The sequence below is a fragment of the Diuraphis noxia genome, unplaced genomic scaffold (assembly GCF_037042655.1).
Source record: "Diuraphis noxia isolate RWA-SAM2 unplaced genomic scaffold, SU_Dnox_SAM2 contig0003, whole genome shotgun sequence".
Classification (NCBI taxonomy): Eukaryota; Metazoa; Arthropoda; class Insecta; order Hemiptera; family Aphididae; genus Diuraphis; species Diuraphis noxia.
This window is the reverse complement of record NW_028301713.1, coordinates 37,891,668-37,998,229: the sequence shown is the minus strand read 5'-3', so window position 1 is coordinate 37,998,229 and position 106,562 is coordinate 37,891,668. Positions and strand designations below refer to the sequence as shown.

At 28.0% G+C, this 106,562-nt stretch overlaps 5 protein-coding genes and 1 pseudogene across 15 annotated transcripts; 4 read left to right on the top strand and 2 right to left on the bottom strand.

Annotated features, from left to right (window-relative positions):
* Window positions 1-10,461: 10,461 nt before the first annotated feature.
* Window positions 10,462-75,281, top strand: LOC107168075 (uncharacterized). 10 transcript variants are annotated; one of them, XM_089222567.1, is made up of 63 exons: window positions 10,462-11,148; window positions 12,892-13,000; window positions 13,070-13,159; window positions 13,236-13,266; window positions 14,431-14,631; window positions 14,746-14,854; window positions 21,650-21,763; window positions 22,834-22,962; window positions 23,091-23,177; window positions 24,309-24,422; window positions 25,692-25,853; window positions 34,098-34,214; window positions 34,330-34,425; window positions 34,545-34,640; window positions 34,760-34,855; window positions 34,970-35,065; window positions 35,184-35,279; window positions 35,394-35,489; window positions 35,607-35,702; window positions 35,822-35,920; window positions 36,488-36,604; window positions 36,808-36,927; window positions 36,994-37,107; window positions 37,698-37,802; window positions 40,155-40,283; window positions 40,757-40,846; window positions 43,225-43,314; window positions 43,438-43,524; window positions 43,719-43,835; window positions 44,202-44,303; window positions 46,328-46,465; window positions 46,552-46,635; window positions 47,093-47,182; window positions 47,249-47,368; window positions 47,597-47,728; window positions 47,795-47,884; window positions 48,287-48,400; window positions 48,544-48,678; window positions 48,737-48,829; window positions 48,896-49,012; window positions 49,162-49,305; window positions 49,365-49,454; window positions 49,525-49,641; window positions 49,857-49,967; window positions 50,027-50,104; window positions 50,333-50,452; window positions 51,049-51,183; window positions 51,239-51,325; window positions 51,393-51,509; window positions 51,757-51,867; window positions 51,928-52,011; window positions 52,078-52,197; window positions 52,694-52,819; window positions 52,881-52,994; window positions 53,822-53,932; window positions 54,008-54,106; window positions 58,773-58,894; window positions 72,274-72,387; window positions 72,467-72,537; window positions 72,618-72,711; window positions 73,808-73,877; window positions 73,961-74,048; window positions 74,366-75,281. In XM_089222567.1, exons 1-63 carry the CDS (start codon window positions 10,965-10,967, stop codon window positions 74,451-74,453), a joined length of 6,813 nt encoding a protein of 2,270 aa, XP_089078693.1. In that variant the 5' UTR covers window positions 10,462-10,964; the 3' UTR covers window positions 74,454-75,281. The 10 variants fall into 10 exon arrangements, with proteins under 10 accessions (XP_089078693.1, XP_089078689.1, XP_089078687.1 ...); XM_089222563.1 differs by having other exon boundaries at window positions 50,024-50,104; XM_089222561.1 differs by having other exon boundaries at window positions 46,546-46,635; window positions 48,290-48,400; window positions 50,024-50,104.
* Window positions 28,809-29,264, bottom strand: LOC149057314 (uncharacterized; annotated as a pseudogene).
* Window positions 75,282-79,106: 3,825 nt separating the features above from the next.
* On the top strand, window positions 79,107-83,541 carry LOC149057313 (uncharacterized). 2 transcript variants are annotated; one of them, XM_089224470.1, is made up of 9 exons: window positions 79,112-81,291; window positions 81,350-81,590; window positions 81,648-81,758; window positions 81,816-82,126; window positions 82,189-82,321; window positions 82,380-82,556; window positions 82,614-82,718; window positions 82,783-83,239; window positions 83,296-83,541. In XM_089224470.1, the coding sequence occupies exons 1-9, from the start codon at window positions 79,579-79,581 to the stop codon at window positions 83,366-83,368; spliced, it is 3,321 nt and encodes a 1,106-aa protein (XP_089080596.1). In that variant the 5' UTR covers window positions 79,112-79,578; the 3' UTR covers window positions 83,369-83,541. The 2 variants fall into 2 exon arrangements, with proteins under 2 accessions (XP_089080597.1, XP_089080596.1); XM_089224471.1 differs by lacking the exon at window positions 83,296-83,541 and having other exon boundaries at window positions 79,107-81,291; window positions 82,783-83,243.
* A 3,231-nt stretch (window positions 83,542-86,772) lies between these two features.
* Window positions 86,773-87,582, top strand: LOC149057312 (uncharacterized). The gene is made up of 2 exons (XM_089223376.1): window positions 86,773-86,863; window positions 86,927-87,582. The coding sequence occupies exons 1-2, from the start codon at window positions 86,773-86,775 to the stop codon at window positions 87,580-87,582; spliced, it is 747 nt and encodes a 248-aa protein (XP_089079502.1).
* Window positions 87,583-89,017: 1,435 nt separating this feature from the next.
* On the top strand, window positions 89,018-90,004 carry LOC149057311 (uncharacterized). The gene has a single exon (XM_089223375.1). The coding sequence runs from the start codon at window positions 89,018-89,020 to the stop codon at window positions 90,002-90,004; it is 987 nt and encodes a 328-aa protein (XP_089079501.1).
* Window positions 90,005-90,163: 159 nt separating this feature from the next.
* On the bottom strand, window positions 90,164-91,487 carry LOC149057310 (uncharacterized). The gene is made up of 4 exons (XM_089222996.1): window positions 90,720-91,487; window positions 90,567-90,654; window positions 90,438-90,506; window positions 90,164-90,373 (listed from the first exon to the last, which is right to left on the bottom strand). The coding sequence occupies exons 1-4, from the start codon at window positions 91,433-91,435 to the stop codon at window positions 90,164-90,166; spliced, it is 1,083 nt and encodes a 360-aa protein (XP_089079122.1). The 5' UTR covers window positions 91,436-91,487.
* Window positions 91,488-106,562: the final 15,075 nt, after the last annotated feature.

Sequence of the window (106,562 nt, the reverse complement as noted above, 5' to 3'; positions counted from 1 at the left end):
AACTTTGAATGAAAATATAAATATTTAAAAAATTTAAATTCACAGCTCATCAAATCAATTTAATAAAAATATTTTATTTAATAAAGTGATAACAAGAAATAATTTCACCTTTTTGTGATTGTTTGAGTAAAACCTCAAGATTTATAAAAATGTTATTAGTTAGGTAGTTTCATGAAAATATATAATACATTTCTATAAGAAATGTAAGAACGAAATTGTAAGTGTTTATGGAAAAGAAGGCCAACCCAAGGGCGCCCGCAGGAATTTGTCAAGGGGAGGGCAAGGTGTTTACATTTTTAAATTTTTGTTTCATTATCTGATTGGTGATAAAGTACCTTATTGTTTTTGACGAGTTCTATCATATAGGTAGGGAATGTAAAAATTAAATTATTAATTATGTGTATAGTCGTAAGTGTTGGAACTTAATCTTACAGTATTAATTTTAATCAAGTAACGTGCAACTTTATCTTAACAAATGCATTTTTTTTATATAAATAAAATGTAATCATTGACTTAATAAGTTTAGGTTATTTATAAAATTAAATGTTTGTAGCTTCTATAAAATAAATAAAAAACTACCAAACCATTTGGTAGGTCAACTATTTGTTGAAATCCAATAACTCGGCAACTATGGCCATAATTATAAAGAGGCCCGTTGGCTTTAAATTATTATATTATTATTATCGGAAATAGCACCGCTGCACGCTGCATTGTTCAGTATCTCCGTCGTCATTCGGGAAAACATAATTAATATCCACTAAAAATAGCTACGCAAAATTCAAATATACCAATATTGATTAATGATTATACATACTAGTATAGTATTTTAGTATTTATAGTCAATAATACCAGTGAAATCACGAGATTCTACTAAATATTCACATAACATTTGTCGACTAAAATAAATAATTGAATATATAATAAAATTAAATAAGTGTCCAAATATGTTACGTGATTGGTAATGAACAGTTAATAGTTAATACCTATATTCAGGGAAGAAGTTAGATTCTTTTAAATATATTTAAACCGTAGTTCGGGAGCACCAAGCCACCAATGATGATAATGATTTTAAGGTTACAAATAAAAGTAGATTTATCCAAATAGCTGAAATAGTTACTAATGCATACAAGTTTATTACTACTTACCAACAAAGTTTACTAGTAGATAGTGCTGTCTGGGTGCGCGTGATGGTAATCGCGGATTACTTATCGTTTCAAAAAATATTTTTAATTTAAAAATTTTTATTTTGTGATATTTTATACTATATAGTACATATAGTGACTATGATAATTAACCCATAAAAAAGCCAAGGGAGGGGCAGATGCCCCCACTGGTCGATAAGGTGTTATGTCGTTATGTGTTCGAAAATTATATGTTCGAATAAAATGTGTTCGAATGAAATGTGTTCGAAAAAGCATATGTTCGGATGAATTTTTGTTCGAATAGTTAAGCTCAGTCTTAAGAACAAGCATATTATATTAAAATATTATTTATATACTGAAAAAAATTATTAAATATATAGGTAAAAACAAGCATATTATATTAAAATATTATTTATTTATTTATTATTTATATAGTGAAAAAAATAGGTCTATGTATATCGTCAAATAAAATAAACAAATGTATATACGAGTATATTCAAGTTAAAAGTTTAAATTGTACGCAATTCGGTGCGTAAATAATGTTAATTGTTAAATTGTCTTAAATAACCGTCTTTCCCTGGTTAATGGTATAATAGTTGGAATATACTATAGATAATAGATATCTTAATATCTATAATTTCAAAATAATAAATACAAAGTTTTCGAACAAAAATTCATTCGAACAAAAATTCATCCGAACATATGCTTTTTCGAACACTTTTCATTCGAACACATTTTATTCGAACATATCATTTTCGAACACGTAACCCGACACCCTACTGGTCCCCCCCTGCGGACGCCTTGGCCAACCCTAAATTAATTAATACGTTTAGTTGTTCTTAATATTTGCTAAGAAAATTTTGACTGAAATTGACGAAATTGTATATTTGTATTTGAAATTAAAATAGTCATTTTATCAAAATCTTAAAGTTTTATTTTTGAATAACTTAATTTTGATGAGTAATCTTTATTTCTTTCAAACTCTTTAAAAAAAACAAATAAGTTATCTTTATTTTAATTAATTATATAATTTATCAGCTGAAAATACGTTATGAACTTCTCCAAGTCCTGCCTTGAATCAATTACCTAGTATTACCTATACATTTTACCTTAATTGGTCATTTTTTCAAAAATCTCACTAACATAATATAATATCACAACTTTATTAAAACTTGGCTTTTTTATAATATATCCCGAATATGTATACCAGCTATCGTATATAATGTATAATATCATGTTTATTCTTGGGTTTATTAGTTCATGAAAACAGTTTCATATGTAGCATTTCATTTATTATGACAATTTCTTAGTAAAATGTACTAAATCAGATATAGTGACCCTTCTTACATCTACATCTGGCACGTGACATACCCCTTTTTATTTTGATATTCTCAATGAGAAGATGATGATTTGAACAACATGACGTCCAGGTGAATACCTTCAATAATCAAATAATCAGTAGAATATTATAGTGTATACCTAAATGACTATAATATATATGTATATATAAAATATATATTATGAATTTATGACAATCAAGTATAATTGATATAAACACAATTGGTCGTTAATCATCGTTCATAATTTTCTTTACCTATTCATGAATTCAGTATTTTACATGTTGGGGTTTGTATTTTTTCTATACTACCTATAAAAGTTTGCCATTATTATTACATAGGTGGTAGGTATGATAACAAACATAAAATAGAGGAACATAACACGATCTTATCTTTATTAATTTAATATTAAAATTTATTTTATTTGTTAAATAATTTACGCTCGTGAGAGGGGATATTATATAGTTGAGATGGTAGGTATAGGTATATTATATTATGTAAGTAGGTATATGTAATATATAATATGAAGTGCGCTTAATTAACTTAAACTATAAGCACAATATTTTAATTTCGTCTTATCAAAAAATAAAAATCATTAAAATCTAAGTATATACGTTTAAAATTCAATATTATATAATATGTAAATGCTGCTTAAATGCTTAGAACAATTTTTTCCACTTATTTTCTGGTCATAAATACATAGGTACAACACCCAGATAGCCGTCTTATTTATATTATAGTTGTGAGTTTGTGACCGATGTTGAAGTTGGTTGACATTTATAAAACAGACAATAGGCATGTAGTTTTACATTTATTCATAATATTCATATGCTATATACATATATAAGTACTATTATATTATTGATTTGTAAATAGGGCCTGCTTTGGCTGTTTTTTAAATAGCAGCTGACTTCAACGATTAAAGGGACACTACGGCTATCTATAATTGTTGTAAATAATCATGGTTCTGGCGTTCTGGTATATAGAATTTACAAAAATTAGTGATTACAAGTGATAAATTGCAATACATTAAAATAGATGATTTATTATACACTTGGAATGTGAATTAGAATTAAGGACATTCAAAAGTTTACAAACAAAAAATATTTCGATAAAATTACGTACCTATATATATCAATGAACAGTGCCGTAGCTAGAAATAGATGGGCCTCAGTGCAAATTTAATCTGTGGCCCCTTTAAATAAGAGCATATTGGATGTGAATTTAGGGGATGCTGAAATAACTAATGGTACACAGATTCGTGGAGGGCTTAGCTCCCACAGTCCACAATCCCACTAATAATATAATAAACTGCATTGCAATAATTTTAAATTTTTACTTATTTATATTCTTACTTAATTACTTAATTAAAATTTTAATTAATTTTTCTTCAATACTTTGTGTACTTGTATATTTTGTACCTATCGCGGATTCTACGGCACTGTCAATGAAATCATATTGCAGTGCGAGCAAGGTGCAGTCTCTCGTAGAATGGAGACACGAAGTAATATAGTTTATAGATACTATTATTATGAATTATTAATTATAATCATTATTAATTAGCCTAAAAGGCTAAAACATAAACATCCAAAAAAAAAAGTGAAAACTGTGTAGAAGGAAATCCAAAAATTGAATTGTTATTTTTTGCTCAATATTATATTATAATTTAGTAATATTACTTATTAATAATACAGTATTAATTCTTCCCTCGCCATGGCGATAGTGCTAATAGAATATTACCTATATATTAGTGTGTAATTATTAATGACATATTTTTAATTTCAAACAAATAATAAAGTATTGCATTCCAATCGAAACGCAACGCACTCTATACTATGTCTGCGTAGAGCCTGTAGGTATACATATATAGGTCTGTTAATAAATAATTTGAACTATGGGTAATCATTTTTATCAATTATGAAGAGTATAAAATTGGCTACTCAACATCTCACTCGTAAAAGATCATCACGCGATTTATTATTTTTATACATACTCGTAAAGCCGTAATTAGGGATATATGCATAAATATTATAATATTAGTTAATCCGTAAAGTGAGCATACAGCTAGGGTGTTCCATGAGGATTTACTCCTTGCGATAGCTCCCAAAATGGAGATATCGAAATTCTGGTTTTGTAATAAGAATCACAGGGATAAGAACTACGATTATTTCATATTTTAATTTATTTTAATGTTTCGGTAAAAAATTAAAAAAAATTGTATTTATTAATTTATTTAAAAAAAAATTCACAGTAGCTATTTATTGTAGATTTTATTTTTCTAAAAATTTTGATGTTTCAAAATTTTATCCATTAATTTACTGATTTTTATTTTTTTTTTAGTTTCAAGAAAAATTGCTTATTATTAAATACCATTGTGTTATCAAACATAATATTGTGACCCATTGCGCCGCCCGCTTTTTTGTAAGGTCGACCGAACACTTTCAGTGTGGCTATGATGGTTATAATCATATTTTATTTCTTCAAAACTAGAAAAAAATATTAATAATTAATAAAATAAAATTGTGAAGCGTCAAAGTTTTCAGAAAAATAAACTCTACAAAATGTCAAAATGGCTTTAATCAACTTTTTTTGGAAATAATTAAAAAAAAAAATATATTTTTTAACTTTTTTTGTATTTGTGATATCAAAAAAATAAAAAGATGTTGCGCAGAAAATTTTCTCCTTTTTATAGTGTAAACATTTTGTTTCTTAGTTATTACTACAACCTGAGTGGTTTTATCTCACGTAAAATAGTTTTTGCTATGTTGTACGTTTGTAAGGCGTAGACAACTTACATAATATTAAGCTTTATGCGGATATATAGCGTCCTCTTAATGTGAACTTGAAATATATTTATAAATATTTGGGAGATGGCCAACTGTGGCATAATTACACACCTAAAAGGGTACTTTTCTTACAAGTCGATATGTAAACATATACACATTTAATATAATAATATCTGTAACAAACCCGATAAGATATTAAAGTAAGATACATTATATAAACTGCGGAAATTCATTTTATTTTTTTTTCGTAGTAAGTAGGTAGATATATATAGTATTATTATACGTATACCTAAATTAACTAATACATTCTGGTACCTATGTTGTATTGTTGCTTTAGAACTTAAAAATACATGAGAATTTACCTTACAAACTTGTACAAAAAATTGATTTTGTTGAAAATCGATTTTGCTTAAAATCCCGTTAGTTTTTTATTTTTTTTCTGGCACTTGAGAAAGTAATTATTTTAAATTTTTACTTCCCGTCAACTCCCTTGCACTGACTGACTAACTGCATTTACTTACCCACCGGGAAAAGACACTGAAGGTGAACATCGAAGCATTATTCCAACTACTTATCATGTATTCATGTACACAGACCTGAATAAAAAAAATACACACTCATATTCATTGTTAAATTAACACATAATAATACAATTATCAACAGGTAAATCAAATGCTGTAAATTCAATATCAAGAAACGAATTACCTTCTATTTGACATTTGAATTTATTTTATCTTGATTACGTTTGTAATTTTCTATATTTATTGCAAAACATTAATTGGTAAACCCGTGTCAGACACAGTAATGTCTCGCATAAAAATAGGGTATGCTACGTAAACACGGTCGTCGGCGATTTGGACGAATAGGTATCAACGATTTATATTCAGACCATGCTGTTCAAATTACGTTCAATGGGATAAAAATATATAAGGTGTTTTGTTTGTATTTGTCGTGTTTATACCTATATTTATAGTCATTTAGATTTTAGATAATATCATACCTATTAAAAACATAATATAATTTTAAATTAATTGGAAAATGAAAATGCGTATTTATATATTATCGTTGTTCTCGTTTATTATTCGGTAATTACGAATAAAGATAATAACGCAGTGGCTATCTTAGTCTAATAATGTGTAGGTATTATATAAATTATAAGAATTCTGTAAGGCTTACTCAAAGAATAAATATGAAAAATAATAATATATATTTATCATTTTTATGATCGGCATAAGAAAGAACAGCTTTAGCTGTTGCCTGTTGGAAGTACCAAAGGCTCAAATTGATTAAACATAAGTGGCCAGTCAGTAACTTAACGTAAATTAGATAGACATAGTTATATTAGCTTATATTTATTACAACACTATGTACAATATAAAAATATAAAATGCTGAAATAGGTACCTACTATTTTTCTGAAAATATTTTAATTTTAAATAGAAAAATATAGTTTCATATCATACTAGGTATAATACATGATACAATATACCTATCATAGTATAAACCAGCAGTTGGCAAGTAATTTCTTGGACCAGCCCGGAAGATAAAAATACTAAATAAATGAGGTCTAGTGAAATATTTTTTGTCAAATCTTTATATTTTAGATTCTGAACGAAGTGATGAATGTATTGATTTTACAATGATGTGTGTTTTTTTTTTTTTTTTTTTTTTTTTTGTGTCTGTGTACAGCATAACTAGTCGAAATAATGCTTCGATTTCAAACTTTGGGGGTGGTTTCCGATGTAAAATTGAAGATCCTTGGTGCATTATAGAGGTCAAAAGTAAACATTTTCCAACAGTTTTCAAAAAAATCGAGAAAAACAAAGAAAAAATGACAGAAAAACGGGAATTTTTACGCAAAATCAGTTTTCGACCAAATCGATTTTTTTATATGGTTGTAATTCAAAAAATAATCACTTTAAATACTTGAAATTTTCACCAAATGTTTATGTTAGTGTTCTCTATATACAGTTTAATTTTCAAAAATTTTTGACTTTTTTTGAGTTATTTATAGACCACTGAAATTTACACTTTTTTTGAGAATTTTTTTTTGAAGTGTCGGTAAAAAAATGTTGGACGACCAAAAAAACTTGAAAATTTAATACAAGGTTCCTTATGAGTTTTTCTTATTGTAGCTAAAAAAAATTAAAAATCGTAAGTCACAATTTTTTTTAATAAGCTTTTATAGTTCAAAATTTTACGAAATCTGTCGAAAACGCGAAAATTTGCAAGTAATTTTGAAGTTGAAAAATCATAAAATTGTTTGCGTTTATAACTAAGGATTAAAAATACAACACTAAGTTCTCCATAAGTTTTCCTTCAAGTAGCTATAGAGAAAACTCGAAGTATCATTATAGAAAAAATTTTAAGTGCGTTTGAATTTTAAATTTTTACGAAATAGCGTAACGATAACGATTTATCCTGAAACGATTTTAAATATTTGTTATTATTCAAAAAGTATAAGTCCTAGATACTTGAAAATTTTACCAGTTAATAGGATTGGTATTTTCTTTACATGATTAAATTTTCAAAATATTTTGACTTTTTTTGAGATATTTATAGACGACTGAAATTTTCAATTTGTCTGAAAATTTTTTTTTGAAGTGTCGATAAAATTTGTTTGGCCCAATCAAAATACTTGAAAATTTAATACAAAGTTCCTCATAAGTTATTCTTAAAGTGATTAAAAAATTATAAGAATACATAGGCATAATTTTTTTTTATAAGCGTTTATAGTTCAAATTTTTACGAAATCTGTCGAAAATGTGAAAATTTGCAAGTAATTTTGAAGCTGAAAAATCATAAAATTTTTTGTGTTTATAACTAAAGATTAAGAATACATCACTAAGTTTTCCATAAGTTTTACTTCAAGTAGCTATAGAGAAAACTCGAAGCGTCATTATAGGAAAAATTTTAATTGCGTTTGAATTTTAAATTTTTACGAAATAGCGTAACGATAACGATTTATCCTGAAACGATTTTAAATATTTGTTATTATTCAAAAAGTATGAGTCCTAGATACTTGAAAATTTTACCAGTTATTTAGATTGGCATTTTCTTTACATGATTTAATTTTCAAAATATTTTGACTTTTTTCGAGATATTTATAGACAACTGAAATTTTCTATTTTTTGGATATTTTTTTTTGAAGTGTCGATAAAATTTGTTTGGCCCAATCAAAATACTTGAAAATTTAATGCAAAGTTTCTCATAAGTTATTCTTATAGTGATTAAAAATTTATAAGCATACATAGGCGCAATTTTTTATTAGCATTTGAAGTTCAAATATTGACAAAAATTTATCAAAACCATGAATATTTGCAAATTATTTTGAAGTTGAAAATCATAAAAAATTTTGTGTTCATAACTAAGGATTAGAAATACAACACTAAGTTTTCAATAAGTTTTTCTTCAAGTAGCTATAGAGAAAACTCGAAGCGTCATTATAGGAAAAATGTTTTGAGTGTTTGAGTTTTAAATTTTTATGAAATCAGGTATATGTATATTTATTATAATATAAGGTATTATAAATTATGATAACTACATGCAATGTTTTTGGAAAAATTGATTAGCCATGCCTTATGCAAAATACGTCTTAATTGATAAATAAAATATTTGTTTCAAAATAGAATATATGACAATATTTAAATATAATATATCCTAGACTGACAAATCATCTCCGTTCAGAATCGTTTTTCGTATACAATGATACCTATCATTGCATTCAAATTTAATCCCATCCATTACAGTAACCTACTGTACAGCAGAGCGACATCCACGACTTACCCGCTTTTTTAAAATAGTACCTACCTAATAATATGAAGACAAACAATTTTAATACATGTTGAGGGTACAGTTTTCTGCCTATCACGGTCCAGATTCGGACCGCAGTCGGCCAGTTCCCGACATTGGCTATTGACCTAAAACAGTAATACCATACCTAATACCTAGTATTTTTAATAATCAATGTTATTATTTGAGGAAGGTACAGCAAATTTTTGGTTATTGATCGATTCCGTTATTGAGGTTATCGTTCACAGAACTTTTTAGTAAGTAGTTGTTTACTATGATAAAATAATCAAGTCAATCCAAAATGTATTTTGTTGAAACGATTAGTTGTTGGTGAACGCCAATCGACTAATAAACGGAATATAAATCTTTTCAGAAATCATTGGTAATACTGCAGTTAGATTCCTATAATCAGTATAATCTTAAATAAGTGTATTTTTTTTGGTTTAAAAAACAAAAGTAATAATATTGTAGGTACCTTGACGGCTTGACATCTTGTACGTATATACTCAAATATTAAGTTATACTTTTTTATTTGTCTCCTTTGTAAATTTAATATGTTTGTATCTACCTATAAATTTTTGAATTTTATATTCATAATATAAATATTTTATAAATGTATCAATCATTTGCATAAGGATAATAGTATATTTATTGTTATAATTTAAAGGTAAAAACTAGGTGCTTGAGGCTAAAACCAATACGCAATATTTCGCAAAGAACAAAATATCAACAAACCTAAATTAAAATTCTATACTACCTTAAATACTTCGGAGCTAATTTATGAATAGGCCAACAGAATAAGATAGGTAACCAAAAAGTACCTTATAGGTACGCTTTACACATTATTCTATTATTACCGTTAAATAATCATTTTAAAACTAAGAGGGCTTCCGGATTGCAATCCATTCAACTACCTCCACCCTAAATCCCAGCACTGCGTGAGGTGACAATGTGATATCGACATACACAAACGAAAATTTCAGTATTCCCGAATCCCGTTGGTTAGGTGATAAGTAGAAACTAGAAGATAATATAATATAGTAATAATCATGGATTAATCTGTGGTAATAATAAATTTTAAATTATTTTACTAATTATTATGCCTAACTTTAATACTTTAATATGATTATTTCAATCTTCGGTGATTAATTTTAATAATAATAAAAATAATATAGGTACCTAGTCAAAGGAACGATGCCACAGAATTAATCCGTGGTCAAATTATATTTATTAATTTCGATCGTCTTTCTTAAAGTTTGAATAAAATCAATTATTGCGCGACACATTAGGCTGATCTACCTATATATTATAGCCATGACTATGTCACGGGCTTATCAGTTATCATGCATATACGTGCAGTTGTGGTAGTGGTGGTGGTGGTCGGTGGAGGCAATAGTCGACCGTCTCCGGTTAGCGCGATCTTTATGAAAACGTTGAAGTAACGCTGCGTTATTCCGCATCCGACGGCGCCCGCAGAACATACAGTTGTGTTTTTCCAAGAGAACTCGAAATTTGCTGTGACGCTGTCTCGCAGTCTCGCAGAAGAGTTTAAACTGGGTGGCCGCGTCTGCTCATCTTTTTTTCTCGTGTATACGCACTACCTACAAATATATTTTATTCATTATTTTTGATAAAGTTAGCTTACTGCATTTTTGTGTTCGTTGTCTGATCTGTACGATTTTTTTTCCCTAATCGATTTATTGTTTAAACATTTTTTTTTTCTCAACCGCCCGTAACGTGCTTGCTAGACTCACCTGCAGTTGTTTCGTGTGTCCAGACTTAAGAGCAGTGTCACCATACTATCGCTCGGGCTGACGTCCCTCAACTCCGGCGAGTAACCGTAGCTGCACCGTCGACTTCGGCGGCGGTGCCCGCTGGACATCTCGCCGCCACACAGATCATCTGGCCATGCCTCCTCGATCCCGAACGAAGAAAGCCATGCCGGCCAAGAAGGTCGAAAACGCCAAGAATGCCGAGAAGGGTAAGAAGACCGAAAAGGCTAAGGAGGCCGAGAAGCCTAAGAAAGTTAAGAAGATGTTCGATTTCAAGAAACCCATAATGCCGCCTCAAGATCCGACTCCATTTTCAATAGGTAAATAGTCGAAACACAACCATGCACAATGGCTGTGACGCGATTTTACGCGTCGTACATACGCGTGTCGCGTTCTGCCTGTGTCAACGACGACCGATGAGTTATGTATGTATTGCCTGAAATGCTCGTTTGTCGCTTTTGAACAGTCCTTTGTCTACGTGCGGCATCATGTATCAACCACTCTGCTCGTTCGTTATAAGTTATGACTTATGACCATTGTGTCTGAAATTTTCTGCTTCTAGCCCACGAGTTGGTTAGTGGTACATTTTTTTATTGTGTTAGCAAGTGATCTTTCCTGTTGCAGTGATCAATAAAACCCTGCTAACTTTTTATCTAGAATTTTTTTCAATTTGGTACACCTAGACTACTTCTCTTTTAGTTGTTTCTACAAAAGTTCACTTTGCTGATTTGTTGCTTATTTTTGATTTAATTTTATTACATAGTTAGGTAATTGAGCAAATAGGACTCGGTTATTCTGTATAAAACGTCGAAGGTTGCACATAAGTTTTGGATTGATTGTAATTTATTATACTCTTATCATTTTTAAAAGCTTGAATATTAATTACAATTATTTGTCAACGAAAATAAAAAAATGAGTATTCCAATTGGCAACCTACCTATTATACAATATATTATATTTTTTTATTAAGTTCCTACTATCATTATTTGCTACAGGTAAAAAGTTAAGAAATGGGTTATTTGTAAATTGACATAAATTTAATACTTCAGTTTTATTTTCAAACAATTATTATTCTGCCACTGAATGTGTACAATGGCTCTGGCTCTGTGTTACTTTTAAATTTTTAAATTCTTATATCTGAGTACCTATGAAATATACAACTCTTTTGTATGGTTTTTGTTTGCATATTACATTTGCTTATTTACTTAACGTTACTAAATTATGGTAGAATAGTTTATTTTTGTGACTAAGCAAATTACAACTATTTGACATTTGAAATAAGAAAAAAAAGAACGAAATTGATTGTAAAAATTATTGTTATACTTGCCTTTACCTAATTAAAATATGTTCATACCAAATATGATAATTATGCGATTTATCTATTTAGGTATGTATATAGTGGATATGGTATCTAACTAGCTATTAGAGGTGGTAAGCATTTTAAATGTTTCAAAACAATTTTTTTATTTAAATCTCGGGGAGGATTATCAGAACATTTTGCAAGTGTTCAGAATAAAACGATTCTGTAAATAAATAAATAAATAAAAAAATTTTAATTGCTTAGTTTAGATCATGTTAACATGATCTTAAAGGTTAGGTATATTATCACAAAACTATTTAGAAGGGTACATATATTTTTGTAATTAATTAGGCTTAAATCAGATTTTATCCTGTTTTTATTTTAATACTTACAGTACGTTTTATTGTAATTAAGGTAGAAATGATGTTCACCTATAACTCCGCCATAACTCTTACTTGCAGGTAGCAAATTTAAACATTGATTAAATGCTTGTTCAAATGTTTTTATAATTGTATATTATACTAGTGTACTAACTGCTAATATCAGTAATAAATACTAACATAATTTAAACTATATTGCTATACTTATAACAATATATTTAAATATTATAATTTAATTATAGATAAATGATTTTTTTGATAGATATAAGATCAAAATTGTAATCTATATTTGGTAGGCTATTTTCCTAGTTTTTTGTCAAATGGTCAACAAATACATTTATTATTAATTCACCCGTTAAAAATTATTTTCATCTGTGTTTTAGGTGAGGAAGTATATTGCAATTGGAACAAATTTTATTACCGAGGAAAAATTTTGAAACATACTGAAGATACTGATTATTTTTCAATCCATTATTGGAAATTTCGCAAATCGTTAGTATATCTACATTTTTAAATTTTTAAAAGAAATGTATGACTATTTAATCCATCAATATTTTTTAGTTGGGATATGCCATTACATCGGAAGTCAATACTTAGATTTGATAATAAGAAAAATGCAGCATATGTTAAAAGTTGCAATGCCTATGAGAGGTAAATATTGAGTTATACAAACTAAGGTTTATTATTAATTTATTAATATATATATATATTTATGTTTTTATTAAAGACATGTAAAAGCCGCTACGGAACAAGTATACGTAAGTAATCAAACCAAATAAAATTACTTAAGCAAATTTGAAATAAGATTATTTTAGTAAACTATTTAATATTTATAATTTTAATTCAATATAAATTAGTTGATTATATAGTTATTTCCCTCTCACATTTATAGTTATCTTTCATGTAAATTGGTTTTGTTCAATAATTTAAGGTTGAAGTTTTTACTATTAATTTTGTGAAGAGAATGATAAATGTATCCATTAGAGGAGTAAATTTTGAGGAGTGTACTATTTATTATTTTTAATCCACTTATCATCCATAGTTTTTAATATTATATATAAATGTTGTTTGGCCCAACTTTAAAGAAAATGTTTACAAATTGTTGTTAATCAGTATGACTTTTAACACATTAATTCCAATACATTTGAAATCTGTAGATTTTATCTTAATTTTAGAGATGTCCATTAAAATATAATAGGGTTTAAAAAACATTTTTAACGTTTTAATATGTAACTTATATTTTATTGGTTAAATCATTGTTATTTTAGCAGTATAAGTATATTATATTTTATTTTGGATAGAATTCTCTAGTATCATGTTCCCAAGGTTATCTTGTACATTACCATAGAAAAAATGTATATGAATGTATTATTCAGTTTTATAAATGATTAATAATAATTATAAATTTCAGACATCACCCTCCCTCAACTGTCAGACTCCGCGAAGTGTGTTAGTATATAATTTCTGAATCACTTTTTGCCCTTAAAAAAAGCCATCACTTACATGATTCAAACTCTTAAATTTGTTATCTTATAACTAGCGTAGTAGGGTTCAAAACTTGAGAAAATAAAAGATTTACCTAAGTTAAAGTTTGTTTTTTAACAAATTAATCTTAGCATTGTACATTTATTCATACTTAGTACTGGATTTATTTTTGTAAAGATTACCCCTAATTCCTAATCTTAAGAATCATGGATTTAAAAAAAATCTATTATTTAAAAAAATGAAAATAAAATACGGCTCATGTTTATTTTACAACCTTGAGCTTTGTATAGGTTAAAATATTATTAAAAGCGGTTAAGTAGTTTTTGAGTGACTCCTCTATAAACAAACCAACAATTTTACTTCTATATATTATTGGTTTATTAGAATACACAAGTAAGTTATTTCTTAGTCAAGTTGTTGATCATTTTTTTTTTCAGAGGAATTTAAAAAAATGTTTACCAGTTGTAAAATTGGATCTTTTACAATTCGATCCTACCACATGTAGGATTATTGTTCGTGAAGATGGAAATATTCAACATCTACCAAAAGAATCAATTACAACTATATTACCTGAAATTAAAGTTGAATCTCCTGCAGTAAATAAAGAATTATTTTTATCCTCTGAACAAGAAGAAAATGTATGTAGTCAAAATCCATATAATATATAGAAAATAAAATGTTAATGAAAATATCTGCTATTTATAATTTTCAGTATATTTCTATTGATTTTTAATCATTGATGGTTTTTTCAGGTTCAATCAATATCACTTGCAGTTAGTGACAACAATTTAAACACTGAAGTAACTTTATTATCTTTAAGCCCAATACTTGAGGAAGTACAAGAGTCGAAGATAGATAAAAGTAATTACTATACCTAATAATTAATAAGAATTTAAATAAGTAATAATTAGTAAATTGAGGACAATAACAGTTTTTGATACTAGTTTATTTAAAACTGATATTTTTCTGTTATTTTCAGTTTGTTAGATCTATGAACTGATTTTAAAAAACCAGTATCTGATTTATGAATTGATACGAATCATATGACGGTGATGATTTTAATAATGAATTTTCTGGTACATAATTGAAGTATTCTTAATGTTAAAAAACCTAAAAAAAAATCTAAAATTTTAATTTATATCCTTATAAACTTGATAATAATATAATTATATATAAATTAGTATTTTATAATCATTGATAATTGTCACAATTAAAGATTTTATATAGGTGTAACAACAGTTTATACTATATTATAGACAGTGGTGTATATCACAGGCTTTTATACTTACTAGATAAGTAACCCTTAAAATATTTACATTGTTATCAGTGAAGCTCGCACGGGGATTACCGCCATCTTTTCGGTTGGCAAAACATTGGTTGGTATATACAAAATGTATAAGGAATAAATGAATTTATAAATTTTTTTAAAGGTGATATATAACAATAATGACAAAATGATCTATATAAAATAATTTTTTTTTGTTACAAATAACAAGTCTAGAAATTTATAAAATACAATACAACATCAATTAATATTTACCATAAATACATATATAATATCGCATACTATTTGCCAACCGAGAAAATGGCGGAACCCGGCTTCAACTAATGCACGGAGTTACTTATCTAGTTATTATAGAAGTCTGTGGTGTATATTGAGCGATGGATGGAAATTAAACATGATAACGATTACTCTATGGAACGTGCATAGAGAGCATAGATATTAAAGAATAGATAAGCCATTAATTGAGCTTATCATATGAGATCGAATATGAAAATATTTTGAGTTTCCGAAGTATTTACTCGAATTGATAACAATATTAAGAGATGACACAAATTATTAAGGTATAATGGGCTGGCGTCAAGTGCAATATATCTGTTAACTGAAAATGTTACGCCAGTGCCCAGTGTGGAAAGTATCTGTGTAAGGGGTTACAAAAATTGACTGATTTTAGCGCCATCTATGTGCACATTGCACATTACAAGTAAATATGATATAATTAATTTTAATATTATAATAGTCTGTGGACTCTGATGACAATAATTTCAATGTTGAATAAATAAGACAATAATTTAAAAATTCAATAAAATGCATAATAATAATAAAATATACTAAAATAGAAAATGTGTAATTTCTTTATTTTAATATTATGTTACTAGATGGCGTTAAAATTACCAGGTTTTATTTTGATTGGTAGAGTCATGATAACATTTGAAGCTTATTTTCCCCAACAATTTCAGTCTGTTCGAAGTCAGTCCATTATATCTTATTCCGTGGGAGATGATAATTTTATTTATTAGGGAATTGAACTTAATGATTTTAATGAATCTAATTAATTAAAATTATAATATTTAAGTACGTGATTAAAACTTTATGACATTTTAAATTAAAATTAATAACCATAAATTAAGGAGACGACACACCCGCATGTGTTGTCTCCGTCATATACATGTACACAACATAGCAAAAACTGTTTCGTGCGGGAAAGAACCGAGAAAGCTACAGTTATAACTATACTCTGTTCAAAATGAGATCGGACCTCGGCGGCGACCAATTTTCGTTCGCGACGGTCAGGCACCTGCCCCACCGCTCTCGCCGGCAGCGGCGTGTCAGGCCGAGACGCAGAAATAAGCCACGCCCATACGCACAACTTGGCCGCCGAGGTCCGATCTCGTTTTGAACGGAGTATATAAGAAACTATATTTTCACCATATATAAAGGAGAATTTTGTCTGTGCAATATCGTTTTTATTTTTTCAATATCAGAAGTACAAAAAAAAAAAGATTCATGTTTAAAAAATACAAAAATATTGCATTGTGAAACAATAAGAACTTTTTTTGTTTAAGTGATATCAAAAAAATAAAAACGATATTGCTCAGACAAAATTCTCCTTTTTATATGGCGAAAAGTTCGTTTCTTAGTTACAACTGTAGCTTTCTTGGTTCTTTCCTGCGCGAAACAGTTTTTGCCGTTTTTGGTATGTTACGCACTTGTAAGACGGAGACAATACATGCTGGGGTGGCGTCCTCTTAATAAATAATAATATAATAATTACAATAATTAAATATTGATAGTTATGTAATAAGTAATTAATTACATGTAGATAGGATGTTGGCTACAATAAATAAAATACCTAAATATTATTTTTGAAGTAGAATGTACAGCATTGACACTAGAAAATAATCATAATTATTGATATATTTTATAGTGATGGTAATTTTTATTTTAATTAATAGTAAATAAGATACATTATGTGAAAAATTATCAGATTCAGAAGTACAATAAATCTGTGAGCAAGACTCATTATCTGAATTATGAACGATGCTAAAAATAAAGTTTTTTTTAAAATTTTTATTAGTAATAATAAATAAAATTCAGTATTCTTACCATGACTTAATATTAGGCTTTAGTATTTTTCTAGTATTACTGAAGATATAACTGTCACTAGTAAAGTGATTTCCACAAACTTAATGCCAAAATAAATTTGTTGCATTCCTAATGCTGATGTCCATTTTTATCTCTTTTAGATTCTTAGGAAATCCATAATTAATTGGTTTTAATAAATTAAATGTGTTAAATATGTATAGCTATTTTTTTCAGACTATTTTTGACTATTTCTTATAAGTAATTAAGATTTTAAATTTAAAGTAATATTAATCTTACCTGTGAATGGTAGATCTGTATTATGTATAGATGAAAGATTATAAATTCTGTAATTATGAACCATAGTATGTAGATTCACAATCGTGTTTTATATGGAATTAAATTAGAAGTAAACATGTGAAATAAGGAAAATAATAACAAACATAATGTTAACAGGTGCAATTATTCAAAATATTATACAATATTATAATTATATTTTTATAATTTATAATCTGCTACATGGTGGGTAATATATTATCTTCAATGATAATAATCAAGGAATATAATTTCTGATAAGACCCCTCTGCTAAAACGAGAGGCATTGATAAAATCAGACCAGCTCTCTTCTCCATTCCGGCATTCACACATCCCTTTTCATCGTTAATATAGCCATGGCCTATCCATTCTTTAATATATATGATAGAGAGAGAGAGAGAGAGAGAAATCATTTCTGAATTTTAATAAATGAGAGAGAGAGAGAGAGTATTTTGTGATTTAGTGGGGAAAATACTATAAAATAATTTTACTCCATGAAACATGCTATTATATTTTGACTAATATAAGTTATTAAGTTATTATTTCTATCATGGCTTAATAGCGTTAGTTATGTTGTAGCGATGTTTTCAACTTGGTTTACGCAACTAGACTACGTCACACTGTCTCCTGCTTAACATTTTTATTGTATCTACTACGATTAAAGATAGAACGGTTGTCCGACGGGCTATTTCATAAGCGATATCACATGGAAATTGAAATCACTTTTAGAATCAGCTGTTCAACTAATTTTATGCGCTCTCTATCCGTTGAAAATAATGTCATATCAAAATATGATGTGAAAATTATTTCCCGCCTAGTTTAAACTTTATAAGCATACAACCATTACCATCGATAAATATAATAATTTAACTTAAATTTTGTGAATTGTAAATTATGATTTTAAAATTTGCAATTGCTAAAGCAATATAATATTATATTATAATTGAATAGTACATAAATATTCCACTGCTGTTATCGAGTAATGCAGAATTGTTCTTATCATGCAAGTAATTGAAGACACCAATTCCATGCTCGCTGGGCAACCATTATATTCAGGGCCGGATTGGTTAGGCGAGCTACCGAGAAAATATCGGTGGGCCGCTTAGGTTAGGCGAGCTATCGAGAAAATCTCGGTGGGCCGCTTAAAGTTAAGGCCGGTAGTGTCAGAGTGTGGGTGAAAATAAATACATGTTAGGATAAGTAAATAAGTTCGTAACGATTTTAGACGTAATAAACCAATAAAAAATAATAGAAACCCAAATTTTGGGCCAGTGAATATGTAAATGGGCCGCTTAGAAATGAAAATATCGATGGGCTGATATATACCTATCCGGCCCTGATTATAGTATCTTTAATTGCGATACTTATGTATAAAATAATTATATATTATATAATAATAACAATATACTCAATAGTCAATACTACTGTTAACGTTAAGAATGAACCACTCAACTGACCATAATTCGTCTTGTTCGCGTATGCCCACTACGAAACGGGCACCACGCGCGTGCGTTATCGACCGCCACGAAACCCCACTGCGTTGAAACTGGAGCCGTCGATCCTCGACGGTCGGCGATGACTGTAACCCAATCACAGGACGCAAAGCGATCGCTTGGGTGGACAGGCAGTGATTGGTGTTTTAGCCTTCATGCGCGAAAGCAGTTCATTCTTAATGTGATCAGAGTAAAGATTATACAAGGTGTAACAGAATTACCAATTAATTAATATTAAAAAAATTGTTTTATATACAATTTATATGTTGTACTGTAAGTACAGTATATTGTATATGATCTTGTATATGATGATTTTTACTTATTAATATTGATACTAAAAAAATTTAAATTTAGTTGTATGCATTGGAAAAATAAAAAATAGCCAATTTGTAAATCTAATTTAAAAAAAAATGCTGACGGAAAAAACATTAATTTTAGATAAAGTTTTTTAACATTTTTTCTAAAATATTATTTTTTTTTAATCTATTTTGAGATTTTAATTTGAAATAACTATACAATCTTCATATTTTGAAATATAATAAGTTATATTTAATAACAAATATTCTTTTTGGGAATTTTCAGACAAGCATAAATCTTCAATTAATTATTACTCTATATACTTTTTTTTTAAAATGTTTTCACATATAGTATCAACTTTTAGTTTTTAATGTTACTGCTGTTTCTGTTACTACCTAAATATTATAATACAATTAGTTATAAAATATAATACCTTTATGTATCTGATATTACTGCAAAGGTATAAATTGAGGTTTCAAATATGTAGAAATCATTGCTAAGTTATAATATACAATTAATTTGATATAAAATTTGATATTTAAAACTATATCTGTTAAGGTATATCTTAATAAGAAATTTAAACTGATAAGTCAAAATTGTTTTCTTTCAATAGTTTTTAATCAATATAATTACTATAAATTATAAAAATATAATGTATTTATAATATAAACTATAACACATAATTCTCAACTTGTATAAAATAAATATCAAATTTTAGTATCCTTCCTTAAATGCAAATATTTAATCATTTAAAAACAATCTTTAATATTGCATTATAATATAAATTTGTCAGTATATGTAGGTAAAATTTAAATACAATGACATAGTTAAAATACTTTTTAAAAACAAAATTTATTTTAGTTGATTCATACAATTTTCTAGTTCTTTAAAAATATGAATTTTGTTCACTTTTTTTGTTTGTTACAAGTAGGGCTCGGATTTTGTAGCAAATGCTTCTTTTGGGAGTGTTATAAAAAGATAATTCTTATATATAAATACGTTTTGAGTCGTTCTAATTTTAATGAAGTAAACTTTTTTTTGCTTTTTTCCCACAAAATCTGATTTTTATTGCTTTTTGCCCTTTTCGCCCTATTTGATTATTTTTTCTTGATTTTTACATATTTTTCTTGAAAACTTAGCTTATTTCTATATATATTATACGTCTTAGACAATATTATTATTACCAGAAATTATAAAACCAGTGAAAAAACCAGTAATAAATATATGGCTGATAAAATAACTGTCGTTATTGTGCCGAAATATTTTATCTACAATTATTTATAGTTTTATTTACGACTCAATGAAAGGGAAAATTATCTGAATTATACCTACGTATTTTTGTAGCACGTTCTAATTATAAAAGTAGCGAAATTGATTTTAGAAAAGTGCAATCGTGTTTTTTCAAAGAATAATAGATGGGCAGAACTTCAAAAAGTCAATAGTATTCATAATGGCACTGCATCAAACGTAAATGTGGAACAATATGATTCAAATGTCTTTTTCTATGTATAAAAATATATTAGCACCCAATAGAATGAGTTTTAATGAATGTAACTTGACTAAATATATGGTTGTAAATTCCTTTTTTAATATTTAATTTTATGTGTAATTGAAATTTGCTTTTTTAGAATTAAATTAATAAATGCTTTTTTTGGCTACTTAAAATGCTTTTTTAAGGATTTATTTTGCTACAAAATCCGAGCCCTAGTTATAAGTAAGTATATTCACAAAATTTGAATGTAAATACAATAAATGATTTACACAAACGTTCTTTTCTATACTCGTTGTAAGTAGATTTTAATCTGTGGTTGTGATATTATAAAATCAACAAATCAATAAAACCATGGAAAATATAATTATTATTGGATTGACACATATTGTGTTGTATTTACCAAGCAATTTTTTAAAAACATTATTGCCTCAATATTTCTATTTGAATCAATCAATTCAATTGATTTGTATAATGTGTCACATAATTATATATCAGATTTACTATTGGGTCAAAAAATAAATGATTATACCCAATGTACAGATAGTACGAATATTGATAATAGGTATTTTACCACCACAAATCTGTTTTTTTTCATTTACTTTCTTTGTTTTCAAACAATTTTCTAATATTTTTTATTTTTTTTGTTTATTTACACAATCTTTTGAAATAACATTTTTACTACTTTTATTTTTCAGACTTGACACAACTCTTGGATACTTTTTCTACAAAAGAAAAAGTTGCCATAAATATCTTGGATAAAATGCTATCCAAGACAAAACTTCAAAACAATGTGACTCAAAATTATGAAGGTATAAGTTAGGGTTATCACCCTTGTGTCATACAACTGATATTTCATTATCAATATCTACATGATTGCTTTAGATTTCATATACTCTACAAAACATAAAAAAATTAATATACTGTATGGTATATAAAATGTATCCGTTATCATTCCTCCAACTCAAAGTGCATCAGTCATTTTTTTTTTAAAACTAATTTTTAATTATTGTTTTTGTTTATTTGATGATTGATAGTGTTGTAGACCGAAATTGGTTATGTATTAATTGGTTATAAATAGTCAACCAATCAGAGTTCATCTTACATGATCTTATTGTTCACTTTCTTATTACATATTTTTTATTTACTTATTTAAATTTACGGCATAAAGAGCTAGCTCTTTGAAAAAAAACATATTAGATTTATTCTGATTTACAATTAAATTATAGTAAGAATTTAAAGATAACAAAAATACATATTATATATATATTATTATTTTATATTATGTATAGTTCGGTGATATAAAATTAAAAATCTAAGATTGGTATTTTTTTTTTTTTTTTTTATATTATAACCTCTATGTATGCAGTTCACAATACTTTTCAGAAAAATAATTTTCTTTTGTATTTTATGATTATTTGCATATTGGTTATATTATAAATAAACTAATAATTACCATTTGATTGAGTTTATACAATTTAGTTTCAATTTTAAAACTATATAATATTTTATCATATATATACCTTAGTTTACAGTTTCTATATTGTTAAATAAATATAAAAATGTGATTGTGTTTAAACTTTTAAAACATTTATTATTGTTTAGCAAATGTCAATCATAAACTTATTATCTGATAGTTGCATAAGTGAACCTAGAACATTTTATCTGATATACCGTCTAAATTATAAATATAAAAAAAATGTTGATTATAAAATTAATTTTAATTTTATTAAGTCAGTATTAGGTCAGCCATTTGCTTGAATGGTCTGAACGTAGTTTTGCCTATGGATAGTTTTTTCATAATTTGTTTTTATTTTTAAATTTCTATCAAAAAAGTGAAGCATGATAGTAACATAAAAATATCATTAATTGTCTGTTTCAGATTTTACATCCAATCATAAATCTATTTTGAATGAATGTAATCCTTTTGAAATAGCAAGTTCATCAAAAATAACAGTCATGTCTAATAATAAAAGGAAAGCAAATGACTTTGATGAAGATATTATTGATGGTAAAGTGTATTATATTAAATAAATTTATTATTGATTGATTTTAATAATATTTAATTTCTAATATTATTGTAAATGATAATAAAATAATGAAATTAATAAAAACATTTTATTATATTGTTTTTTCTAGAACATGATAACATAAAAAAAATAAAATTGCTTAAGAAAAAGTCAGGTGCAGATAGTCTTGAACAGGACATTATTGATTCTCATTTAGGTTAGTAAATGTTTATCTCTTTTCTTATTACATATTGATATTTATTATCATAAATATTATTCAAATTTCAAATTATAAGTCAAGACCGGATTTTTGTGCAGCTTACACCTAAAAAATGTGCAATATCATGCGAATACAAAATTATCATTATTGATACTTCAAATTGTATTTTCAATACTAATTTTTTTTTCATTTTATTATTTTATTAGTTTGGCATTAACTGTTATTTTAAAATTATAAAGTAAAAATAAAAAAATTATTTAATTTAAATAACATAATAATAAACTGATTCATGTATATAAGTTACTTAACAATATTTGATTAAAATTTCTGGCTGCTGCGGATAGACTAGTATTGTATGCAGTAGCGTATTTACGGGGAGGGGGGTCCCGGGTCTCGGCTCCCCCCCAGAAAAAAATTTTAAAATATTATAATTAGCTTGCTACGTAATGGTATCGAGAAAAATAATATTAATTTATATTAAGTGTTTTAATGTTTGTATTACAATATTTTTATCCATAACTTGGGTTTAACCTTTGGTTATTTTTTTTTATCGCATCGTCGCCATCCGACGACGACGACAACGACAATAACGACGTAATATACCTATATAATTATATTAGTATGCTATATATTATAGACGATAGTAGACTCGTATGTATTTTATTATAATATTATAAACTTATACTTAATATTTAGACACCCCCCCCCCCCCCCCCCATAAAAAATTGAAAATACGCCACTGACTGTATGTGTATATGTAATTGATAATCTACCGATTACAGTAGTTGTCATTATTTTAATTACGTCATATTTAATTATATATAATTATATTGAAATTCATTACTTCATATAACAACATAATATAGAAATGATAAAAATAATACAAAAATATTTGTACGAAAGTACTATTTAGTATATTTTTATAAAAAAAAAACTTAAAACGTCCAATTTTATGCAACATAAAAGTTTCTTTAATTTAATTTAATCTACAGCTCTTGATTTGGATTTTTAGCTAGTTTATGTAGAATTTAGAACACCCCATAAAAAATGTAATTGCACAGGAATCTGGTCTTTAATTATAAGTATTAAATACAAAATAAATAAATTTGTTATACTTTTATTTTTTAGAGCTTGCATCTGATAATAATAGTTTTGATTTGAATAGACTAATTCAAACTAATTCTAATAGTTCATCCTTACAAACTATGTTAATTAATAATCATGAAAATAAAAATATGAACGGTAAGATATTTATTAACGTATCTATTAGTGTTGTTTATATTCTAGCATAAGTGTTGTGTATCCCCTTAAATTATAAATTTTATTAAAACAAAAGAATATTAAGCTGCTTGTTGAAATACTAATAAATAAATATGTGTATAAAATCAGTGGTTAAAGAAAATTCTGCACAAAAAGTAAATCATTCAATTAATAATATTTTACTATTCATGAGATGTATTAGACATTTTTTTTTAAATTTAGTTTTTTATTTAATTTGATGTTAAAACCGAATTTTCGTACATTTTTTTTCAACTTTTACATAATTAATAATATTAGACATTTTTAACATATTGTAAGAAAGTTTCCTAATCCTATTAAGTTGACTTCTAATTTACAATTTATCAAAATGACTTCATATAATGTCTCGCATTAATTATATTATTTTATTCTAAGTTTAAGACATGTTTTAAATTTAAAAATAATATAGCTTTTCATATGCAGATTAGTCATATTAAAAATAGTAAAGGTATTTTGTTTATTTATGTTATATTTTTGTTTGATTCATAGTATTTGATAAAAAGAATATTTATTTTTCCATTAAATGCATCTATTTAAATCTCAGATACAAGTACGAGTCTAATAATATAATAAATGCAAAAATTGTTTTAACCTCACTAATAGAAGACAGTTAACTCCTTCCATCTTAGTATTATAAGTATTATTATACATCAGAATGTTTTGAAATATCTCTTAACTATAAATTTAATATACAAATTATAATCTTTTTTCTTGATTTTTAACAAAGCATGGTAATTGAAATGAAAAATTCTGAATTATAAAAACTTCAAGAATTTGTGTTAATCGGAAAATAAAATGAATTTGTAACTCAGTAATAATGAGTTGGTGGCAGGCGGGTAACTAAGTTAGCTTTAATATAAAATATTAATGAGAGAGATCACACCCAAGCGGTATAACGATTTGAATCCACAAAAACATCGGAATGAATTGTCCCAAAATGTCTATTATTAAACTTTTCACCTAAACTATGATATATAGAAAGTTTGTTGATAGTTCATCAAAGAGGAATTATCAAATAGATACAAAATGTGAAATCAAATTAAAAAAAATTATTTAATTTTTCACAGTTAAAAAGAGTTATTTTTGCTAGATTTTCTTCCCTAGTTATGTAGTGTTGTGTAATGTAGCAAAAGCTAGTGAGGATCTAGATTCTGAAATCATTGCGTTTTATATTATGAACTTCGAATTTTATAATTTTATTTATGTGTTTAGTAGATGATAATGTAAATAAATCGAAAGTACAAATTGAAAATGAGGATAATACAACAAAGAATTTTAATGACAAAGATGCTATAGTAAGTGACATTAGTGTTCCACTATGTGAGTCAATCATTGAGAAGGCATTTAACGATCATGAAGATGCAACTACTGAAGGTAGGATCATTTAGTACTATTAGTAGAATTCTATTTTTGCTTATTTACAGTATTTCAATGATTAATTTCTTTAAAATAAAATACTGTAAACTCCTGTTGTACGCGGTGGTTACGTTCTACCAAAGTTGCGCGGATAATGAGACCATAAAGTAATGAAAAAGGGGAAGATAGGTTTTATTTACATTGTGTTTAATTTTAAAAATCACAATAAAGTTAATATTTTTTACAATTATGTATTTGGATGATTATAATTTTTCTTATAATTAATAATTGATTAATTTTTATTATACATACATTATGAAGAATGAAAAAACTTAGGGATAGATGTTTATTTTCTTTTGTTTTTTAATATTATTAGTTCTCGATTGTCTATATGCAATTTTATTAATAATATTTAAGTTTGAAGATGAAGCTTTTTCTCAAGATTATTAATTTTAAGTACAAGTTGAGAAACTTAATCATTTAATTGAGCATTTTCATTTGATATATTTTTTATTTGATTTGAGAGATCATTAAAACAGTTGTTAAAATTCGTAATCTTTTTTCCTTGCTCACTGAAGGATTGAATTAATTTGTTTTGCGTTATTTTAGTGTTACCCAAGGTTTTCATTATGGAAGCAAGATCTTCCATAAAGATAGAAATTAATAATTTGAAAGATTTCTAATTAATACCGAGATGATGTTAATCATTAAATTAGCATACGGCGTAGATTGAAAGATATAGTGCGTTTTTAATGTATTTGTGTAGCACGGGTTGTATCTCGTCGGTTTAATTCCTGTGGGGAACGAGAGATTATGACCATTGTAGACAAGAATTTAAATTATGCATTCTCTAAAAATCTCATAAATTCATCTAGAGCTGATGGCAGTAAGGGGTATGTACACAGTATCTTAAACATAACTTAAAAACTTATCAAGTGGCGTGAGATCTGGTAACCTAGGTCAGGAATCGTATTAATAATTTTGAATATCCCTGTAAAATGTAATAGGCACATATAAATACCTAGATACAAACTAATAAAAGACAATAGATCAATATTCTTAGCGTAAGAAAAATTCATCTACTAGGTAACCAAAATCCGTTTCTTACTTTGAAAACATCTGAATTTCTTATACTCTAGGTTCTTAGACCTAGACTTTTTTACTTAGTGTTGTGTTTTACTAAATGCATTAAAAAAAAGTTTTCCAAAAAAACACATATCAGAAGTGTACGAAAACAAATAGTTGCTGAAAATGAAAATTGGACTTCTGGAAGTATATTTGTTTTTCTTTCACTTATTGATCTAAATACACAAAAACACGAACCGCTTTCGACAGTCGTAAAATATATATTATTTAATTTCTTATTATTTCATTCTGCTAAAGTACCTTGTTAGAGATTTAAGTTATGTTTACAATTAACCTATTAACCAGTGATTTGAATTGTCAGATAAACTGTTATAATGTAAAAATAAATGCATTACATTTTTTTTCAGGAATTTTTATATTTATAGTAGAGCTACATAATATACGATCAATTTTCTATGTTAATAAACCATGTAGTAAATATACTTAAAATAAACTAAATTTTTTATATTCTATGACTAAATAAAATAACCATGATTATCAATATTTGAGTATTAAGTTATGAGTATTTTATATTTAAAAAAAAAAAAAAAAATATTACAAAAATGTGTAAAATTTTAAAAAGCAATTTCGGTGCCCGCTAAAAGTTGCACCTTGAGCTACCGAATTAGTCGCCTTTCCTTCTTCACGCCAGCCCTTGCGGAATTTGTATTATATTTCGAATCTTTTAGCAATTTTAAATTAAATTTCCTTATGCGGAGATCTTATCGCATTTACTTCCTTACTACTTGGGATATAATAAAATAGCTCACTTTTGTCTTTTCTATAAGCAAGATCATTTTTAATTTCAAAATATTTACCCTATGATTTAATCAATCATTTTTTAACTTATCTATATTTGTATTCTCAAGTTTTTTAAATGACAACTTTTGTGAAAAATTATTTTCAGTTAATATTAATACATTGGTGTTTCGACTTAAGAGGACGACGGGTGTAGCGTATTATTTTTTGGTAACAGTATGATAGTATGAATCACTTATGAAAAACCTGTATATTAAGATTTGAGAAGACTTGATCCCGCATGTTTAGTCTCCGTCTTACAAGTGCGTAATACAGCAAATTTTACGCTCAGCAGATCACGTTTGGCTCCGTTAGCTTAAAATTTAGAGTAAATTGATCTGTTATAAAAATTAAAGGTTACATTATATCTAGGTCTTCTTAGACTTTAATTACATTTTTATTTTAAACCAAGTTATGAGCATTTTAAGAAAGGTATACAAACAATTTACAATTTTAAAATACTCATAATTCGCTTAAAAATTAAAATATAATAAAATGCCTGCTGGTGTGGCCTCCTCTTAAAGCATCAACATGTTTCATCTGCACGATGTTCGATATTTAAATCATAGTTTTGAAATAATAAAGCTAATCTTGATATTCTGGAGTTCGAATCTTTTTTGTGAATGGTCGACTTTTACCTTTTATCTCCATCTAATCCTTTGAGGTAAACATAAAAACATTTTATTGTATACACTAATGCTAAATATTGCAATTCGTAACTTATGTTATCTAGCTTTAGTTTCACTACTTGCTGTATTATAATATCGGATGCATTACTCCAGCTTTCTGTATTTGTAATATGATCACCCCATAACCTAATGCACTATATTCACAGTGCACTTCTGTTTCAGTTGTAGAAGAATACAATGTCGGAATTGTGATTTTCACAAATATACTCTTTAACAGTTCATTGATTTGCTACTCTTTAACTCAATTACTATATTAGGTACATATTATGATATGGTACTATATTTATCTATATTACATTATAAATTGTATTGAATTAAAATATAAATTTAATAAAATATTTTAAACAATAGATTTTAAAAACTAACCAAGTAATGAACTGAAACCTCTATGCCAACCCTCTACTGCATTGTTAGTCCTTGGAAATCAAGTACTTTTTGATACGTAACGATTCCATAAACTAATTGAATACTTTGGTAATCTACGACCCTTTCTTCGACCCATTGGGTGACCTATCCAGGTGTCTTCAAAGTAGTCAATAAGTGGTTGTAAAATGTTTTCGTTATCTGTGTAATATTGTGAGTCTATTAATTCTTCAAACGCATCTATCACATGATTTTCTGGTGTATATGCTAATGCTAATAAGAGCCGTATCTGTAATGAAAATGTCGAATCTGATATATATTTTTGGGCCATATATTGAATTTGTTGTATTTTACGCCAAATACATTGGGAAAAATGGAAATGGCATCCTTTTTGTTTAACATTTGGAAATACTTCTTTAAATGCATTAATTGATGCCATTTCAAAATCTGACATAATTAATTTTGGTGATAAAGTTGATTTAATTTTTTTTAATTGATTAAGGAGGTGTACATATGTTTTTTGTGATTTGTTTGGTAATAAAGCGTAAACAGTAAGAATCAACGAATTGGTTGTTAATACATGTATTGTAAAAATTTGAGTGAAGAGTGTTGGAGTGCACTTAAATGTACCATCAACGAACCAATAATTAAATTTTTCCATTAATTCTAGATTTTCTTTAGTAAAAAATATTAAAATACGTTCACCTGATGGGCCGCTATCAAACTGCATGAATTGCCTTCCATCTTTAGTTAAAGTATACCTTTCAGGTATTTGAAGGTTAAAAAGTGACTTGGATTCGACGGTGCACAATCATTACGTTGGCGTACTCTTCTTAACGAGTATTTTAAATTAGATATTTCGGGTAATGCACCTGATATCACTGGATTTAATTGTGTTGAAGCGATTATTTGTTGAGGGTTATCTTGTGACGATAGTGCTCGGGATTTCATTCTCTCAACTTCTTTTTTTACTTCTAATTTGCATATATCTGGAACGTGGTTATGCTCTGAAGGCTCTTTTTTAATTTTATTATCACTAGTAGTTGTTAATCGACCTTTACATTGCATATCTATACATTTCCAATACTTCGATTCCTTGTACGTTTTTTCCTCTCTATAAATATAACGATTATTCTCGAGTAAAAGTTTATTTTTATTAGATTTAATAAATTCCATAATTAAAAAATTTAATTTAAAAAATACAATTCAAATAGAATATAAGAAATAAAATATAATAAGCACAGCACTTTGTCTACGATCGTCACATTGTCGAACGTCGCACAAAACAATATGATGTCTATAATAATAGTTTAGGTATACGGTTACACTATTTACGATAAAAGCGATAACGGATATTAGCTTGAGTCACAATAATAATGACAGACTAATAAAGATTATATTATTATTTATAGTTTTAACTGTATTGTTCGAATGAACCCTATAAACACTATAAACTATACTCAGAACGTGCTCTCTTTTGATATCTGGCCAGCCGGTTACGTTTACACCTCTTTTCTTTTTTGGAACTTTCTCTTGTCCGAAAAGTAATATGCAGGTACTTCTGGGTAAAGCAAACTTTTTGCTAATTCATTCACTTTAAACAAATCAAAAAAGGAGAGAAGTGTACTTGTAGGAGAACTATTCACTTTGTCATAGGTTTCTCTCATTAAAGTTATCCCTTTGTCCATTTGGAAAATGGAATGCAAGATGAACTATGGTAGGGAAACACTCGTTGATTGGGAATTAAAGGATTCACCATACTGCTTCTGATGAACTTAAATATCGTCCACTTTTATAAGTTATTTCGACTTTTTCATTTTCTAAGGCAAATAAAACCTGTTCTGAGCCCTTATTTACGTATTTGCACACGTATTTTATTGACTTCATCGAACTTCAATATTCCACATTGACGTGAGCGTTACGTGTTCATAACAGTGCAGGAATATAAGGAACTACCCAACGATTATCTATAACTACATCTTTGATATTAACGGAGAATCAACCGTCATCCGGTGAACGTATTTTTTACTTCATATAACCATCATCACTAGCTTGAGTTTCCTTAATCAGATCTTTGGGATAATGTTTATTGCACGTGTTATCTTTTATACATGGTGAACTTTTATTAAAAGTGTCACAATGGCCATGAATAAAATTACATTTAACGATTTGGGATCAGGTATTTCAGCACGAATATCATTGTTGATTTGATCCGAAGTAATATGATGCTGAAGCCATAAAAGAATATAAACATGTGAAAACCCTTTATTTTGCCATTCTAATGAATACATATAGCATCTAATTTCTCCGAATATATTTTAGCTCTCGGAGTCAAAGGTATTTTCAGGTACTTTATCTTTTTTGCTTACTTTTAAAAGTCTCTCTTACTATAAAAATTATAAATCTTTCAAAATATCTCTAGTGACGCAGAAGTCCTAAAAATCTAGTGGGGAGAAAAATATTTCAAAAGGCCCAATATATCTCAATATCGGCAAAAATGGCATACCGTGGAGAGGAAAATGGTCAATATGAAGTGGTCATATCATAATTTTTCAAGATATGTCTGGCTATGGCTCGAATTTACTTAGGGTTACCCCTGCTAACATCTTTAAACCGGACTGTTAAAAAAGCCTTAATTTGATCAACACAAAAAATAACATTTGTTCTAAATTAATTCACTTGATTATTTGTAATTTCATCAGAAATATTCTCATCATTCATTCTTTTCCGTATTCTTTGTCTAATTTCAAGAAATTCTACTTCATGAAGTTCATTTTTAACTGAAAATTTTTTTGATTCTTCTAAAATAACATCAACTGACTCTTGTTTTCTCAATTTTGTTAATCTTTATTCAGCAATATCAACCATACCCAATGTTTGAATGTAATATTTTGACGGAGCTTGTAAATATTCGTCAACATTTGATCAAAGCCATGAATATGTTGATTTTACAACGATGTGTGTTTTTTAAAATTTTTTTCGTGTGTTTATCATTAAGTTTTGGGGCAGTAAAAATGCTTCAATTATCAACTTCAGTAGCTTTTCTTATAGGAAATTGAACCCAGTTGGTACTATGTTGGTCCTAATATTTTTCGAAAGCGGCAGGAAAAATAAACAAAAAAATTAAGGAAAAACAGGAATTTCTACGCAAAGCCGAATTTAGAGATAATCAATTTTGGTTATTGGTGTAACTCTAAGACAAATTACCGTTAATATTTTTAATTTTCACTGGATGCTTATATTGGCCTTTTTTATACTTGATAAGTTATTCAAAATATTTCAAATTTTTATTTTTATTATTTTAGTTTGTTTTTCTTGTGAAATTGTATTTGTTTGGTAAAAAAAGATTGAAAATTAATTTAATACAAGATTTCCGATAATTGGATATGATATATCAGTTGAAAAATATTAAGAATACTCGTACATATGTAATTTTTTTTTTTATGACAGTTTAAAGTTCAAATATATATAAAATGTATTTAATTGAAAATTTACAAATCATTGAATTGTTAGAAATGTATAAAACATTTAACTATTATAACTAAGGTTCTAAGGATTGTCAATTTTTAACAAGGTGTCATGTAAGTAATAATTTTGCAACAAAATAAATCTAAAACTACACAAATACAATTTTTTTTCAAAGTTATTTTAAGTTCATATTTGGACAACGTTACATATTAAATATCCAAGAATAACAATTTTAGTCATATTGTAACTGTCGTAATTTAGAAATATTATTTGCGAGTACTTGAAATTTCTAGATCTAGAGTATACTTTATGTTTTAACTGTAATACATAATGTCGTTAAAGACTTATATTAATACTTTATAGTATAATATTATATATACTATGAATGACTGAATGAGTTGGGTACATAATGAAATATTGGTAACTATAAAATAAATTCCAAATGAATCAAATCAAATTTGGAATTTATTTTATAGTTATCAAATTTTTTTTTTGGAAATAATGACAATATATTTAATATAGTATAAAATATCCTTAGGGCGACAAACTGTCTCCACTTAGAATTGTTTTTCGATTAGAATGATGATATATAATTGAATTCAAATTTAATACCATCCATTACAGTACAGTAAACCATTTGTAACTTACTGTACAGCTGAGCGACATCCACTTACCTGCTTTTTTCGTTCGTTATTTCCTAACATAACAGTTGCAATATATTTTTTTTGTAATTTTTAGATTTACTATTTCAAATAAAAGTTAATAATTTATTATATTTAAATTTTTAAATAGAGTGGTATCTTGAAGAAAAAAATTACAACATTTTTCTAAAAACTACTTGTATCTTTTCTTATTAAAGATATTCAGGTGTTTGGCATATTAATATATTATGATTCATTGTTTACTAAATTGCCAAACTTGCATAAGTAACTTAAAATCATATAGTGAGATTATGCCTATATACTAATATAACTAGGGTACTAATTAAACTTTACAGTAAAATCATGGTTTTACTTATAATTCATTTTTTTTCTTTGAAGTTAGTCTGTGCTTTGCTGTTACTTATTACCACACAACTCCAACTTCCATTTTGTTTGTAACTTATATTGTACACCACGCATAGAAACCTTGACAAATACAATGTGGGGTCGTTGTTCATCTTAATTCACTAGCAGGGACATGAGTCGTGTTAAATAAGAAGTTTGACAGATTGGTGTCCCAAATTCCGGTTGACATTCGTCAAGTATTCATGGTTCTTGCTTATTGCCTATATGTACATATAACATCATGTCGAGTTGGAGTGTTCAAGTGTGTAAAAGCCTGAATGCGTTCGATAATATAATAAAAATGAATGGGGTAAGCTGATCAGGTTTTTGTTTTCCGTTGATCTAAAATCTGTGAATTTGTGAGACAAAGGGGAAACAAGCACACATATCAACCTTGGGTTATGTGTTTATTTATCCAAATTACGGTAACGTTTACTATAGATACAGCAATACTATCAGTGTCAAAGGTTATAATTAAAGTATCTTTGTACAGGTACAAGTAAAATGTACTTTAAAACAAACAACGATATGGTTTTTATGAGAGTATTGTATGTTTAGACACAATACCAGTAACTATATTATTTTCTCTCATACTACATTTCAATAAGTGATCTCTTGTGTCTCGAGCATTGTTCTGTGTGTAATAATATTTTTTTTTCTAAAACATGCTAAAAAAAACATTGTTTTGCAAGGACGAGTGGTGAAACCATTTTCCAATTGGTTATGAATGTTATCATCATAATTTATTTAATTAATATTCATTATATTTTTAGATGCTGAAGACTATAATTATTTGATATTAAATGAATTTAAACAATCAAGGAGCAAATATTTCAATGAAATAGTAGTTGAAGGACAATCTGAAGATAATGAGCAACATATTTCAAATGGTACAGTAATTTTATATATTTATTATAAAATATTGATATTGAGTATTATTTAAAAATCTTTATTTTAAAATATTATGAATATGACAATTTCTTAACAAGCACTATTTATTTCTAGTGGACGATGATGATGCTACAACTTCAAAGGACTATAAAATACAGTCCCATAGTTTACAAAATCAGTCTGATGACAGTGAAGAACACATTTCGAATGGTACAGTACCTAGTCTTACATATTTATTATAAAATATTGTAATTGGCTATTATTTAAAACTCTTTATTTTAAAATATTATGAATATTAAAATTACTTAACAAATACTATTTATTTCTAGTGGACAATGATGATGCTTCAACTTCAAAGGACTGTAAATTACAGTCCGATAGCTTACAAAATCAGTCTGATGACAGTGAAAAACACATTTCGAATGGTACAGTACCTAGTCTTACATATTTATTATAAAATATTGTAATTGGCTATTATTTAAAACTCTTTATTTTAAAATATTATGAATATTAAAATTACTTAACAAATACTATTTATTTCTAGTGGACAATGATGATGCTTCAACTTCAAAGGACTGTAAATTACAGTCCGATAGCTTACAAAATCAGTCTGATGACAGTGAAAAACACATTTCGAACGGTACAGTAGTCTTACATATTTATTTTAAAATATTGTAATTGGCTATTATTTAAAACTCTTTATTTTAAAATTTATGAATATTACAATTACTTAACAAATACTATTTATTTCTAGTTGACGATGATGATGCTACAACTTCAAAGGACTATAAAATACAGTCCCATAGTTTACAAAATCAGTCTGATGACAGTGAAGAACACATTTCGAATGGTACAGTACCTAGTCTTACATATTTATTATAAAATATTGTAATTGGCTATTATTTAAAACTCTTTATTTTAAAATTTATGAATATTAAAATTACTTAACAAATACTATTTATTTCTAGTGGACAATGATGATGCTACAACTTCAAAGGACTGTAAATTACAGTCCGATAGCTTACAAAATCAGTCTGATGACAGTGAAAAACACATTTCGAACGGTACAGTAGTCTTACATATTTATTTTAAAATATTGTAATTGGCTATTATTTAAAACTCTTTATTTTAAAATTTATGAATATTACAATTATTTAACAAATACTATTTATTTCTAGTTGACAATGATGATGCTACAACTTCAAAGGACTGTAAAATACAGTCCCATAGTTTACAAAATCAGTCTGATGACAGTGAGGAACACATTTCGAACGGTACAGTAGTCTTACATATTTATTATAAAATATTTTGTAATTGGCTATTATTTAAAACTCTTTATTTTAAAATATTATGAATATGACAATTAATTAACAAATATTATTTATTTCTAGTGGACGATGATGATGTTACAACTTCAAAGGACTGTAAAATACAGTCCGATGGTTTACAAACTCAGTCTGATAACAATGAAAACCACATTTCAAATGGTACAGTAGTTCTAAATAATATTTATTACTAAATATTGTAATTGGCTATTATTTGATACTTTTTATTTTAAAATGTTATAAATATTACAAATACTTAACTAAAACTATTTTTTTTCTAGTGGAGTTTCAAAATGCATCAACTTCCAATGAAGGTGTTGCATTTCAGTCTTATAATTTTAGCAATCCAATGGGTGTTTCAATTGAAAATGACTTAACAAGTAAGTAAAATAAAATCAATCACCATTGTATATTGAGGGGTAAAGGTGTACTTATAAATTAAATTAATACAATCACTTGCTTACATTTTTGCATTAATAATTATACTAAGGTTATTTTTCTTTAAATTTATTTGTGTTTCTTATCCTATTGTTACCAAATGTTGAATGATTTATTATCCAGTTGCTTAATTAAAAATTGTATTTTTTTATTTGAATCTTTGTTGGTAAAAATGTATTATAAATGTTAAAGAAAATAAACCATTATAAATTAGAATTGAGCTAATAATATTTGCTCAATTATATTTAGTTGGGGGTAAGGAGCCTTCCCATTCACAAGCTTGTGAAGCTTATAGACATATACATATACATAGACTTATCAATTTCTGAAAATATTATGGGTGGGAGGCATTGACTCCTTAAAGAGTTTGTTGTGCCATTTCACCTATGGTTGATAACATAAGAAGTCCACACTGAAATAAATTTTGGTTGTATTAAAAAATGTTAATTGTATTAGTTGATTAGTATATTAAAATGTTTCACTAATATAAAATCATCATTTATTATTAGTACAAATTGATGATTTCCAAGAAGAAATTATAATTTCTGAAACCGAGGATCAATTAATATTGGCTGATCAACAAGATTCAATTAATTCATACACTGATTCAGTGGTTGATAAATCAAGTAAGTGTACTATATATTACACATCAACTCTTTTGAAGTATATTTAATCAATATATTTAATTTATAATTATATTTGTATTTATATTTTATTTAATAATTACCACTTGGCTATTAATGAAGTTAAATTTTTATTTCCATGTTTCTGAATTTGATTTTATTCCATTCAGTTTAATATTTGAAATTTATTTTTATTTATCAAATAGGTTATGAATTAAATAACCACTCAAATGAAATGGAAAGTATGCTAAAATATAATTCAAATTTTATTATATCAGACGGGTCCTTACATGAAACTGATACTGCTGAAAACAATACATGCTTTGGTAAAATTACATTAAAAAATATATTCTACTGTATTAGAAATTAACTTTCAAATATCTTGTACTAAGTAGAAACTGATTATTTTGAAGAGGTTACAACTTCCAATTCTAAAGAAAAATCAATGTTTGACAATCAACTACATCTTATTGATTCAAATTATGATGCAGTTGGTAATAAATCAAGTAAGTGATCAATTAATAAAATTCAACATTTCTGGTTTCTATATAGCATTTTTTATGATATGTTGAGTAAAAAGTTCAATATATTATATTGTAAAGAGTATTTAAGTATGGTTTATTGTCTTTATATTTTTACCTAACTTATGACAATAAATTCCCCAAATAACTTATTAATAGTTACTAATTAAATTATATTGAAAATTGTACTTCTTAAAAACCGTGGTACATAGAGGTATATTTTATTTTGAGAGATATTATTATAGTAATTCTATCCATGTAAATTAAATTATTCAAAACCTAATAAAAATGATGGATATTATGATTACTTTTGGTTGAAAAGTGTCAGTAAGGACGATTTTTGTTAGAAGAACACTTATAAAAGTGTACAGATATAAAAATTGATATTATGTTAAATATACATTCAATTTAATTATTACATTTTTTTTTTTTTTTTTTTTATGAAATCAATTTTTTTAGTTGGACTTAAAGTTAATAGAACGACAGAATATATCCCATATATTGTTACAATTTACTTTAGATAAATAGGATATTTTATTGTTTTATAATTTACAATTGTTATTAATTTTTTGTAGATAATAGTCAACTGAAAAATGTTACAGCTGATGAATTCAAGAAAGATATGTCAATGACGTTTCAACATTTTTTTAACCCATTCAATGTTTCAACTAGTAAACCATGTAAGTAATTGTTAAATGAAATAAATAATTTTGTTTGGAATATCATATATTGATTGATTATATCATTTTTTCATTTTATAAAATACAAATGTATATATTTTAATAAATATTGGTTAATTTTGAATTAATAAAACTCATCTTATTTAATAATTAAAAATTTACTTGTCGCATTATAATGGAATAGGGATTTTTCTGGAAAAGTGATACTATCTTAATAGTTATTACTAGGGTTAGGATTTTTATACAATAAAAAATATGCACATATATATGCAATTAAAATGGCCAAAATTTTTAGTAAAAAATAAAAAATATTAAGAAATATGTAAACAAGTTCAATTAAAATATAATTCTTATTAATTTTTGATCAATTCAAATTAAAACAATGACAAACTATAATATAGTGTTTCAAATTTTTAAATTTTAAAGCAATTTGGTTTTAACACTGACTTCTAAAAGAGTGTTTGACATCATAAGACATTATCAGTGCATACTTCATGGCTGTTGTTTCACTGAGCAAAATATTGAGCTCTATCATGTCTTCATTTGTAATACCACAATACTTTTTTTTCTATATATTTTTTAATTGTCTTCATTCCAAATTTTTTTTTAAATAGTATTCATTTTATTCTTTAGTAATTTAGCTGTTAGACCCTCTGATTCATTAATTTTTGAAATTGATAAATTAATTATTATAAGATTTCACTCAATGGCATCTTGGTGTTTTCTAACTTTGAACTGAAAAATATATCCACGGTAGAGGGGGAAGTCGGAATTTTAGATTCTGAGCGGAGCGATGAATGTATTGATTTTAGCATGATGTGTGTTTTTATTATTTTTTTTTTTTTTGTGTCTGTCATCACGTTTTGGGGCAGTAAAAATGCTTCGATTTTTGACTTCAGTACCTCGTTCGATCAGAAAGTGAATCTAGTTGGTACTTTGGGGGGTCAAAAGTAAAAAATTCTTAATACTTTTCTAAATAATCAAGAAAAACAAACTAAAAATTAAGTGAAAAACGGGAAAATTTACGCACACTCATTTTTCGACTCGATTTTGGTTTTTGATGTAACTTTAAAACAAATGACCATAGATACATGCAATTTTCAACGAATGTTTATATAAGTATATTCTAACCATCGTGCAATTTTTAAAAATTGTCGACTTAAGTTGAACTATTCATAGCCATTTGAAATTTCTGATCATTATTAGTTTTTTTTAAAATTAATATCGATACAAATGTATTTGTAAGGCAGAAAAGCTTGAAAATTTAATGCAAGGCTCTTAACATATTGTTACAATAGCAGCTGAAAAATAAAATAAATTCATAGTCACAATTTTTTTTTATAAGCATTAAAAGTTTGAATTTTGACAAAATACGTAAAAATCACAAAAATTCACAAATTATTTGAAGCTAGAAATTCATAAAAAATTTTCTTTTAAATCTAAGATTTGAAAATTTAATACAAGATTCCTTAAAAGTTTTTCAATCTTTATCACAAATAAAAAGTCCACCGGAATTTCAAATTAAATTTTTATAAGCATTTGAAATTTAAATTTTTACAACATTGTATTTTCTTATTTTTGTGTAACTTTTAAAGTCTAAAACAAATGACCACAGTTACTTGAAATTTTCACTGAATGTTTATATAGGCATTTTATATATTTGATAAAATTTTCAAAATATTTAGATTTGTTTTTAGCTGTTTACTGACATTTTAATTGCTCAACTTTTTTAGTTTTTTTTTCAATAAATACCGATAAAAATTTATTTGTTCGGTAGAAAAGCTTTAAAATTTAATACAAGTCTTCTAACATATTTTAACAATAGCAGTTGAAAAATAAAATAAATTCATAGTCACAATTTTTATTTACAATCATTAAAAGTTTGAATTTTGACAGCATACGTAAAAATCACAAAAATGCATAAATTATTTTATGCTAGAAATTCATAAAAAATGTTCCTTTTATATCTAAGATTTGAAAATTTAATACATAGCTCCTACCATATTTTTACAATAGAAATTGAAAAATAAAATAAAAATATAGTCACAATTTTTATTTACAAGCATTGAAAGTTTGAATTTTGACAACATATGTAAAAATCACGAAAATTCGCAAATTATTTTAAACTAGAAATTCATAAAAAATTTTCTTTTTAAATCTAAGATTTGAAAATTTTGAATAATCTATAATATATCCTAGACAGATAAACTGTCTTCGCTCAGAATTGTTTTTCGTATACAATGATATAATATCATTGGATTCAAATTTAATTCCATCCATTACAGTAACCCACATGTAACCTACTGTACAGTAGAGGGACATCCACGACTTACCCGCCTTTTTATTTTTTAGGTTGTCTTATTAATTCTTGTTTTGAAAGTATTAATAAAAATCCAGATCACATCACAAAAGTTAATTTCAAAGATTTGTCAACAGGCAACCAGAAGAGTTTAAATTTTAGTCAAAGAAATACTGAAAATGGTAAGTAGCATCACTAACATTAAATATTATTTGTGGAAATCGGTACTTCCAAATAAATATCTTTCATAAATGGTTTTTTTTATGTCAGTGACTTAAACAAAAACATACTGGTGTGGTAACTTTTTTTTTTGTATAGTATGTTTTAAGTCTACCTTGTATTAAATACTGGTATGTCACTATAAAATATGTAATCAATTTATGATCAACTATAAATCATAACATATTAAAAATGATTGTGGTAGAAGGTTGACATATATCATCATCAGATCCTCTATTTCTTAGGATTTTCTATGATAAATACAGTTTTACTAGTAATATGGTAGGTTGATTCAATTTTTGAAGCTTCAAAATCTTCTTGTTAAATTACCTATACCATAATGAATACCATATTAAAAAAAAATTAACTAACTACGACAAAACTAAAAACATTTTCATTTACATAATTTACGTAATTTTATCTGTTTTATATATAGTACACAACTTAAATGCTTCTATAAAACAGGAAATTATTTTGAATGAACCTTCCATCAATCTTGAGGGTAATTTTGTTGTTGATAATGGAGGTAAGTGTGAATATTCAATTTGGTGCAATCCATTACTTTTAAAATTTATGTTGGAATTTTGAAAATAAAAAGTAGTTTTTTCTCAGAATTATGTAATAATTCAAAAAATAATAACTGAAAAATAATCTAGCTTTTAAATGGTAGGAACTTTAACCTCTCATTGTCAAGATCCTCACATTCTGGACGCATATTGTTCTTTTTTTGATTATCAATCATATATTGTTTATAACCATGGCTCGTAAGTTCATACATATGCATATCAATCTTGGTAAGTTGTATTTAATGCTAGATGACATAGAAATCCATTTCAATGTACCACAGTCAAATAAGTGAAGTTTTATTTTGCATGTTTTTGCATATTTAGAGGTTTTTTACCTATTTGACATATAAATGCATATTTATATTTTATCGGGCATATTATACAGGATTTTGATATTCATATATTATTATATCAATATGAATTTTTTTATGGAAATAATATGAAAGAATCAACATTGAAAAAAAATGTGATCGTTTAAAATTTTTTTAATTTTAATTTTGACATAAAAAAATAAAATATAATTATGAAAAAATGGAAGGGTTTATGGATGAATTATTATTCATTTTATTTAAAGAAATGTTTATGATTTTTTTAAGTGCATATAAATGCATATTTTCCTATTTTAAGTGCATAAATGCGTACTTATCTGGGCATATTTTAGGGCAAGAACTCACGAGCCATGTTTATAACATAGTAATTATATATACTATACATTAATTTAATTGTCTTATTCAATATATTAAAAGTATATGTTGAAATCAACTACCAGTGTATGAGTAGATATGACAATCACATTGTTCATTAACAGTATTTATAATTTTTTCAAAGGATTTATTGTTTATTTTAAACATTGTCTATTCAAAACTTTGAAGTAAATAAAATATTTTGAAACACTAAAATTTGAGATTTAATTTTAATTTTAGGTGCTGAGTAGAGCAAGGAGTATTGATTTTACAATGACAATTTTTTTTTATATCCGTCATCACGTTTTTGGGCTGTAAAAATGACGTACGTGAAGTTGGCCCACCCACTTTGGAGTAGCGACTTAAAATCTTCACTAATATTTTGCGAGTTATTTGCGAGAATTTGCGAGTTCACTTTTAGAATTTGCGAGTTAGCCGTTTATGAGCAGCAAGCAAAATAAAAATGGGTGGGCCAAATTCACGGTGTAAAAATGCTTTGATTTTCGACTTCAGGACTTTGTTAGATTAGAAAGTGAATCTAGTTGATGCTTTGGGTGGGGGGGGGGGGGGTCAAAGGTAAAAAAATAATTGGGATAAACAAACTATAAATTAAGGTTAGGTCAGGAATTTTTACTCACAATCAGTTTTTTCTACCTTTATAAAAAATATCCACCGAAAAGTCAAATATTTAAACAACTAATAATAATCTATAATATATCCTAGTTAGATATATCGTCTCCAATTAGAATCGTTTTTCATATACAATGATGTAATATTATTGGATTCAAATTTAATTCCATCCATTACAGTAATCCACTTGTAATCTACTGTACAGCAGAGCGACTCTTTTCCTCTTTTTTAATGTAAATATTATCGGTTGATATCCAATGATCGAAGTATCGTGTTGCAGTGAAATAGTGACTTTACGGTGCTTCCATCCATGTATAATCCAACATATTTTGTTCATGTTATTTTGCATATAATTACATGTCTGTTATAAATGAATAGCTTAGACTTAAAAATAATTTTTATTTAACTACATTATCCTGTTTTTGTAATAAAAACACTATCATAATCATACATTGTAAATATTTAGATTTCTTAACTTTAAAATACATTTTCTTAAATAATTGTATTGCTTTATATTGAGTGAAAAGATAAACATATTGATTTTAGACTTATGTGTGTTTTATTTTACTTTTATTTTTCTTTCAACTTTAATATCGGTTCTTTTTGGATATTGAAACAAGATGATATTTTTGTGAGGTCAAGATTGGTAATTCCCTGTAGTTTTCTTAAGTGTCTGAAAAAGAATAAATAAATAAAAAACTTATTTTCACAAAAAAACAGAACTGGATACAATGTTATTCATAAGTAATTTTAATAATAGAAAAATATTAAAGAAAGATATCTGATTTTATTTAGAAGCATTTAATGTTCAACTTCTTCAAAATTCGTATACTATTTTTTTATTAAAAATGTATGAAATTTTTGATTTTTTTAGGTAAAGAATACATTTTTAAATAAGGTTTCTTATTACTAATAACTAATAACTAAATAACTAATAAGTTATTAGTAATTCATACTCAAACCAGAAATATATGTACAACATTTTTTACATAGATATCTTATTTGTTTATTTATATAATTTCTAGATAATGAAAATATTGACAGTAATCAATCTAATAAAGTAGCTTTCATTTTTTCTAGAAGAACTTTATCAAATACTACAGATAATTTAGATGGTAATCCGAATTATATTATGACATATTATATAACAAATATGAATGCTTACATTGATTTTTTAAAATTTATTTTAATAGTTCTTAGCTTAACACTGTTTATAATATTCTACTTTATGGTTATAGAAATTAATGAAGTAAAACTGGAAAATTTGATCGAAATAGAAGTTATTTTTACTTCTGAAGATAGTCTTGATCATACAAAACAATCACGTAAGTGATATTCTTATAAATTTTAACAAAATTAAATTTAAATTAAGAAGATTAAATAAATTCATCTTTTACATTTTTTTTTTTTTTTTTTTGTATTTCATTCTCATTATAACTTTTATGCATAAATAGTATAACTAAAAAAAGGTATGACAATAATAAAACTAAAATCATGTTTTTTTATTTATAATTTTTAGGTCATGTGTCCAATGATAAACCTACTTTAGAAAAAAATGATTTTTCTAAATTTGAAAGATTATCATCAACTACTCTAACTACTTTTGAAAATAATCAAACAAATGAAACTACTGCCAGTGAGATTAATTAATTATCTATTAGTTTTAATTTTAATCAACAGGGTTCAGGATTTAGAAATTTTGACATCAACAAATTCAAAATTAATTGGTTATATTATGATGTATCGATTAAAATTAAAAATTGTATTCTGTAGGTATATTATTTTGATTGAAATGCATATTATTCTATTTATTGCATATCTGTATAATTTTTTTTACAAATTTTCTTATCATTGTAATTCAAAATAAAAATATTATAATTGTTTATGGGTTTATTTCCTTTAAAAATAAATTTGTGATTTTATAAACCTTACTTTATTAATTTTTATTTTTGGTAAGATTATACTATAAATTTACTGGTATAATAAATTGCTTATATTTCAGATCTAACGTTTGATAAAAATTGTAATTCATCATTATCCTCATCAAGAACAATGTCAATCAGTACAGAGAAAATAAATTATTATGATGATAAAGCTAATACAGGTAAGGTATTATTCTATATATTTACATGTATATAGACACAGATTTTGTATAGGAAATAATATCATTATGTTTAATGTTAGAATCATAGGCGGCATCTAGGGAGGGGGGGCATGAGGGTGCAGTTGCACACACTACAATTTTTCTGGAGGTGGGGGGGGGTGGCAAAAGTATAATTTTGCACCCACACACAGACAATCACAACAGTAAAAAATATTTTAATTATTTTATTGTTAACAATTATACTGAAATAATGTAGTTTTGATAATAAAAAATCACTATGGATCATTTCAATATTTTATATCTGATTACTCAATTAATTGTATGGAATAAAATCTTAGTCCGTGATTAAATGTTAAAATAATAATAATAATATAATTATATATTTACAAAATAAAAAGTTATTTTTTAATAATATTTTTACATATTTGAAATACAGAGACCCAATTAATAGTTATTAATAAAGAAATCTTTTCAACTACATTTGTTGTAGCAATAGTTATATATTAGGGGGTACTGTGGGGCAACTTCCCTATGGATTTGTGAATGTTATTACCATAAACGTTTGCACCCACATAAGTTTCTACCAAGTGCCGCCTATGGTTAGAATAGGTACCTACCTGGCATGTTTACATAGTGCTACCTGATTGATAAATTGTAAATTATAAGTTCTATTATTATTATAATATGTCATTATTGAAGTTTTCTTTTTGTTTTAGTTCCTACATCTAAGATTCAAAATTTACCTGACCATTTTTATTTCATAGATTTTATAAATCGGTGTTGACACGTTAAAACCTCCAATGTGCCAAATTTGCGATTTTGAGACATTGGTATCCCTGGATTCCGAAACAAATAGGCAGTTATTTTGATAAAAACTTCAATGTGCTTTCTCAATCGTAGAAATTATGAAAAATATCTTAAAATATCTCTAAAAATCTTCCTATTTGTTACTAACTGTACGTTTTTTGTCTCCTGAAAAATTAGGTTTAAGCACATTGGAGGTTTTTTCGTGTCAACGACGAAATATTGTTAATGATATATTGTAGCATTGAGCAACCACATGTGCTGTGTAATAAAAATGTGATATCATTAAAATTTTCCAAACATGTCAATAGGTTCAATTTTATTGTAAACAAATAATTTACATTGTTGTAATCCTGTACAGTACATATTAATATCTGACACTGAGTAAAATATTATTGAATTGGCTTATGAATTATTTGATTATTTTCGTATTTTTATTATGGAACATTACAAATTTTATTTTTATGATCAATTATTAGTTTAGACTTGAATGAATAGGGCATTTTATTTTTAAAACTTTTGTTTTTTGATTTTGTTCCATTTTAATATTGTTTGGCCTGACACAAAACAATGGTTTTAGAGCATGAATACCATACCACATTATTAAATGTTAGCACAAAAATGTTTTGAATATTACTAAATCTTCCTCTTCATACTTTTTACCATAAGCAACATTGATTTTACTTTTTTTTCATTTAATAAAGATATTTTTAGGTTATTTTGATGTTCAACAGAAAAATTCTTACAAGATTTATTAGATGAATTTTTATTCTAGTTGATATTTGATAACTTCTAACTTCATGTTTATAAGCTGTTAGCAGATTGATCTTTAGTTTTGTGGAATAATTCCATAAGTTCACATTCATCCACTATAATTCTTTTTAAATAATAATCATTTCCCATACAATTTAATTAATAAAATATTCAAAATTTAGAATAAATAACTTTTTTTTAATTATATCAGACATGTATATTAATGTCAATTTTTTCTTGATCTATGATGTATTCTAAACACATTTTGTTCTCTATTTAGGCCTCACACCTTTGTTCTTCAATCATTTTACTTAAGATATGTGGTAAAGATAATATGTTATTATTCTCTAAAATATCATGTCCCACTATATCAGAATCAACATAGTTTAAAGGCTTTTTTTTAAGTGATTTTTTTTTCACAGAAGAACTAAATATAATGCTTATAGTGTTAAAATATTTTGTTACAGATTTCATATCAAATGATAGTTGTATTTTAAACAAAAGTAATGATCTTGATACTGGGAATTCTTCAAGTTCATCAATGTCAGCAAATGTGATGATCAAAAAAAGAAAAAGAAAACATCATAAAAATAAAAATACTGATGGTAGAGTATATATATATTATAGCATATAATTAATATATATTATGTATTTATTGTTATTTTTTCATTATAATATTGTGAAGGAATAGATCATGTTTGGAGAGTAAAAGCATCAACATCAACAACTAAGTCAAAAAATAAGAATATTTATAAAAAATACAAACCAACCAAGGGTAAGAATATTTATTGATCATGAATATAATACTGATTATATACTAATTGATATGTGTAGGTGATAATTACTTAAACATTTAGAACTCTTGGAAAACTGCTAAAAAGCTTGTAAGAGTATGTACTATATGGATTCTAATAAATAAAATAAAATGAAATAAATGAGATTTGATTTCTAAAATTTGAATATTAATCCTTCTGATACTATTTAAAACCATAAATTATATTTTTTGTATATTTTATGATTTTATAGTCATACATTTTATTCTATAACTTATATCTACAGAATAGTTTTAGTTCAAACCAAAGAATGATACTGAAACTTCTAGTTCTTTATGTCTAACAATTAAACCAGTAGTTTTATCAATTAAAAATAAGAAAGTTAAAGATCATAAAAAATAAATACTGATGTTAGGGCTAAACAATAATTATTTCATATAAATTAATAATGTTTAATAGGAGAAGACAATGTTCGAAAAGTTAAAGTTTCAAAATCAACAAATGAGTCAAAAAATAAGAATATTTATGAAAAATACAAACCAACCAAGGGTAAATATTATTTATTGATAGTGACTATAATACTGGTTTTATACTATTTTATTATATAATTTATAGGTCTAGCAGTTAGTTACATAAAAAAAACAAACCTATATACAAAACTTCTTAAAAGCAAATCTAAGGATCTATGTATAAATTCTGATGATAATGATATGGTTGTTACAAACAATGCAAAAGGTGTCTTATCTTTTTAAATTTTACTATTTTATCTAATTAAATAAATGGGCTTTAATTTTTAATTTATCTGCTATCATTTCAGTATATGCATTTTTTTTTTTTTTTTTGCAATGAATTTTAAAGTAATAATTTAATTTTAGTAATACCTAATTTACATAATTCCTATTATTACTCTACAAAAAAATTATCTAGTTAAATTTAAAACGATCATATAATATTTTGTTTTAGATCTTACTTCTAACAATAGCTTTGATTTAAACCAAATTGATGATTACGAAACTGGCTGTTCTTCAAGCTCGTCAACATATGTGCCTAATGAAAAAAATAAATTTAATGATCGTAAAAGTGAAAATTCTGATGGTACTAGTTATTTATTTTTTTACTATTATATTTATATTTATTTATGTATGTATACATTTTTAAAAGGTCATATTCATAAAATAAAAGAATATCCAACAACACCAATAACCCACCTAAATATTCAAAATATTTATAACAAAAACAAAGCTACTAAGGGTAATATTTTTTTTTTTTGTTTATGTTCAGGGTAATGAAAAGTTTTACCACAGATTTTATAACACTGGTGCACTTCTGCTCATTTATCTTTATCAATATCATAGGATCACACATGAAGAATTGTATTGTACATTACTATATTTAAAAATGTTACTGTTAATAATATGACAATGGTTAGAAATTTGTCGTAAGTTCTTTAAGTATCTTTGATGCATAGTTAATAATCAACAATTTTTCATAAAAACGGTTTTTACTATAAGTGGTGATAATGATTTGGGATAGGCTTTGATTTGTTTACATTTTTGAAAATTATTTGGCTTAAATAAGAAGTGCATCATTGTCTGGTTTAATATAATCTGTGGTTATTACATTGATTTAAAGTATAAAAATGTATTGTTTTAGTAGTTGATAAATTAAAAAAATCACAATTATATGAAAAATATACTAAAAGCAAGTCCAAGGAATTGAAAATTAATGCTGATAAATATAATTATTTTGATACAGGCTATAATCAAGGTAAGTAACCTTTCTTAGTTTTTTCCGATATTATTACATAAAACTTGCTTAGTTAAATAATATGTCTTGTATTACATTAATTTTTAATATTCAGTTACTGCTTACTATTATTTATTTTATTTTGTTAAATATTTTTATTTCAGATATTGCAACTGATACCTCTCCTGTAAACGAAAACCATCGATCTGAAGTTTGTGGTATTTCAAGGTCATCAACATCAACTAAAGTGACAAATAAAAAAAAGAAAATTAAAGAAAATAAATCAGAAATTACTGATGGTAGTGGTGTTAATTGATTATATCTTATGTTATATAAGCTAATTAATTATGATTTTAGGAGAAGATAATTTTTGGAGACCAAAAGCATCTTCATCAACAATAAAGTCAAATGATAAGATTTTACATGATGGAAACAATAAATCAACTGAATGTAATGTTTATTAATTAATGCGATCTTTAAATTTTTGTTACTTCTAATTTATTTATAAATTTATAGCTCTATCGGTTAATTATTTGAAAAAAATAAAAGCTCAAGAGAAACTTCTAAAAAGCAAATCCAAAGATTCATTAAAAATGAATAATAAAGATCGTTTTGAAAATGACTACCAAGAAGGTGAGTAAAATATTTTTCTTTCCAATTTAATAATTATTAAATAAAACAATTTTTTGTTATTTAATTTTTGTATTGAATTTATTAGTCTTCATTTCCTGAAGATTATATTTAAAAAGTGTAATATTTTAGTAACAATGGCTTTTTTTAAGTTTCAGATGATAGATCTAATGAAAGTTGTATTACAAATCAAAGCAATCAAATCGAAGCTTGTAGTTCCTCAAGTTCATCTACATTAAAAAATGTTACAAATAAAAAAAATAAAGCTAATCATTGTGAAAGTGGAACTTCTGATGGTAGAGTTTATTTTTGTGTAGATCACTATTAGGTATAAACTAATTAATGATGATTTTAGGAGAAGATGATTTTAGGAGACTAAAAGCATCAACATCATCAGTGTCTAACAATAAGATAATATACAATGAAGATGGTAAATCAGCTGAGAGTATGGATCTTTTATTGATGATGATGATGATAATATTGATTATTTTATTAATACATGATATAATTTATAGGTATACCAGTGAATTATTTAAAAAAATCTAAAGCTTATAAAAAATGTCTTAAAAGAAACTCTAGAGATGATTTTATTACCATTAATAAAGATAACATTGTAACTAACTATCAACAAGGTAAGTAACAGTTTTCTTTTCTCAATTTAATACAATTAAATTTAAAACTATCATTTGGTTTTAATTTTTGTGATCATTTAATCTTAATTTAAATTTTATATTAACTTTACTTTAAGGATAACTTATTAAAGTTATTCCTTTAGTGATTATGTATGTTTTTTATTTTAAAATTGAATTGATCAGTTTTGAACATTTTCTATTTATTTCTGTTTCAGATATAGTATCAAATGAAAGTAATCAATCTGAAGTTTGCAGTTCGTCAATCTTAACAAATGTGACAACTAAAAAAAAGAAAACTAAAAACCATAAAAAATATGTTTCTGATGGTAATGTTGATTTATTAGTGATTATCATACATATTAATAAATTATGTTTTTTTAAGAAGAAGGTCGGAGAGGAAAAACATTAACTTCCGAGTCAGACAAAAAGATTAATTATGACAAAGAAAGAAAATCAACTGAAGGTAAGGATTATTTTAAAGTTTGTAATATTATGTTCCATAAAAGAACATTGTTGCTATTATTTGGGTATTTAGATTTGTTCAAAATTTCAAAATTTGTCATTTAAAAATCTAGTCTGGAATTTAAAGGACTACTCTTCCCCTCACTATTATATATTATATATTTTTAGAACTACCTGACTATGATATTATTGTTTTTATACTAATTTATTATAATATAACTTTATTTAGGTCTAGGAGTTAATTATTTAAAACAAATAAATTTGTATCAAAAACTTCTAAACAGCAAGTCTAGAGATGCAGTTTTAAATGATGAAAAAGATAATTTTGAAGATAACTACCAATTCAAAGGTGAATTATTATTATTTTTATTGCTATAGTAAAATTAAATAAAAACTTTAATCATTATTATTTTGTTTTTTTGTTTTTTTAATCTTGCTTTTACTTTAAACATTTCAAAGAATTGAAAGAGTTCAGATATAGAGTAAATATAATGGGGAGTATATGAAACTTAATAGTAAATTTCAAAAAAAAAATCTGATAAAATTTAATTTATCCAAAATTTTAGAATAATTAATTCCAAATCAAATTTTAGTCATCAATTCCAATTCTTTTCATAGTATCAATAATTATTTTGAATTGGAATCAATAATTTTCGAATCTGTAATAACCACCTTCAGAACAAAACCGTTTAGAATCGAGAACAGAAAGTAATAATTGGGAGTCAAAATAACTTAAGTATACATAGTTGAAATAATTGAATGAATTAAAATAAATATAATTTATAAAATACTGGTTCTGATAATAGAAGCTACCAATTATTTTGATTCCAATGTACAATTGAAATTACTGATCCTACAACAATTGTAATCGACACATCCCTCATTTTAAATTAATTCAGTTTCAATAATTTTTTATTTTATGTTGTAATAATTTTATAATTTCAGATGAAAAATCTAATTATAGTCTTATTATGAATCAAAGTCATCAAATTGAAGATTATAGTTCTTCAAGTTCATCAATAACGAATGCCATAAATAAAAAAAAGAAAACTCAATATTGTGAAAGTGGAACATCTGATGGTATTGTTATTTTATTGATAATAGTTAGATATAAACTAATTTTTGTGACTTTCAGAACATTTTTCAAGATCAAAAGCATCAACATCAACTACAGAGCCCAATGATAAGATTAAACTTAATGGAATCAATGAATCAACCAAGTGTAATGATTTTTTATTGCTAATGATAATAAAATTATTATTAATACTAACTTTTGATATAATTTATAGTGCTACCTGTTAATTGTTTAAAAAAATTAAAAGTTCATGAAAAACTTCTAAAAAGCAAGTCTAAAGATTTGTTACAAATTGATAATAATGATTATTTTCATGCTGACAATCAGCTAGGCGAGTAACATTTTTTTCAACCCAATTATATAACATAAGATAAAATAACAACTTATCTTGTCAAGATTATGTTTTAGTTGGGAATGTAATATCTGATATGGTTGTTAGAAATTTTAATCTTAATTTTTAAATTGATGTAAATTTATAAAATTTGTTTAGTTTAATAATAATGTTTTTTATTTAATTTTCATATTATTGCAGTATTACAAATATTGTCAATTTAACTGTAAAATAATTTTTATTTCAGATGTAATATCTAACGAAAGTAATCAATCTGAAGCTTGCAGTTCATCAATCTCAGCTCACTCAACAGCTAAAGGAAAAAGAACTGAGGAACATAAAAATGTTATTTCTGATGGTACTTTTGATATATTATTAATGACTTTATTACACATATTAATAAATTATGTTCTTTAAGTAGGAGATAATTTTTGGAGAGGAAAAACAACAACCGAGTCAAATAATATGGTTATGTTTGTCAGAAGAAGTGAAGCAATTGAGCGTAAGAACAATTTATTAATGTTAATTATTTTTTTAAAATTAAATTAATGAACTATACTACCTTTAGGTCGTGGAGTTGATCACAAACACAAGTCAAAAGTGTTTAAAAAATATACAAAGAAAAAATCAAGTGATGTAGATTTAAATAGTGACAGCGAAGTTAATTTAGTTGGTGACTCTCTACTAGGTGATTTAAATTTGAAATAATTGTATTTAATTAATGACCACATTTTATTATATTCAATACTTGGCATTATTTAACTTTGTTCCAAATTGATTGTGAATTTAAATTTATATGATTTCATTTCAAATTTGTAAAGTTTACTGACTTTATTTATATGTTATTATTAGATGTATTGTTCAATTAGAATTATTATTATTATTATTATGTAATTTTGGAATTTAATAAAATTAAATTAATAACTTTAATATTGTTAAGTTTTTATCATATTTGTTATTACTTTATTTCATTTTGGATTGGTAAAGGTTTTTTATTTCTTCGATGATATTTAAATATAGTACAGTTTAATGAAAATTATGTTATAAAACATTATTGTTTAATCACACTGTTTCACTGTATTATATAGAAATTTTATTTAATATTAATTAAAATATATTTATGCATATAAAGATGGAAATAATAATAAAGTTATTATTGTTTTAAAAGATTTTTTTTGTTTCAGATTTAACTTCCAATAGTCTTACTTTGAATAATAGTAATCTTTCTGATACTACTACTTCAACAATAGAAACAACTGTCTTAATCAATAAGAAGAAAATTAATAACAGTACAAATAAAGTTACTGATGGTAGGGTTAAATTTAGTCATTCTAAAATTACTTCACCTTTATTCATCTTTAATGATTTTAGGAGTTAATTGTGTCAAAGAAGTAAGAGAGCTTAAAGGTGATATTAAAAAGAAATCGCATGTGGTAGATATTCTCCCTGACAAAGATGATAAAGTGATTAATAACTATCAACCAAGTGAGTTCTAATTTAAATTATTTCTTTACATACATTCAAATAAAAAAATCAAATTAATACAATATACCAGGGGTGGCGGACTTACAGCTACGTCATAATCGTATGTGGCTTGCGTGTTATTAAAAAATATACTAATATTTACTTATTTACGATAAAATATGATAAAACAATAGAAGTTATAAAATGTATTTATAAATATTTTGGCTCTTGATATCATTGTACTATATTATCCATCTGACTTGTGATTCATGCTGGTCACCCCTGCAATATACATATATATATAATATATATAAATATATTCACTCGCATATGTAGATGTGAACATAATATTATGGTATATTATTTATACATTATGGTTATTGTTACCTACTTTATAGTGTGTAGTTTATGATACAACAAAAAAGTATGACATTGAAAATATATTTAATTATACTATTTGTATTTTATTTTATTATTTTTATACATACATATAGGGTTTTTGTGTTATATTTGTATATTTTAATTTGAAACTTTGTTTTATTTATAAAACCATTTTTAATGTAATTATTTAGTAGAATTAAACGTAAAGTATACTTTTTATTTATTTGTTGAGCAGGTGCTTAACCAAGAAAAATGTTAGACATTAATGTTTAATGTTTAATAATTAATGATTATTATGATTTATAATGATTTTTCTTTAATGTTATTCCCTACCAGGAAAACCTGGTTAAATTACTATAAAAGTATCAAGTAATTCTGTGCTAATTTTATGCAATATTTTTATACTGGAGATGATTATATGTTAGTAAAAATGTATATTTTTTTAAATTGTTTCTTTCATGTTTTAGTTCCCAAATTAAATAATGGAAATTGGTCATGTGGAAGTGCAAGTTCATCAAATTCAGTAGCATTGTCAAATAATCAAATAGAATCTGATGATGATGCACATACTACAGATGGTTATTTTAATATTACATTAATACTTTTTTTTATTTATATATTTATTGATTAAAATATATTTTATTTGTTGACAGACGATGATCACTATGTTAAAAACAGAAAAATTTCTAAAAATAAACCTTTTGATGATGTAGACCGTGGTATTTTTGAAGCTTTTGGATATGAAAAACTATGTAAGTGTGCTATAAATTGATCAATTAATATTTATATGCTTAGTATTATTAAATGATTTAATAAATTGTTAGTCATAATCTATTTTACATTTTTTTTTCTTTGTTGGTCTTTTAAGCATTGGCTACTATTTACTGATTTACATTTTGTTTATATGCGTGTCTGGTTGGAGGGGGAGAGCTAGAGACTCTAGACCAGTGTTTCTTAACCTGTGTTCCGTGAAGGTCACTTACGGATTCAGCGAAAGTTTAAAATCGCAAAAGGGAGTCAGCCAAAGCCGGTACTCTAAAGATAATTTTCAAAGTGGTTCCGCAAGAAAAAATAAAATATTATTTGGTGTTCCGTGACATCAAAAAGGTTGAGAAACACTGCTCTAGACCATGTTAAATGCGTAAAACATAAGTTATTTTCACCAAACTCTGTGCTACACCAGGTCCTAGATCTCTTTCATCAATCCTTATATTATATACAAATTGTTAGAAACATTATTGTTATTCATCTATTTATTTTTTGTCTGTACGACTATAATCAAAAGCCATGTACCACTTATATTGTTATGAATGTTATGATGAAGAAATAGTCATTAAATGTGAATGTCATATTAGTTCAGAAAGCCGTTTCACAGATAATAATTACAGTTATTTTTACTGTGGTAAAACCAAATCCACAGCCCATGACATAAGTAAACTCCGAAAGATTTGAAGTCGTTGCTCTGGTAATTCTCTATCTTTTCCCCATTGTTTTTGTTGATGTTTGTAGGTAGCCTATACCTCTTAGTGGTTAATTATAATTGTTTCTGATTACCTTTAAATTTCTAGCACTTCTTAATTCAATAATGTCTGAAAAATTCAGCATCCTGTGCATCTTTAAACGCCAAGCGTTTCGTCATAAAATAATTCACAGACATTAAACACTATTTAAAATTTAGTGGATAGGTTTCAATTTGTATTCGTTTAGCTGTTGCATTTAAGATTTTGAGAGGAGCGATTAATGTTTTGATGATTTTACAATGATGTGTATTTTTTATTTGGTTTTGTTTTTTTGTGTTTGTGTACACGATAATTCGTCAAAATAATGCTTCGATTATCAACTTCAGTAGCTTTTCCAGTTGGAAAGTGAATCTAGTTTGTGCTTTGAGGAGGTCGAATTTTTAAATTCTCAGTAGTTTTCAAAAGCCTCGAGAAATACAAAACAAAAAAAAAAAAATTAAGAAAAACGGGAATTTTTACTCAAAATTAATTTTTGAGAAAATCGATTTTAGTTAATAGTGTGACTTTAAAACAAATTGCGGAAGAAACATAAATTTTTCACTGAATGTTTATGCTAGCATTTTCTATACTTGTTTTATACTTATTTTCAAAACATTTCAAATCTTTTTAAGATATTATTGGTTCAGGTAGATATGAAATATTTTCCAAAAAAAAAATATCCCACCTGAACAGAAAAATTTGGAGATTCATTGGACCATTTTAATGCACAAAAATACTTATATCTTGAAATCATATTTCCGATAGTAACGTAAGAATTAATTTTATATTCAATCAATTCATTGTAAGTAAATGCTGACATTAGACTTTGACGCCATGGAACACTTAGTTGAACTAAATGATCGTTAGCATCAAAATGATTATTATCATCATTATTACTATAATTACCATTGAACTTGCAACAAAATTTTCTTATAGCTTTATTGTTCGAACGACCCAAATTTATTTTTATTTTAATTTGGTATCAACCCAAATTTCTCTCGGTAAATTAATAAGTATTATTAGTAGTATATTGGGTGATTTTTTAAGCATCTTTATTCTAATTTTTCCCTTAAATAGTACATTTATTCAAATTCTGATTTTTAGAATTTATAACTAAACTAAAAGACTGTATTTTCAATTTTTTGATATTGGTTGTACTACTTAAAGAGAGAGTATCCTTTAGCGATACAAACTTCTATTTTTCAAATGAGTACCTACCTTTTTTTACTGAAAATAATAGTAATAATCTTTAAAAATTGTTTTATAAAACTAAAAAATATACGTAATGTTACTATGTTAGATGTAAAGTACCGCCAGCGAAAGAGAAGGTTCTAGCGAACCAGACAAAATTTTTATGTCAACTAGAAGTTTTAAAAGTATTATTTATTAAATTAATAGCTGATGCAGCTGTGTTTCAGCTGTTTTATTAAGAATTTTGTGTATATTTTAAGGTTATATATTATATTTAAATTTAAGGTTACATCATATACTGTATTATCGTATAAGGTATATCATGCCGGAAATTTTCTACCAGGCGCGTCACGGTCATCCGCTTAGTTTCACTGGCCGTACTATAGTATTTATAGTATTTGTGATACTTTGATCATTTTTACAAATTATTTATATTGATAAATAAATAGTAATTGCTAACTTTTTCAAATCATCGAAGTCCCTATCTATTTTACTCCTTAGCCATTACCATAGACATATTATCCTTAAAACATAAAATCACATAATTCAATAACTGCTAGCTTTAATTTTGATTTAGATACATCAAAATTCTCCAAATAAAATTTGCTTATTATTCAAAATGAAAAAGAGATGCTCCTGTTTGAAAAACTGAAGTGTGTATTATCATAGGATCATTCTTAAGTGGTATAAAAAAATTAATGGTTTGAAAAATAGTCTTCAAGTGTATTTAAAAATTCCAAAAATCTGAATTATTATTAATGAATTAACATGTGATTTTTTCGAGTTAAAAAAAATGTGCACTATAACATCAGTGATGTTCAGTTATGTTGTTGAAAGTTTAAAATAAATTATCTTTAATTTTATATGAATTGTTATATTTATTTTTATACGTATAGCATAGCAATGAACCAAAATAAACTTTAAAATAAGGGCTAGGTATTTGTGGCAATACTGTTTAGCTGAATTATATTTGACAGATATTATAAAGCTGTTTGAGGAGAATTCCTTTCTTTTTATCTTGTGCTGATATAATAATGTAAGATTTAGTCTATTTAAGTTATAATTAGTAGTTAGCACAACCAACCATGATTTAAGATATACATTTGAATTACAAATTATACCACCAAGTAATACTGGATAGTTGATACTTAGATAGTGATATGTGTTATTATATGATAGTGTCTGTTATGTAGGTTGTTGTTCAATTTGTATTTCTCAAATCACAATTATATGACTATCACTTTAATCATTCGTAACAATCCCCCTGATTTTTTGTTTAGTGTTATCATATTTACAGGCACGAACTCAAAAATTATGTATTTTTTTTAGGAAGTGGGGTCAAGTGGGTCAGGTTATATTTTTTCATATTTATATAATCTAACCTTAAAATAAGATTATACAATTTGATCGTGCACTAAACGAAAATGTAATTCATATTACGATGGCAATTCGAGTTTCGTGGTAACTCTAAATTAAAACTTTTAATGCTATCAATAAAACTACCGATATATTAATCTTCCTTATTGATAACAACCACTTTCACTCTATAAAAATATATTTAATATTTCTCCTGAAATTTCAAAGCGGGTATGAACCCCTAAAATCACCCTTGTTTACGCGCCTGCATATCCAATATGTAGAAATATTGAAATGGAAAATATTTATTTATTTATAAGATTGGGATTTTTTTTAACCATTAATTTAAATAGAATAATGTAAGTTAAATTTAAAGTTGCTTTTCTTTATTAATTGGCAAAAGTTACAACTTACGGTGATAAAATGGAAACTTAACCTTGTTCAAATTCTATTTTTTTTCTGAATATTTTCAATCTGTAAAAATACAATAAATTAATTCACTAAATGTATATATTATCCATAAAAACAATAATATATATTATATACCGGTTAATTCACCAAGCATGCTCACCCTTTTTTCTTTAATAATGAAGTTATTCAAAATCTGATTTTTACTCAAAGACTATATTTTCAAATTCTTGGGATGTTTTGTACTTAAAAACTTAAGGAGTATCCTGTGGTGATACGAACTTTTGATTTTAAACAGATTTGAACAGAAGAGAATTTAATAAGAACAGTAATATTGATTTTTTAATGTAAATTGTTTAGCGGATATTTTTTTGAGAATTTTGTTGTATTGAAATAAAAATTTTAACGAGTAGTTTCCTAGTATTAAAATGTTTGTACTAAAAAAAAAATGATCCTTAAAAATCGTTTGCATAAGTATAAAATACACGTACTATTAGAACTAGACAACTAGTATTTATGATACTTAGTTGTTTTTAAAAATTATTTTTGTTGATAGATTATTAATGGTTAATATTTTCAAATCTACCATACGCCACATATCTTCTACTCCTAAACCATGGATCTTTTATCCTTAGAACACAAAGTTATATAACTCATAAAATACTCATTAGAATTTTGATTTCAATACATCAAAATTCTTCAAACAATATTCGCTAAATAATTTACATTAAAAAATTGGGGTCTTCATTTGAAAAACAAAAAATCGTATCGACACGGGACACTTCTTAACTAGTACAAAAAATATCAAGAATTTTAAAACATGATCTCTCAGTATACCTAAAGATTTCAAAAGTTATATTTTGAATAACTTCATTATTAAAGAAAAAAGGGGGTGAGCATACTTGGTGAATCACACTGTATAAATATTTATCGTCAGAAACTATACTAGTATTTATTTGTTTAGATTCAAGAGCTGCAAAGGTAAAAGCTAATGAAGCCATATCGTTGATGAGTAAGCCACTCATCAACAAGGATAAGAAAAATGATGTTGTAAAACGATCTAAGAATGGCAAGAAGAACAATGAAGTGAGTTTATATGACAATAGTTTGTAATAGGGGTTTACAACCTTTTGAGTACACGGCTCTTTCGATTTTTAATACAATTGTGTATAAATAAATTGTCAAATGTAGGTTCGTACATTATTATTACTATGTTACTAATTACTATATTACTTTACTCAGTAGTGGATCTGAAGATCATTTGAGGATGGGGCGAATTGATATCATAAATTGATAGGTACTAACATAAACGTAACTGAATACACTTTTCCGATTTTCTTATTTAAAAAAAATAAGTACCTTTTTTGTATCATTTATTTATAAGTTTGAAGTTATAGTTATGACTTACAATTTCATGTTCATTTTACTATATGGCGCTATAATTCAAATAAAAACAAAAGTCCTAGGAAAGGATATTCGTCACGTCGACCCCCCTCAAATCCGCCACTGACTTTAGTATGCTATTGCTTATATATATATAACTTATTCAGTCCGTTCTATGGTAAGTTGGTAATGACTCAAATGTTAATAATAATAATATATTATGATATAAAAATATACTATTATAACAATTAAGAATTAATAATATAATAAACTCAATTTTTTCTGAAAACTTGCCGTATTACTAATAATGAAATAAATTAATATGATAGCAATTTAAATATATCGAAAAATATACTTAGTAATATAGGATGATAGCCAAAACCATTTTTGAATTTTTGTATGTAATGATATATTATTGAGTTCAAGTTTAACACTTAAATTACACTATTTAGACACGGCTATAAATAGTTCTATCTATAATCGTGCTATCAGATCTTAGAATTATAGTTTATCAGGCACTTATCCCTAAATTTCACGGGGAAAAAATAGTATTGTACAAGCGTAAAATCATTCAGCAGATTAACATCAATATAAATATTTATAATAATTGGTTGTAGCCAATCTCTTATATAATAAAACGAAAATCGTTCTCCACCGGGTGTCACCTACCTATAAGGAACTCCTGGAAGAAACTGCAGATTCTTCCAAGAGTTTCTAAGTGTGACCAACCTCATAGCGGCAGCTGAGCTATTTCGTTTTTTTCCTTATCAATCTATATCTATCTATACTATTATATAAAATTGTAAGGGTTTTTCTTAGACCGCGCTAACCGAGAAAACTACTGAACCGATTTAGTTGAAATTTTTTTTGGCTGAAACCCGACACTCCGCTGAAGGTTATAGTAACACTTTTGTCAATAAAAAAAAAGTATAAAGTTCATACAAAATCAAAAACAGAATCAAAGTAGTGGCGCCCTCTTTCGGCCAAAAAATATACTAAATATTTTTAGTTGTTACGGTTCTATAGGTTGCAGATCCAAAGAGGATGAGTTGTTCTTATATAAAATGGAAACATATGGTTAACTTATTGTATGACATATAGTTACTACTAGCCGACCCGTCACAGCTTCGCCCGTGATTGGTTGTTTATTTTGCCTTCGGACCATGATATGTAGAATTTTTTATTCAAATATTATTGTTTATTGTGATCGGCTAGTAAATATAAAAAACGGTTTCTAGCGTTATAAATGATAAAAATAAATACTGATAAAAAAGAAATAATTTATGGTTGATAAAGATTTATGGTTGATAGGAAATCTGTATGTCAAAAATAGAACAGTGGCGCCATCTGTCTAGAAAAAAACAAACTAAATTATAAAAAATTTAGTTTATTGTTGCAGATTAAAATAATAATAAGTAGTGTATTATATAGTGGTTGCTATTGGTTTATCGGGCATGTTTGTATATTATAATATTACTAGCCGACCCGGCCACGCGTTGCTGTGGCTAAAGTTTTTGTAATATTACATTATAGTAAACAATCTAAGAGAACATCAGTCACTGGCATCAGCACACTGGCATAATTTGTACTTAGTTTTTTTACCTTTTTTTCTTACCCAAATTTTGAGTAAGTGGCCAATTCATTATCATGCCGAGAGCGCAAAGAGCACGCATTAGCAGAAGAACTGCCAATGCATCTCGAATGTATAACAGAAGGCAACAAAATAACACACCAGAACGTTCTCAAACACGTGCTCAGGAGCAACGTAACGCTTTTTGTATGAAATCAGCGTTTAATTATCAATCCGAGATTGATTATTTAAATATTAAAGCGCTTCAAATTGGACGAATGACTATATTATGTCCTAAGTGCCATGCAAAAAAATGGAAAGATGGAACCCATGGACTTTGCTGCGCTGACGGTAAAGTTGTTTTACACCAATTTGAGGATCTTCCAGACCTAATTAAAAGTTTAATTGATAATTCTCACCCTCTATCAAAACATTTCTTTGATAATTCTAGACGGTATAACACTATGTTTCAAATGACATCGTTTGGAGCAAACGAAATAAGTGAAGGGAACTTCATGCCCTCTTTTAAAATTCAGGGTCAAGTGCATCATTTAATAGGTAGTTTATTACCCGAAATTGGAAATAATGCTAAATTTTTACAAATATATTTTATGTCAGAGTCGGATCAAATATCTATTCGAACAAATATGATTCCAAATATGAAAAGAGGTCTCATTGAATCATTGCAAACAGTTTTGCGGGAAAATAATCACCTCATACAGAGCTTTAGATCTAATCTGGAGTCGAGGTCTTTTGATGAGTTGCAAAACTTTAAGTTAATTATTCACACTAACTGCATTTTTTGAACTGTGTTCACATGATGATTTTGCGAAAACACTGTTCTATCATGAAGTTCCTTCTTATTACACCTGGGATAATAGCAGAGGCTGGTTAAAGAGAAGACGGGGAAAAGATGTTCCAGGTTGGCCAGGAATAAAAAGGAAAGCGAAAGGAGAAATTGCATTTATTCCAAGAATTCCCATGATTCCCTCTGACTTGCCGTTTTCTTTCAAACGGCTTCAATTCCCGGTTAAAGTTTCTTTTGCCATTACCATAAACAAAGCACAAGGCCAAACATTCAAGTACGTTGGCGTAGATCTTCGTACAGAGTGCTTTTCACATGGGCAATTATACGTGGCATTTTCTCGAACTGGAGACCCGAATCATCTTATGATTTTAATTTCAACAGGAAATATAACAAAAAACATCATATACTCAGAAGTCTTATAAAATTCATATTTTAATTCTTTTTTTTTCTTTAATAAATTTTAATAAATCTTTAATAAATTTTCTTTAATAAATCTTTATCAACCATAAATTATTTCTTTTTTTATCAGTATTTATTTTTATCATTTATAACGCTAGAAACCGTTTTTTATATTTACTAGCCGATCACAATAAACAATAATATTTGAATAAAAAATTCTACATATCATGGTCCGAAGGCAAAATAAACAACCAATCACGGGCGAAGCTGTGACGGGTCGGCTAGTATATATATATATATATATTAATAGATTTTTGTCTGTTTGTCCTTTATGCATTCCTAAACGGCTGGACCGATCGTGACGAAATTTGGTACAGAGGTATATTAGACCTATATTTAGAAGATACGTCAAGTTAAAAAGTGATAGGCCCAACCTCGGAATATGCTCATACAGACATTTTGAATTTTACGATGGGAATTTTTGCTATTAGTGATGGTTGCTTATCATTATATATTTCTTATTATCTTCAATTCACATAAAATCCAAATACCACTTAGTCACTGATCACTGTAACTCGAAAACTACGCAACGTACGAACTTGAGATTTAGATTAGAGATTCTTCTCATATTTTTAACCTGCCATATGAAAGGAATTTTGAAAATTCGACACCTAAAGGGGTCAAATAAGTGGTTGTAAGAAAACAATAGTGGCGCCATTTATCAGGCAAAATCAAATTGTAATATACATTATTAGTGTCAGGATATAAAACTTACAAACTTGATATTTGAAATAGTGGTCGTTCTAATGGAAAATAATCTAAAAGTGCAACAAGAAAGGATTAAACTATATTTGAATTTTAAAGAGGGGGCCAAACAGGAATCTTGAGATTCACGGTGAAAATTGAAACTTTGTTTTGTTACTAAATGGTTGCATCGATTACTCAGATAGATCAGGTACAAGCATGCATCAAATTGTCGCGCTTATGGCCCCGAATAAAGAAACTATAATATCTTAAAACCAAATATATGTGTGTAGATTATATACTCAAAAACTACTGAATTGAATTAAATATTAAATATATTTTTGTGTATTATATGGTTGCTATTGATTATACTATTTAGTATTGTAAAATAAGAAATTAGCAATTGTTTCACCTTTACAAAGCTAGAAGTGCGAGAAAATATTATGATTGAATATACTTTTAGTCCTGTATTTTAAATGACTGTGTTAAAAATCTTTTATTGAGATTAAGATAGGGAAAATCCACGGAAATTTGTCACGGAAAGTTTTGATCATATCTAGCCAGGTATAAACGATGAATTAACCAAAAATGTTGAGTCTTTTTTGATTTTTTTTACTTAGTTTTTCGAAAGTTGTACGCTTGTACGATTATTTAATGTTGTCATCAGAATTTTTACTTTCTATGATACAATAAATTCATGTTTGTATTTCTGTATGTTATAATATGATAAATATAATTTTGTTTAATTACAAACTAACTGACCCTGTGCACTTCGTTTCCATTAAAAAATGGTAATATATGACAATCAGATAGATTTGATGCACACTTGGAAAATAGTTGTTTTAATAATAATAATAATTTCAAATAAAAAGCTAATAAATTACATTACGAAATCGTTTATTATTGTAAATATACATAAGTTTACGATAATATAGCCATATTTATAATTTGTATGAGTATAACATTTTTTACAAAATATTTATTATGGTTCTGCTTGATGTTCCGCCCGGCGTTGCCGATGCACTTACCAGTAACAGTTATGTGATAAACATGTTCAACACTTAAAAAATTTGATTGGCTTTCTTGATATTATATTTATTTCAATTGTTCATAACTTCTCTGTATACTATATAGCTGACGCAGCAAACGCTGTTTTGCCATATTAATTATAGCATCCGCCCGTAACTTCGTTTGCGTAGAATTTGAATCATATATCATATTATTTAGCTTAATATCCACCATGTTGTGATATCTCTTACTCGACTGTATTTGATTGAAATATATTAATACTAAATGCTGACAAATTGTGTAGTTGGATAATTGAATGATTCTATATCTTTTGATAATAATGTTTATTATTAATTAGTTTTTATTCAAAAAAGTTAGATGTGTTTTAAAATATATTGGAAGTTGGAAGGTAGTATCAATGGCGGCTCGTGAACCGTATGATGGGTGAGGCAGATATTTTCAAAATGTAAACACACCATAGGGCAATGGGAAATAATTTCCTACCAAAAAAATTAAAATCTTGAAGGTTCTGATATAATAATTCATCGGTAGAGCGCGTCTAAACAAATGTCAATATATCACTAAACACAGATAATTGTATATTATATATGTTCCGGAAATGTTGACAATTTAAGAAATGATGACAGTTTAAAATTCATATTTTATAATTTTATTTATTTATATTAAAGTATTTTTAAGTGCATAAACATTCGAGCCCTAATTATCACGTATCGGTTTCTTACACGAAAGCATTGGCGATTATGATGTTGCAGGTGATGTGGCCTTACAATTTAAAGCTATTATAACGATAACTATTAACTAACTCGGAACGGTGAGATGCTAAAAACTATTATACTGTCATTACTGTCAATATTGTCCGTGCTCTATAAAAAAATATCAGGTGGCTAATGACTGATATCGTTAAAATGGTTGATTGGAAAATATGGCTATCACATAGGTATCGCATAATATTATGTTTAACGTACCATTTACGTGTTTTATTAAAAGTGTCCCTACCTGTTCATACAACACGGTCCGCTTAGTAGTGTATGCCTATCTTCTTAGTGCAGTACGTATTTCGTTAAAATGGATTTGAATAAAATGCGAAGTGAATTTAATAAAGTGATTAAAAAAAAATATTTAGGTATTGAATTTTTTATTAATTATTGATCATTAATCATTTATTAGTATAATAGCAGCGTAATTAATAATTGTGACAGATTAAATTAAAATATCTAAGAAAAATATAAATGGCATCTTTGCCTAATATCGTTAGGAAATGATAACATGAACTAGACAATGATATCATTTCCTTCCGCTATTAGGAATTGTCATCATTTCCTAAATGTCAACATTTCCGGTAACATATACCTATATATATATATTTATTTTTATTAAGTCTCTATGTAGGCCTAGGGTGGCCCTTAAAAATAAATATTTAAATTTTTTTTTGTGGCACCCTCTTATTTTTTGTCAATACCCGATTCAATATTAACTGCAAAGTTTGAAATCAATTGTTCAATTTTTTGCCGTGCCCCTGGGAACTTGAAGTTCAATCGTTTTATAATATTTTACGAAAATCACTAAACATTGGGCTATAACTTTTTTTTTCAACCAAAAAACATTTAACATTTATTATATTAGATAGAAAATTTTATGACGATTTCAAAAATGTCACTTTTGACATTATTATACAATTTATTACCGGCATAGTTATAATTTTATGTAAAAAATAAGTAAAAGCTCAAAAAATCTGACAAAAACCGTTTATTATTGTTTTTTTTATTTATAACAGTCAAACGGTTCAAAATACATTAAAATTACTCATGTACAAAACTATTGCAGTATGTAAATTAATATATATATATAGTCTATAAATCTAAGTCCAAACACATCTTAGTAAGATTGAAGTGGTTATTATATCTGTATAAAAATTGTGTATTAATAATTTTAATCTAATGACTGTGGTTTCTGGAGAATAATCTACCATATTATTATTAAATTATAATGTAATTGATTCTGATCTGACTAAACCGTTTTTTATTTATATCAGTCAAACAATTCCAAATACATTAAAATAACATATGTACAAAATTATTAAAATTAAATTTTCTGTTATAATGTTTAAAAATAATTACTTATATGTTTACTCATACTTTTTTTTTTTAATGTTTCCTTTTTGCAGTCAGGAAATAGTTTTCTGTAATCACTTACAACTTGTAACACAAATTGTTTTTGTTCTTCATTTGTGGTGAGTATAGAATTATAGTCTTCAATCAATTGTATTCCTCTCTCAGCCGTATCTTTGACAGTTTTTAGTTTAGAAACCATTTGCGATGCATTTTGAAAAGATAAGTTTTCATTTCAATCTGATGGGCCATTCAAAAGAAATTCTGTATCCAAGTTAAATATTTTGAAAAAATTTAAAGTTTCACTTGTGACAAAAAATTCTATTTCGTTTTTCACAAAATCTTGAATTTCTGATTCTTTTAAATTTAATCGTTTGATTTTGTCATTTGAATCTATTTTATTATGTAGTTTAATTATCATTTTTCTGTTTGATTCAATAGAAACACTTTTATCGAAAAATGCCAATGCAACTACTTCGGGTGTTAGATATCACAAATTTCGACATTGATTTAGTGCTACTCTAGATATATTATTATCAATTGAACTATAGTTGTACAATTTTCGTATAAAAAGTAAATCTTGATATGGTGTGGCTGCAGCGGAAGGCGCTTTAAACCATTCTTCTATGTACATTGAAACTACAAATATACAAATATCGTTAAGTCCATTGTTTTCAAAAGTACTTAATTCAAATTTATTACGAAAAATGTATATTTTAAGACAATAAATTTTGCATGGTGAATTGCACCAGGAGTTTGGAAAAATTTCGTAGTTTTTGGTCTAGCATCAAGAAAAATCATTGTTAACTCGAGTAACTCCTTGTAATCGTTTCGAGGTTGTACAATTTTCAAATGTTCCTTTACAAATTCTAAGACTCTTGTTAAATGTGGGTTAATAATTTCTTTAATTTGTTTGTCCGAAATACATGGAGAAAAATTGTTCTTGTTTATTTTATTCCATGATAGCTGGAATCTTTTGAAAATAGGAACTTCTTTCGCTGATGGTTTATTTAATTTTTCCTCAAAAACACTTCGTAAAATGATTTCATAAATATGATGTCTACACGGCAAATAAAATAATTTTTTTCCTAAAAGTCCTTCTAACAATACACAAGTACCACCCAATCGACCACTATTAACTGCAGTTGTATCAAATGACAGAGCTTTAACTGAATTTTGTATATTCCATTCAATTATAGTTTTGTAAATAACTTCTGTCTGCTCATTTGCTGTTGCTTTTTGTAAAACAGGAATACTTAGAATTTTTTCTATATCACCACTCGAAATTACTATGGCTAGCCTATCAATAATATCTTTGCCAACCAAATTAGGAAGTAGTTTGCCGTCCCAGTATAAAACAACAGCTTGCAGATTACATTCTTGAAATTTATCTTTTATTCTACTCGCTCTCTCCTTACGCAAAATCTGTCGAAAACGTTGAATTGATGTCCTATTAATAACAAAGTTCTCCAAATTTTTTTCTAGAGCTTCAACTACGGCCATAATGATATGAATTGTCCCCCATCACTTACTTTACAGTTGTCTTGTGCACAAACTAGTTTAGTAGTAATTACGTTCTTCTGTCCTCTTACTTGTTTTGATGATGAAGGCCCAACATCTATTTCCACAGAACTAAAAGATTCGTCTATCTCCAAGCCACTTGAAGAGTCGTCTATCTCCAGGTCACTTGATGTGTTGTCTATTTCCATTAAATTTTCTAAGAAAAAATGTAGAGACATATTATTATATTAATTAAGCCAAAAGCATAAATTAACATTTACAATTACCTTCAGTTTGAGCATTTCGCTTTAGTCTTATAAGTGCTTTATTTTTTCGTTCCATAGAAAGTTGCTCTTTTCGCATACTTGTATAATCAATGCCATACATAAATCCTATACGTCCTTTTTTTCGTTGATTTATTAAAAATAGTCTATCTGTTTCGATTTTTATAATTTGTAGAGCATCTGCATAGGCTACATCGAATAAATCATTAAATTTTGAAATAAACAGTTCTTCGTGTTCTTTATGACTTGCTGTATTTCTTGCGGCATGCTTTTGAAGTGTTCTCCACTAATCATATAAAGATTCGACTTTAGATATACAGTGTTTTTCTATTCGTACTGGGATACGCGCTTTTTCCCAAAAAACAAACTCTTCTCGAATAATTAATCTAGCACTTCACGAAAATTCAATTTTACAACTCTTGTATTAAAAAATAAAGTCTTTAATACTTCTAAATTAGACGGGAATTTTACTTCCTGATATTTTATTTGAATAGTTGTTAATTAAATTTTCTCTCGTAAGCATAAATAAGACATTGTGAAACGCAAAAATTAACAATAGTGTAAAATATTATGAAATATAAGTACAAAACAACAAATAAACTTGTCTGGTGAATACTGAACACTATAGGTTAAATGACAGCAAAAGGCACAATATTATTTAATTTAGACGAATTTTGTAATCTTATCTTTATATTATAACCACAGTAATTGACTGTAATCAATTGATAATTACATTGTAATTTAATAATAATATGGTAGATTATTCTCGAGAAACCACAGTCATTAGATTAAAATTATTAATACACATTTTTTATACGCATATAATAACTACTTTAAATCTTACTAAGATGTGTTTGGACTTATATAAATATTATATATAATTATATATATATATTAATTTATATACTACAATAGTTTTGTACATTGGTAATTTTAATGTATTTTGAACCGTTTGACTGTTATAAATAAAAAAAACAATAATACACGGTTTTGCCAGATTTTTCGAGATTTTAATTATTTTTTGCATAAAATTATAACTATGCCGATAATAAATTATATAATAATGTCAAAAGTGACATTTTTAAAATTTTCTATCTAAAATAATAAATATTAAATGTTTTTTGGTTGAGAAAAAAAAGTTATAGCCCAATGTTTATTGATTTTCATAAAAAATTACAAAACTACTAAACTTCAAGTTCCTGGGGGCGTGTCTTAAAATTGAATGTTTTGATTTAAAAATTTACAGTTAATATTTAATTACGTTTTAACAAAAAATGGGGGGGGGGGGTGCCGCAAACTTTACAATAAAAAAACAATTTACAAGAATAAGCTAACGGCCACCCTTATTTTTGGCCCATTTTTTATACCCCTAATTTACTGCACAATTTTAAATATTATTATTATTTATTATTATTTTTTTTTTTTTTTTGGGGGGGGGGGGGGTGGGAGGTTATATCAAAATGAGTTATAAGTTAACTTTTAAAATAAATCAATTTAATATTTAATACCTTTAAAAATATATAAATAATAAACCATACAATATTATCTGAAATATCAGAATAAAGTCAACTTTTAAAAAAAAAACAATACTTATTACATAAATATCATTTACTAAAACAATAACAAAATTAATTTTATATTTTTTTTATAAATTAAATCTATTCTTCTGTCTTTGAGTAATGCAAATTTGTCAATAATTTTTTTATTTATTACTCAGAGATTTACTTAACTGTAGTACAAATTACAAGACACTAGACACTAGACAGATAAGAACCGATATCTTTAGATTGTGATAACAGTATTATAGGTAGGTATACACTTATACTAAACAACATTACGACAACCTACCAGTTCCTATTTCTATTAGTGGAAGTTACGTCGCTTCGGCAAATGACTAATGGATAATGTTGACAAAATCTGAGGCCCGAATCATTCTGCCTCATTTCATAATAAAAAAAGGCGGGTAAGTCGTGGATGTCGCTCTGCTGTACAGTAGGTTACAAGTGGGTTACTGTAATGGATGTAATTTAATTTGAATCCAATGATATTATATCATTGTATACGAAAAACGATTCTGAGCGAAGACGGTTTATCGGTCTAGGATATATTATAGATTATGAAAAATTTTCAAATCTTAGATGTCAAATAAAATTTTTTTATGAATTTCTAACATTATTTTTAATAATTTATAAATTTTCGTGATTTTTACGTATGTTGTCAAAATTCAAACTTTGAATCCTTGTAAATAAAAATTGTGACTATATTTTTATTTTATTTTTCAATTGCTATTGTAAAAATATGGTAGGAGTTATGTATTAAATTTTCAAATCTTAGATATAAAAGGAAAATTTTTTATGAATTTCTAGCATAAAATAATTTACGAATTTTCGTGATTTTTACATAATATGTTGTCAAAATTTGAACTTTGAATGCTTATAAAAAAAAATCGTGCCTACGAATTTTTAATATTTTTTAACTGCTATTGTTACAATGTGTTAGAAGCCTTGTATTAAATTTTCAAGATTTTCTACCGAACAAATAAATTTTTATAGATATTTATAGAAAAAATAACTAAACAAATTGAAAAATTAACATGTTAGTAAACAGCTCAAAACAAATCTATAAAAAGATTTTGTATTTTAAAATGTATTATATATTATTGAGTATTTTAATATTCTTGAAGTCGATTGGAAATAACAATAATTATAGAATATGAACCTCCTTTTTCTTCACAATACTTAGGTGAGGATGAGTCTCACTTGTCTCCCTTGACGAGCCGCCACTGGGTAGTAACAGGAAATAATAGTTAGATGTTAATGCAATTTTTTCAAAATAATCTTTGAATAGTAACTATAAAGCATGGTGAGCATTTATTTGCTTCTAGTATTATACTTGCTTTATCAATTTTGTGGTTATAGAGGTGTTGTCATTGTCATCGATGTCGGTGACAATGGTCGTTGGGCCGGGTTGGTTGAACAAACCTCTAAGCGATGACTGATTGGTGACCGTCCACGTATTGTTGCACCGTCAGTTTTGGTAGGTGCGGTCTCCGAGAACAAGTGTCCGTAGCCCATAGTAATCAATCGATGTTCGTAAAGTCTGTAAAAATAACACGGATACACGCGTCGGACGGCTTCCGTGAACGTCTCCAACCGGTCAGTGAGCAGCGTGGCGCTCGCAAAAATGGCCGCTGCCGTAGCCAAGTGACCGTCTTCCAGTGACTGTTCACCGGCGCGCACCGACTGCACAAATAGGCCTGCCAGCCATTTTCGGACGTTAGTTTTGCTGGGTGTCAACGTCTGCCGCTCCCAAAGCCCGTTCTGTACCATGAACCTATCGCTACCGTCATTGTTGTAGGTCATCGTCGTGGATCTGTGTTTCGTATTATATTGATTATTCTTTTTTCGTCGCTCTATTTATCCGCAGCTATTTAAAGTAAATATTCCCGTGAAGTCATAGATACCTAGTCTAATTAACGAACAACGAATAGCTATAATGTAGTCATTAGGTATGGAGGCGATTTTTGATTTTCGTTTAAGTCGTTTGTTATTGTTGCTAAGCTATAGCCGTCAATATATAAAGCATTTAATCTCTAATTATATCAGACCTCGTATTAGTCTTGGATTTTTTTATACTGACCAGCAATTTATTGTACTAGCTGAATTATCCGGCTTTGCACGTGTGTAGTTTTTGCTTTCTCAAAATGAAATTGTTAAATCAACACCCATTGTATTTTAAAGAAAAAAATAGTTATTTTACTGAATGCTATCAATTGCTAAATAGTAATAGTAGTTGAATTATAAATAAAACAAAAATAAAATATAATATAAATATTTACAAATGATTCTATTACGCATATCGATAAGAAATGTTTTATTATTTTTAGATAACGCAATTCGTATAATTATTGAGCTATATAGTCGGTGTTTTCTATACAACTCATAAAATATATAGCCTTGGAACAATTCATATCTAAACGCCAATAAAATACACACACAAAAAAAAGGTCATAGTACAGGTAGATCCTTGGGCCGCCGTGCCGTACCGTATTTCCCGTTGTCGGTCGGACTACTATTGTTATGACTATATGACTGGTATAAATATACTAATTACACGTAAAAATTCATTTTTGCCAATTTCAACCCTTTAAATCAAAATTTTGAAAATCGGGCAATGTGGTGACACTCAGGAAGGCATGTGAAACAATTGTGAAAAAAAAATGGAAAAAAATTAAATAGCGTAGTCACAAAAATGGTACATAAAAAAAGCATGTTTTTTATGTATATAAGGATGATCTACTTTATATAGATCTAATCACTTCCAGTTCTGTGGAAAATAATATTTAAAAAAAAAATTATAATTTTCATATTGTATATTATTAAATGTTGAATTAAAGTTATACTTAAAAATATGTGTAGTTTAGGGAAAAAAGTATTTGGAAATGTATGATCAAAAATATATGAATATATATTTAAATTAAATGCATTCCAATTATTAGATTAACAAGAATATAAAATATAAGTTCTATTTCTTAGTAGATGATTCACATATTATTCAATTATTTGACTCTTTGGTTATTATTTAAAACACAATTAAATTGGTTATAAAATTAGTACATTACTTATTGATTTTGTTTTTAGTTTATTAATCCACGGAATGGCATGATGTCATTGGAAGACTACAACGTGAAGTTGCCAAAGTTTGCTTATGCAATATTAATCCTAGACAAACATATGCTTGAAGATGATCGTTGTGTAAGTGGAACTATTAAAAAAATTAATACTGGTTAATAATTGATAAATAGTAAAATTATTTGATGTTTTTATTTATTAGATTTCAATAGTACCTTCATGTACAAACGTGCACACAATTATGAATGAATACGTAGCTGAAAATAGCACTAGGTTAGTATAAAAACTATTAACTACTATGATGTTGTATAATTATTTTTAAAAATAATAATTAAATACTTACTATATTTCAGTCGGCAGGATATGGCTAAGATCATGCTAGAAGCATTTAACCGTTCGTTGTATTTGTGGTTGTTACATCCACTTGAAAGGCCTAAACATAATGATGTAAGTTAATTGGTTTTTATTTATTTATTTTAACCTTAAAAATAAAATACATAATTGGTAGAAAATAGAATGTTTAGATTGCAATTTTTAATGAAACAATGACAAAGCATTATCATGGAATTATTTGTTTTTTACATAACATAAAACCTTAATAGTATTTATTAATGTTACCAAGTTTAAGTTTTAGACAATGGTAAGGTTTAAGCTAATTATACTTAAGTGCCTTTAGAATTTTTTAAAACTTTTTATGATTATTCTCTATAGTGACTCTATAGTATTAAAAAATTTGAAAAGTTTCTTTATACAAAAATTATTAAGAAGCATAATATACAAGTTATTACATTTTTGCCAATTGTTAAAATTACCATTTTTCATAAATGGTAAAATTTTCAAACTATTTTGATTCTTTTTGAGCTATTTAGCTCTGATTATTTTTCTAATATTATTAGTTATTTTTGGTTAGAAATTCATAAATGTTTTTTCTTTTCATATCTAATATTAAAAACAGTAATAGATTAGTAAAACAGTAAATGATTTTCAACATGTTTTTTGTTAAAAAAAAAAGAAAAAGAAAAGAATGTTCACCGGAAAGTTACGCTAGTGTAGCCATGAGAAATTTTAGATTTTCATCAACTTTTTGTTATTATTTGATTTTCTTATTAGCTATGCTAGTATGCTAAGATAATACAAGGTCTCAGCTCATAATAATTTGTTATATAGAATGATTCATCATTGAATTCAAATAAAACACATCCATCACAACGACATACTAATATACTAGACAACTGCTGTCTAGCACAGTGGTACTCATTTGTCCTCCTTTTTACGTATCAATTTGTATTGGTTTTAATACATTTGTGCATGTTATACTTTTTATGTGGGTGGTATTGGAAAATGTTTTGTGTTATATCTGGTCATGTTTGTGTAGTAATAAAAATTATTTGTACTACTTCACACACTTATGCAAATTATTTATTTATCGAATAATAACTAAAACAACACAACAATTAATTAATAACATTTAAATTGATTAAGTAGTAAATTTGATGACTTGAAGTCCACTAAGTTTTAAAACTAATTTCATCCATTGTTGCAGGTTATACTTACCAATGTTGGTAAATCCATGTGCCATATCTATGGACTTCCTCACTTTCTCCGATTTGTCAGTAAGTATACATTCTAAAATCAAATCCTTATTCTATGGCCAGATTTTTTTTTATTAATTTATGTAAAAAAAATATCTTTACAGTGAAACTGCCCAAATTTTTCCACATGGTGAAGGACAAAATGAATAATTTTGTACCTGATGCTGTTGAATTTATTAAAGGATTTCTTAGGTAAAGTATTTTATATTTACCCGAACTTAAATTAACGAATTACATTTATATTAAAAAGTAATCGGATACACTGTAATTCAAATTTTAAGGTAACACCCAATTTGTGAGTGGAACCTTTAATAAATTACAATAGTAAAATAAAATTATCTTTTATATAAATAAAATGAGTGTAAAATATTAAATATTTTACTTTTTAATATACCTAATACAAGTATAAAAACATGAAATTTTAACAGGGGCTTATGTTTGTTGTTAGATAATTTCTAAATTACATATCTAATATGTGTAATTAATTATTGCTATTTTTTTTTTTTTAGTTTTATAGAGCAAAAATATGAGCATATCTATATGATGAATTATGATTGTATAATGCCCTATGAATATAGAAAGGCATACTATGTGTAACTTTTCCCCTCTTGGAATGATACAGTCTGTCGCAACTAATTGTTGTTCATTACACATACTTAGATAATAGTTTATTACTCTGTACAATTTTTTTTATACATACAATGTAATTTATTTACCTTTTTTTACCTTAATTTTATTACTTAATATTATTTGTCAAGTATAAAATAGGTTACTCTTTTGATATATATATTTAAATTAATATTTATTGTTTCCAATAAAAGCATTTTTTCTATTGTAATAAATACAATGGCTTTATAAGTATAGTACTCATATACCTTTGATTATTATTAACAGTAAAATCAATTGCACAAACTTTTTCGATGGTTTTTTCTTTTTTTTTAAATTTAATTTGGAGTATTAGTGATATTTAAATTAGAAATATTATTTGTCTACATGTTAACTAAGATATATTTGAGTAAAATTATTTGAATGTTTATTTCATGTACGACATATATCTCATTATTTTTTTAAAACATATTGTATCTTGAATTTATCTGTTAAGAAACCAGTTAGTTTGTAAGTTGATTATTTATGATAAAATATTTTTCACTATTCTGTTCTAATTTAATTTAATTTACTATATTGTAAATGAACCTATATCAAATATTATATTCTTGATAAATTTATTGTACCCAACTATTATATGACTTGTGTGTAAGTGTACAAATGTACACCCAGTTAAGAGACTGATATTGTTTTATTTTATTAAAATGTATTTCTTATTATGAAAGTATTCAGTAATTGTATTCGACTAAATGTAAATTTATTTATTTAAAAATTGACATTGTTTACCAATTAAATAAATATGTTATTATCCATGTGTAATTATTGTAAGCGTGATTCATGTTAATATTATACTTAACAGTTATGTGTTATTTGGGGCTGTGTAATATTCTGAAATTTATGATGCATTTGAATATTGATCAATGTTTTTTAATTTGTAAATTACGGAGAATCTTACTATCTTTAAAAATTGATACAACAAGGGATAACTGATCACCACTCATTTTCTTTTGTATGGTGTTGCACCCAAATAATGTACTGGTGTTGTTATATGATGTGTTCAAAATCAAGAATAAAAATTTAAATAAAAGACAAGGTTTTGAAATGTGTATTTTATAAAGAAATCAAAACCATGTTTTTTCATGAAGAGATTCATTACATTTTCAATAGATATCAATTGTCTTGTAAATAATACTTGAAAACTTGATTCTTGAAATCACAAAAATGCCGTTCTCTAAAAGCCGTAATTCATACTGATCTTGGGTTTTAAAAATAATAATTACAGATATAAATTATCTTAAACCGTGTTATTAAATCACAGAATTGACATACGGTATAACAAAAGTATAAATACCTTCTTTGTGGTTTTTATTGTAGTAACATTTAAGCATCTTAATTATACTTAAGACAATAATATTATTGAAGGATTATTTAAATGAAGTATTTATTTGAAAGGTGCGAGTTTTTTTAATTTAGATTTCAATGTTTAAAATTATTGGGATGGAAAAATTGACATAAAATTGGAATAATAGACAGAAATTGAGTGGGCTAAAAAAATACAGAGAAATTAGTCCCTATTAAATATACTACATTGCCACTGGTCACTTCCATAATTAATAAATATAAAGTTATTTTAATTTGTATAGTTGGGAGGAAAATGAAATAAGAAAAAAAACAAATCGTGGTTTAATAAAGCTTCTGCCATAGAGCATAATTGAATCAACAATCAATAATTACTTATCAATTAATCTAGGGTGATTCATGAGGTGTAAAACACTCATTATTTATAAAAACTATTTACTTTTTTCAAATTTTTTTTTCTTCAAAATTTTAGATACATGCTGTTATATATATATATATATATATATATATATATATATAATGGCCCCTTTTCCGAGACTGAAACCTTCAAAGTCAACATTCAGCGTTCGCAGCATCATAATCTATCCAACAATATCATTGTCCATCAACATCATCTTCGTACTAGCACTGGTCTAGACATACACATCTACGTAGTAAGTAGACCAAATTACTTATTCTATCCCCCTCAATCTTGATCAAGAGGCATAGTTATCTGAGGGGTGAAGCTGTAGGATCTTGCACCGGATGCGAAGTGCAACCCAAGAAGTGCCGAAGCCAAACGGTCCACCCAACCATGTGTCGTGGAAACCTAACCAATGATAACGGCGTCAAACGCCAATCCAATCCACCTCTAATAATCATCAATAAAAGTCGAAATCAGACATCAAACATTCTTCCACCTCCTTACACGCCGCACTCCAAACTATTATCAAAAATAAATTTAGTCATCAAGCCGATTTAAAGTATATCATCGGTCGAAAAAGCCGTAAAATAATTCAATTCACCACTTCCGTCTTCCATAAATTCTAAGTCTTCAACACCAAACGTCTACAACCAAGCTGCAAACACCATGCAGACAAACTTTGCATAACAATCAAAACCCTTATCTTCTACAAGCCAGAAGGAAATTGAAACTCTAGTCAATATAATTGAAGACGATTACCGTCATTCATCAGATTATTCAAGCAAAGATGACAACCAATTTAATCATTCTAATTTTACCCAGGTATAGAAAAACATTCCAAAAATCCCATCAATAACTCTCAAAGGCTGAGTTTGGAGAAAAGTGGCGGGAAAACTTATGGCTAATATTCCAGAAAACTCAATTGAAGCAAAATTCTTTGTCATTGATTCCATAAAAATTTAGTGTTTTGAAATTGAACTATTTTGAATAGTCCAAAAATATTTTACTACATCGAACACAGAATACCATACATATAGCTTCTCTGACTAAAGAACATTAAAAATAGTTATAAAAAATCTTCTTGGGGAAATCACCGACACTGAAGTTATAAATAACTGATCAATCTAGGGTACACAGTAACCAATGTGAAATAATTTCACAAAAACTTCTCATTCAGATGGTTGTTTAAAAAACAGTAGAAAACAATGGGATCTTCAACCTTCGTTTACTGCTTTTCATGATATTTGAAAATAATTAAAATCAATATAATTGAAAGATATAAATTAAACACACCAGTACAATACTACAATTGCCAACAATTCAGCCACTTAAACTTACAAGGCTTACACTTTTCTGAGGTTTATTAAATGTGCTGGCCAACAGTTTTCCTTATGAAAACTCCTGAAGAAAAACTAAAGTTCACAAATTGCGTTGGAAGCCACACAGAAAATTTCAGGAAATAGCCAGCTATTATGCAAGAGGTACTGAAAAGAGAAGTCCACTCAGACTGAAAATACTAGGTCAAATCTATCATAAGAATCAAATTGAATCGAATCTAACTTACCAGAATCAACTAACCTCGCCTTCATTCAATCAAACATAAACTACGCTGCTTGTACTAAATCTAAAGACATCAATTCGATTTTCAGCCATCCTTAGTAGTGCACATTTAAACTCAAATGCATCAACATAATACCATCTTATTAAACTGGAACGCCAACGGACTAAAAAATAAAAGAAACACTACTAGCCTTTCTTACTCGTCATAACTAGGGAACGGATTTTATTATAATGAAAAAATTAAAATATGTACTTATTTTTATTGAAATATGTAAAAAAAAAATTAAAATTTGTAATAACCGCTTAACAGAAAAAATAAATATTAAAAGTAATTATAAAAATCTTATCTCTTATCTAATTATTAAAACAGTACCTACGAAACTACATATTCTCTAAGATTTAAAAATGTTTAATAGCAGCGATTTGGTGGTAAAATATTTTTGTATTGACTGAATGAATGTTCCATATCAACTGACGTAATGATAGTATACTTCATATTAACTACATCAAGTAGTGATGTGAAGTTGGCACCACATCTTTGAGCTACAAACCTCCAACCTCAGCAAATATTTTGCAAATTATTTGCTAAAATTTGCTAAACAATTTTTAAAATTTCATACTCACTCAATCCACGCAAAAAACATTTTTCTCTTAGTGGTGCCAATTTCACGCTGGCACCACAACTTTGTGCTACAAATCTCCAATGGTTAGATCCACCCATGCTCCAACCTCATCAAATATTTTGCTAAAATTTACTACTACTAAATTAAACATACTAATTAAAAATATTTTAAATATAAATTTAAAATTTAAATAGGTTAATCTATAAAATTAGATAAAATTCAACCTAAATTATACATAGGTTTATATGTCTTTTTGACAGTTACAAAATATTAAACAAAATTATTATAACTATGTCTTTAAATCGATAAATATCATATCAATTTCTAATAAACTTAAAATTAAAACACAAGTTACTGTTTTTTATAACATAATAATTTTAAAAATCTTACGTCTGTAAAATATAAATTACAATAGTCAATATTATAATAATAGAAATATAGTAAAAAAGTAACAATAACAATAAACACTTTCAAGATTTTGGACCTTTAAAATCAGAAACATTTCAATTTGGAAATTGTTTTTTTTTTATTATTATTTATGAATTAAAATAAGTAAATCATTTTATAAAAATTAACATATTACAAACAATTTTAATTTTATAATTAATTTTGAATGTAAACAAGAAGATGAGGGCATATTTCTAATTTATAAAAGTTTTTAATTACAATGATTTTCTTAAATAGATCATTATGCATTTTCCACTTGTTATTTGATCGTCTAATGTATGTAACGTAATGATTTGCATTATAACCAACAGCACCATAAAATGTATAACTGAAAAACCAATTACACTTTAAATAATAATGATAATAATTTTAAATAATTTTAAATATTACATAAGTAGGATATAAAAGAGAGTTCAAACACCGCATCCCGCTGACCCCGCTGACCCCGCAGACCCTGATCCTCCTGATACCTGATCCCACCGCCACCACCCGCCACCGCCGCCGCCGCCGCCGCCGGTCACGTACGTACGTGACGTATATCCTCGCCCTACCGCCCGACCTCCTGATACCTGATCCCACCGCCACCAACCGCCACTGACGCCGCATCCCGCATCCCGCATCCCGCATCCCGCATCCCACCTCCCGCATCCCGCATCCCACCTCCCGCATTCCGCATCCCGCCTCCCGCGTACGTGCGAGACATATATTACCGTTATCATTTATTATGTTATCACACCTTATCATATTATTGTTATCAGCGACCGAAATTTTCTCAGATAGCGACATTAGTGCGATTATCGAGAGAGCGTACATGAAGTTGTTGAAGGAGGAAGAAACTTATACTAGTAGAGGAAGCGGGTTTACCTTAGAAAGTATAGACGGGTTATTGTTGGCGGTATATAAATATACACCAATGTCCGGTTCGTCTTATATTCAGTTGCCGGCGTTTATCGAAAATAAGCGAGCTACCATCAACCCTCAAAACACGGACCAGGAATGTTTCAAGTGGGCTATATTAGCAAAACATGTTGTAGGAGAAAATAAATTTCGTGTCAATGAAAATTATCGTCAACACGAAGGAAAATATAATTTTGATGGTATCACCTTCCCGACACCTCTTCACCAAGTAAAGATTTTTGAAAGAAATAATCCGAACGTGTCTGTCAATGTTTACGGCCTCGAAAATAAGTTTCAACCACCTAAGAAATATCCAACATACGAGGTGTACCCGCTACGCGTAGTCGATGAAGAGAAGGCGAACCATTTCGACTTGTTGTCGGTGACGGACGACGACAACACACACTACGTGTTTATATCAAATTTTTCACGACTTATGAGACATCAAAAAACTAGACATAACGGCCAAGTTGTTTTTTGTAAGCGGTGTTTCACGAGTTTCGACAATCAAATATATAAACACAAGTTGAGCGGGCAGGAGGCTATGAATCAGCATAAACTAATATGTGGAATACATAAGCCCATATTACCGGTGATGCCGAAAGAAGGTGAGTGTCTGCAATTTGATGCGTGGAAAAACACAGAGAGACACCCATTTGTCATCTATGCTGATTTTGAGACACTGCTAGTTAAGAAGGACGAAGTGAAGGGGGGAAATACGAAGATTGTTCACAAACATGAAGCGATGAGCTATGGGCTCATTGTGAAGGCGAGTGAAGATGTACCGACAGAGCTATTAGCGAGACACGAGATACCAACAGCACCAGTTATCTACCGAGGAAGTGAGAGTCGACCTGATGTGGCAAGACATTTCGTCGATACCGTGACGGATATATCGTTAAAGATTGAAAAATTACTAAAGACCAATATAGCCATAAACATGTCCGCGGATGACGTCCAGGCTCACGAAGCAGCAACGCATTGCAATTTATGTAAAATAGAGTTTAGCCCACCCTCGGAGATACTATATCGCAAGACAGCTGACCATTGCCATCTCACAGGAAAATATCGTCAAGCACTTTGTAATGTATGCAACCAAAAATTGCAAACACAAAACTTTGTGCCGATATTTTTCCACAACTTGTCCAACTACGACGCACACCTGATAGTCACAGAACTTGGTCATGACACCCAAACTATAAAAGTAATACCCAACAGTGAGGAAAAATATATTTCGTTTACGAAATATGTGTCAAGCAAATTTTCGATTCGGTTTATTGATACTTTCCGTTTCATTGCAACGAGTCTATCTTCACTCGCTAAAAATCTGATAACACCAGCTCTTGAAAACTTTCGAGAAACCGCCAAAGTATTCACTGAAGATGATATGCCGCTCGTGACGCGGAAAGAGGTGTACCCGTATGAGTACACCGATAGCTGGGACAAGTTGAACGATAGGCTATTACCACGGAAGAGAGACTTTTACAGCACATTGACTGAGTCGGGGATAAAGGAGGAAGAGTTCGATCACACCAAGGAGGTATGTTATACGATTTGCGCTTATTTAGATCTATATTTTAAAATTATTGTGTTTACAGGTCTGGAACCACTTCAATTGCAAGACTTTAGGTGATTACAGTGATTTATACCTAAAAATCGACGTCTTACTGTTGGCGGACGTTTTTGAAAACTTTCGCGATGTTTGTATGAGGACTTATAACCTGGATGCCGCTTACTACTTCACTGCACCCGGTTTAAGTTTCCACGCAATGTTGAAGTATACGGGTAAGAAGTTGGAACTTCTGACAGATTACGATATGCTCTTGATGTATGAGAATGGTCAGTATATTATTTATAAAATATGAATATAATAATAATATTGTATTTTTTTTTTAGGTATCCGTGGTGGATTGGTGCAGGCCAGCATGTGGTATGCCAAGGCCAACAATGCTAAGACACCTGGTTATGATGAGACGAAGGAGAAATCGTGGTTGATATACCAGGACTGTAAGTATAAATATTTTATTTTTTAAAAATATTTTATAACTTTTATAAACTTTATAGGTAACAACTTGTACGGATGGGCAATGTCTCAATACATGCCGTATGGTGGGTTCAACTGGGTTGAACCCAACTTGGATGGTTTGGACGGTTTGACAGCAACATCGGATATAGGACGGGTATGTGAAGTAGATGTATCCTATCCGAAAGAGTTGCACGATAACCATAATGACCTGCCTTTCCTACCACAAAATAGTATACCGCGTGGATCAAAGGTACGAAAACTGATGGCTACATTTGAAAAGAAAACAAACTACGTTATACACTATAGAAACCTGCAGCAGGCGATTAAAAACGGTTTAATAGTTGAAAAAGTAAATATCTGCATTTTATAAGATTTCAAACAGGTTTTTAACATTTCTCTTATTTTTTATAGGTACATAGAGTGATACAGTTTAACCAGTCTGCGTGGTTGGCAGATTACATTAAACTTAACACTGAGATGAGGAAGAAGGCTGGTAACGATTTTGAGAGGGATTTCTTTAAGCTAATGAATAACGCTGTATTTGGTAGGTTACTAATAAACATTCTAAACATATAAAAACATTAAAATTTTACTTTGTACAGGGAAAACTATGGAATCAAAACGCAAGCAAATGAAGATGGAGCTAGTATCGTGTGAGAGGAGGTTGCAGAAGTTGATCAATAAGACTACATTCAAGCACTGTACTAGGTATAATGATAATCTCAACGCTGTGGAGCTAGAGAACAAAATTATTAAATTTGATAAACCTATCTATATCGGTAAATATACTTTAAATTTTCTATTAGTCACTATATTATATATTATATTTTGTATAGGATTTGGTGTACTTGACATTTCAAAGACCCTGATGTACGACTATCACTATAACGTTATGAAAAAACACTATGGCGATAAAATCGAGCTGATGTACACTGACACCGGTAAATTAATAAATTTAAAAAAAAAAATAGTGATATATCATTAATAATAATAATGTTATCGTAGATTCACTGGTATACTACATTCAGACCGATGATTTTTACAATGATCTGGTGAATAATTCTAACTTGCTCGATCGAATGGACACGTCAAATCTACCACAGGACCATCCGTGTTACATTGCTGAGAGAAAGAAGATTCCCGGGCTATTTTCTGATGAAACAGATGGGCACATTATGAGAGAATTTATAGCCCTTCGAGCAAAGTTCTATGCATACATTTTGGATGATGAAGAAAAAATCAAAGCAAAAGGCATCCGAGGTCATGTTATTGAAAATCATAAAAAGTGTTTATTCGGTGAAACTGACTTCGATTTCTACCATCAAAATTTCTCCATTCGATCATTCAATCACCAACTTAATACTATAAAGATGAACAAATTAACTTACAACAGTTTTGATGATAAGAGAGTGGTATTGGACGATAAAATACATACCTTGGCTCACGGCCATTTTAGAATAGAGTAAGTTAATACAATTGTATATTTTAATTTATCTTATAATATTTTTAATTTTATAGGGAAGATGAAGTTTGGCCGGAACTCGACTCTGAGGTGGATGCTGAAGGAGTGAAATGGAGTGAACAAGATTAAGATTTAACGAGAGCGCTTCTTCATCATACATCTACCCTAACTTAACCTGTACATATTTGTGTAACATATAAACTTGTAAATACTCTAACCTTTTTGTAACCATGTAAAAATAAAAAATACAATGTTAAAATATAATTACGTTTATTAAATATAATGTTTACAATTTTTAAGAATTATTTACAAACCACTTTCTTATAGCAAAAACTTTATAAAATGTACATTGTTTTGGATTAAATTCCATATGAAAAATACAACAAGGTAGAGTTTCATCATCACATATTTGATCCAAACGAGGGCAGCCCAAGTCTTCAATGTTGACGAGTGCGACGTGTGGTATATACTCCATAAGAACTTGTTTTTTCTGTTCGCCTTTGACGTAAATGCATCTGAATTTTAATGAATTCAATATTCTACCGACTTCTTCATACTCTATGTCACCGTATTCTATAGATAGTTGATGATAATTACGTTCCAGCCACTTGTTAGTTTTACGACTTTTGTTATCCTCTATGGATTTTGAATGTTTAAAAATCCAGTGTTGGGTCGTCCAAGTTTCTGTGTCTACTATAGACATTTCTTTAATCATGTATTTATTGTTCAAGCCAAGAACGTATTGCATGTCCAAGATGGCTAAAGACATTATGGCTTGTCTTTATAATAAGTTTCTATAGTGTTAAGACGGCTCAGTATAGCTGGTATTATTTTTTTAATATCATCTATACTTTCTTTGATATATTGTAATGATACTTCGCCTCTTGTCATATGCTCTGTAATCTCTATGCACGTTAGTTAATTCTAACTTTTCTGTTTGTTCCTCTTGAAATAGAATAGATTTATGATTTTCTTCAAGTAAATGCTCAATTTTATCGAGTTTATTCGAATACGATTTAACAACTTGTTCGAGATTTACTAAAAATTTATTAGTTTCACTAGACTGAGAACTACCAAACACGTTCATGTCTACAGCTAGACTGACACTATTTTCTAATGTCACTTGTATTTATCCAACTATTGTGTGTATTATCGAACCCGAGCCATTTGACGAAAATTTTGTCCCCCTTCTTACGTATAATTTTCTCTACTAAATAATCGTTAGGATAGTTTGTTTTCAATATTTCTTCTAAATAAAAGCAGCCAGCAATTGGTTTTCCAGTATAATCTTGTAGCTGATAAGTAGTAGGTGATGTTTCATTAATTTTAACAATTTTAAATATTTCTGTAGACCAGCTAGGCAAATAGCCTTTTGCAAATACACCTTTATATGTGCTTACACGAATGTTATCACCTACGTTAAATTTAATTTTTTGATTAATAATTTTTCGTTGTTTAATTTTGACTGACGTAGGATTAGCATCAGCTTGTACAGGCGTCATTCTTATAGTTCTATGTTTTGAGTTGTTGTACTCGTTAATCAATGAAGGTAAAATAGAAATCCATTCGTGTGAACCTCGTGCCGTAAACTCTCTGAACATTTTTTCTTTCAATGTGCGGTTAAAACGTTCTACAATACACGCTTTCATAGTACTATACGTAGAATACTTGTGTATGTTGTGCTTCCCCATCAACGCGTCAAATGTTGAATTGTAAAATTCTTTACCATTATCGAGCTGTAATAGTTTTGGTGAGCGTTTGAGCAGTATTTTAGACATTGCACTGGAAACTTCTTTAGCAGTTTTGGATTTTAACGCTATTGCCCAAGCATATTTCGTAAAACAGTCTATATAAAATAAAATACAATAAAACATGCAAAACACATAAAATATACTTGTACCCTTTATTTTTTTTCGAATATGGTATCATTTCGACCAAGTCGGCTTGCCATAGATCGTTTTTGCCATAAACATTAACCCTACGCCTTGTATAATTTTTTCTAGCTGGTTTGTGTAATTCGACTGAGATTTCACGTTTAGACATTTGGAATATGTTTTATTATCCCTGCTTCACGCAATTCTTCGAAAATCGAGAGTATTTCGTTTGAAACTCCTGTATTACCAGCTGCTTTTGACGCTAATAGTAACTTCAACCTTTCGACTAGCTCGTTAGGGTCGTTCCAGTATACTAAATTATGTTTTTGTAATTTGACTGACAGTCCAGCGCCCGATGGAAACAGATTTTGGATTAAATCCGTGTATTTATTCCCACCTCTTTTAATTTTTGTCCCGTCTGCTGTGAGATGGGCTGATGTTTGAATTAATATAGACTTATATGTTTTTAAATCGTTTTTGGTATACAGCTTAGGGTTTTTTGAAAATATTAAATTACCAAGTCCTTGTGTTAGTGGATATGTCGTATCTTCAATAGTTAGCGTATTATCAACGAGTTTAATTTCTTTTTTACCCAAGTGTACACTTCCATTTGATTGTATTTTAGGCCCATACGTTTTGTCTATATCGTAAGACTTATACCAGTCGTTTATTTTGAATGGATCCCCAACACTATGTTCTATGCTGTCTTCATTAACGGATGGAGCTTGAAATGTTGATGGGTCGAAACGTTGTTTCAATGGTTCGATAATCGGACTTAATGTTTCCGATACTAATGAATGAATATCGGCTTTTCCTTGTTTCAATGCTGTATACTTCCGCTTGATATTTTCTTTGGCTTTTATCAGTTCTCCGAGTACAACACCGCTATCAGCCATGACTGTGAATGAAGCATTTCCACAATAACAGCACTTTATATAACGACGAATGTGTCAAATCCATGACGATATCGACCGTTGTCACGTTCACAGTCTTTGTTTATGACGATAAACTCAAATCTCCCCAGACGCCAACACGAAGTGCAAAAGTCTTTAAACTCCGAGTATGACATGTCACCAGAGCAATGCTCATTGTATACATGCTTTAAATTAGTCTCATCTTGTTTGAATAATACAATAAAATTAGCATTATCGCGCAAAAGTTGTTTTGGCACTTTTGAATAACTCTGAGCCAGATAGAAAACATCGACTAAATTATGACGACCTCTGGAGAAGTAAGTTCTCGCAATCTTTTGGTTTTCAGTAATAATATCGTCGAAAATAAACACAGAGTTTGGTAAAGCTTTCTCAGGTTCAATAACTTGTTCGTTTTCATAGAATGTAAATAATTTTATACCATCAATATCTGATAATATATCACTTAGCATTTTATATTTAGGTTGATCCAATGTTTTTGAATATATGTATACATTGTGAAATCGTATTCCGTTTATATGCGTTAATAAGGTAAATATTAAATTAGTTTTCCCACAGTCAGAAGGGCCCACGATAAGCGCACGTATCGTATTAGGTTGAAGCGCTCCATGTCTTTGTTTCATAAACGATGTAGGAGGATCCACGTTTTCAACTGTGAGTTTTATTCCTTGTTTGATGAACTTCATTATAAATAACTGAGCAACGACGAGAATGTAATCAGTACACAATGTCACTCGCTCGAAGAAGCACCAAGAATAAGGGTGGTGGTCTGATCAACACGCTTAGAAACAAATTGCCGTTGGAAGTTCACGTGCCTGGTAAGTCCGGAATTTTAAATAATAATAATTTTTATTTTAAATAATAATAATATTTCTTTGTAGGTTATCAATACTGTGGACCTGGTACAAATTTAAAAAAACGATTAGCTCGCGGTGATAAAGGTATAAACCCACTGGACTCTGCTTGTAGAGACCACGATATTGCGTACGATCAGAGTAACTCTATCGCAGATCGTAACAAAGCCGATTATATATTAGAGCAGCGTGCCTGGGATAGATTCAAGTCAAAAGATTCCAGTCTAAAAGAAAAAGCTGTGGCTTGGGGCGTAACTACCGCCATGAAAGCAAAACGCAAAATCGGTGGCGGGTGTGGATACAAAGCAGCACTTAAAGCCACTAAAAATGTTATCAAGAAAAATGTCGGAGAAAAAAACTTGATGAAATTGACTAAAAAATGTGTAGCCGTTGCGCGAAAAACATTCAAAATTAAGAAGACCAAAGTTCCACGAACAATAAATATTCCGAAAAAAGGCGGTGTGCTACCACTCATACCGATTTTCGCCGGGTTGTCAGCTCTGGGAGCCCTGACTGGCGGCGTAGCCAACGTTGTGAAGGTCGCCAATGAGTTTAATAGAAACACTCCATCCCATTTGGGTAAAGGTTTATATCTCACGCCGTATAAAGGCAACTCGTATAAAACAGAAACACCGCATAAAAGTGGTCCAAAAGCGAAAAAGTATAGAAAGTCAAAAAACTAATTGCCACGTTACCCAGTAGAGCGTTGTACGATTACGAACTTATAAAATATGCTCGTATGATGAAATTACCTCATTTCATCGGCGTGTTTACCAGAGATAAGTTGCCTCTACGTCCTAAACATCAGGAATCAGCGATTATTAATTTGGACGCGGAAACCGGTACGGGAACGCATTGGGTAGCGTATAAAAAAATCGGAAAAAAAGTCGTATATTACGACAGCTTTGGAAATTTACCACCTCCACTAGAAGTACAAACATATTTTCACGGATGCAACATACATTTCAATTACAGCAAAGAGCAGAAATATAATACTACAAACTGTGGACACTTGTGTTTAAAATTTTTGTCATGTTCACATTAACGTTAAACGGAAACTCTAGTGATTTGTCATGCGAGATCTTTCCTCCGTTGGAAGTAGAAAATACTGCACAGATATGTCTTTTAAGCTTACAGACAAATAATTCTATACCAAACATAGAACCTGGTTGCAATACTATTGCCTTCCGTAATTTGATCAATAACAATGAGTACGTAATTATACCTACGGGGACGTATGAGTTGGATCAGTTAGAGTCTATTATACAAAAAATGATGCCCGACTATGTCAGTTTTTTTGAATTAAAAGCAAACAGCAGAACATTAAAGTGTATGATATCGTGCAGCCATGAAGTCGATTTAGGAGTCGAGAATAGCATAGCGAAATTGCTAGGATTTAGAAATGTACTATATACTACTGGTGCTACTCACGAATCTGAAAATATAGTCAACATAATGAAAATAAACTCTATAAAAGTAGAGTGTAACTTAATCACCGGCTCATTCTGTGACGGAGCACCGAGCCAGATCATACACGAGCTTTATCCTACTGTATCTGCGGGATATAAAATCGTCGAGGTACCTAGGCATCCAGTTTTCTACGGCCTCAACACGACTTCAATAACTAAAGTAAATATCGTGCTAAAAGATCAGAACGATTGTCTAATTAATCTGCGTGGTGAACCGATAACAATTCGTTTACAAATAACGCGTGGATATGGCGCTCAAATTTAATATAAAAAGAGCTTCAATCAAAAAACCTATCAGTATACCGCCTGCCGTTAAGAAGTCTACATCTAAACCGAAAAATATCAAGCTCACGAAAAATAATTTAAATTTTCTTCGTTCTTTACAATGATGGATGACTCATATTTAGACGTGACGGCCGACTATGTCGACGATTGTAAAATAACTCAAAAGAGTTACCATTCGTTCACACCGTATTCAAGCGCCGCTCTATCGTACAATGAAGAAATTAGAATTAATGTTCAAAACATGGATTCTTACACTTTGCCGTGTGAGAGTTATATTTACATCGAGGGGAAAATAAATAAACCTGCCGATGCAGTTGGTGAAGTTCGTTTTTAAAATAACGGATTGGCATTTTTATTCTCTGAGATGCGATATGAAATAAACGGGATAGAAATACAGAAATTGAAATCACCTGGAGTGTCATCATGTTTGAAAGCATACTGCTCGTATACTCCGAACGATTTGAATGCGTTAGAGAACGCGGCTTGGGACTCGGCAATGGACAGCGAAGATAATAAAAATTTTATGACCAACAATGTATTTTCTGGATGCATTCCACTAAAACATGTATTTGGGTTTTGCGAAGATTATAAGAAAATATTACTCAATTGCAATCAGCAACTGATTTTAAATCGCGCATCTACCGACCTCGATGCGATACATGTTGTGGGTACCGGAGCCACCGAAAACGTTGAGAAAAATAAGAAAATTACTATTGAACTGACTAAGGTGACTTGGAAGATGCCTATTATCAAAGTCAGTGATAAAGAAAAATTAAAGTTATTGAAAGTATTAGATTCTCGTAAAACACTGTCGTGTGCGTTCAGGACCTGGGATCTATGCGAGTATCCCGTGCTCCCTAGAAACACTTCTCATTCGTGGACTGTAAAGTCTAGCAGCTTGCTCGAAAAACCTAGATTTGTTTTGTTTGGATTACAGACAAGTAGAAAAAACAATATCGAAGTCGACGCTGGGCGATTTGATCACTGTCAACTAAAAAATCTTAAAGTACACTTAAACTCCGAGGTGTATCCATATGAAGACTTTCGAGCTGATTTTAAAAATAATACCACCAGCATACTCTACAAAGCTTATACAGACTTTCAAAAATCGTATTACGAGAGAGATTATTGTGAACCATTGTTATCAAAACATATTTTTCAAAACTATGTGCCAATCGTCGTTGTTGATTTGTCGTACCAGAATGATAACGTGAAATCATCGACCGTGGACCTACGAATAGACTTTGAAACGGACACCGTCATTCCAGAAAAGACTGCAGCTTATTGTTTAATACTACATGGTCAGATTATAACTTACAATCCGTTTAGTGGAGATGTTAGAAAATTGTAAACCTTGTAAATATTTTAGATCTAATAATTATTTTTATACCTTGTAATTAATACCTTGTTTTAAATATAAATTGTAAACCTTATTGTAAAAAAATAAATGAAAAAACTTGTTTAAGTATCACGCTTGTTTTTATTTTACACAAAAATTATTTAAACAATATTATTCAAATAATTTGCGTTTAGCGTTCCGCTTATTTAATTTTTTCGTGGGCTTGCCGCCTGTGAAGTCGAGAATAGATGGCGAGTGGTTGAAAGACGTCGGCCCGTCGTTCTCATCAACTGCGGGACTTGTAGATTCGATGTATTTATCATGCCATGGAGGGTACTGCCCACAATTCTCTAAACAGTCGAACGATGGTGTACTGATAGGCTACACAAATAATAATAATTTGTTAATATATATATATATATTTATTTTAAAAATTAAATGTTACCAATGACTGGTTTGGTACCCATGTCGCCTGTGTTAAAAATTCTTCAATTCCACGATCCTCATCAGTCCCCTAAAATAATTATTATAATTAATACTTAAATTATTTCAATATAAATAAGTTATAAATTACCCCTGCTTGTGATAGCATTGGAGACATGGCTGAGTATTGAGGTGGCGACAAGGGTGATATGAGCCTCATTTCGGATTCGGTGAATAACTATAAAATAATTATTATACGTTAAATAATTTTACAAACGATATAATTTAAAGGTTTGACTCGGGTGACGTTTCACCATTCCATCGTTGCGCCCATTGTTCAGCTAATTGAGTAGTAGCATTTATTTTGAGCTGACTGATGAAGTTCATGTCTTCTTTAGGAGTTGATCCAATTATTTTATCGTCATTTAAATTTTTGATAAAAACGATCATTTCATCGTTGTTTTTCGGTGGTGTTTTCACATTGGTGAATTCCTGGTCCAAATAATTTCCAATAACCTCAAACTGTTGTAAGACAACTGGCCGTATGATGGTTGACTTTCGAACGACCGTTTCATGAATTGACCATTCTAAATATTGCATTTTCATTAAATCTGTCCTATTTAACAATATTCGACACCCGGCTTGTCTTTTCGACTCAATCACTAGCACATTTTCTCCTTGATACGTCATGTTAGATAGCGAAATAATTTCTGTTTCCAGAAATAAATTTCGCTTGTATTTTTTAGGTTGCTCGAGTATAAACGACAATATATTTCCCATAAGTGAGAAAATACGTTTTAGAAATTCGGTAGACATATTTACATATCGTGAAGGTGTTATTATTTGCACTATAGTGTTGAAATCATCTGTAGGATCAAGACCTACATTCAAAAACTTACGGCCGGTGAAGTCTAGTGTAAAATTGCTACAGTCGTTGAGCTCTGCAGGCGGTGTTGGTGGAATATATGTAAAATTCTTCTTCTGGTAAATTGTTTCCATGTTTCTGATTGATCCAGCCATGATTAAAATAATTTTTAAACACTAAAACACACTTTTAAACGACTTGCTGCTAGAACGGATACTCAGCTACTAACGATTTTGATCGACAATATAAAGTGGGAAACATTGGTAGCGCTAGTGTCAGGCGGTGGCGGCGTCGGTGGTGGTGGTGGCGGTGGCGGTGGCGGCGGCGGCGGAGGTGGCGGTGGGATCAGGTATCAGGAGGTCGGGCGGTAGGGCGGGGATATACGTCACGTACGTACGCGACCGGCGGCGGCGGCGGAGGTGGTGGTGGGATCAGGTATCAGGAGGATCAGGGTCTGCGGGGTCAGGGTCTGCGGGGTCTGCGGGGTCAGCGGGATGCGGTGTTTGAACTCTCTTTTATATCCTACTTACATACCTTGTGTCGTTTACATTTATATTAACAGGAAAATTGTGCAATGTAAATTTACTTTGATCAGCATAGACATAGGTTTCAATAAACAAATGGTTTTGGAGATGTCTAAATGATGTTATGACCTCATTGCAGACAGTGCATTCATATTCCTTTGAATAGGTATACTTGTTAAGACTGCTTGCCAAGAACTTAAAACCATCTGTAAGACTTATAATTTATTATTGATGGACAAGATATTTATTTTTATTTCTTTATTTTTTATTCCAATTAAACATTCTATCCTGCAAAATATTTTTATAATGTGTTCGACATCAATGTGGATATAACAAGGAGGCAATTTTTCATCGTGACCGATTAATACTTTAAAACAATTATCATTATAGGCGTGTAGACTGTTACCATGACAAAAAGCTCTCGATATTGCTCCAAGTAAAGCCTTCGAAAAGTCACATACAACTTAATTTGGGCTTTTATTACCATATTTCATCCATTGTCCTAACCAATAAAAAATTGTCAACGTATCGTGCTTTTCTGATACCATTTGAGAGACTGGAAGATGTCCAATACTTGTACTCACGACTGCCTCGTACAAAAAAATATTACCAGATAATAAATGATGTACAAGTTAATTTCTTTAGTAAGCTACCTGTCGCATCAATTGAGAGTTTGCAATATTTTTTTGAAACGTCTTTATATATAATATTTTGATAATTACTCCAATAGTGAACTATAAATGGAGAGATAATTACACTATGTATTGAGCCAGAGTATTTTGAGTTGAATTGAAATTCTAAAAGAGATGCTATTGGGCATTTGTGAGTAATTCCTAATGTTTTGTTTATTGATTCCTCTTTGACTTTACGTAAGAAATGTGTATCATAAAGGTTTGGAGGAGAAAATCGACCAATCCGAAACATTTTCTCTTCTCCAATTACAAGCAAGATTAGTTTCTAAATATCTCCCTATTGTTTTTCTTTTATCACCTTTTAGTGGTCTTTTAGTAGTGTGTTGTAATTCATGGCCTTTTGTATTTTTAGTTAAAACAGATATTTTAAGTGGTTCTCCTTCAACAGGTTTATTATAACACCAACCTTTTAGAACAGCATCACAATCTTTGCATTTGCCTTGAAATGTTAAGTAATGTTTACTTCTATTTGTATCTAAATTAACGTAAGATTTTTTGTAAATTAAATTAAAAGGCAACGAATGTTAATTTATAAATCTGTAATTAATTATTACATCGACCCAAGCGTTTAGCTTTAACACCATGTATTTCCTTTTTTTGTTATTATTTTTATAAAAAGTGATTTCTGGATAAATTGTTCTAAATTCATCATACGGTAAATCAAACTTGAAAACCATTTTTTCTGAACACATAGATGACAGAGATTCATTAAAATCGTCATCCGATGACATTGAAGAGTTGAAGTTAGGATTCAGATCGAAACAAAGAAAAGTTTTAATTTATTTTGCCATTCATATCTTTTGTGATAAATATCTAAATATATGCTGATGGGGTTTTTTTTCCTCCAACTGCAAATAAAAGATCTTTCCAGACATCCGCAGTAGATGATTTTTAGTCACCATTTTCATTAAAAAAATCATGTTTTTTGCTTTCAAGAATTTCAAAAAATTTGTTTATATCAACCAAAGGTTTTCTTCCTATTTTATTTACAACCTAAAAAGAAATAGATTTTCATATATTACAAAGCCAAAAATCTGTGTAAAACAAAACAAAACGGGAATACGTGTATAGCTTATATTCGAAAGACCATAATACAGCTCAATTTCGACAACATGTACATATTTAGTTATTTGTACATAAGTTTTTTTAATGTCGTTATACACGTTATTTTGAGTATATATTTTGTAAAATCGTAGACTAATTTTCAATGTTTGCGGACTAATATTTTAACAAATCATAAAAAAAAACTTTATAAAAAATTTAAAAATTTACCCAATTCATTTTAGATCCTAAGCGGAGCGATGAATGTATTGATTTGACCATGATGTGTGTTTTTATTTTTTATTTTATTTTATTAGGTTCTGAACGGAGAGATGAATGTATTGATTTTACAATGACGTGTGTTTTTTTTTTGTGTGTGTACAGCATAACTAGTCGAAATAATGCTTCAATTTCAAACGTTGGGGGTGGTTTCCGATGTAAAATTTAATATCCTTGGTGCATTATAGAGGTCAAAACTGCATATTTTACGCACAATCAATTTTCGATAAAATCAATTTTGGTTTTTGATGTAACTTTAAAACAAATGACTAAAGATACATAAAATTTTCACCGAATGTTTATATAAGTATATTCTATCCACCATACATTTTTCAAAAAATTTTGACTTAAGTCTAACTATTCATAGGCATTTGAAATTTTCGATCATTATTAGTTTTTTTTAAATTAATATCGATAAAAATTTATTTGTTAGCCAGAAAAGCTTGAAAATTTAATACAAGGCTCTTAACATATTATTACAATAGAAGTTGAAAAATAAAAGAAATATATAGTCACAATTTTTTTTTTAAGCATTCAAAGTTTGAGTTTTGACAACATATTAGGTAAAAATGACGAAAATTCACAAATTATTTTAAGCTAGAAATTCATAAAAAATTTTCTTTTTTTTAATCTAAGATTTGAAAATTTAATACAAGATTCCAAACAAGTTTGTCAATCTTTATCACAAAAAAAATATCCACCGGAAATTCAAATTAAATTTTTATGAGCAAATGAAATCTACATTTTTACAACATTAGATTTTCACTGGATTTCACATTTAGCGATTTTCTCATTTTGGTGTAACTCTAAAAAAAAATGACCGCAGATACTTGAAATAAATTTTAACTGAATGTTATGCATTCTTTATATTTGATACAATTTTCAAAATAGTTAGATTTGTTTTTTAAGTTGTTTACTGATATTTTAATTTTTCAACTTTTAGATTCTGAACGAAGTGATTAAGTGATGAATGTATTGATTGTACAATGATGTCTGTTTTTTTTCTGTTTGTTTTTGTGTCTGTGTACAGCATAACTAGTCGAAATAATGCTTCAATTTCAAACTTTGGGGGTGGTTTACGATGTAAAAGTGAATATGCTTGGTGCATTATACAGGTTAAAAGGAAACATTTTCCAACAGTTTTCAAAAAAATCGAGAAAAACAAAACAAAATGGACAGAAAAACAGGAATTTTTAAGCAAAACCAGTTTACGGCCAAATCGAATTTTTATGTGGTTGTAATTAAAAAACTAATCACTGTAAATACTTGAAATTTTCACCAAATGTTTATATTAGTGTTATCTACTCGTATATAAAGTTTAGTTTTCAAAAATTGACTTTTTTTGAGTTATTTATAAACAACTGAAATTTTCGATTTTTATGAGAATATTTTTTGTGAAGTGTTCGTAAAAATATTTTGGATGACCAAAAAAACTTGAAAATTTAATACAAGGTTTCTTATGAGTTGTTCTTATTGTAGCTAAAAAAAAATTAAAAATTGTTAATCACAATTTTTTTATAAGCGTTTATAGTTCAAATGTTTACGAAATCTGTCGAAAACGCGAAAATGTGCAAGTAATTTTGAAGTTGAAAAATCATAAAATTTTTTGTGTTTATAACTAAGGATTAAAAATACAACGTTAAGTTTTCCTTGAAGGAAACTTCAAGTAGCTATAGAGAAAACTCGAAACATCATTATAGAACAAATTTTAAGTGCGTTTGAATTTTAAATTTTTACGAAATAGCGTAACGATAACGATTTATCCTCAAACGATCAAACGATTTTAAATATTTGTTATTTAAAAAAAAATATCAGTCGTAGATACTTGAAAATTTTACCAGTTATTAAGATTGGCATTTTCTTTTTATGATTTAATTTTCAAAATATTTTGATTTTTTTTTTGAGATATTTATAGACAACTGAAATTTTAAATTTTTCTGAAAATTTTTTTTTGAAGTGGGGATATAATTTTTTTGACCCTATCATAAAATACTTGAAAATTTAATACAAAGATTCTCATAAGTTATTCTTATAGTGATTAAAAAATTAGAATAATATATAGGCACAATTTTTTTTATAAGCGTTTATAGTTCAAATTCTTACGAAATCTGTCGAAAACGCGAAAATTTGCAAGTAATTTTGAAGTTGAAAAATCATAAAATTGTTGATATTTATATCAAAGGTTAAAAAGTTCAACAACAAGTTTTCAATAAGTTTTGCTTCAAATAGCTATAGAGAAAATTTGAAGTGTCAATATAGGAAAAATGTTTTGAGCGTTTGAGTTTTAAATTTTTATGAAATCGCGTAATGATAACGATTTATCCTCAAACCAGGTATTCGTATATCTATGATAATATAAGATATTATGAATTATGATAACTACATGATGTCATGATAACTACACTAATTGATTAACCATGCCTTATGCAAAATGCGTCTTAATTGAAAAATAAAATATTTGTTTCAAAATAGAATATATTATGACAATATTTAAATATAATATATTATCCTAGACTGACAAATCATCTCCGTTCAGAATCGTTTTTCGTATACAATGATACTTATCATTGCATTCAAATTTAACCTACCCTAGTCAGAGGTCCACCCCACCCCCTAATGTCCACTTGCCCGCTTTTTTTTTTCTATAAATATCGATAAAAATTTATTTGTTGGGTAGAAAAGCTTGAAAATTTAATACAAGGCTCCTAAAATATTTTTACAATAGCAGTTGAAAAATAAAAGAAATACAGTCACAATTTTTTTTTCAGGCATTCAAATTTTAATTTTGGCAATATACGTAAAAATCACGAACATTCGCAAATTATTTTAAGCTAGAAAATTCTTAAAAAATTTTCTTTTTAATTCTAAGATTTGAAAATTTTTAATAATCTATAAATATATCTTAGACAGATAAACCGTTTCTGCTCAGAATCGTTTTTCGTATACAATGTTATAATATCATTGGATTCAAATTTAATTCCATCCATTACTGTAACCCACTTGTAACCTACTGTACAGCAGAGTGACATCCACGACTTACCCGCTTTTTTTATATTAAATCAATATTTTTTTTCATCAAATATAAATTTTTTTCTTCAGTATAGATAATAATAAATAAATATATTTAAAAATATTGAACACCAAATAAGTTATTCCATATATCAGAACATCGTGACATCTTGTATTTATTAAAGTTAAAATGTTTTAAAGTATTGTAATTCACTTACCAAAGTTGATTATGAAGTCGATTGAGTTGATGAATTGAACAATTTAAAATTTTAAACACTTTACACAGCACAAAGAGTACGACACATTAAAAACTCATAATTCCAATTACCTACTGCATAAAAATATTCGTACGAACTGTTCGCAACGAAGGAAATTACGGGAATGAAAAAAATCTGAAATTTGTCTTAAATATCCTCAAATATACCTTTATTATTTTGTTCATGTTTAATGTTCATAATTTTATTTAGTATATACATATTGATATACAACAATCGTATTCGATTGGCTATACGATATTGCCATCATGAGTTCCAGCGAATACAATAGTCCTGCCGAACTGGTCAAAAAATACGAACCTTTGATCAGTACCTTTCTATGTATTGTATACGGTACTTTGTGTATGGTATTTACAATTACGTATTATCGGTGTTCTTAGACAGGTTCAGATAAGAACTAGTTTGCTAGTCTGATGTGCAGTGACAGTCCTACCTATGTTATAGTCTATGAATAACCTTATTTTATTTTTAAATTCTTTAAGGGGCTGCTACACCGGCATTGTACCTATCTGAAGAAAAATGATTAGTGTATTTAATTTTATTACCTTTACATTGTTAATAATTATGTTTCTGTTATAAATAATGTAATTTTGACAATTTTTAGTAAAATTTAAATTTCAAATTCTCATATATTATAAAATTTCGTCAATATTTAAACTTCAAACACAAATAAATTGCACGTATTTATTTTAATAATTTTTTAATGACTTTACCTAAGACAAACTTATGCAGATTGTTATAGAATCTCCAGAATCTAAATGAAAATTTGACAAAGCAAAAAAAAAAAATGTATCAATAAAATAAACTACCTATTTCGAATCCCTTTAAATATCTTAAGAGGACGCCACACACCCGAAATATTTTACCGAAAATACGTTTCACGCGGGATCAGTGTTTGAAGCGTGTGGTAATAGTATGAACACCAAATTTTCACACTATATAGATCAGAAGTTTATCTGTGTCATAGCGTCGTTTTTATTTTAAAAACTTGACTCAATATCTTGAAATTTAATTTTGAAAAACATAAAAAAAAAAACAAATTTTCAAAACCTTTTTAAGGTAGAACTAATTAAGATATCGGAAAAAAAACGACGCTATGACACAGATAAACTTCTGATTTATACAGTGTGAAAATTTGGTGTTCGTACTATTACCATACGCCTCAAACACTGATCCCGCGTGAAATGTGTTTTTCTTTTTTTCTTTGAACATTTAAAAAAACCCGTAGTTTTCGTCGTCTACAGCAGTGTTGCAACAACCCGTGGCGTTTCGGTGAACAAGATTTTTCCCCCACCATACATACATGATCATATCGTTATCGGCCCGGTGCCCGACGTCTGGGCTTCCGTCGTTGATTCTAAGAATAACCAGATTAATAATAATAATAACAGAATTATTGATATAGACAAATTCTATAAACGAACATTAGGTATAGTGTTTGACATCAGATAATCAAAAACCGTTCCAGTCTGTCTTTAGCATATCGTATAAGTATTGAGGTTTGTGAATTTGTGATTTTGATTTGTGTTTTTTTTTTTTTTCAAAAGACAATTTTATTATTATTATAATATTTGCGATGTCTCCCCCCCAAAAAAAATAGAACCATAAAAAGATTTACGGGAAGAGTAACATTAAGTACTCGTATGAAAAAAGTTCGTGGGGGCAATCAACAAAACCTACAGTAAGTATATAATATTATAAATTATAATATATATTATATAGTATAGTATATTATACTATAGGTACCAATAATAAATATCTAATGTATTAAAAAAAAAAAAAAATAGTGATTTATTTTATGTAAAATTAAGTAGGTAAAGTATTTACTTTTAATGATTGTAAATGGCAAGTAGGGCTAGAGTGAACCTCAGTCATATAGTAAGCCACTGTAATAATGTATGTGTTCAATTTGAATGCAATGATTCCTATAATTTATACATGAAAAACGATTTTGAATGGAGATGATTTGTCAGTCTATCTTTGTCAAATAAATGAAATATCCTAGGCTCTATAAGATATTTTATTATTTATTTTATATTATCTAAAACCGTTTGATAGTAAATCGTTATGTTACACATACATTTTTAATTTTAGACGTTCGTAAAAGCTTGTTAATTGACTTACTCTCAATTTTTTTCAAAATTATTGTAAGCTAAACTTATGGACAACCTTGCGCGTTAAATTTTCGATTCTTAGCTATGAATAAAAAAAAAATCATACATTTTTAACTACAAAACAATTTGCAAATATTTGTGATTTTGACGAATTTTGTCAATATTTGAACTTCTAAAAAATACTTCTTCATAAGAAAAAAAATTGTGCATAATATGTATTTTGATAATTTTTGGATCACTTGTAACAAACTTGTGATAAACTTATGTAAAACCTTATATAAGATTTTCAAGTATTTAACTCGGCCAAAAATGTTAATCGACATTTAAAAAAAAAAAAAAACAAAACAATCGAATATTTCAAGTGCCTATAAATAGCTGAAAAATTAACGAAATATTTTGAAAAAACAAATTATGTAAAGAAAATGTCTACAAGTGGAAGTTTCTATTTCTACTACTTTATACTTTAACTAACTATCTGTATGGCGAAAATCGATTTTAGTATGTGACCTACCAAGACGATTACCTAATCTAATACCTATGATGTTTTATATAGACGGTTAGTCAGCCAACCAATGATATACTAAGTATATTTGATAATATTATTGTGTATAAAGTGGAAACTTAAAACGCTCATAAAAACTTGATTTGAGTTGGTATTAGATTTTTTTTGATAGTGGTAGGCAATAATATTATGAGAAACCTTGTGTTATACTTTCAAATCTTCCTAATTTTTAGATTCTGAAAGCAGTGATGAATGTATTGATTTTACAATGTTTTTTTTTTGTGTCTGTGTACACTGTGTTAGAGCTGGCGGTATTTACGGTATACCGGTGAGTCACCGGTATTTGGAACTACCGGTATTTGAATATTCCGGTATACCGGTATTTTTCGGTACGGCGAGTAAAGATACGGTATTTATCGAATGTACGGTATTTACCGAAGAGATGGTATTTACCGAAAAATACCGAATTACCGGTATGTAAATACATACCGAATACCGGTGAGTGAATTTCACATACCACCAGCTCTACCTCAACGTATTAACGAAGTTTGAGACTATACACGGAACACGGCGATAATATACGATATTTATATGATCTAACAAAATACATGTAGTATTTACTGAATGTATACTGTATTTACCGAAGAGACGGTATAAACCAAAAATACGGTATTTATCGAATGTACGGTATTTACCGAAGATATGGTAATTATCGAAGAGACGGTATATACCGAAGGAACGGTATTTACCGAAGAGACGGTATTTACAGAAAAATACCGAATTACCGGTATACCGATAGAAACCGGTATGTAAATACATACCGAATACCGGTGAGTGAATTTCACATACCGCCAGCTCTATACACTGTGTACAGCATAACCAGTCGAAATAATGCTTCAATTTCAAACTTAGGGGGTGGTATCTGATGTAAAAGTGAATATCCTTGGTGCATTATACAGGTCAAAAGTTAACATTTTCAAACAATTTTTAAAAAAATCGAGAAAAACAAAAAAAAAACTGGAATTTTTACGCAAAACCAGTTTTCGACCAAATCGATTTTTTCATAATATGGTTGTAATTCAAAAACTAATCAATGTAAATACTTGAAATATTCACCAAATGTTTATGTTAGTGTTATATATATACAGTTTAGTTTTCAAAAATTTTTGACTTTTTTTGAGTTATTTATAGACCACTGAAATTTTCGATTTTTATGAGAATCTTTAGAAAGTTTAATACAAGGTTCCTTATGAGTTTTTCTTATTGTAACAAAAAGTCATTAAATAAATTACATTACATTTTATTATATTCAGATGGTTTGGTTGGAGAAAATGGAATCCTAGAAATAAAATGTCCATTTGTGGCAATAAGTACCTTTAACGCCGTTGACGCTGTGAATAATAAACTAGTAAGTATTTTTGTGTAGGTCGTAATTTAATTAGTATTGTATTAAAAAGCCAATATTTGTTGCGTGATACGTTTGCACACAATATTTTCAACACTTCTTTCATTTGTTGTCAACACACATTTTTAATTCTGCTTGTCAAGCATTTAAAAACAAATCACACGTAAGAATGCACCATACTTAAATAGCTTGCTCAACTTATTTCTACCATAATGGCAATCTTTTCAAACATTGCTCATTTTTTAGGTTATGTTTGACTAACAAATGTTTGGTTTTAGCACTAATTTCAAAAATGCTACCATTGACCTAACCTAACCAATTGTACACTAAATAATGGTGTTATAGCGGAAATTAGTGCTCGAATTTTTCCGCTAACTTCACGCACCTTAACAGCTTTTCAATTTTTTAAAAAAAAACTACGATTAGGTACCATGGTATAAATAAATAAAAATAATTAATAATTTGTTCAAATATAATTAATTCGCACTGTCAAATGTAGTTTATATTTACTTAGATTCTCATTAAAATATTTCATTCCTTCTCAATTTTATATTCATAACAAACTACCTATTATACGAAGTCATAAAATAATTCCAGCATATTATCAAGAACTGCTATTGGGTGTATTATAGGTACATTATAGTACTATAGACACCTATATAGTTCGTCGCAGTATTTTGAAAACAAAAACTGATTGGTAACACAAAAAAAATGATAGTAACTCGAAAAATTGCAGGCATTTGGCTTTTAAGCCGTCCGAGAGATGCTGGAGTATAATATATTATTTTCTCGAAACGACAGATTCTTGTAGAAATGACGTGCATCTTCGGATAACGTAATGAATAATGACTGTGCAAGTATAAAACGGTATTAAAACGGAGCGAAATTAAAACGTTCGTTACGCAGCGGTATTTCGTTTATTAAAGTGTAATGTAATATAATATAACACGCTGCGTGTGGAATTCTGTGTACGATTTGCATAATATTGCGAGCGCACAGCCCAAACAAGCGGTTAAGGATGGAAAAATAAATTGAAATTTATACGAACCGAATGACAACACTGCGACTATATATGTTTAAAATATAGGTATGTAGTTTTGACCGGGTGGAAATAAAATATGTTGAAATTCGTAAATAATATTATTATATTTTGTGTGACCGACATTTAATTTAATATATTTTTATTGTTATAGCTAAACGTTGTGTAAATGTACATGATATGAAGCAGAATTGAAAGTCAGATGGCGTTTTTACGACGCTAAAGCTGACATGATTACAGGCGGGTACTATAATAATTGTTGGATCTTGACAAATAAAAATATTTATACAATTATATTTTTATATTTTTATTTTATCATATTATATACTTAAAGTATTTATGTTATACAATTATAATATATTACAGCAGTGAAAACGTAAAATGAGCGATTTGTCTACACGTCAACAATTTTCGATTTATACATTATAATTACTTTAAGGAAGAATGCATATTATAGCCAAGGAATTTATTATTTTTACTTTTTACTTTTATGAATATAAATAATCGTCGAATACCGTTGTAATAAAATAAAGGTAAATTAATACAATTTTAGGGTCACCAATTTATTCAGGTGATATATTTTGTTTAATATTATATAGTACCTATGTTTAATGTGTTAAGTTATAGTTTTTATAAGTTTCAGACTTACGGTGTGACGGATTAGGTAGTACACAGCTGATCGCATTATGCCTGATATATATAGTGAATATCAGTGTTTGCCAAGCTAATCCTACGAATTCCAATAGCTTAGTAAAAGTAATTGTGCACCCCGTAATCAGGGCTTGAAACCGAACATTTTTTCTTTCAATTTTAGTTTCAAATGTCGGTGTTTACTTTTTGAGGATTCGATTTCGGGTTTTACAATGGTATTTATTGTTTCTGATTTCAATTTCAGTTTTGATTACCGGTATCGATGTTTTTCAATACCGTTTTCAGTATCGATATCGATTTTGGGTTTTAACCGGTTTTAAATGGTACTCAAAATCGGTATCCGATATCGGCTTCAAGCCCTGTACCCTTGATCGTAATAAAAATAACCTAACCTAACAATAATAAATAATAATAAATCACGGACCCCTTTCAGTATACATATGTAGACCCAAGAACACAGTTTGGGAAACATACGTATGTGTACAGTGTACCTAATGTGTATAGTATACTTATAGTGTATTAGTGTTCATTGTGTAGAGTAAAATATATGCCCCCTCCCATGCGAATTCTGTGGTGTTTTATTAACTATAAAACACATAATAACTGAATATCTCAAATACGAACTACGAACATCATCAAATCATCGGGCTAGATAGTAGCATGGACGTTACACTGGGACCCGAGGACCGAGGGACCGAGGAGAATCGAAAGATGATACAATTTTTAAAAGCAACAGGCCTCTATAATTTAATTTAAAAATATGTAAACTATCTGTATGTACATACTATAACCTCTTTTTTTTATCTTTGATTTTGAAAAAAACAAAATATTTATATTTAATTTATTAAAATTGCAAATACCTACCATCAGGGATCGAAACCGTTTCATATTTTAACGGTTTCGGTTTCGGTTTTTGAGAATGGTTTTCTAAATTTTCTGGTTTTGGTTTAGGTTTTAAGATCAGTTTTTCAAACTTTTTGGTTTTGGTTTCGGTTTCAAAAAAGGTTTTTAAAAAAATTTATCGGTTTCAAGAACGGTTTTTGAAAATGTTTGGTTTTGGTTTTTGGAACGGTGTTTTAAATTTTTATTATATTTTCCTAGATCTAAAAACCATTGACCCAATTTTTATTATCTATCTATTAACTATTAAGGGCTGAGCCTATAGCCCTAAAAATTAAAATATAGGTATCCAATTTGTACACTTTGTGTAGAATGTACATACAATATGCCAAGTTATGATCAACAGAACTAATTTCGTGTTCTCAACAACGTTGGTAGTAGGTACCTACCTACCTGCTTTTGCATACAACATATTATAGAGATCATTATTCGATTACATTATATTAATATTTAATTGTGTAATTCACAATAATATTGCATTATATTACAGACTACAGTATAATAAATCTCATGATAATATGTCATGTTAAATCTCATCTCATGTTATGCTTATGATATTTGAACAAAATATTAAATTTAAATTTAAATGGATAGTTGCTAAAAAAGGTTATTGGAGTATTGACAATTCCGTTATTTAAAAAGGTATAAATACACGTTTAACACACATTTTTAATCCAAGAGATTGTTAGAAATTTACATATTTCTATTTTTTAATAACATGTGTCGTTTTTATTACCAATACTCAATAGGCAATCGCAATAACATTACAATTAATATAATATAACAACAATGCAGATTACTGATTAGTGATTACAAACATGTATAACCGCATAGGGGCGGACAAAATAATAGTAGTTATATTATATTTTAATTTAGAACCAATACAATAAGTATAGGAATAATATAAAATATAAATAGAACACTATTCGTATTACCAATAGATATTAATATTTCGTAATACTGATTAATGATTACCTAAGAGCATCGGGATTTTTATTAATAAATTCCAACATTATATTATTTTCTTCGAATGAAAATACTCGTTTTAACTAGAATTATAAATAATATAATTAACTTTATAAAATTTGAAGAAACCGATATTGATTTTAAATTTTAATCGGTTTTTCAAGAACTGACCAAGAACGGTTTTTCAATTCTATGGTTTCGGTTTGGGTTTAATAAACGGTTTTTTAAAGGCCTCGGGTTTCAGTTATGGATTTTTAACCGGTGTTTTAAAGCTTTTGGTGGCGGTTCCGGTTCCGGTGTTCAATAATGAAAAAAACCGCGGTTCTAACCAGTTTTAACCGGTTTTTGAAAAACTGGTTTCGATCCCTGCCTACCATACTTAAATTGTAACTAATGGCCATAGCGCCCATATAGCTGCTGAGTTTTTATTTGATCAATAAAAAAAATTCATATTTATAAAAAAAAACTAGGGATAATGCACCCTTCGATTGTTATCATCTCTATTATGTCGTCAATGAATGTGCTGTTCTATTCGTTAGGTATATATTATATTCTACTTATAAGAAAATGACTAATTGTATGTTCCTTCTATAACAATTAATTTCCAAAATCACCAATTGAACATTTAAATATGCATCCCACCGTTCAAAATAAATAATATTGTTAATTGAGAATGACGAAATTCATAGGTAAACGTTTTTAATAATGAAATATAAAAATATTGCTTGCTATAAATGCTTCACTTTATTAGTACTATTGGAAATTATTTTATCGAAGTTATAACTCATGACTACCGTAACATGCGTTATTTATTTTATTAATACAAACGGACTACCTACCTACTAATTGGTTCGAGCACCTACTATAATTTATAATACAGATACCTTTAATAATTAGGCACAACAGTAATAAATAGTATAATTTTTAAGATACCTACGAATAATTACATTACAGAATTAAAGATTTTAGTCAGTCTCAAACAGATTAATAATAGGCTACAAAAACCTAATACATCATGGATTCTTAATGATCAAAAAAGCTCCTCTAATATTATTTACTTTATATTGTATATAAATGCACTAGATGTGGAACCCAAATCATAATCAAGTATATTTCAACAGAAAACATCAAACACGAAACCACACTAAAAGGAAGTAATTTATCTCTTCGAAATCCTAGGACCTCAAGCAGAAATGAACAACAGTGTAGAATGTAGATAATACATTTTTAAATTGGACATGTTCTAGAATAGTAACTGAGGTATGTTTTTTTAACTGTACCATTTTATAGTTTAAAAAGGGAGAACGAAGGAAATCTATACATTCTTCCGTGGAAGAGATAAAAGTTAAAGATTGAGTAAATTTTTTATTTAAATTTAAGTACTGTGGTAATTATTATTACATTTATTTTTAAACAAATATAAAGTAAGAATTTTAATTGTATTCTTTCGATTATAAAAATGTATATACAAATTATAACAATATACATTCATTGCGGAAAATATGGTGAATTTTCACACCTCATTATAGGTAAGTAATTTAAATATATTTTATTATAATTTGAATGAAGTACGGAGCTCACGTCTTTGTCGAGCGATTATTTAAACAATTCCTATTATAATATATAGTTTTACGCATTATATTTAGAACTCGTCACGCGTCAGTGTATTTAAACTTACATACAAAGGTAAGTTACCAAAAAGTGCCCAACTTTTATATGTATATTGATATGTTATTATGTTATTAGATAGGCTGTGGTGCTAATCATTTTACGTAAATGCGATTAATATAAATTAATTACGTTAAAAATAATATTATGATATGCTTGCAAATACGATCCGTAACACACTAATAAATAATCAACGACCGTTGTAGCCGCGTGGGTA

Bases quoted from the DNA above. Each gene is read 5' to 3' on its own strand.
- LOC107168075 (XM_089222558.1), top strand. From the start codon at position 10,965: ATGCCTCCTCGATCCCGAACGAAGAAAGCCATGCCGGCCAAGAAGGTC. The intron at 22,963-23,090 runs GTAAAGTGTATT...TGTTTTTTCTAG, and splicing joins TGATGAAGATATTATTGATG to AACATGATAACATAAAAAAA. The intron at 51,326-51,392 runs GTAATGATTTTT...TATAATTTATAG, and splicing joins AATCAATGAATCAACCAAGT to TGCTACCTGTTAATTGTTTA.
- LOC149057310 (XM_089222996.1), bottom strand. From the start codon at position 91,435: ATGGCTGGATCAATCAGAAACATGGAAACAATTTACCAGAAGAAGAAT. The intron at 90,507-90,566 runs GTAATTTATAAC...TAATTATTTTAG, and splicing joins CAATGCTATCACAAGCAGGG to GGGACTGATGAGGATCGTGG. The intron at 90,374-90,437 runs GTAACATTTAAT...TTATTTGTGTAG, and splicing joins GGGTACCAAACCAGTCATTG to CCTATCAGTACACCATCGTT.
- LOC149057313 (XM_089224470.1), top strand. From the start codon at position 79,579: ATGTTATCACACCTTATCATATTATTGTTATCAGCGACCGAAATTTTC. The intron at 81,591-81,647 runs GTCAGTATATTA...TTTTTTTTTTAG, and splicing joins GCTCTTGATGTATGAGAATG to GTATCCGTGGTGGATTGGTG. The intron at 81,759-81,815 runs GTAAGTATAAAT...TAAACTTTATAG, and splicing joins GTGGTTGATATACCAGGACT to GTAACAACTTGTACGGATGG.
- LOC149057312 (XM_089223376.1), top strand. From the start codon at position 86,773: ATGTCACTCGCTCGAAGAAGCACCAAGAATAAGGGTGGTGGTCTGATC. The intron at 86,864-86,926 runs GTAAGTCCGGAA...ATTTCTTTGTAG, and splicing joins GTTGGAAGTTCACGTGCCTG to GTTATCAATACTGTGGACCT.
- LOC149057311 (XM_089223375.1), top strand. From the start codon at position 89,018: ATGCGATATGAAATAAACGGGATAGAAATACAGAAATTGAAATCACCT.